General features: G+C 26.6%; 4 protein-coding genes and 1 pseudogene across 5 annotated transcripts in view; 2 read left to right on the top strand and 3 right to left on the bottom strand.

Moving 5' to 3' along the window:
• Positions 1 to 9,424: 9,424 nt before the first annotated feature.
• Positions 9,425 to 60,357, bottom strand: LOC113559322 (voltage-dependent L-type calcium channel subunit beta-1-like). The gene is made up of 9 exons (XM_026965008.1): positions 60,091 to 60,357; positions 28,518 to 28,634; positions 27,781 to 27,900; positions 24,648 to 24,807; positions 18,482 to 18,719; positions 18,175 to 18,349; positions 18,007 to 18,105; positions 16,475 to 16,778; positions 9,425 to 12,432 (listed from the first exon to the last, which is right to left on the bottom strand). Exons 1-9 carry the CDS (start codon positions 60,148 to 60,150, stop codon positions 11,825 to 11,827), a joined length of 1,881 nt encoding a protein of 626 aa, XP_026820809.1. The 5' UTR covers positions 60,151 to 60,357; the 3' UTR covers positions 9,425 to 11,824.
• Positions 60,358 to 78,135: 17,778 nt separating this feature from the next.
• LOC113557877 lies at positions 78,136 to 79,136 on the top strand (annotated as a pseudogene).
• Positions 79,137 to 82,820: 3,684 nt separating this feature from the next.
• On the top strand, positions 82,821 to 93,260 carry LOC113558696. Its single transcript, XM_026964206.1, has 8 exons — positions 82,821 to 82,998; positions 87,150 to 87,363; positions 87,501 to 87,667; positions 91,697 to 91,802; positions 91,924 to 92,165; positions 92,239 to 92,404; positions 92,498 to 92,630; positions 93,163 to 93,260. Coding segments are annotated over exons 1-8 (1,047 nt in total). The 5' UTR covers positions 82,821 to 82,980; the 3' UTR covers positions 93,164 to 93,260.
• Positions 93,261 to 95,283: 2,023 nt separating this feature from the next.
• LOC113558795 lies at positions 95,284 to 96,278 on the bottom strand. Its single transcript, XM_026964344.1, has 2 exons — positions 95,495 to 96,278; positions 95,284 to 95,409 (listed from the first exon to the last, which is right to left on the bottom strand). The coding sequence occupies exons 1-2, from the start codon at positions 96,255 to 96,257 to the stop codon at positions 95,390 to 95,392; spliced, it is 783 nt and encodes a 260-aa protein (XP_026820145.1). The 5' UTR covers positions 96,258 to 96,278; the 3' UTR covers positions 95,284 to 95,389.
• Positions 96,279 to 103,136: 6,858 nt separating this feature from the next.
• Positions 103,137 to 115,746, bottom strand: part of LOC113557025 (protein abrupt-like) — a 23,299-nt gene continuing 10,689 nt past the window's right edge. Inside the window, exons 7-8 of one of the 2 annotated variants that reach the window (XM_026962298.1) lie at positions 107,922 to 108,220; positions 103,137 to 105,139 (exon numbers count right to left, since the gene is read on the bottom strand). In XM_026962298.1, coding sequence (XP_026818099.1) covers positions 104,387 to 105,139; positions 107,922 to 108,220 — 1,052 coding nt within the window. In that variant the 3' untranslated portion in view covers positions 103,137 to 104,386. Of the gene's footprint in view, positions 105,140 to 107,921; positions 108,221 to 112,845; positions 114,722 to 115,746 lie in introns of those variants that run through there. The other variant, XM_026962299.1, reaches the window with a different exon arrangement.

The raw sequence follows: 115,746 nt of genomic DNA, 5'->3' as shown, positions 1-115,746 counted from the left end.
ATATATGAAAAAAAAAACAAAAAAATATACTATTTAATATTTATTACGATAATATTTTCTAGCAAAAATGTAAAAATAAAACAGGTATAAAATAATATAAATTATTCCATCAAGTAAGATTTGATCAAATGTTGTTAAAAACTTAAAATATATAGCTAGGTAATGAAACAAAAAATATATCCAAATTATGAATTAAAGATGATTAAAATACAGTTTGTTAATGTGGTTTTGCCATTTTACATTTATATGACTATATTAAATACAATAAAAATATTTTAAATTCTTCAAACATTAAAAATTTTAATCAAATATTACAATTAGGTATTTTACTACCAGTTTTGAAAATTTCGATAGAAAATCCTTCAACACAATGACAAATTAAGCACCATCTGTTATGGTTCTTAATTAAATGTGTATTTTTGTGTGTATATGTATTTTACAGTATACACGATGAATAGTTAAAAATGGTTCGATTGTTCGATATTCAACTTCGAGGGTGATTTCTGATAGAATTTACTCTTGAACTAAAGAATAAATTTATACTTGATATTTTTAAAAATAAATGGGAAAAACAAAAAAATAGAGAAAAATGGGATTGTTACATATAACCAGTATTTGACAAAATCAATTTTGCATTAGGATTAAATACTTGAAATCTCCACGAAATATCTATGTTAGTATTTTTTTATTACACAAGTATAATTCTAAAAATATTTTAACGTTATTAATAGTAGTTTTTGAAACTCTATTTTTTTTCAAAAGTTTTTTTCTTATAAATACCAATAAAAACTTTTCGGTGGGCAATGTTTAAAAATTTAGCACAAGATTCCTCATAAGTTGTTCCCTTACCAATTAAAAGATATAAAAAATTTAGAGGCTAAAAATATCTTTTTGTTTGCGTTTAAAAATTTAGTTCTACCAAAATTCGTAAGATCTTGAAAATTTTCAAATTAATTTGTAATTAAATATTCTTAAAATTTTTTAATTTTTTATCTAAGATTTAAAAATTTAATAAAAGATTTATCATAAATTCATACATGTTTTTTATTTGGATCACTAAAAAAAATTTACTAGAAAGTCACAGTAATTTTTTATAAATTATAATAAGCTTTATGGATAGTACTATTTTACCTAACCAACCGTGAACTTACCTAATTTTATTTTAATTTTTGGAAAAAAATTTTAATTTATATATACCATATTTATATATATGATTCACGGTTATCTACTTACCTAATTACCTACTACCTACCTAATTTTTTAATTTTATAATTATAATATGCTTTATGCTTTTTCAAAAACAAAATAAAAAGTTAGCTGCATATTTTTAAGCACATTTTGATAATTTTGACTGCATATTTCAATAATTTTAAGTGTGAAAGAACCTTAATTACAACTGATAACTTAATACAATTATTTATATTCACTCGTTAATTCAAATTGAATAAAATATTCAATAACAACAGTCCAATTTTAAAAGAAATAAGTTCTTTGAATTCTATCAGCCATAATTCTTGAATACATAGATAATATACAATATTCTCTTTATTATTGTATCGATTTGATTATTCGTATTATTAAATTCTTACTATATTATTTAGACTTTAAAACACAAAATCGTTCATTTTACATTACATAATATTATGTCTTAAATTAAAAAATGAGAATTGATGTTCATAATTGCTCGGTCAGGAATCATATTTACCATAACATTACATTAATGTACATATATGTTTATTTCAATATTAGAATAATACCTATGCATAATTAATTGTAGTATGTTTTTTTAAATATCTTAAAAATATTAGGTACCTATATAAATATAGAAACAATTGTTGTAATATTTTAAAAATATTAAATTGATTTAAATATAAATATATTATATAGGTGGTAGTAGTGTAGTCCAGTTATTCTTAACAGGATACTGTTGAGGATACATAATTTGTTTATTTCTAAAAATAAGTTTTTAAACATTTAAACTTTGATTTTATATAATATACATTTAGTCTATCTTGTAGCAAAATTTCCCGACTTATTATTATTATTTATTACTATTAAACTATACTACTGTACTTCCTGGTAATATTGCATTAAGCCACGACCGTTTGTTCTGTATTATTTATTCTATTCTACTGTCTTATTTTTATGTAATAACTAATAACTAATGTGTCAGATGATCCTGAGAATGAGAGTGGCAAGATACTGGTGGCCGGTAGCCTGGTGCATAGTGTGATTTTCTTATTTATATTTTGTATTAGTCTGTATTTGGTGAAATTAAATCTGTCAATTTTATTATAATAGCAACGGTTGCCTTTTCTTTAGTATATATTAATAATTAATAATTTGTATAACCTCCATCCTATAATATTTACATTTAAACCTACATAGTTGGATATTAGTATGATGTGTATAATGGATATTATATAAATACAATTGTAGTATAATAGATATCATTTAATAAATATCTTAAAAATATTGTATAGAAACCATTAAAATAGATTATATAAAACTAAGCATACAATTTCAGTTATTATAATATTAATACTAGTTAAAGCATACGCAAAATTATTAATTAAAAAACTAAGAACAGTAAGAGTCAACGATATACTCTGATATTCACCACATTTATCAATATCTTCTATTTACTATTATTAGAACTACATTATTCGAATGTCCTCCGTTAAAAACGCACAACTCAGCGGGACCAAACGATACGTACGTTTATTGAACACGGAAAAAATCGTATTATTGTGTATCGAACGATTTGCAGATTTGAAACAACCGATTATAATTGAATTTATAATTACTACTCCGTTGCCGGTCGGTCGGAAACGGTTATGTAAAAGGGGGTGGAAAAAAATGCACCGAAATTCGGCATAAAAATTTCGAGGCGAGGCCGGGTATGATTGCAATTAGTCGAAGACGTCTAAACTACTCCTGTGTCGGCTCGGGGTGTTAAGCCGAGACGCACAATGGAGCAATGATGGAGAATATAACACATATTGTGAGAAATATAGTAATCTTTTATCAAACAAACAACATGCGCAAATGTACGTTGGTTTTACACTGTAAAGAACAGGTCTGCCGTGCGGCTGAGCTGACATCGACTACTGCGGGCGTCCTCGCATTAATTATTATCAGTTCGGTTGTATATATACATAGCGCATTGGTCTCAGTGATGACGAGGTAGAGCGTAAGTCCTTCTTTTTTAGATCGAACAACTGCGCTCTAGTCGTCACCATAGTCACCAAGGACGGCTAGCGTTCATCCACACTTCGCGTAGAGCGCACTGCCCGTACCGAACGCTCATGATATTATTATGAAAAATAAATTATTATCATATGTGCATTGTATTTGTATACTATCAACGGTTTACGCTAAAACACGAAATTAGTACGAATGTCGAATACTAAATAGGTACTTTACATACCTACAGATAAACAACTCGATCGCCTGATATATATTTTTTTTTTCGTGCAAATGAGCTATAAATTAAATTACTTTTAATGCATATTTGATAATTTTAAAGCGTATACACATCCCGAGCATTTAAATAATTATTAACTATACACACATACACATTCACCACGCAGAATCTTATTATTGCCTTTTGCCTGTACATAACTCCTTACAAACGTCGCGCTTCGAAATCCATTAAATATGAAAATAGAAATATACAATACAGCAGTTATGTATTGTAATTTTGCCTTTTTTTATACATAGTATAAACGTTAATAATAATAGCAATATAATTTTTGTATAAATTGTGTACAATAAAAAAAATACATAACTGGGAAAGTCACTCTGCTGTATGGTAAAAATGTACTTTATCGTTGAGTAAATAGGCCACTGTAATGAATATGTTTTATTATAATTCAATGAGAAATAATTGATAACGAAAAACGATTTTTAGTGGAGATGGTATGTTAGCCCTTTTAATACTTAATAGAATATTCAATAATTGATTTATATTAGCTATTATAATTAATAAGTAAATTATTCTTCAATAAGTTATTGAAACTAATTTTATCCAAAATAACTATGTATTGTATTATAATAAATATAATTAAAATTCCAGTATATAAGAACAACTTATGAGAAATCTTGTAATACATTTTCAAACTTTGGATACCTATTTAAACTAAAAATGTTATGAATTTTTTTGTTACTTGCACAAGTGCTGTTATGAGATACTTTGAACTTTAACCATTTATTTAAAAAGTAATATTTTTATGTATTATCGGTATTTTAAATATTATTGCGGTTAAAACAGCTTGAGTGGAATATTGTATTACTTTAACTTAGAATCAAATGATTAGAAATCTCAATAAATATTAAATAGTTCAAAAGACCAAAATTATTTTGAAATATATATCATGTTTATACAATTTCGATGAAAATTTGAAGTACTGATAATATATGTAGGTACCAGAAACAATCATCAAAGTTGAAGATCGCATTCTTTCTATTCTGAAACATAATGACTGAGCCAAGGAAAAAACACGAAAATCATTGTAAGACCAATACAATCATCGCTCCATTCAGAATCTAAAATTGTATAACTGATAATTTATTGTCCTCGATAAATGTAATTATAAATAATTACATTATAATATTTTAAACTATTTTATATGATTATGAACACATTATAAGTTTAAGGTTTAACATTAATTACACTAAAAAGTTCTCAGTGTACGGGGAAGGATGCAAATCCACCTAATGCCAACTCTAGGTGTGACATTGCATAATACATACTGTAGGTAGGTGTCGGCCCGATAAATAACTATAATAACTAACAAATAAACGTTTTTAGACTATATTTTTATTCACGTATATAGTATAGTATATAGTATCTATTATATTTAGTATATACGAATAGATTTCTTAATATATTTTTTTTTCAATTTAATTTTGCATAACATTAAATATCTATCACAATATTTGAAATATTTCTATAATATATATATATATATACGATTTCGACGCGAAGATACGTATTATTATATAGTTTTGTATATCGTTCGTTAATTTATTATAATGTAATATACGTCAATACATCATACAATTTATTTAATTGTACAATATGTATTTGGATTATTGTTGAAGGATATTATTTTCAGGTTGTAATATAGTTTGGCATACATTTTTATATAAAATATGTTCGTCAATCATCCATAAGCAAAAAGTATAATCTCAAGACAAGTACATAAAAAATGACCGTAAGACATTTGTACAAATTACTTATCTATATATATATATAATGTATATATTTTAACTTTACATGATAAAATCGCGAAAAATAATTACATAGTGTATTTTTACTGGAATAAATAAAATAAAATGACATGATTTCATACATTCGTTTACATCAGTCATTAATATTAATAATAGTAATAATCAAATAATAATAATATATTAAACACCTTTTTATAATTAATATAATATAATATGCAAAAATTATCCTTTAATTGCGTATTTTTTGGAATGTCTTAAGTCAATGTTTTTATTTTTTTTATTAATTATTATTTTTTACTACAGACCACATTTACCCTCGTTTTGAGCATGATCTTGTTTATTAATATATTTAGAGAACACACAAGATACAAATAAAATGTTTTGCTGTAAAACACTTCATTCGTAAACATCATATAAAATATATATAACAAAAAACAAACAGTTGCAAGGCGTATAAATATTGTGGCACGGTAATGAAAAACGATGTTATTATATAAATGAAAAACGAACGCGATCGCAGACCACCTAATACCTATGGATGATCTCCAGCACGTACAATTAAATTCGTTCGGTAAATGATAAGATTAGATAGGTAAGTCCAAAAAAAGAAAGAAAATATATAATATAATATCGAAAATAGATTGATAATAATAATAAAGCTACTACCGTATAAAGATCTCATAAGAATAGTTAACTGTAGAATCTCCACCCAGCAGTAGTAATCCCGATGAGACTGCATAACAGACAATATATTTAAAAATATTAAAAAAAAAGTCCCAAAAATGACGACCCCCGATTGTTACAGTTCACATAGTAGATATGCTACCACCAGAGCTACAGAATTAGCTATACACTGATTTTTCATATTTTCAATCAAGAAGAACAGCCAATCTGTTATCAATGTGATGTACCACTGACGATCAAAATTCTTCATCACACTCCACTGTCCCACATGGTTACGATAAATAACGAGACATCAACGCCACCCAACCAACATGGAGGAAGCGTTCGAGGAAACCAACACAGGTGCTATTTATAATTTTTACAACTCCATTAGACTTATAAACCTATTGTAAATTAATAATTCAAATTTGAATATGTACGTATACCTACTTTTAAAATCTTAAAATCTTATTTATTATATTAGCTATATGAAAAACAATATGCATAACATAAAACCCATGTACAACTTTGTAGGCTACTGACCCTGGAGTTGTTGATGCTTTAAAAAAAAATTAAAAAATAATAATAGAAACGGAAACGTGTAGGTTATATTATAATATATGTATTATTTGTATATATTATTATGTTATAATCAAATATATTATTTATATATACTCAGATTGTCGGCGGCACTCAGAAGCATAGGAAGATCTACATTAGATAATATAGGAATTCGTGTCGTTAAATAAATCTTGTCACCATTTTTTTAGTTGGTAAATCGACACGTATATAATGTAGACAATATATTGTGTATAATAATTAGATATCATTATCTTCCAGGGATTACAGGGACCTAAAAATCCTCGGAAAGTTAGTGACAGAATTTAAATATTTTATATGGAAATTATCGGTAAGTACAACGATTGTTAGTTTTGGTTTTAATTTTGTGATAATTTTTTCGGGTGTAACTTGAAAAGAGTATCTTGAAAAATAATATTGTTATAATTTTTGTCTAGTCGTTTATTCCCAGAGAAATCGTATTTACTTATTTATTTTATTTACGTTTAAATAGATAATTTAAGTTCAACTAAAAAATAAAAAACGGTTTTGGAACCGTTTAATATCGGTTTTAAAGAGAATTTTATTTAACATTAGGTTATATATATTTTTTAATAATCGGAACCTAACTTTTTAATACAGTTTTTGAGTACCAGATGACCAGAGTCTACACAAAAACACAAAAAGTAATAGGTATCTCTGAGTTTATTATTTCAAATTAAAAACATTTTTTCAATCAATATCATGACAAAAGATCTATAACTATTTTGTAGATATTCGTTTTATTCAGAGTTCCTTATCTGTAATTATTAATTAATATATTATGGATTATAAATCTGCAGTAATTAAATTTTTTACTATAATATATAATATAATTATTATCAAAAAAGTAGGTTACCTAGTTTTCGGCACGAGATTCATACAGTGGATAAAAATAATTAAATAAATAAAACAGAAAACGAAGAAGACAAAAGCACAAAAAAAAGGAAATTAATATATATATTTAGTATATATATTTATGTATTCTTCATATTAAATGATACATGAATGTTATGCCAACTATGTCGAACAATTGAAGTTCAATATCCACACACTAAAACACTATCATAATATGTTATACAAGTATAATGACACGACGATGAACATAATATATTATATTATTATGTCAGCCACTACAAAACGTACACATAATAATAATCACGACGATCATATTTTGACACACTCATCAATTGGTACTCGCGATCCATAAAATAACAATAATAATAATAATAATAATAATAATAATAATAAGGAAAAATATCAAACACATAATAACTACATAATAATACAGAAAACGATACATATTTTTTTTAAAAAAAGTCACAATTAAATAAATGAAGGAATCGAGTAAACTTATACACGAGTATATTCCTCGTAATTATTTATTTTTGTTTAACGTATATAATATTATATGATCTTTGATGTTGATCGATAAATAAATTATTTATATAATAATGTAATTATTCGTGTACAAAAGGTGTTTAAAAATTAATAATAATATATTATAAACTCGAAAGGAACTCTCATAGCGTAACAATGTATCAACAAAACCATTATACATAGGCAAGCATGTGTCAATTTAGTCACTACAATAATAATAATAATAATAATAATAGTAATAATAATAATAATATGCAATTATAATAAAACTACAAGTGGTGCAATATATATATATATATATATATATTATATATTCTATATATATATATATATAGTTAATTTCAAACGTATCGGAATTATTCATGAATCGATGCGACTAATATAATAACATTTTTGACGCGTATAGAACGGCCAAATCGGCAATAATATAATAATGTAAAAAACATCCGTTCCACTCAGCACCGGATACGGAGTAGATCGAATGCTTATAATATCGTCGCAATACGATATATAGCTACAAAATGGCCAGGCGTCCCTTCTTTTGATCCCATATTGTAATTTATTAAAATATGAAATCGTCAGTGGGCGTATTAAATCGTTTAAAAGTTATGTGTCGTTACGCATTATATGGTCATCGAATTTTGTATTCATATAGTATAGACATTATTAAAAAGCAAAGCGTTTAGAAAAATTCAAAATAGTAACATTACTATAATGTTTCGTGTAAAAAGTATACAAAAAATTACATTTGTATTATCTGCGTTTTGTCTCGTGTACGCGTCATTATTTGTGGGCATTGAGTAAAATTTATTATTTTTTTTTATTTAAAAATGCAATATTAAATCGAATTATAAAAATGCATACACAGTGGTATAGGCATACGTTGCAGTCAAGTTACTAATCTCAAGATCACGATGTCCTATAATAGGTATTTGAGAAAATGTCTTAAAAAAAAAAAAAATGTTTTTTTTGTTCTTGGAGATACAAAGAATAATATCTTTAAAATTTGTAAGTGTCGGTGGTCGATTGGGTACAACATTCGTAATTATAATGTATGAACGAAACGATGTTATATTGGTATGCGATAGTCGGTAAAATTATTAATTACTAGGTAATAAGTTACAAGTACTTTTGGATATTATGATAATATGTAATAACTAATAAGTAATGATGTTTAGATATTATTATGGATGTCAAACGAAGATGAAAATAATATAACAAACGAAACCATACAAATTACACACAACGACCACGACAATAATATTTTGTATACGGTAAACAAAGTAAATGTATAAAATCGTTAAAAGTAAGTATGATACGTGTGGACCACAAATGAAAGAAAAAAATTGATCTATTTAAAGCGGGAAGTCTTCTCAAGAGTTACAATAACAGTAGATATCTATTATACCTATTTTTTATTATTATAATTAATTTTTGTTTAATTTTATTTTAAAATTGACTTAATAGAAATCATTATTAATTACTTCCAATTGTCCGATTAAAATATTAGAAAAAAAAATTAAAATTTAAATGAATGGTATAAGATAAATTATTATTACAGTACAATAGTTCATAATAACATAAGTAAATAAAATCGGATGATAATATATAATATATATAATATACACAATTAACGTTTAATTTCCATCTCTCTATAGGATATTAAAACGTTGAGAGGAAATCATAGGACCGTTAATTAATTATTATATATTAAAGGAAACAAAAAGCAATCTACTTCAGTAGGTAATTAAATTATATTTATACTTTATACACAGTGATTTCCAAATTTCATGTTACAAAAATTGAGGGGATTGCATAATGCTCTGTTACGTAAGCATTACCCGTTGTTTTTCTATAACGTGAAATTCGGAAAGACCCTGTTTACAGTGTGTGTTATTATAATTTTGGAAACATTTTCGAAAAACAACAGTTTTGAATATAGGCTGAAAACCGTTGTTTTTGAACACTGTGTACGGATTTGAAAAAGAAAACAACAAAAATAAATAAATCTAGTAAAATAACCTTAATAATGATAAAAAAAAAAAAAACAATTAAATTTAGATACTTAATTTAAAAGAAAACTGTATATTAAAAAAAGCAGTATTATAATAAAATAAACACAAATAAAAAGAGAAACACACAAAGGCGATTAGGTTAAATTTCGATAATTTTATCACGTTTAATTGATTAAACGAGGGCAAGCATTATGAAAAACAATTATTATTATTATCCTTAAATATTAGTTATTACCCGTTATGTATATTAGCCGTATACCTAACTATACTAAGAAACCTATACAAACTATTGAAAACATTAAAAATCATGTTTTACAAGAGTATAATAAACGCTACCTTACAATACATTTTGAGAGTTTCATGATGATTAGGGTTTTATTTTTTCTACATTAGTATAGCCCAGTGGCGGGCGTTAATTTATCGGATAAAAAATTGCTTAAATTTAATAATAATAATAATATTTCTATTGATAATTATACGCTACACGTTTAAACTTATTATAACTAGGTATTCAAATTGTTAAACATAACCAGATTTATTCGTCATAAAGTTAATAATATACGAAATACGATTATAAATAATTATAATAAGCACTCAGTATAATGTTGGTCCAATTAAGGCAATTGAAGTTCAATTATGTATATAATATTAATGACGTATTTACTAAATCATAATAATAATATATTTACACATATTATATATCATATTATTATTAACTATATCGTGCAAAGTATACACCTCCACATAGACTTGTACATATTTTTTACATGATTATTTGTCACGAATAAGTCTACGCGTGGGTGTATACCAGTGCAGCGTGTTGTCTCCCGCAGATAATAAAGGAGTGTATAAAGGACATCATCGTAGCTCATCGCCCCCGTATACAGTGGATAATATACAAATACGTTTATTATCCGTGTTTATTACACGACAATTGAATGGTGATGAGCTTTTAGGGTTGTATCCACAAGACAACGATAAATACACGCGAACAGGACATTTCCAGTACAGAGGAGGTCGCTTTTAGTGCAGAATAAACGGAAGGAATCGTCGAAGAATAAACTGCACGTGTAAGGGGCAGGGGGTAAGGTAGATCTCACGAGTGAGTTGAAAAATATTGAACGGTATAGGTAGCTATATGCCTCGGTTTGTCATCGTTTCATGAATTTTGGTCCAGCCCACATGACCGTCTCGTGTTTGTGGTATTATCACGGAATACGGAGCCCGTTGCTTTTAAAGGACTCGTTTCGGATAAAAAAGACAAGAACCGTTCATCTGCTCTGGCACGAAAAAGGCGGCGACCCCGCGGTTTCGCAGGCTTGTCCTATCCACGAACGAATTAACGAATGAGACACGGACCCACCGATTTTTGCAGGTTTCGAACGCCTACGAAGCTATTTTTTCTCCGTTCGAGACACGTCATAATATTATTGCCGGGACATCGCCGCCGTTCTCGCGATTATAGTAACGACCAACGATGATAATATTATATGTGGACACGTCCTATCCAATTATTTACACGTGTCTCGTGGCCCTATATGCGTCCGTTCCTTTATCATCTACGAGACGTGTTGACTAATGCTAAGATAGGTATGTATATTATATAATATCGCAATGATACCCTCCTAACGGGGTGTTTTACATGACATTTGTTTTGTTTACGGCAATATTAATGACAGTCACGCCAACGAGTCTGTGGGTGACGAACAACGATCGCAACGGCAATATAACAATAATTATTAACGCAACAACAACAACACCATCGCCGCCGTGTTCCAACAAGAAACACGACCAACAGAGAGAAAGAGTACCCAGTCGCACCGCCGTCACATATCGTTATTGCACATTATTATCGTTATACGTCTGACGATCGCCGTCGGTCACCTAAAAAAACGTAGTCGAACGCGCTGTCATTAAAATTCCGTCTGTTTGTACTAAATGTTTACGTTGCCGCGCCACGTGGACGACGACGATCTGAGTGTGGGCGACATGTACGACATGAGATGGTCGGACGAGTTCTCCGGCGGGCTGTGCGTCAGCATGTCGGTCTGCGAGCTGAGCTGGTACGACAACTGGTGGTGCACGTTGTGCGAGCTGCTGCCCGGACGCGGCTGTCCGCGTTGCGACTGACCCCGTTCGAACGACACGCTGTGCTGCCGTCGCATGGGCGGTTGCTGCTGTTGCTGTTGATAGTGTTGCGGCGGCTGCTGCTGCTGATGATGCTGATGCTGTTTCTGTTGTTGATAGTGCTGCTGCGAGTGGTGCTGCTGCTGTTGCTGCTGATGATGATGCTGTTGCTGCTGATGGTGATGCTGCTGCTGCTGCTGCTGCTGCTGATGATGATGATGCTGCTGTTGATGCTGCTGCTGTTGCTGCTGCTGGTGGTGCTTGTGATGCTGTTGCTGTTGAGGTTGCTTCGACTGGTACCCGATGGCCGGCGGTACGTACACCATGCTGTCGTGATCGCTGAGCTCGTAGTCGTCGTACTCGGTGGTGCGCATGCGCTCGAGACGCGGTGGAATGCGATCCATCGATTGGTATTCTGCAAACACAATTCCACGGCGAAAACCGTTCGTTAAGAAACGAATATTAAGAGGTACATGTATTATTATTATCATATCATCAAGTCCGGATTTACAAGGACGGGAAGGCTTGGGTGTCGAAAAACATAATATATAATATTAATAAATGTGCAAATAAACATTCACGAGAACCGGTCCTCATACAGTGTCCAATAAAAAAATAAGTTAAAATAGTATAAACATCAAATTAGCGGACCGACTGCGCTGCACATGCTGCGACGATGACAATAATGGAACACACTTTTCCGTCACACTCATCGAATGCTCGTGTGAGCGTATTATGAAAAACACCTACGGTAATGTATTCATAATGATTAAGGGACACATCAACAGTATAGAGATAAAAGCATGCGAAAAAAAACTCTAACCGTACAAGTATTTTGTTTACGATTAAATGATCTCGAATCGCGTTGCGGGCGTATTATTGTTGAAGACGAGTTCGGATTTTTATATTCTTAGTTAGACTCGCTGCGATTGAATGTCGAGAACAAAATATTTGCTTTAGATTTTGGGCTCGGGTACAGTAACTTGAAATGGAAAAGGTAAGTTTTTTTAAAATACCAAATATTAGCGAATGCTATACAACAATAGATGTGTATATAGTACGCGGGATGTTTCGATTGCAATATTATAAACGCTAGTCACAGTTCGGCTATATGAGTTATAAATTTATAATTAACAAGTTGTATCATTGAAGATATAGAATCTAAAATACGATATACAAGTAACTATTTTGAATTTGTATCAAAGAAATTCCACACTATAGTTAGGTGTCTCGATATTTTAGCTATCATTTTTAAATCAATACAAATATATTGAAAGTTTAAGTTAAAGAAAAATAAAATGTTTTACAAAATTATAAAATTTTAAATAACAGTAAGTCTAAGAAAAATATAACGAACATTATAATATATCGTCTGAAGTTAAAGGTATCAAAAACAATTATTTTAAAGTTGTAATGGTTTAAGTATTATAGTATAAGTTTTTTTTTTGTTAAAAAAAAAAAATCAAAAAAAAATCAACATAAAACGATAAAACAGAAAATTGTTAGTAGTATATTATAGAACAAGTGTGGAAAAAAGAGACGTATTATACTCTATACAAGCGACAACGATCTGAATAAAGCGTAAAGGTTTTGGAGAAAAATGCCACTTATTATTTTTAATATTATTATCGTTGTTGACATGATAGTGTATAAATAGTCGGGATTTTGTACGAACGTGTTGCAGCATTCAATATTTGGATTCATTTCAATCGGACACGTACCTGTCGATTACACCCCTTAAGAAATGATTGTATCGCTCATAGCGTAATACCGAATATATTCATAATATAATATAGCATTTTGCTTCTTCACAACACGATGTTTACACGTCCGTATTAATGACAACGTACAATACGATTTCGTAATACATCATACGATCTTCGTTACAGAGTTGTTTGTTTCTTTTTACAATATACTGCAGTTCGCATGATATTGTGCGACGCGCGTTACTCTTGATGGTAATAATTTCATTGTGATATGTAAATACAAAACATGAAAAAGCACGCACAGTTATGCACTTAGATGCTTATGAAGAGATCAGCTGCAGTAGTTGGTTTATTGTGTTAAGAGCAGCGAGTGTTGTGAAAATGACTTTTAAAAAGTACTCGAGTAGATATTATTTGAATATAAATATGATAGAGAGAGTATATTTAAATATTATTTTTTAATCTCTATTCTATATTTTTGTACCTATCAACTCAGTTTCACTAATAATCATACACTTCACAAAATCATAACACTGGTTATTATGAGGGATTGTCTATTGCAATCTAATGAGCAATATAGAAAAATTATACTATACAAAATCGAAATCGTGGCATTATAGAATTTAAATATATATTACCAAATTATAAGAGGAGAATATCTTTGAAATAATTTAATAATTCGAACTTTTTATACATAATATTATACTTAATATAGGTACTTTTAAAGAATATTAGTCACGAATATTTTACGAAATCGATAAACTTGCAGCATGTGGAAAACATTGTCATCTTTAGATTGTGTAAAAGCTTGTTAACTCTAATATTAACCTGGATAATATCTCTTATACGTTATTTTTCCGGAACGATTGTTTGATGGATGGACTTTTTTACAAGATGGAGAAAAGGAGTCAATAATATAAAATATTTTAATATTATTTAAAAGCTGTGACCTTATTCGTTAAGAGCGCTACTCTTGCAATAATATAATATAATAATATAATAATGTTAAGTATATACATATTATGGAAATTACAAATTATATTCAAATATTATAAAATGCATTTTTTTTTTTTAATTCAAGACATTCAATATTACACTTTGGAAAATCGTATGTTAAAATACATTTTTTTATACATCCATAATTTTAATTTTTAAATAGGTATCAACTTATGACTTGTCCTTTAGTAAGTCAACCATATAGTGAGTTTTAGTTTAGTATTTTTTTTTTTTTTTAAAAAGCAACATATTTATGTTAAATGTCTTATTGTTTCTTATATATAAGCAACAGACATGAGATTACGAGAAGAGTAGTGCACTGCACGCATCATCATGTATTTATGCGGTAACTTGAAATATTTTAAACCATATAAAAATATATATATTAACCGAAAATCAAGATAATGAATGTCTCAAGTTAAACCAATTAACCACTACATATCTTATACCGTACGACTGCATTATAAAACGTACGTAAGTACACGCAAACGCGTAATATTACAAGGCTGGACATTAACAAGTCTATAAGTTAAATTTAACGTGATAAATAACAAGTTAATTTTTAATTTAATCGCATTCTAGTCTGATAGACGATAGTTATCATTTCTAAAGCAACTCGGAAGCGATACGAATGTTATCCACTTCCTAATTGTACATTAATTTAATAATTTATTATTTAATTCAGTTTTGTTAAATCGATTGCCTACATATTTTTATTTTTTTACTCAACTAAACAAATTTATTCATTATATTTCCCAAACTTGCGTAATAATACACACGATATTTTTTTTTTTTTATCTACTAGGGGTTAACGACATTGCAGTAGTTGAATATTGTCGTTATTGAACCATATCGGGTGGTATTTTCCCTTTTAAATTAAAATAAAGCCAAACCATACATACAATAATATGATAATATAATTTAACAAAGCGAAATAATATGGGTACATTTTAAACATATGTAGCATTTACAATTTTTTCTAATCGTAACGTACACTGTTCACGTAATAATGTAGTGTTCGAGATGGTCATTACCAGGGTTAAGATTTTATAGCGATTTCGTATATTTCCTTATAAGATGCTTGAAGAATAGCAGAGTAAGCTTTAAATTTGTTTCATGGTGGTGACAAGGTTAGGTTTTAAATCAAAGATAATTACATCTTATGATTTAATAATGTATAATCAACGTGTGTTTAAATAATCATGTAAACAAATCTTATTGTAAACCACAATTTAACTTGTAGATAAAAAATAAAATATGTTTTGTTTTAAAAATTTGCATCAGTGCGTTGTCCTATACACCATAATTTCCGCATACGAACCATATAGCACACTATTTTATTATTTTAATATAATGTTTACTAGTTCGGAATTTGTGTCACTACTTTGTGCTTTTTATAAATAAATATTATGCTTTTTTTATGTAATAAATAACTATTAAGAAGTTATAATATTTAAAACATAAATAATAATATTAGTCACTGTAGTTAATAAATAGTTTCTGCAGGTATTTTTTGTTGCAAATTTATTATTTTTAATGCATATTTATACGATTTAAAGTGCTATAAAATCAACCCCGGTCATTACTTACGTAATATTACCCACGCGCAAATGACAATAATTATTTGACGATATAATTGAACAATGTAATAATAATATATTTATATCGATATAATACGTCATCATTGCAGCCGGATGATGGGACTAGCGAACACGTTGATGCTCGACACCAACGAGTACGACAGTTGCGACTCACCTGACGGCTGGTAGTTGTTCATCATCGACGACATGATGGGCATGTCCATGCTCGGCGAGCTCCTGATCGGTCTGGTCAACAGCTGTTGTTCATTGGGGTCGGGCGTGACGGGCGGGTGGGTCGCGCGCCAATACGCTTCCAAGTATTCGGATATGTGTTCGCACGCTTCATCTAGCTGGTTCTCGTCCAGTATCACGTCGAACATCTCTGGCGGACACTGGGCCAACTTCTCGGACGCAACCATCTGCACGTTCAGGTGTCGGGTTTGAGACTTGCCCCGCGACTTGATCAACCGCTGGAGAACCTGTAGCATGCAGTGTAAACAATGGCAAATGTAAATTCAATTCCGTTTTTAGCCGGAGGACACGCGGGGCCCGAGTCCAGGACCCCGGTCTGACGAGTGCTCTGAATGATATGATTTTTATTTTTATACATTGTAACGTATTTACGCGGCCTATCTCAATTTAATATTTTACTGTCAAATTATTGAATCAAAAATCATTTATTTGATTACTTTTAGCTTTGTATAAACATATTATTGATTTAACATGTGCTTATTATTTTTAAAATTAACTGAAAACAAACTTATTAAGTACAATAAGTTAATTGATCTAATTAAGTTATTATGTTTCATAAGTTCATTAGAGAATAAGCAACTAGTTAATTTTAAAAGCTAGCTTACAAAATTACTTTTAAACGATAGGTAATGCCGACTTAGCGTATAATACACGTTTTTCTATAATTCATCACCGTAGGTATGGATATATATATTACATAAATAATGGCATATAAATAGTACTTTACATTTTATCTAAATACAGTGTATTTGATATATTCGCTCACAAAGCATACTGTGTATTTAGTCCCTGATGCAGCCCAATGACATTTATATGATATTTATGTTATTTTTATGTTACACTATTAATTATAATAATTATAAAGTAGTGTTATCAGACATCAATCTATACTAAAGCTTCAATTTTAACATTAATAATTCATTAAATGTATTAGTTTATGATTCGGCCTGAAATATCCATGTACAGAACGACAATATTATTATTATTTATTTAATTTACAAACCTCAAACGTGGAAATTTTTTGTATTCTTGTATACTAATAGTTGATTTATTTATATACAACTTGGTGAAAATTATCTTATAAATTGTATTTGTAATAGGTTCTTTTGTAAATTAGGGTAAGTATATACACGAAAAGCACTAAGAGTAATACATATTTTATAAGGTATCCCTTTAAAATTTGTTATACAGTTTTTGTCCATGGTTAGACACATATAATGAAATTATGTGAAAATATTGTTTTGATTTAATATAGTCATAGTGTACCTATATTTGTACCCAGTAATCAAAAATAATTATGAATAAAATACGATTGTACAAAATTATGAGAATTATAATATAAGTTCACAATTTATTAAAATCTATGGAGCTATTAAATTAAGACTGTTTTTGTTAACCCATAGTTTGTTAGTCGTTCTATGTGTTTAAGTAGTCAAATAAATTTAAGACACTTACTTTAGGTGACGAGACTTTTAAGTAAACTATGGTTGGCGCCAAAGAAGTTTTTGCTAATTGCGATGGATGATTGATAGTATCACAATCCAAAACGACAAGCTATATAAATTGAATTAGTATTCAAGACATTTATGTAAATATTTGTTATTTTAATAAATACAATTTTACCTGTAATGTTCGTGCGAGTTCGAAAATCCGTTCTATTTCTTGTTGTACGTCAGCCATTATATTCGTTCTTGAGTTTGAACCAGGTTTACTTTCTATGATTGTTCTTTTTGAGGGGTTATTGAGAAGAGATCGTTTAGCTAAAGATATATCGGCCATTACACGTGTAATAATTATTCTGAAAAAAAAATAGCCAACTATGAGATAAACTGATTTTTCCATTTCGTGATACAGGAAAGAGGATCAATAAAACACCGACTTCATTAAATACTTTCCTTTAGCAATATAATAGCAAACCATAACAACGTACCTTCCTTCAAAACGATGTTTTAAAAAGTCGAATAGAGCTTTTTGCATCATGTCGGTCACCTCGTATCCTTTTAGAGATGGCCCGACAAGCACAACTGGTCTCATTGATGGCACGACATCATAAGGTGGTGTGGTCTCCTGTTTTTTAAAGAAAATTTTGCGTTTGTCTTTGGCTGTAGGAGCGGTTAATGTGGTTCTGGCAGATATACGACCACTTCCAATAGGATCATCATCTTCAGCTATTAATTGAAATATTTATATAAACAATGGTTAATTTAAATTGCATTATCTATACTAACTAAATATTATTAGAAATTAAAATAATAATAATTTGAAACATTTAATAGTTTAATTTTTAATAACACTATAGTAAACATAATTTTTAATGAATCTACTCGTGTATCTAAAATATTTATCTGTTTATAAATCATTATATTCCACACACTCTAATATTATATGTTGTTGGTGTTAGATATGAGTGATATGACTATTCAATTATTTTAAGAGGATGTTATAACCACATGTGTGGTTTCCATTTTACAAACTCACAACATAGTAAATATTACGTTCAGAATAATCGATTTAATTCTGTTTTTTTTTTAAATATTAGGGTCAATTGATTTATTATACATTTAACTAGTTAGTATATTACCCGGGGCACCGTGGAGGTTATTCTTGATATTTTAATTTTGAATGAAGTTATGGGTATTTTAAATTTTAAAAATATTTATAATTATAAAATGCTTTTAAGTTGTTTTAAAATAAAAATAAAAAAATAAAATAAAAAAATTACAGAGTAAAATAGAGATTACTTAGAACGTAAAATTTGCTATGTTATGCGTTAGTAAGACGGAGACAACATATCATGCAACTTTAACATCCTCATAATTAATATTCATTATTAATTATTATGTTTTCAAAATTGATAAAAGTTTTTGTAATTATTTTCTTAAATTTTAAGACTGTCTATACAAAATTAGTCCATCAATCAAAAATTTGGCCGCATAAATATAAAAATAATGATATCATACAATAAATAGAAAATATTTTTATTAATTAATAATACTTATATAAATACTATAGTTTTAGTAATTTAGGCTAATTCAGCTAACAGAAAAACAATTAATTGTTGTTTGAAGTTAAAAATGATTTTTTAGTATAATTTCGTATTTTAGATTTTTAGTTAAGTGAATGTATATATTAATGTCATAATGATTTGTGTTTTAAAAATTAAAAAATGTGTGTGGTTGTATGTATTGTTACGCTTTGGACTGAGAATTTTTTTTGAAAATTCTACATTATTGGTAGTGAAAGTTATAGTATAGTATTATACTAATAAACTTGATCTAATTCACTAATTGGTAATTTGTAGTACTACTTCATGGTTCAGTAAAACTAACGAAAATATCTTCAAAAATCATAAATAATAAACGCGTCACCAGCAGTTTTTGAAAAATTAATTTTATTTTATAATTTAAAAACAAATAACTATTAAAATGAAAGAAAATTTCATCAAATATTTTACACATACAATTTCTTGACATGATTAAAAATGTTATCCACTACTTTTTTAGTTACTTTAAATTTATGATGATTAAATATTTGTTTCTGGTTCAAAAATCTTGGTAATATAATGCAAGATTCCTTATTAGTCAATAGTCATTATTATATAAGTTAAAAAATATCAAAAATATATAGTTCATATTTATTTGATTATAATTTTAGAAAAATCATAGAAATATTAAACTACCTATTTATGAGTTAGTTGTATAGTGTATATTTAAATATTATTATTTTATTCACACAGTGCCATTTTAAAAATCTTATTCCACTTATTTTTTATTTAAATTAATTTAAAGTTATTAATTATACGATACACGCTATCCAATATTGTTTTATAAGTATCTACAATGTTTTTGGCAAAAATTAGTGCAATCTATACCAAATTAAGAAAATAATAATGGAAGTATAAGATCCTTGTATTGGGCGATCGACTTTTGTCAGAATCGTTTTTATTCAAACCGCGATTTATCATTGAATTCAAGTTCGATAAATCCACTACAGTTCTCATTTACTCAATTTCCAGTGGCCAGGTACCTCGAAACTCAAAATGTATGCCATACAGCAAGGATACTCAAAGTATACCTAATCATAGATGGTTAATTTTTTGTACAAGAGCACAAAAAAGTGAAAAAATTTTTTATGGATATTTTTAAGTACTATAAAACACGTAAATAATAACACTATGATAGCACAACACGTCGGCATGACGGATACGTTAAAGCTGGTATAGTAAAATAAGTACCTATACCTACCACTTATACACTAAAGGTGATTCATACTCAGATATTTTGTACAGATCATTATCATATAAGAATTAATATGTATATTCTACAAACAACGTAATTTATAAAAAAAATAAATGTTTCTCCAAAATTTTATGAGAACATTTTTATTTTTAAGATTTTGAGTGCCAAAATTGAAAATATTTTATAAAAATTTAAAAAAAATAATTAATGACATTATAACTAATAAAATACGCGTATATTGTGGTAATTATTAATATTCAATTCAATAATATAAAAATTGCATAAAAACTAAAAGTAAAATAATTGAAATACCTGCTATAATATAGAAAGATCAAAAATCAAGTAAGATTTGTAATATAGGCACTAATATTGTGTCAGTATTTCATACAAGTTAAAAAACAATTTAATTTATTAAACACCGGCGTACAAATTATGTGTAATATCTACTGTATGTGCGGATATTTAAGATATTTCTTTAAAAATAGAAGCACGCAGTCTCCTCTCAGAATAATTTTTCATAATATATAAACGATTTATCATTGAACTCAGATCCAACATATCCATCATTAAAGTGACCTATGTAACTCAATGACGAGTTACACTTGAAACACAGCAGAACTATATGTAGGTATGGCAGAAGAGAGTAAGTACTCCGAGTGTGTCTCCTTTAAATTCATTCAACGGAATGTATTATAATGGATACGGTTTAATTACGTTATTAACACGTAGTAGGCACTTCAACTAAACGTTCAACATTCAGATCCGGTGTATAGTAAGACGGGCATCAATTGAACAGTTTGAAGTTTAATATTTTAATTAAACTCTGAGTAAGTAAATAGGAATTTAATTCGACTAATCTGCAACACGAGAATAATTCGCATTTCATTCGCTTATATTTAAGTACCTTCTGATAATTATATATGTGTACGCCGTTTTTCCAGAGAAATTTGCTTTCGGCTATTTTAGGTTTTTGTATCTTAACTCTGAAGTGGGATTATCATTGTAAAACGCGTTTGATATTTATCTTACTTTTGAGTTTTTTCGGTAGATAGTACCTATTTACACTTGTTTATAATTTATAAACGTAATATAAGCTTTATTCTTAAGTCAGTACATTTTATAAAGTAAGTATATTTATTCCAGCGTAGTATTTCAATTTTGTTATAAGCGCTATTGCGCTTAACAAATTATAAATTTATTTTAAAAAAATTGGTCTTATGATGTAATGTCTACTTACAGCATTATAACATAATAAAATAATATCAATGTGATCTTTATCACTAAAATTTATACTTCATTAATATAAGAATATAGAAGAATATTGTGGACTGGTGAGCTTCAAAAAATTATACTATTTTAAAATTACTTACATTTAATAAAAAAAACATCGTAGAAAAGCTCCTCCAAAGGCCAAAATTTATTTAAATTTTTTAACTCATTTAAATAATATGAGAAGTGTTATTCATTTATATATATATATATTGCGTATGTTAAATTAGATACAGAGTTTAGTGAATCTTAATCGTCGTTTAAATATTAAATGTAAACGCTCCTATAAATATGCCATTCAATATTTTTTCTTTCTATGATAAACTGACACAGTTTATTAGTACATTTATTTTTACAACGACAAAGACTGAGGCCGAAAAACATAGAGTAATAGGTTCATTTGATATTTACGATATAATCAAGTAGAATAAATAATAATAACGATTTTAAATGATTTACAACAGATCTTCTTTTAATGTTACTTGATATATTATGATCGCGGTAATCGGGTTTATTGAAATTATTTTTATAATAATTTTTAATTAATACACGAAGTATTAATACGTAAACATAATAGGTATATAACCACATATATTTTATAATTGATTATTTTAAAAATATTTATCAATTATGATTAATAAAAAACAGGAAACTAGTTTTTGCTTTACAGTATTAACAATGAATTTCAAGTGTATAGTAGTCACTGTAGTACTGTAGTAATAGATGGGTCAAATTAAAATTAAATGATAAACTGTTTGAGGTACAAATAAAAAAGATTCTGACTGAAAGAGAAATGTATATATTAGCATCTATTCCTAAGGAGAGTTTATCATATATTATCATTAGAATTTTTTTTAACTCGTTAGGTTGAATCTGTACCGAATTTCAGATTACTTACTTATCGTTTATGTAACATTCTTGCTTTAAAATGATGACTAGACAGCAGTCGTGTATATATTACGTATATAGCCAAAAATCAAGTTTTGAATTGCTAAGTTAAGACTAGCTGCAGTTATCTCTATATTTTCTAACATAATATTTTAATTTATTTTACTATAGGTATAATAATTTACCTTATAGATAAATCATAGTAATTAAAGAACAGGGTCACTTAGGTGATAGAGTACTAGTTAAAATATTATTTCAAATATTGAATACATTTTGATATGTGTTTCCATATCGTTTTCGATTGCGTTAATTTATCATGAAAGCGTGTCATAAGTTTCTAGGACTATATTTAAAGTATAACTTAGAAAACTTTATTTATATCGGTTCAACAATCCGGTTCTCAAGATCGGTTCACGTAGTAGGAATAGCTAACCAATTATTCTTTAACTGGATACGATTAGATATAACAGCCACTTGGTTTAAACGACGAAGGAGGTGTGTGGCAAGCTTACTAAAAACATTTCATATAATTTGTGTCTACGTTCTTGGAATAATATGAACAGTTTCGTAGGATAAAAACTTTAAATATATTTAAATATTTTTTAATTTGTATTTTGTATTGGAAACAATAATACATACACATTATACATATATATAAATATACGTAAATATAGTCGAATGTAACGGTGCAACTTAATGCTTCAAGTTTATACGATTAATATTTTAGAATAATGAACAAAATAACTAAAATCGATTCATGAAATATAGTTATTTTTCGTTTAAATATACATGAAAGGACATAAATTATATATTTTAGATATTTTTATGTTAAGGACAATTTATGAAGAACCTTGCATTACATTTTTTTACTCTAGAGTATTATAATTCAAAATTTTATGAATTTTTTTTAGAAATTGTTCACGGTATTATTGAATTTTAATAAAATTAAAAATTTCTTGTAAAAAATAATTTTGTATTAGTTCAATATTTTATTTTAAACTTATTATTAAGTTTATTATATGGTTGTAAAAACAACTAATATGGGACCTTGTAATCATTAGTCGTGTTTTTTGATTGTAAAACAAAATAGGTAGGTACTTATCAACAAATTTAAAAAAATATAATAATAATATTTTAGTCATTCTCAATTAAAAGAAAATATATTAGGGTTTTTTATTTTTAACTTTCTTAATATTAACTATATTTGTTAGCAGATAGCATCAAAAAAGTTGAAGATTGAAGTTAATGTAAAAAAAAAAAACACAAAACCATAATAAAATCAATATAATTGTTGCTCTGCTCAGAATCTTAAACGAAAATAAATTGACATACATTAAATTATTTTATGTGTCGATATAATTAATCACTTGTTCGCGTGATAATTTGTTTTTCGTACAACTAAAATTATTCTTTCTATATTTTATGTTCAATTTTTTTTTATTTAACTGCACTACAATATTCCTTTCTTATATTTTCGTAGAAATACTTTGAAAAATATAATTGAATAAAATTATGACTGTTTGTGTTACATATAAAACATACGACACAAATGTTAAGAAATTTAATTTAAATCACAAGTATTATGATAATTTGTCATTTTTACAATTTAGGATATCATCATTATATCCTGCAATGAGGACCCCTGTAATCAACCCTATTCTGACCTTCCTAACGGTAAAAATTATATAACTTTTACACCACCTAAGTTTGATGATGACGAGTTTTTGGAAGAATGATTTTTTGAGCTTCGTGATGGGTTCATCTGACGCAGGAGTTCGAGTTTGGCGGGGGATGGTATAAAACCCACATCAGAGCCCTCTTTAACCAGTCGGCCTATCCACCAGTTATTGTCATATTTCTCCTGTAAAGATTAAAAAAAAAACATAATAATAATAATCATAAAACAATAATATATTCGCCAATTTTCCAATTAAAAATTGTAATGTTTTTTACAAATCTGTAAAAAAAAAGAATTGCTGGCTAAAACATCTAGGTTAAAAATGTTATATGTATTTTAAGACGGGGTACACTCTTCCATGACCTATTGTTTGTGACACTATAATATGCAAATTTAAATATATATTTGTATTTTAATAACAACTGTAAACTATTTTTTGTCCTGTATTTATGTCAACCATTTAGTTACAACGATTTCAGAAGTATTAAATATTTCAACACATAGTATAGTAACATAATAACATGTGATTTACTACATTGTGCGCCGATATAAAAACTCATTTTACAACGTTGAGTATATTTTATTGGTTTTAAGTGTACCTATTCTTACTATTAAGAAGAGTATAAAAATTTAATTTAATAAGCCATTACATTTTTAAAGGCTTAACATATAAGAAAAATAAATTATACGTACAATTATAATTATCTACATAATATTTATTTTTTAAATTAATCATGAATTATAGCAAAATTTTAAATTTTACAGTGAGTATAATACAATTAAGTACTTTAACGCATCATTCATTTTTGAAAACATTTTATCATTTATGCACTTTTAATAGAATTTTTTATTTTCTTTTATTAAATGAGAATTTAATAAATTAAAACTTAAAATTACTTTCAAAGTTAACTTAAATTATATCCAGCTAGCGTTAACTATTTTGAAATTCATCAATTCATTTTTTTTCATGTTATAATTTATTAATAAATATAAAGTTCAAAGTTTTTAAATTCAACTATAGTTCAGTCTTTCATAAAATATTATGTAAATAAGCTTAGGTACAAAAAAGAACTTTATTCAGAATAATTTCTTATGAGACATGAATTTTCTAATTCAATAAGAAATTAAATAGTTTTAATTTTTTTTTATAGAATAATATTTCGGTTTTGTTTAATACAAACTGTTTTCAGTACTTTTTACGTTTTTTTTTATTTATTCGATCTATATTTTTATATATAATGTGTCAAATAATATTGGTATAGCGATAATGATACGAATTTATAAAATTATCTGTATGAGAATTATATATATCGTTTATATACGAGAAAAATAAAAAATAAAATAAATAATATTTACATAAGTAACCTGTCAATAAATATGACAGGGACTTATCTGTTTTTATTAATTTGGGGCGTAAGTAGTATATGCATCATGCACCAATATAATATTATATCATTATGTGTTATTTGTATTGTTGTTTAGTCTCTATTCATTCTAAACCTTAACATAGGACCAATAACAAATAAAAAAATATGTGCATGATTATATCATTATGTAGGCTGTTTTAGAATATTTTTGCAAGTGGACATTTTAAGAGTGCTCTAAGGTGAATGTACAAGTAGTGAAAATCATATTGAGAACACTCGAAAACGTCATACAATGTTGTTTACAAGACATAAATATACAGTGTAGACTATATAGTATTATAAAATCACAAAGACAAATTTCGTTTTTTTTGTTTAAGCATGATGGCTAAGAAACCTTTTGTGTAAAAGTAGTTTTACAAGGCTAAGAGTCTACATTCCCTTTTTGGTCGTTTATATACATTTTTCATGTTTATAGTTTTCTGAAAAATAAAACATTTTGCATTATTTTTTAAGACATTTAAGATATAAATTGAGTTTTAAGCGGCTTTAAATTATTGCATCGGATGTTTAGATTAATTTGTTCTTTATTCAAAACTAACTAGTAATTCATTGCACATTTTCAAAAGTCTTCGTATAGTATGATACATTTCGAAACAAAAAATAAAAATTGAATTTTGAACAATTATACCATTAAGTTACATCTAATAAGAAAATACAGATATACATTGATTCAAATTTTAAAAAGATAAATAGCAAAATATGTATCCTTTAATTTTAACATTATGATTGCAATGTATTATCAATGCAAAGAAAATAGATGATTCAATATAAAAAAAAAGAGGTAAGTAATTAGTAATTACTAATATTACAATAACTATACCATGTACACATCAATATTACAATTCTTATTTTTGGTAGATAATTTAAAATTTTTAAATAATTTATTTTAATCTAAAACTAACTTTTTGTAATTAATCTTACAAAATATATTGCCTGTAACTCTACTTAACTTAGGTTTTAATACATACAATTTTTAACTAAATTCAAAATTTTGTATTCGACTCTATATTTACACATAAAAATGTCTAAGATAACATAATAAGAAACTTGGTTAAGGCTATTCTACACTACCATTTTATAAAGCAAAATACAAATCGTGTTTCAACATACAGATTTTAATTTTAATTTAAGAATTAAATATTAGAAATATTTCTCGAAAGATTAAAAATTGATTCAACAAAAAAACAATCTATTTTTATTATTATTATTGAATTAAAATTCAAGTCAGTATGTTGAAACACGAGTAGGTCTATTTATCTCCAAAATTGGCAACGATGGTATTATGGGATCTCCTTAAAAAACTATAACTACAACACGCATTATAACAAGTATTAAAAATAAAAGATTATTGTACTTTGAAAACTAATGTCTACTTATTTAATATGACGTTACATAAAAAAAAATCTATAAATCGTGCCAAGTAATGTATGGACTAAGCTAAATAAAAAAACAAAACAGACAACTTAAAACACGCTGACTAGCCGGTCCATCAGACTTTCTTCAAATTCCTGCCAGTCTAACATGTTGTAATTATAAAAATGCATTACGAATTATCATCTTGTAAAATGTTTTTACAGTGAACTACTACATGTATTGCGAACAATTTAATTATACGTATATCTAGAAAAATAATAATTACAAAACAAAAAATAAAAATAAAAACTAATAGAACCAAAATACTATTACGATATTTATTTTATTAGAATCACTAAACACTACACTATTGTACCTTGATATGCAAAAAATCTTTAATATCAAATGTGATCGCACAGCCTTGTATTGGTGAGTCATCGTCTTTTTTACCGTCAAATGCGACATTTGTGCGAACAGCAAACGCCACCGGTTTTGTCTGAAAATTACAAATGTATATTTAATTAAAAGAATTATATCCGTATTTCATGCACTACCGTTTCAATACTGTAAACATAAAATTGTGATAAAATATTTGTACATAACTCTATTAATAAAAAAAATGTTTGCATATTATTATAAACAATTTTTAATTATCGAATGATAAAAATAAGTTGTGTGTATTGTGAATAATCACGTAACATACGATATATTACTAATCAGGGATGTGGTTAGGCTATGTGTACAGTATAGGATCCAGAAACCCTAAATAATCATTTTGCGTGACTCTTAATTACAATGCACATATCAAAATATTTCTACTGGTCACAATTTATAAAAAAAATATAGTCTAAATGCATTTTAGAGCATTAGAATATTCGTATAAGAGTTAATAATTAAAATATGACTTATTATTTTTAATAGTTTTAGGTAGTAATATTTTAAAACTAAATCAACGTAAACGACATTTTTAAAGAAATTTATTTCAGATTTGTAGACAGTTTAAAAATATTATTTCACCGTATCAATGAATATCAGTATTACTATTTCTAAAAATGAATTAATTAACGTTTTTAAAATAAAAAAAAATACTTAATTTGTTTTACTTTTACTTACACGACTGTTAAGTAGTTGTGAACGAGCTCTGTGCTCATTTTCGCGCCGCAGCGCTTCTTTTTCAATGCCCAGAGACAGGTCCGCTGTATTTGTTATAACGTCTGAATCTTCAGATCCCTATAATCACATAAGACAAGATCGTTAGTTAACTAATAATAATTTATTGAAAATATTATATAAAATTTGAATGCATATAATTAGAGTAATTTTTATAATAATATATTATGTGGGTGTCCTAAAATTATGAGAAACCTAGTATTATTTTTCTATATTTCAATCACAGTAACATTAAATACATATTATTTTGCAAATACGTTTAATTTTTAAATGTCAGTTGTTTTGGTTTTATTATGTAAATGAGTAATAGTCTATATAAAGTCTATAACTGTATGTGATATGTTAAATTATATCATAAACAACTAACGGTATACACACTTATACTAATTATTTGATGTAACATTATATTTTTAATAAATTCTACTCAAAATATAAGTATTTTCTGTAATTTTAATTACATATTAAAAAAATAATTACAAACGCATTTAAATTTTGAGATTTTGATTTCATAATTATTAAATTGAATTGAAATTTCATTTTTTCCTTGTGTCATGGTAACTGCACTAGGTACAATTATAAAAAAAAATAATCATTATGAATTATAAGACATATCAATATATTATATAAGTATAAAACATTTAATTAGATAATGATATTTTGTTAACAATAGAGTTTCTATGAATTTACTTTATTGGATATAGACATATAGTTAGTTATATGTCATATAAATTCAATACATTATTGATCATATGCTAAATATTTAAGGCATATACATGTAGGTATTCAAATACATATTTAAAACCATTTTGCCTATCCTAAACTAAGTGCTAAACTTGGAAAAGGTCAAATATCTTATTCAAAGTTTTTTTGAGTGAAAAAAATAAATAGAACACTTCATAAGTTATGTCATCGAAAAAAAAAATACTAAAAAGTAAAGATATTTGTACGGCTTATACAAAAATCATAATCACCGAAACGAGCAACAAAACTATCGTATTAGTGTATTACCCATATAGATATTGTAAGTTAACAAACTTTGTTATAAAATATATGCCAAACGTTTAAACATATTCAAAATGTTTTGAATACGTTTTATTTATATTACTATTGTTAGGTAACCTTACAATTAAAATATAATTATTTATAAATCCATTTGTAATTTGTAATTTTACTAGACACTGCGTGAGTACTCCGCAGATACTTGAAATGCGTCATACCTTGCAGTAAATGTATGATAAATAAAAGTTTCTTTTTAACATTTGAATTGATTTAAATCCTTACTATTGAAATTTAGAGACATGGTGCCCGAGTATTTAAAAAATACTATGATATAGTATGGGAGCCCCAGAATCCAGGTTAACTGCAGCAATGGTTTTCCTATTCGTTAAAATAATGAAAACTACAATTTATCGTTTAAACATACTAATGGTTTTCATTATACACGTTAACAGCGAATGCATTCTATGTAAAAAGTTGTAACAATATCTATCAATTTAATTTTCTCCTATTTGAACTAAATAAACCATTACAATATGCATTACATAATAATATAATGGTTATTTCAAGTTCAAATCAAAATCTACGTATTTTTGTTTGGCAAATAAAATACAGGTATACAACACGGAATTTCATTTGATTTTCAATTTAACGTGGTAATTACAATTACTCTTGGATTGAACGATGAATGAAGACCTTGAGTGCCGAACATTGATAATAATATGCATTCATATGCCAATATTAATTATGTATCGAATGCGCACCGTCAAACCACAAATTGGTCTTGCCGTAAGCGCGCTATATATGATCGGCGATCACAAGAACCGTGGTCGACCTTCTATAATATAATATAGGTACTCACCAGCTCTAAACGGACCGTTTTGCATATTACACAAAGCCGTTTCACGCACTACGTCGCATATACGTTTGATCCGATAATCTGTACACCGTGCATTATAAAATAACAATAATATAACAGTGTGTTTCGCTGTGTCTAGAAAGTTCAGAAATCCTAAATACCTACGTAATAAGGATCAAATCGAACAATAAACTATATGAGTACCCCCACGTGGCACGGATATAACGACTCCTAAATAACGTACTATATACATATATCAAAATTAAACATTAAAGTCGTTAAACTTATATCCACATACTTTATTTATATATATATTTAGTGCGGTACATCCATATTATATACGACTTGAGATTTACAAACTTTCGAGATACGCGCTACTTATACGTTTACGCATTAAATATGAGTAAATGTATTTTTAAACGAAAAATTCACTTAGAACATTTTTTAACAGCCGAACCGAGCAAAATGAGTATTTACACTAATTGAGAAAAAAAAGAAAAACCATTAAATAATATTATATAATCGTTTATCCTACATGTTGGCGTGAGGGTGAGACATAACATAAAATATTAACCACACATTGAATGTCGTATACGTAGTGTTATACAAAGATGATTTAACAATTATATAGACAAAATAACAAATAATTTACCAGAATTTTATTTGGACTATAATAAATAACCTTATTTATCTATTATAATAAAACAGATTATTTTTTACATAGATACCTAGTAATTTAAAATTTACTGTTGAATAAATGCCATATCTAAATATTAATAATAATATATATATATATATTAGTTTTACACTCGTATAAATATATGCGTTAATTCAATATGTATACGACACCTGTCAGAGTTTACAGAGAATGAACAATATATTAAAAAATAACTATAGTAAAATACACGTAATAAAATATGTACATAAAAGATAGAAATTGAAAATAAAATCGAATAAATAGACAATAGCTTGGAAAAATTAACACCTCTCTCCCTACAAAAAAAAATATTTATATGATAATAAAATTGACTGAAAATCTTATCACAAAATATTCATCTCCGACAAAAATTGTAGTTAGGTAGATATATATGAAGATATTTTAAATTATTTATACATAAAAACAATGATGTAAATTCAAAATAATGTACAACATTGCGTATAATATTATATACTTATATTGGACAACCGATCAACATTGTATTTAAATTTTTTAAATCGCACATTCCTAGGTTTATATAGTATAGTATATAATATAGTATTATTTATGCAGTGTTTGTGTGTGTGAACTGGAAAGTAATGAATTTAAAATCGTATGCGTGCGATATTCGCTATGCTAACGACAGACAAATTATTCATTTTTTTTTTAGATCATACGCTATATGTTTTAATGGTCATAAAAATATAAAACATGTAATTGTTAATAAAAGTCATGGAATAAAATTTGAACATTTATTTTCTTATAGTAATAATTATTTAAATTATTGATGTCTTTCTTTCTGCAGTTCAAATAACATTTTGAGAAATCGTGCCCGGGTTCTGTCTCATATAGTGTAATTGAGTTCTACAATAATAGCTATCTAATATTTATGTAATGTTTAATAAAACAAAGCTCTAAAGAAAAATCATTTTACAAATTGAAACTAAAAAGGTAGGTAAGTAGGTATCACTCTCTGTTTTCAATAGGTGTCGAGTGGGTCATTATTAAATTTGAATTCAACAATATTATATATACAGTGATGACTGATGATATATAACATCACTGTATATATAAAAAAAAAATATTCTGAGCGGAAACGGTCTATCAGCCTAAATATCACTGTTAGTATAATTATTAATTTGTGATATATTTTATTTGGATGTAACTAATAAAACAATTTATTTCACTTTTAGAATTACGGTAGGTTGATATAACTTTTTTCTTGGATAATATTATTATTTAACTATTATAATAATATATAATTGTATACTATATTGTAAAACTTTTTATAATTCGAAATTTAATTTTATCTTTCTGTAAATACCATATAACAGCAAAAAAAAAATTCATATTACTCGTATAAATAGATAACATTTTAAAATAAATTAAAAATGTAATCGCATAGGTATAATACAATTCATAGTAATATAATATACATAAGCATTATAAGTTCCCATGAATAATGTTTTTAAATTATAACAAAGTAATTAACATTATTATTTATTTTTTAATAAGTAATTTCGTCCAAATATAAAATATCTATAAAAAATAATTGCCTGTATATTTATTAGATTTTATGGTTTCAGTATGAAATACTTATAAGGAATCTTCTATTCAATTTTCAAAATGGATACATAAAAACAAAAGCTTTTGCAAATTTCTAACTACAAAGTATATTAGTTATTTTTGCTTTTTTGACGAATTCGTAAAAATTCTAACTTCTAAATTCGAATGCACATAAAAAAAATATAAGTTCCTACTTATTTTTAATATTTTTATATTTTTATACAGATAGGAGGATAACTTAGATTACATTTTTAAAAATCTTAATCCAGCAAGTACATTTTATTGACATTTATAAAAATAAAAATGACATGCTTATAAATAGCTCAAAAGTTAAATAATTTTGAAAATTTTAACATATAATGAAAAATATAAATATTTTGAAAAAAAATTCAAGTATCTTGTGCAAATGTTAAATTGGATGGTTACAGTGGTACAACTATAGCGGAAAAGTTAGAGATATGAATCTTTTGGGCACACAATATTTGAATTAAATAATAGTATAATAATAGTATTATATTGATTATTCAAATTAATATTTTATCCATTTAAAATAAATAAATATGTAATATTCCCGGATGTACATAAATTACATTGTTAAAATTAGTTATAATTAATAATTATAAAATAAAAATATAATTTAACACAAAATTCAGTTTTATAATTTTGTAATATATAATTGGAAACCTAGTTAGTTTTATAATATAATTTCCAAAACTTTAAATACTTATAAAATATTCGTTCGAATTTCAATTATCATGTATACCTAATCCGAAAAACATTCTACTTCAGAATATTAAATTAAAAATTGTATGCTATTTTTTCAAAAACGTTAGTGTATTTTAAAATAATGAGTGTTGTTCGATAAATGAATCACTCAGTATACATACAAAGGAAACATTGTTTTTATATGACTTTTAAATACCTACAAACTATTTGATTAAAATTTGATATGTGTATTAGGTACCATAATTTAAATTATTATTGCAGTACTATTATAATATATACGTGAGTGGGGTTTAAATAAAGAAATATTTTTAACTGTAGTTCCACGTGGAAGTATAATAATATTTATTAATCAGAGGTCTACAAATTCGTAATTTTTCCTTTTGTTATCGGAAAATAATATAAAACGAACTGAAATTACAAGAAATGTTGAAAAATGCAAAATAAAAATTAATTATTTAGCTTGATTTATTATTGAAATATATTTTTAGTCAGAAAGGGCTGTTTATACATTCTAAAAAAAAAAAATGATGAACTTCCCAGCCTTAATTATCAGTGTTTGTTATTCAATATAAAAAAAATAAATCGAATCCTTTGTATTTCCTAAGATATTGATTGCGTATTTATAATAAAATAATCACTCTGTACATTTGTTGTGTGTATGTGTGTGTTTGCCAATAATGTCATCGAGCGACATAATACAATTATTAAGAGTGGCGGAAGCCACGCGCCGCAGCAGGCCTTTTGTCGGGAAACGTTGGAAACAATATTATAAAATAATAAATAATAACATTATAATAACGACAACGCGGCTATAATACGCTGCCGAATTGGTTTTTATAATTGCAGGCGCCACGCCCGCCACGATTTACTTTGTGATATTATATATTATACAAACGAAGACTATACAGTTGATTTATCCGACCCGAAATACGATCCGAACACGCTCTCGGTGTCCCCTCTCTCTCGCAATAATAATAATATATTGTTAGTGGCCGAGAAACCAATTGAAAATGTTTCGCATGTGTATTCAGTCGTATTAGATTTCGTATATTGTGTGCTTTTGACGGCGCCGTCGTGTCGAACAAAAAACCTATATACGGATGATGTATTTTAGATTCTGAACGAAGCGATGAATGTATTGATTTTAGAATTTGTATTATTTTTTTTTATTTTTTTTTACTTTTTAGAGTCTGTACTACACGATAAGTAGTTAAAAAATGCTTTGATCTTCAACTTTGAGGGCAATTTCTGAATTGAGGGTGATCTTAAATTAGATCTAGTTTATACTTTTCAGAGGTCAACATCTCCTGAGTTTTCCACAAAAATTTGGAAAAACAAAAAAAAATCAAGGGAAACGGGATATTTTAAGCAAGATTAGTTTTTGATAAAATCGATTTAGTGTGACTCAAAAACGAATAACTGCAGTAGATGTTCGAAATGTTCACTAAATATTTTATACATACGTATAATGTAATATTCAATTTTTCTTTAGGTTTTATTTTTATAAATGTCCATGAAAAAAACTTCGCGCTGGATCAAAATACATGATAATAAAATATAAGGTAGCGCATAAATTGTTAATTTATCAATTAAAAAGTACCGAAAATACATAGTCACAATATTATTTTATGAACATTTAAAATTTCGAATTTCGGTGAAATTCATATTTTTTTTTTTATATCTGAGATTTATAAATTAAATACTGGACATTTTTTTTATTTTTACTATTATAACGTTATAATTGAAATATTTGTAACGATCCAAGGCCCAGTGCTGGTCGAAGCCGTACGGCGTGTCAAATCTATGACCGGAAAACGTATTTATAGTGGCACACATCCTCCTCGAGTTTATTAATTGTTATTATATTATATGTTGTATTAAATATATACACATAGTACAAGGTGATCGGTGATTCTTTTAAAGGTATAATCATGGATTTTCTCAAAAAGTATTAGCTTTTTAAAAATATTTATTTTTACATAAACTTAAGTCATTACAAAGTAATATTTTTGAAGAGTTTTTTGTCATCATAATTTTTAAAGTTTTGAACTTTTTTGGATGACAGTAAGGTTGACAGTTTTTATATCAGATTCCGAAGCAGAATATTTAATAGATAAAAATCTAAGTTCAAACGAGTAGTTAATTATATCTAACTTATAAATAAATAACTTATAAGTATTAACTGCTCCTTTAAAGTTTAAAACTATATTTTTATACATTGATATTCTCGGAAAAATATTCTTTAAAATATAAAATGTATACTGTCATTATAAAAGTAGAAAAAACTTTACCAAAGTAACGATAAAAAATATTTCCAAAAATGTTAATAATACTTTCGAGAAAATTAGTGTTTATATTTAAAAATTTAAAAGGACCGACTTGAATATACTATGTATATTTTATAGATGTTTAAATTGCCAATACAATAGAATCAAAAACGATTATCAATAAATAACATAATCGTTCCCGAAAAGATAATAAAATTACAATAAAAAAAATAAGCAAATAAGAATCCTCTGCTATACAGCATGACGTGTCCAATATGAAATATGAATTCATAATAATTATTGTAGACTACTGTAATGGATGTATCAAATTTGAATTCAGTGATAGATACAAATTAATATTTAATCGTAATAAACTAAAACCGATTCTTTAAGCAGAGACCGTCTGACTTAGGCCATATTATACTAAGTACACTATTTTATTAAATTTAAATATTTCTATTACTATTAAAGTAACATATTTTATTATTATTATTAAGTGATACGGCATGTTAAATTAATTATTATTTATTACTTTATCAATTTATTATTAAGTATTTATATCTCATATAAAATATTATTAAGTAACTGAATTTATCGTAGAACAAGTATTATGCAATGGTTTATAATTGGTATACATTTATTGAAAATATCACTGAGTGTATGTATAAAGAACAAAATATTTAATTAACGGTAGAGATTTTCAAGTTTTATACGATTTATACTTTTTGAATTACAACAAAAAACTAAAATTCTTTGTGGTATAATTGTCAAGTCTTAAATTATTGCATACTAGAATGTATACTACTGATATTTTTTTTAAATTTAACACATTACTTTGTCCTTATACCTTTTTGCAAAAATAGTCAAAGTTAAAAAATAAAATAATGTTTGTAGATGGATGTGGGCTAGATTTTCTCAAAAACCACAAAGAAATGTTAAAAATGAGCTATCATTCCAACGTGAACAATTCGTGTTAAATTTACAATCTATAATAATATATACGCAATACGCCTGTAATGGCGTTGTATTATTCTTTTTCGAGTATTGATCCGAAAGAAAAAAAAAATATCAATAAAAGGACACATCCTAAAATATCGTGGCCCGTAGATGGTGCGCAGTGTAAACAGAGTGATACTTTTATATCGGCAACCAGCAGACAAATACTTCGAGAAATACACGAAAATAACATTTGAGAATGCATTATTTTATAGATTTTTCCATAGTTTTAAAATTTAAAAAAAATATAAACTATTCTTGGTGTTATGTATAATAGATACCACATGTTTTACAATAAAATATTCACCCTGTGGGTCACGAATCACGATACAGTGTGCCTATACTATTATTAAATAATATTATATATATAATATACGATTCTTGATATCATTTGTTAGCAAACGCTTATAATTTATAATATTATCTATGCCAGCCATTTATTATTTGACCCGCACTCTACGCACTTTTCGGTAGAAAAAATGAAAATGGGTGACATTCTATACATAATATTATATAATAGGCATATACTATTATGTGCAGAGAAAAACATCACGAAAAATGATAATAATATACTGAAACCGTATTTGTTATTATTTACTTTGCAAGACACTTAGTTTGACGTATAACAATTTATATATGAAACGTATTTTCTCGTTAAAGTGGCTTATTATTTTCTACGACTGAAAACGTAGTGCCCGCCCATAGGTACGAATAACATTTTAAGCGGCATCTATTTATTTTCGGTTATATGATATTATTTTTATGTACATGAAAAATTGTATTAAAATAGCCGTGGTTTACTGTTATTCATATATGTATTAAAAGCACTCTTTGTTTGAAAATTTGAAATATGTGTTCTACGTAAAGTTACTTTTTTTAAACTATGCCAACGGCACGTAGTGTTCCCAAGCGGTCACCCATTTAAGTATATTAGCTACGCCCGACGGCCAACATTACTAACTTCAGTAGTTTAGTGATCAAGCGAGGACTAGTGTATTCATCATGACCATATATACTGTCATTGACATAAACTTATTTGAAATATAACAACAGAATTAGCACATACTTATTATTACCGTAATATCGTATCGATTATACTACATATTTTAACTTTATCGTATTATTCACATTACCATCGTCGATAACAATAATTTAAACTGATTTTCTTAATATAATAATTACTCTATTACTAGTAATTTATAAATTATTTATTTTTTAGTCTTATATTTGTACACCCAGTAACCTGCCGTGTATAACAATATAAGCCATTTCAGCCAACCGTAAATATAGTTTCGTGATCCGCGTTAAAAATGTCTAAATGTCGTAGCAATGGTTCTAATTTATTAAGACATGTAATATAAAACAGACTACACCATTTTTTTTTTATAATTATTATTATTATTAAGTTTTTTTGGTTTTTATAGATGAAATTACCGAAAATAATTTGTACATGAATGGCTAATGCATTCATTTTAAATAAGAGCATATTGATATATATTTTTAAGTTTTTAATACATAAATGCATGTAATTTTATGTTTTTTTAGTGCATATAAAATCTGGATTTTACTCATATAACACAGCCGTCAAAAAAAAAAAATTATCAATTTATTATTATTCTTTTTATAATGCAATTTATTGAAGCTGAGAGTACATTTATCACCATTGTGAAATATTCGTATATGGACGTATTAACGTATTTCATATGAATATTATCATAATAATACAACGCATAGTCTGTATACAGAACAGCTACAGACTGCAGTTGTCATATGTAGTATGACGACCATTGATTTGCTACTATATGAGATAAATGTGACAAGATGTGAATCACTACAACTAAACTTTGTTGTTTTTACATTGAGTTTCGGTCTATTTGGGTCAAGCGGGCTTCAATGATTCATATGAAATATAAAATAGAACGGGCACATATTATAATAAATAGTCCAACTACAATAACTTTAAACCACTGATAATTTCATAGAGCGTTTTTATTTGTTATGTATCAAATAAAGTGTACAATACATCTATGCCTCTTAAGAATTAAAAAATAAAGAATAAATAAATTCGTATATTACATCCGGACGAGATTAATTACTCGATTTGTGTTAAAAATAAAAAATACCCTTTATATGTTTATATTTTGTACCAATGTTTCTATAGTTTAATCTTGTCACAATACATCTAATAATCCAATTAACACCGTTTATCCTCGTACGCTCGAATGCGGTTGAACTACTCGTATTTATGGAACCGATCGATGACCAAAATAACTATGACACATTAATTCGATTTAGTCTTTAATATAGTTTTTTTAGTTTACAGCAATATAATGCCATCAATTCACATTAGTTAAATATTAATGCTCAGTACATAAGTACTACCATATATTTATATATATATAGTTGCAATTTTCATTGTTCGGCAGAGGCAATCTTGAACAGCTCATAAACAGCCATACTAATATAAATATCTCAATATTTTGTTTAACTAATAATAATCACTTGTTATATAGCTTGACGTATGTGAAAATATTGTATGTTGACCTATATCATTTTATTTGACGCGAGTCCAATTTAACAGAAATTGAAAAAATATTTCGTTATGGTGTAATGCATGTGCGCCTACCAGCGAGTAGCCGATCGTTCGACTATGCACAAAAAAAAAAACTAGAAAAGTCGATCTGTATAGTACCAATAGATAAGTTGATAAGTAGGTAGAATGGATAGTAGGTCCATTGCATACGAATAAATGTCCAGTATCTAATAAAGCAAATCATAAATACTCAACATTTAACTTTGTTTAGTTACTTAATTTTTTTGACAAATAAAATAGTAACCTACAAATTTTATTTTATATATTAAAATAATACACTTTGTGAATAATGTATCGGTGTACGTATTAAAGTTTAAAAATTAGAATTGAATGCACAAATATTCTAAACAAAGGAGTATGCAACTTTATTTCGCGTCACCCCTGATACCAGTTTAGGAATCGCTGTTTATTATACTTGACAAATTTTGCTATTATACAACACAAATTATATAATATAACGTTTTGTGACATGTGTGCGGATTTATTGTTGTCGGTGTATTTTTATTAAACGGAAAATGAAAACTACACGTGTATTATATGCTTTACCTCCAATAACACTACTGCACTACAGATGACTATATGTCATAAATAAATAAAAATTAAGAACTACTGACACCAAAATATCATTAAAGGTACCTCATCATCGCCTTGCCAACACTCCATAAATAAGGCAAAATGTAAACTTTTACACGAATAACCTTTTTACCTGAAAATAAAAGATAGTGTAATCTCGCACACAGACCTTTTAACTTGATCAAAAAATAATGGTTTAATCTTCTACACAGACCTTTTTACTTGACTTTCACAAGTTTGGAATGGCTCAAAATTTTCCGCCTTTGATGGATAAAAATATAACTCTTATTAAATAATATTCACTTTTGAAGAGATTTTAAAAACATTAAAAATTTGATAAATTTTAAATAATATAATATAATAGTAGGTAAACATAATTATTTATTTGAGTCGTTGATTTTATAAATAATTTAAAAACGAATAACCACAATGACTTGCAATTTTCACCAAGTATAAATATTAGTATATAAATGAGCGATAAATGTATTGATTTAACAATGATATACTTTTTTACGTATATTATCACCTTTTGAGTAGTAAAAATGCTTTATTCTTCAACAAATAAGTAGGAAAAACTGGATTTTTTTTTACCTTTAATCTAATACTAGCCCATTTATTTAGTTTTAATTTATTTATAAATAACTAAATTGATTTTTAAATAATTTGTAATAATATGTTTCATAATTGTTATAACAGATATTAAAAAAATAATAATAATGATATGTTTGTCTTTAAAAATTGTATTGTTTTTTAAACTTTCTTTCATTTAATACAGGTTTGAATACGTAGGAACTAACAATATATCGTGTAAGAGTTAACAGTATGTCAATGTTGAAGATTATCCTACTTACGTAGGAGTTTACCATTCTCCACAAAATATAAAGCCCTCCGGGGCCGATAAAAACAATATTATTACGCATAATATAAGGTCACGAGGCACCGACAGATTATATAAAATAATGCGGCGTTGATTCAAATCACGTGTTTGGGCACATTTCGCTTTGTTCGTAAAGCTTCTATATAATAATATCATGTGTATAGTATATATGTTCGTACATATATAGGTATAGGGCACAAGTAGGTAGGCAAAAATCAATTTTCGCATCATAAAAACGTTGTATAATATTATTATTATATATGAAACCTATAATTTTATAGTGTTCCGTCATATTTATTATTTTATTGATGGATGATAATCTGTATACAATTTTAATGATATTATGATATATGAAAATGATGTTGATTAATAATATTTGCAGTCGAAAAACTTTCGACATACCAACATGCCGACAATGCAGATAAACGCGTTGGTCATTACACTATAAAAATAGAATATGAAGTCACGTACTTATAAAATGTAAACACGGTGGCGGAATATGGACAAATTTTGTTACTTATGATCGGGAGAAGGTGGGGGTGGTCAAGATTAAAAAATGTAGCTAATAGTACTTCATATAGTATTAAGTCTACAATTTTTAATTATAGTTTATGCTTTTCAGATAGTAAATATTTTAATGAATTTAAAAAAAAATGGGTTGGTATATAATTTTATATACATTTTAGTAAACTACAACGCTAATTAAATTAAATTATAATGTTAAAACAATTAGTTAAGATTTTATGCTTTTTAAATTCATAGTATTTTATCTCCTCCACAGTGTAGACCATACTAAAAATTTTCAAATATAATCTCCACACAGCGTTGTGAGAAAAAAATAAAATAAATTTAATATAAACGTTTGAGAAGCGGGCGATCCAAGTGGCTTAAAGTTAGAACACAACACTTGGGTCACCGCGCCGGCGGGCTTGTGGCAGTCAACTCGTGTAATATTTTGTTCGAAATTCATCCTATATACTATTTTATACTATTCCTTTATATTACAAACTATCTGTAGTAGTTTAGCAAATATAATTAATTACACGTTAGTGTTATTTAAGTTATTAAATTAATGTATGGTATTTATTTGTATAGTTAAAACCAATTATACAGCATTCAACATAGTAAAATAATTAATTAGTCTTAACTACGGTTATAGATTTCTGCATATATACATGATTTTAAGTTTATATTATATCTGTCGGTAGTGAAGTTAAAATGTAAGAAAATAATAAACTTTTTAATATTCACGTCTGCACACACGGTACACAACGTAGGTATGTATGGTATGCGAGATGAGCATTACTATAATATCTATATGTATACTAATAAAAGTTAATGTTTGTTTATATTATGTATGATCCACAACCAAGACTTTCGCACTTATGGTTCTAAAATTCTGAAATTTAGTACATATAATGGTAATCCTGTGTTTGAAGAAGTGCACATCAAAACAAAATTTTTAAATTTTGCATTTTAAAGAGAAACTAACAAAAAACGAATATTTATTTGTTTGTATAGGATTGCCATTGGTTCCAGAAAATAAAATAGTTTTTATAATTAGATATAATTTTAAACTTATATTTTATACTTGGTCAAAACTCCCAAACGACTATGTTTTAAATGTATAGCTTAAATTTAACGGAGTTTAAAATATAGTAGGTAAGTTATCCACTAGTATTATTTAATTTGTCACGGGCAACGCCATGCGAGATCAGCTAGTATATTATTATATATTCTAAATACCACAGTAGACGCGCGTATATGATATTATATACGAAATAAGCAGATAATAATATATATGAATATATGATAATCAAATAATATACATTTTATTTGTATGTACATAGCTATTATACTTATATATATATATATATTATTTGTATGTGTATGTGTGTGTGTGTGTGTGTGTGTGTGTTGTGTAATATTATATGTCTGTATAGAAATTAATGTACCAATCGGCTTTTTATGATACGTTAGCCATTGCAAGAAATATACAAGTAATAATTCTCGAATAATTGTTTTTTAACTCCCTGAACGTCACTTTCGGTTGTATATTTACAAATATTGTAAGAAAACGTATAAATAAAATAATAAAAAAAAAAATCAAAATAGTTTAGCACAACTGAGTGCTAAAGAAATTTTAAACCATCTTATTGCTTTGTAAAAATAAAAATAAAACGCGTATTTTTACATTTATTTTTTTAAATTCTATTATTTATCAAACTGTATAAATAAACAAGGGAAAAATGGTTTCATTAACAAATCATTCGTATAAGAACAACACAATATTATTTATGAATAAATATAGTATTTACGTTTTCTTAAGTAAAGAAAAATAAATGGAACAAAATAATAGTTGGAAAATCGTCGTATACACGGCGATCTAAAAATATGAGTGTAACAGCAATACCTCGCTCATCTATAATATAATATGATATGATACCAATGACACCATGTTACCATATCATCATCATTGCACACACGTATTACGCCTATAATATAATACACATACGACACATACAATGGCGTGCTTACCGGACATTACCTATACACGATGTTTTATTATTTTTATATTAAATTCTAAAACATTGCTAACTACCTATTTTCATATGGGCTTAATAAATTAAAAATACATACGAAAACGGGTAGAAATGCGCAAGAGCAACACAGCGAACTTAAGATTATAGTACTCAGAGGCGTAGCCAGGATTTTTTGTGGTGGGAGGGAGGGCTAAATACTTTTAACCTGAGTTATTGAAAATCAAAAACAACAACAAAACAAAAATATTGATAACATATTAACGTTGATTTGGCGTTAACGTATTTACTATTTTAAATAACCTAAATTTGTAAGACAATTTCCATATTCAAATATAAATATTTCAAAACAATATAAAATATTATGGTGTAAAAAGTTAAAAATAAAGCTAACTTAACCTATACCTATATTGTGACGAAAAGCGTTGTAAGAAAAAATCTGACATAGGAAATCAGGATGAGGGTTGAAACGGAAGTAATGTCGGATGCGAGTGTGGGGCAATATTGTGGGTGGCTGCTGGGAGGTCGTCACCTCGGTCGCGTGTTCATAATAACCGAATAGTTTTTACGAAATGATAATAATAATTAGAAAAGCTCTCAAGTTCGACGGGAAAGGTTGCGAATAAATCCCCACACAATGTCGGGCAGTGTAGCATAATAAAATCAGAGCGTGTAGTGGAAAAACGATCGCGACCGCTGACCGCCGCGGTAGGTAATTAATATGCAGGATGTATCACACAGTACTATCTGACACAAGTCCGAATGTAAATTGTAATGCGTCTTTTTGGTGGGTAGGTATTTTAATACCATTGTTGTAGCGGCAGGGTGTGCCACGCCGAGTTATAATACATTTTTCACGATACAAAGTAAAGGGGGAGGGGGTTCTCAATCGCCGTGTGGAACGATACTCCCTAGATGGTCAATTCGTGTTATCGACCAACCGATACCACTGCAGGTTACCACCGTGAAGTCGAAATATTCCAACTCGATTGACGTGCGGTAAAAACCGTTTACTAATACAATATAGTTCTTCGCGTATAAAACAATAACCGTGACATAATGCAGGCAAGCCCACTAAAAACGTACAACGCCTTAAAAATATATCGGACAACTATATCCGTGCCTACACTACTTATAGGCGTGACAAAACTGTTGACCAAAAAGTGTACCTACCTACCTATATAGTTAGTGTACCTGAGTACTTCTATACGAGTTTAACTCTCTACTGCTATACGCGGGGCACTTACCTCGCTGCGGCGATCGGGAACTTTCCTTGACGTACCCGTTTCTATATCGAGAGCATACGCCAACGCGGCCGAGCGTCTTTTAGCGGTCGGTCGGCAATGAGCTTCTTCGAAGCCGGAAACGGACGCGGACGGGGCGGTGGCGGTGGCGTCGACGACAGATTGGCGCGAACGTAGAACTCTCGTATACTTTGTACAGTAGCTCGACGGTTTGTTTTTTTGTTAGTACGAGACAACAATAATAACAATAACAATAATAACGATAATATCACAGGCTTTGATTGGCCGGATGGATTGACTTCGTGTGCACTGCAGTTCTGACTCGTTGCCGTGCAGTTTTGATAGTCTCGACGATGATAACTATACCAACACCGTGATAATGTATACCCGGAAATCCGTGTCTGTGTGTGAGTGTGTATGTGTGTGTGTGTGTGTAGGTCGTAATTGCAGACGCGTCGCGATGTTATAATAATAATAATATTATTATTATTATTATAATTATAATACGATTGCGATTCGATAATAATATAAATGAATATAATATTGTTATATCATTTAAAATCGACGACGATAACGTGCGCGCGATGCCGTACTACCTACGCGATGCCGGTGGTCGCAATAACAATAATAATACATCCAGCGGCGATATTCTGGTGAGCGCCTCGTATGTATAGCATATATACATACACTCGAACATGTACACGCGTATATTATGTATTCGCTGTATTAACGGACGAATAATAATAATAATCTATATACAATAATAATATTATAAGAACAACAATAATAATGTATACGCGCGCATATATATATATATATATTATAAATAAATATATACAAAACACACACACACACACCTATGTATACGTAAATACGATACGACGGTGTATAATACTATTATCGTATATACGGTATCACGTCGGCAGTCATATGCGCGAATATAGTATTGCGCGCGGCGGCGGCGGCGGCGGCGTCGTCGTCGGGCGACGGTGGCGTCAGTGGTGGCGGCGGCGGATGGCGGACGGCCCGGCGCGAGCGTGACGGGTCCGCGGGGTGCCGAAAATGCGTGTGGAAACGGCGAACGTAAACGACCGGTGCGACGAGAGTGTGCGCGCGAGGGGGCCCGTTGAAAAATATATTAATGAAACCCTATTAAATCAATAAAACAGAAATAGCCGGGCGCGGTGCGCGCGTCTTCGTCACCGTCGTCGTCGTCGCCGCCGTTGGGGCAGAGCGCCTGTCGCCGTCCCGCCCGTCGAGCGGGACCGGTGCGACGCCATCTGCCGGGCAAAGCTCTCGTCGGCGTCGTCGGCTGCCGCCACCGCGAGCTTTTCGTGTTCGGTCGTCGTCGTCGTCGTCGCTGCGAGCGGACCCGACGCCGGCGCGAGACCGCCGTAAGTTCGCTAGTCTAACCCCCCTCCTCCCGCCGGCGTCCTCGTCCGCCTGTCGGCGTAAAACGTTTTCCCGTCCGCCTTTTCCGCTTATTAGTCGTCGTCGCCGCCGCCGCCGCGCTGTACGCGCGTACATTATCATGCACCAGTCGTTTCTTCCGCCGACGACGTGTTTTATTATTATTATTATTATTATGTGTACAAACATCGCGTGTACCTAACATTATTATTATTATTATACAATCAAAAACGCGGTCGAACGTTTACCCTCCCCATATAGTGTATTATGTAATATACCTATATGCGTATATAAATATAATATAATGTATATAACAACCAACGTTCGGGCGAATACTTGTAGGGGGGGGGGTGGAATTAAACGGTAGGCAAAACAAGCGAACGCCTATATTATACAACAATCAGAAGAAATTCAGACCTAGCCAAAAAAAAAATCAAATGTAGGATGGACTATAAAATAAATAAAACGAACTGCAAAACTACAAGATTGTTATTACATTGCAAATATTCAAATTTAATTTGATTTGCTTAACTATATTATTTGTGTTAGACAAATATAAATAATATATATTGGGTATATTTTTAAGAGGGACCAATGAATCCATAGCAATAATCTGGGAGAGCGAGGAAAAGGGACAGTAGCCTGAGTGAAAAGCTTTTTAATAAAGTTTCTAATTCATTGAATAAACAAGGATTTTTTTTTGATTTTTTAAATCATTATTCTTAAGTTTAAATATTATTTTGCTGTGTGGGTTTTACTATTTTGTCGTTAAAATATTTATATATTTATGGTTATACTTAAACTTTTGCTTATTCGATCTGGATTGTACTAACTTTATACATGAATATTTGTCTATATGTGAGTTAATATCCAAAAAACTGTCCATGAATCTCACATCGCACAGCCATAATATCTGTACCTTCGCTTTTCTGCATCTGAACGCTGCTTTAGAATAAAATTCCGCGAGCCCATTTAAATATAAATAACGCTATGCGGCCTTCTCCGCGATGCCACGCTAGACCGTTTCAGACGTAACGTACAATAGACGAGTGTCGCGTGTAGGTATTTCTATTTTCTATTCGATTTATATTTATCACGCGCTGCAGTACAATTTATTATAACATTATTATGTAATTGTGCAACTGTTTTACCACTAGCTATAATAGATAAGGATTAAGAATTTGAATCGGACCATTTTTCATGTTAAAAAATACCAATTTTTCTTCTAATAAGCTGATGAATCAAATTAAGCGATAATATGGATTTTAAAAAAAAATGCTTGGATTATTGTTTTGTCTTCCTTAGATAGATATTAGATACTACTAATGATTTTTAAACAAACTGGGACATTAATAAATCAAAATTTAACTTGTAAAATTATAAAAATTATATCATCGGATAAATTGGTACAATGAAATGAAAATAAATCAATTTAGCAAAGAAATACATATGTAACATATTATCAAATTGTTGACGCATGCGTGCAGGTGGGATACTGTGTCCCTTCTATAGCTACATTACTGCGCGTAAGAAATCTTTTTATTGCCTATACAATACGCCCTATAATCGTATCTTGTATCTACTGTATTCAGAGGTAAACATGAATGTGTCTAGTATAATACCTATAATATCTTATAAATAGTTTGTAATATAAATTATTAAATGTTTTGTTTAATCATTTAATACAAAAAAAAAATTTTAATTTTGTATTTGGCAATTATACATGGTAGGTTAAATATTTTATAATATTGAATATAATATTATATTAAGGATATTAGTTATTCGGAAAAATGTACCTATAGGTACAAGATATAAGATTAATTTTATAAAATAACAATTGTACTATAATTAGAAATATAATTGTTTAAAAATTTAAATTATATTATAAAAATTATAGTATGATCTGCTATTATGCCTGGTGTTAACTGTTAGCTTTATTTTAAATTATATTAAGCTTAAAAAAGTAAACATAATATCTAATACATATTTGTGAATAAAATATATTACTATTATTACAGTAATTTACAAAAGATCAAAAATTGTATAATATTTGTATTGTTATTAAAATGATTTATTTAAGTAATAATATGAAAGTTTGAATTAATTTTTGTTGAAAACATTGCATTTGAAAATGTCATTGTGTGAATAAACAATAATAATGTACAATGTTACAAGTATTCTACACGAATAATATTTTCAAATTACAATATAATAACTAAAATCATTATTCATCATTTAAATATATAATTTCGTTGAAATTTGAACTTAAAATATCATTAAGAAAAACTGTGTTTATACATTTTTTTCAGATTTTTTTTCCATAATCATAAATAATCCATATAGTAACAGAAAAATTTCATTTATAATCGGGATGGTATGGTTGTAAAAATAGCTCATAGGGTAAATAGCTAAAATATGAAGTCGGAGATATCATAGTATAATAATTTACCGATGTCTATTAAGTGTGTAATTTATTATTAATTAATTAAATCGTGTCAAACTGTCGAAGAACGAATCATGATACTATGGTAGAAACAATAATATTATAGAGCTATATAGGTCTCATATAAATATGACGATACTCGAACAACATACGCATAGTATATATAGTACGTATATTTAATGTATAGTATTATATAGTATGATGGGTAATGATCCGTCGGTGTTAAAGTACATTATGTATTCTATGTGTTTATAAAGTTTAGAAGCCCCTCCGTATAATAAGATTAGGTATTAATATATATTAATGTATATATATATTTGTGTATATATATTATGGCCAGGTATGTGCTTAATAAAGTGTTCATTCGAGAAGCCTGCAGCTGCAGTGTATAAGATAATACATTCTCGAATTCTTCATCGATTATGTAGAGTTTAAATGTGGCTGTGATGTCACATATTATATACATTTATACCATTGTGTTTTATAGCTTGGGTATTATAAGTATTGTAGCTGACTGCTGCAGTGTTCTTACCGTAGGGCTCAGTAACGTACGTTTCTCCATCCCCCCCATACATTTTTTTTCATAATATTTAGTATGGAATTTTTATAAATTTGTACGATGAAAATCAGAATTTGTATGGATTTATTTTCAAAGGAATAACTATGATAGTGTGGGGGCTGTAGAGACGCTTCTACAGTCCTCCCATAAAAACCTAATTTTTTTCAACAATGTTTTGCGCGAATATTTAGAATGGAATTTGTACGCATTTGTACGACCACTTACGAAATTCTTGGAAAATCCTTTCCCATCGAAAAACGTATTTTCAAAACTCGGCATTTCTTCAGCCCTCCCAAAAACTGAAAATCATTTCTTTCCAAAATAACTATTTATTATAAAAAATTTGATTTTAAGGTGAGTTATGTAATAATTTTATTTAATATTCTAATGTAGGTGCATTATAATTTATTATTAAAATATATCTACGAAAATATAATAAAATATATACCTATATTTACTTTTTTTAATAATAATCTATTTGTTGAAAATATTTTTATGAAACACCGATTAGTATAAGATAGATACAAGCCAATATAATATGAGTTTTAATAAACTTATGTTTTTCATTAATATCTTGTAATTTTTTTATTGTGAGGGTGTCAGATTAGATTTAATTATGCCTATTTAAGACAAAGTGGCCTATTTTCTTCATTGCACACCCCATACAAAATTCTTGTGCACGTCAATATTATATCTATCATATTTTTGTATATAGGTAGTTCATCTCTTAGCTCTTTATTTTTTAATTAAATCTTCTATAATTTTTATAGTTTTATACGTAGTATCTAATTTAAGCTGACAGACCGTCATTGCTCAAAGTTTGAATTCAGATTTCACATAATATATACAAAGGCTCACATAATAATATCACGAGGAAAACTTGAGTATTTGACACATTATACAACTGTATAGCAGTGAACCTAATAGGTAATACCTATATGTCCTATACTACCTTTCATTTTTCTTAAAAGATGTTTTTGCCCCCCTTCCACTCATCTTGTAACATTTTGTGAGCGCTTATTTCTTTGTTAATATACTATATTTTCAAGTTTAGTTATAATAGTCTTAAAATATAACATAGGTACCTAGCCTCTTATATTAATATAATACATTTTAGTAAATAAAGTGTATTAATGAATTGAAAAAGCTAGACTTAAAAGAATACATTTTACTTCTGACAAGGTAAAATCAATACAAAATAAAATACTATATTTACATAGTTCTTACTTCAACAACTCAAACGTCAAAAATAAAAAAATAAAATATGTGATAAACAGGATTTTTTACTACTAACTTACTTTTTATTCTTGTCTTTATCATACCTAATCGAATTTTTACTTCGTATAATACCTAAATCAAAATCAAAAACCCGTAAATACTTTAAATTCTCACCAAAATATCTTTGAATTACAAACACTTATTTTGTATTTCCATCATACAAGGTATAATTTTCAAAATATATTTTCGAGCTATTTATATAGACATTTGACATTATTGATTTTTCTATAAATGTTAGTAAAAAAATGAATGCACAGTAAAAAAGCTTGAAAATTTAATTCAAGATTCCTCGTAGGTTGTTAATACTGGAATAATAAAAAAAAAATAAGAGCGTAATTCCACAAATATTTTTATGAATGTCTGAGGTTTAAATTTTGACGAAATTGGATGTTGACGCGCAAAATAACGGTCTTAATTTTGTTGTTTTATTATTAAGTATTATTCGTAGAAAATTGAAACGTTTCACTATTACATAAATTATCATTTTATATGTTCAATTAAATTTAATGGAATCTTGTATTAAATTTATTTCGACTAAATTTTAAGTATTTATGCTTATTTTAAATACTCGAATATATTATTAAAATATGTATTATTATAATAACTTCGATGATTACAGCAAAAATTAATTCAAGTTATTGCTTAATCATTTATAGTAAAATAAATTGATATGGTAGAAATATGAAAAAGTTAATTTATTAATATAAATTACTATAGTTTAATTACAGCATTTGAGTAGGCACTCAATATTTTCGAATATCATAATAATATTATACATATGGTATGAACTGGTCACAGATAAACGATAGTTCATCATTTCAATAAAATAATTTGATTTACAATTTTGAATAATATATAATAAGTATATTTAAGATTTCCTACAAGGCTACAGATTTCTTCTGTAAATGCTACTTTTATGAATGGTCTATCATAAACGTCATTGTTGTTGTCGGGTAAACGGTTTTTTTTATGAATAAACCGATAAATGTAATTAAATTAATTATTAATCATATTTGATGCACTTATATTATTGAAATGTTTACCTAGCTTATACCTAATTTATCATTGACAAATAGTTGTTTTTAAATCTATTAAAAGGAAATTTTGAAAAATAAACTTAAATATTATGGAAAATTACACCAATTGTGTTTATGCAATACAACTACTAATTTCAATATATATATATGTTTGTACGTCCTGAATCGATTTACATAATATATAATAAATTATTTATAAACACAAATGCACAACAATCGCTGCAGTGGCGAAAATGAACAATTATTCGCTAGGTTCTGATAAATATTTGTCGCATGTTTAATTATTAAATTATTAAATTATACTACGTAGGGGTGAGAAGTGCAATGCATAATTACAATCATCGTTTTAATTATTTCACACGTGTCAAAATACTATTAAATGCAATAATTATAACAATAACATTGTACAGTTATTGGAACTAAAGGTTTTCAAATATGTATAACATTATTACATTATATTATTACCATATATGTCCTATTAGAAACGTAATTTTGTTCAACTAAAAACACAGTGCACGGGTGCAATACCAACTATATTGTATAGGTTCAATAACCATTGTAAGAGTACTTAGAATCAGAATATTCGTAAGACGTAATGAAATAACTTAAATTCGCCTAACTTAGTCAAAATAGACAATAAGTGGGAATTTAATAAAGTTCGCTTACGTAAGCAAACAAACAAGTAATGCTGTGGCATAAACTTATTAAATAGAATAATACTATACTTATTACATTATAATACATGAATGTTGATGTATCAGATGAATAGAATATTTAATAGTTTAAATAAGGCAATTATTACCCTTTAATTCGTTAACAATCTTTGTTTTGTAAACTGTTAATTAAGCAATACATAAAAGCTTATATTATCTATCATATTCATATAATATTACCACCATTTATCAAGAATTCAATGATATATCGCATGTAAATGACTAATGAGTATAACATTATGATATATATATTTAAGTATTCAATAAACATATATAAGAATTATAATTAGTATAATAAACAAAATGAATTACTGTTTATTTTTTAACAAAATTATTGCTCTGCATGTGAGTCGCTTACCTACACATTATATTTTAATGCATTATATTATTATTATTGACTGCTATCAGCCTATCACTTACAAGATATTTATTCATATATACTATTATTGTTATTCTTAACGATAATGTAAAAAAATAACATAACATTTGTGGAAAGGGGGATGGTTATATAATACCTGTTATTATTGCAAAAAAAAATATCAATATTAAAAAAAATTGAATTATTATCACGTTCGGTGTAAATGATTTATATTTGAATCATGATGTCTTTTGTGTAACTTGTTTGTCATTGAATGATCACAGAAAATATGATACTAATATAATGATATAAAATTGTCACGTTTTTAGAAGAAAGAAAATAATAAGTATTCTTTATCTATCTAACAGATGTTAGTTTTCGCCAATAGATTTTATTTTTATTTTTTTAATTGTATTAAAAAAATAATAACGGCTTTTTTAAAAATATTTTCTAACCAAAATAATTTCATCTATAGAGATAAGTTACTCGAGTGAACCAGTTTTAGATGCCACAACAATTCAAATATTGGTTTTTAAGAAGTAATTTCATTGGTAAAATACTAGAAGACAACACTAAATTTAGACTGTTAGAAAATTTATTTATATAAATATGGATCTTTTTAAAGTAGGGACATTTTATACGATTTTTATTTTTTACCTGTCAACACTGTATAGTTCTATAATTTGAGCTTATACTAGCAGGTGTATATATAAGTTAAGAATTTCAGTAAGGATCTCGTCGTCTCCCTTTTTAAAGATGGGTTAAGTTCGTCCCTGTCTATAGGTTTTGACATGTGACGGTGACACTTACCATTATAAAAATTAAAAAGTAAAAACGGCTAATAATAAAAAAGTTAATGGAACAAGAGGATGAAGTATCAAGTTACGCATGATGACTATTATATATAGCTTGAAGTTCCAATTTGTTAATATTGTAATTAATTATTAGGTAGTAATAAATATGTAATGGATATATCGATGACAACAAATCGAAACATATATGCTTCACAATGATTTATTTTTTGTTCATATATTTACGATAGATATATAATAACGTACTACATGGGCGCGGTGTTCGATTAATCTACGCCCAGATTCTAGTATGTTTATGATAAATGTAAAATGTTATATAGTATTAATATTATGTCATGAACAAATTTAACAAATATATTCGAAACATTTTTCACTTTTTCAGTTAATTAATAATTATTTTAATTATTAATGATTCGTTAATACCAAAAACATATGGGATTTTTGAAAGTATAGCTAATTAGGTAATAATAATACAAAACGTATAAAAAAAATATATTTCAATGTTCATACACTCTCAGTATTTATATATTGTATTTTACACACAAGTGAATCATGTTTATATAAACTTCTGTGTAAATTTTAACCAAAAACTTTTTAGGGTGCGCCCTTTGTTATAGTATTAGTCTATTATTTTTTATCTTTAATGATTCACGACGAGTGATTAACTCGTAAGTTATGAGTATATAACTATTTAAAATTTTACTATTTATACCTACCATGAACACATCAAAGTGTAAGAACTAAGAATTAAACATTTATACGCGTAGGAACCTATAGATACGTCATACGTAACATAATATTTTAATATATTTTATATTATACTACATACCAGTTTTTAATTTATTGATTTTATAACTTCCTCTATATAATTTTGATGATTTGGTTAAAATTCACACATTTTTTTCCTTAGTGTCTTAATACATTATCGAGTTTGACTTACAAATGGAAAGTTATATTTTTATTTATTTTGAATTACTCTGTGTGTACAATATTATAAAGTTTAATCACCTACTATATATTGTGTCAAACAAGTTATCAAATCAATCATTGTCTCTATCAGAAACGTCACAAAAATTATGTCTTCATAAAATGATATGTGTGGTAAAAATAAAAACTTTCTAAAAAAAAATCAAATATTTTCTTCAGATATACCAAACTTCTTATTGGTTATATTTTTCCATAGAATAAACTACTCAGTGAATAGATATAATATTTTGGTAAGTAAAAAAAAACTATGTTACGTAAAATATTATAAACTATCTATTCTTGATAATATGCAATGTGTTGCTATCTAATTGGGAATTAGAAAATAAAATAATTTTATATTTAAGTTATGTTTTTTTAGACAATTCATCAAAAAAAAATATTATCATTATTGAATAATATGCATGTATTAAATATTAATGTATTATATAGTATTTGTCTTCTATCATTCAAAGATCAAAAGAATAAATTTAAAAAATTTGAAACTAATTTTTTCATTAAAACATGATATTCTCGATTATATGTAAGAGAGTTAATTAATTCAAATTTGAACAAACAAAAATACTAAAAATAGTCTTTTATATATTATGTATTTACTATTAAATACAACTGAAGACCTTTGAAAAGTTAAATATAAAGATAGTTAAAATAATGAAAATTAAAAATGACTGAGAAAGGAAATTCTTACAACACAGACAGACTTTGATTTCGAAATATGCAGAGAATTCACGAAGAATTGCGAACGAAATATCTCATATTATTATAATAATATAATATTATACTGTTATTAGTTACGTTTAAAGTCTTAACATTACTAACAAGTCGCTGACAACTTGTTGTACCTATTAAAAATAAACTAAGAAAGAACGTGAGATTTAAGCTTTATACAGTTAATTTAATGAACATTATTTAGCGTGAAAATAAATTAAATATTATACAATGTGCATTGTCTGTGTACTCAACATATAAAGCGTATATCGATTATGTAGATACCTGTTGTCAGTAATAAATTGAAAATATAATACTTACACATCACTACAATTATTATATTTTATACTTACATAGGTGCATATAATATATTTATATTTTATATTATGTAATACCTACTGTTAGTATGTTATTATTTAATATTCAGGAAATTGTACTTGCATGTGTTGTTATTAATGTTGCATTTACATTTTAACAAATTTTAATTCGTAAAGTGATGTAATATAAAACACGGAACAAAGCATAATGTTTATTAAAAATAAATCACTCAAAAAATTAGGTTTGAGTAATTGCGAGTACAGTAGACAAGTATGTAAACTATATAAAGTAATATTAACGTATTTACTACCTACAGAACTAAATAGTAAATATATGTTATATTTAATACATTTAATACATCCGTTTGTTAGAATAGTAATATAACTCTCGATATTACAAAATATTATACGTCACATACTATGTAAACATCATCCTATGATGCACGTATAACAGTAATAATACACTATACCATGATTAAACTGGATGTAATAATGTTGCTACTATTGGAAATGGAAAAAAAATAACGTTAAAGCACAATAAAATATTTGAAGTAGACTAGAACAACAAATTTAAGAAAAATAATGTAGAACATTTTATATGGTTCAAAAGGGAAATAAATAAGCTGGATCACAATTACGGAATACATATATTTAAAATAAAAATAAGTAAGTAGTATTATAGTTGACGAATGAAATTAATACAGTTTATGATTGAAAATTATAAAATGTAACATAGCAGTAATTGTATGGACGATCGAGAAAAAAATATATTTAACAGACATTTTTGGAGTAAATCACGCTACACAATTAAAAATATAATGTACGAATACGAGCTAATGAAATGAATATTATATAGTACATACTAATATATTATTTAGTAATTAGTATTAATATAAATATAATTTATAAGACAGAAATTTGTATACAATTATATTTAAATTTTATGTGTATTTTGATTAAACAATGAATGTATTAATTTTACAATTTATATTTTATTTTATTTTTTGTTGATCATTAAATACATTGACATCTAGGCCATTAGTACAAGTATAAAAAGATTTTGTATTAGGCTAGGTTTTATTTATATATTTTTTTTAAATTAAATTATACAGTTCTGTTTTTTTTTTTTTTTGAGAATAAAATTAAGTTGTGTATATCCTGTGGGTTTAGTCCAAGTGCTTTACAGATTTGTTCGAATAAGTGGAATTGATTGCAATACTGGTTGTATTTGTGACATTTTTATTTTTTATTTTTGTGGTAAAGTACTTAAAAAAAAAATTCTCTGATCATTATTAACTTCAATAAAGGTTTTCTTTTATAAAAAATTGAATTTAGTTTGTATTTTTAGGAGGTGAAAATTTAAAAGTCTTAGCTTTTTTTATTTTAATTTAAAAAAATATATAAACATCAGTTAAAATTGTAAGACTAATTTGTTAGTATAATTTAATACTAACAATAGATTAATAGTTGATAATTTGTTTAAATGTACTTATGTGGTATTAAAATAATATATTTCGTTATTTTGGACATGAAACCTATTCTTAAATGATTATATTGAACTACATCCGCATGATTGATTACTTTTTTATTTATAGATCTACGTAATACAGTTTCTAAAATTTTAATTTTGATCATAATTTAATATCAGATATTCTATTAGATAACACATAAAGTTAGAGTTTAATTTTGAACTCTGTATCTTTAATAGACTATAATTTTTTTATTGGAATTTATTTAGGATATTTTTTTATTGCTTTTTACTTTTTAGTGCATCGAAAACCCAGCATTTTAAGTATATTATAATATACATTATTATAGGCAATATAATAAACGTTTTATAAGCAACCCAAAGAAAAACATATTCCAAAGAATGTTCCAGAAATGTAATAGTATTCGATAAAAAGAAAAATTTTTTATAAAAAAAAGTCATCGCCCACGTACCTATTATGTTTCCATGTGCACAATCTACATATTGGAAAATATTATATTTAATGCTTTTATAATGCAAGTATAACAATGTCATTATATTATTAACAAATGCAATTTTTACTTACTTTTCAATGTCCTAAAGGATAATTAATTCAAACGGATAACATAAAATATATATTATTACAATTAGGTACCAATAATCAAAAAATTGATTTTTTTTTTTTAATTTATAATTTATTAAAATTTACAATATATATATATTACTAAATGTTAACATGAACTTAAAGATATTGAATTAAGAAAATGTATTGAGATTTTTAAATTTACTATCTGTTTAAAAATGATTTGTGACTAAATTTGTTTTAAATAATTATGTTCTTTTTATTGGTATTTTATTATTTTATTATTTTACGCATTTATCAAGGATAAAATGATAAAAGTTATTAAAGCCTAAAGGTAAATAACATTTTGTAAAAATTGGTTTTTTTTTTTGTTATGTATACCAATTTGCCAGTGGCGCTGAAGTCGTTTTTAAATTATATTAAAGAATAAACGTTCATTCTTTTTAGAAATATTTTCCGTTAAATTCACACAAAAATATTCTTGATAATAATAAATTCTTATTTTTGAACTCAAATAGTCAAATAAATAGTTCGACTTTACTATTATTTGTTGTAAAAATGTTAAAAATGTATTTTTTCATGTTATAAACTTTGTAGTTTATCTAAAGGTAAATGTATACAAGCATCAACAATCACAGTCTACAATATAATATAATTAGGTATCATGTAATTACAAGGCACAGAATACTGCCAAAATACGTGCACAATTCTTTAGCGTTTATTAAATTTTGTTGGAAAATATTTTATAGAATTAAAATTTCTTACGCTAAAAAATCTATTGGAAATTATATGTATATAATATATATTCAATATAAATAATATCATCGATCTAGATTTTATATGATTGTTCATTATTACTTATAATAATTTATGGCCGAAGTTTTCAAAATATTAAATTTTAAAATACTTCAAGGAGAGTATACATAAAATTAGGTATGTCTTTTCGATTGACAGGTAATCATAATTACTTTAATATTTGAATGGCTTTTGATATAATAATGTATTAAGATAGATTATGAAATATAGTATTTAAGTTTATTGATGGGAATACACTTTTCTGTTAGTTTTTTTCATACTTTCAAACATGTTTTATATTTATATATTACTATTAACCTAAGTGTACCATTAAATTTTATCGAAAACTACGAAACATAGGACGAAAAAATACAATAACGAAAACATTCAATTATAGAGGTTGCAAAGGGTCTTAACATTTATTATAAAATTGGCTTTAACCATCCGTTGTTGGGAAGTAAAATAATAAAGTACCTAAGACATATAATCATTTAGATTCATGAAAGTCATCTAGAAGTCATTTTTTTGTGATATAAGTGTGTATATATATCGTACTATTCGTACTTGTATACAATGTAACATAATTTAAATGCATTTCATGGTTGTGCAGAATAGATTTTGTATTGATGTGAAAGGACTGAGAAGACTACCTACGGTGGTATTTTTGTTAAAAAATATATAATATATAATGTATTAAATATATAATTTTTTTCCTATTGATCTTAAATACATCAGCGGCTAGGCCATTATTGTATATAGTACATTTATAAATATTTCATTAAATTTGTATCAAATTATAAAGTTCAGATTTTTTAAGAAATATAAATAAGTTCATTATATTTTGAAGGTTGAGTCCTAGGATTGATTGCGTCAAAATTCGAATTTTTAACATTCTGTGAAAATATGGATAATTTGTCAAGAAGACGCCACATTTATTACTAATCTACATAAAACAGTACCAATTTACGTTATAAAACGCTAGATACAAAAAATATAAATTTATAAAATATAATTTAAAATAACCATTTTCCCTTGGTTTTAGAAAAAGTTACTTATTTTATATTTCCATATAAAGATACAAAAACATAGTTGTTTTTAAACATATTTTTTACGTTAAATTTTCTGTATGTATTAAATATATATTATGTATTGTCAAAACATATAACCAATAACAGCTATAAGGAACGTCAAAAAAATAAAAATCCAGATTATATAACTCTAAATATTATACACATAACCTAAATACCCAATCATAATAATGTATACGTTTATAACCTAAATGACAATTGATAATAAAATGATTAATAATTAATAATGAAAAAAATATGTTAACATTTACCTATTTTAATAAAAGTGATTTAAAATTAAATATTAGTGTAGTAAATTTTAATTTATTTTGTAGAATAAAATTACTAGAGGCATTTTATTTTTATTTTTTTTTATTAATTTTCTATTATTTTTCATTAATAATTATTAATTTATTATACCTACCAAATAATATTTATACAAATACATATAGTATACTAGACATTCATAATTTTTTACTTTAAATCTTAGTGAATTGTATTATATTAAAAATTATAATAAATTGATTGTAATCTAGGTATATTTTATATTGAACAGAAATTTAAGTTGATACATCGTTACATTAAATTATTATCAAAATAATACATAATATTGTCAATATACATATTTTTTTAGATTATTCTATATTAATTTATATTATAGGTACTATAATATTATATAATATTGTTTGTCTGTTAAAAAAAAAGTGAAAACAATTTATTGGATACTTGTATGTTTACATATGAAAAAATGCATACAACTTGTATAAACTTGGTATTCTTCGCACAGCTTGGTTAATAATAGTTTAAAAGCCATTACTAGCGGAAATAAAGACTATGATTTTATTATCCGACGATAGAAGAAATTACAATTTATAAACGATACGGACTATAATGCACGTTAATTAATAATAATACGCTTAGACTCTATGAGTTATATAAAAAATACTGCGGTAGGTATACCTAGCCAGTACCAAGAGTAGTTTAATCGAAATGGGAAAAAATAATTGCACAAAAATCATATCAAACACAAGTTAATTAAAACGCACTTACCTTTCTGAGAATGATGAACGCCTTGTTGTGATCTTTTTTGGTTTTTCTGAAATGAGCCATCTCTTGTTAGAAATGGATTATTTATTATTCGATGGAAAAAAAATCCAAAAAACGGGATTTTCGTCTCGGCGTTAATGAAAAAATATTATTAAATATTTGGTGAAAAAAAAAATAACAACAATAACCAACTATGACCGCCGTACCTACTTCACTGTGTGGCCGGTACGGTACAGTTGTAACAGTCGAAGAAAAGCGAATGCGCGAGACTGAGCGGACACGGACGACTCGTCGTCAGCAGGGACGGACGGAGTTTAGGCGAGTGTAAAAATAGATCATCGCATCCGCGATAACGCCGTGCTTATTAGTGAGTGGGGGTGGTGGCGGTAGTGGGGGATAGGGTAGGCGAACACTGTGTACATACAGACAAACGTTGTAGTGTTGTGATATTTTTTTTCTCCTCTTTCAAACTAACCTGTCGTATGCGCGGTTCATACAAAATTATTTGAAAATAATATAGGTAATACACGCGTATCCATAATCATACATAATAATAATAATATAGATCAGTGGCCGTCAAATGAATTTGTCATTGGCCATTGGGAGGAATTACGCTAATTTTTTAACATACACTATAATCATTAAAAACATAATTATTTAAGGATTATAGATCAACTAATACAATTATTAATAACATAAAATTAAAATGATTTAATTTACGCAACATTTGTATTTAGTGACTATCTACCGAAATTAATAATGATGAATTAAAGCCATTGAGTCATTGAGATAACTCTTGAATATCTATTAATAAAGACATAAATTAACATTCTAATTTCTAAGTACATTTTTAATTTAGCTGTAAAAGAAAGAAAAAAACCTAAAAGTTATATTGTGTACTTTATGATACAAATATTTTATGTTTGAAATACTTATATGATATTTACTTTATTTAAGCAAATATTTTTCTTAGCCCAAAGCACATTTAATAAGCTCAGTATTTATCTATATGACTCTACCACAGTCAGTAAATATTAATAATTTATCAGATTATAAAAAAACATATTATTATTCACATTATTTTCTTTACAAAAATATCAATAAGATACAATCATTTTATAAACTGTACAATAAAGTTTATTGAAAAAAAATCCACGCGAGATATCCATCCATCTCACTATACCGTTTTATCGCCCCTGATATACTTAGCAATATATTTATTACTTACACATGATATTATTATGTGGTATATACCAGATATCAATATATCTATATTATCTGGTACCTATCTATTTTTTTCACCACTTACCATGATATAGATAATATTTTAATAGTAATAATATGTGCGTGTTATATTGATACCTAGAATACATATTGAGATATATTCTTATTATTATTATTTACTGAATAAACTATAAATTATATAAATTTTTAAATTGTAATCTAAAACACAAAATGTTATAATTTATAATAATATATATTTAATATTTAATATTTTTCCCAAGAAAATTATTAATGCGTGATGAATAATAATAATAGTAAATTGGTTTGTTTATTATCACCAATATAAATCAGTGAAAAACTACCTACAACTTACAAATCTACATATAAAATTTTCTGCATTTAGAACAATAAATAGCCACTGTTATTTTAACTGACATTTCAAGTTGGTTTATTATTATTATAATATTTATAGTATAATAGTATAAAATTGCTTAATGTGAATACAGAGAATTCACATCATATTTTAAAAAAATATTCGGAGCTGAATTGTAAATTCATATTTTTTGTTACAAAAAATGTAATCTATTTTTCTAAAAATTCATTATGCAACAAATTCAAATAAAATTAATTTTTATAATTCTAACTTTTATCTTTTAAAATTAATATAATTTATTATACAAATAATAAATTTTTATTGGTTAGTGAGTTTTTTATCTTAAATTGTGTCTGTATTTTTTGATTATTAATAATAATAAACATATTGATACGTTTGTATCTCGTATATATTATGTACATAGATAAGGGTATATAAAATATCATAGTTTATTTTTAAAACATATAATTTATATTAATACCTACTTAACATAGTTTCATAATTATATTATATTTACTATATTTGTTTATCATAAGATTGTATTTGTATCAACATAAAAAATATATAGTATGTTGGTTTAAATCAGTAGATTTAAGATATGTTGATAAATATATGAAATTTGAATTTACTTGTTGAAGTTCAAATTTAAACGTTAATTATTAAAATTTAGATACAAGCTCAATTAAAATTTAAAAATATGAAAGGCAACAATTATTTTTAAACAAATATGATTTACAAATATCTACGTATTGTAAATTTGTAGCGAAACTACAAAATATAGCCTCAACGCCTTAATTATATTTAGATAGTTACACATCTTGTCTATATGCGGATTCTTATTTAAAATATTTTTTACAATATATATTTTTAATTTTGGTACCTATTCATTAATAGTTTAAAATAATTATATTTAATGAAACTCAATTCACGAATAATACTACCCAATATATATTATAATAGTATTATTATAATAATAAAATAACATTATTAATCTGATTTGCAACAATTCCTATAACGTAGCAAAACTTTCTAGGCAAGAAAATAGTTGTAACTAAAAAAATAATTATTATTTTTAATTATAATCATTAAAAGAAAAAAAAATATATATTTTTATATAATATTATTATGAGGTTTTTTTTTTACCTTATTTTATATTATAGTTCTATACTTCTATTTGACTTCATATATAATAATATATAGTCTGGATAATAGACGAAATCGTCAACTTATTTTGTTATGAACGCTATTAAATAAATCGTTTAAAGTCAATTTCTATTCAATTAAAACTTTTATCTAAGAAAAAAATACATAAATATTTTCTCTTTAAAATTAAATCTTCATAATATTGTTTGTTTAAAAGAAGGGCTTATTTAATTGAAAATAAAATAGCAAATTCGTACAGATTAATAATGCAATGTTTGACGACCTTATAGTGATAAAATTATGTTTGTTTTCAGAATATTATGTGATGATTATTTTCAGACAAATCGAATAACAATTTATTGCGTCGACTGTCAATGTGGTGAATTTATCTCTCTACGAAGATTCAAAGAATTTTGTTTACCGTCGAATGAAAGCGTGTACAGTGGGGTTGCAGAACTATAAAGAAAAACGAACAATGTTTACAATCTGCTTAAAAACGGTAAATAATTGTTATGAAGCATTTTTCTGGGAAATTCTTTTCGTTTATTTTTAACTTTTATAAGATCTCCCGTGCCTTTTGTTACTGCATCAGTCGAACGTATAATAATAATACATAGCGTCGCCTGGAAATGTGTATATTTGATCGCGCAAACAAACAAAAAGTATTATTTGTATGTATATAATATATATCTACCAATCACTATACACACAATCAAATCGATCAACGTGTATTATAATTTAAAGGTACCGGTATTTCCAACCTAAGGAATCGAACACAATTGAATGTGTTACAGCAGGGTGCAAAATATATTCTCGTCCGGACAGTTTAAGGTCGCCGGTGGCTGGAAAACTTTATCCCGTTGTCTCTATTGTAACTTTGCAAGTCAAATTAACCCTCTCTCCCTCCACCACCACAAGCCGTCGGCTATAAGATGCTGAACACAGAGAATCGAGAATTTCGAGTCTTGTACACACACTCACTATATAATATAAAACATAATAACTAAGCATGCTTATTGCCCATTTGCCCATTTAATAATAAATGTAATAAAATATTCTGATTTTTGGAATTTTTAAGTATGCCCACGGACCATATTTTAATATATTTAGATTTTTTTATGCAATTTAAGGAGCATTCTAATACAAAGTTATTTTTTTAAATGAGATCCGCCCTTTATTATTGAAAATTATTAAGGATATGATGCCTTCTGAAAATATTTATGTATTTGTAATCGAAATTTAAACGAGTATTTTCTAAGTAATTGAACTGAATAATATCTACTAAGGATACTGTAGTCCATGATAATTAATAGACTTAAAATATATTAGAAATCACCCCCCCCACATCCCACAAAATTTTGTTGATTATTTGAAAATTAATAATAATTATATTATTATACCTATTCACATTTTATAATTTAATAAAATTGTTTAAATAAAATAAACAGTAGTCTAAATATTATATATATTTAAAATCATTAAACCTATTTTTAACCATTCCATATGTGTTATAAAATCTGGTAGGGAACTACAATTTGATTTAATATAAATTTAATTTAATTTCCGAACCAACTTCTTCTATCATTGTCGAGTCATTAGTAGAAACACTTTATTAATAACAAATTATTTTTATTAATAAAGCGTTATCCTTACCTGTTGCATATATTACATTGTAGTCAGTAGATTGGTGGGAATTCATACTTTGTTTTCGATGGAAAACAACATTGTTGGAGCTTAGAAATACGTACAAATCGTACAATCATACATATTATTAAATAAATGGCAAATGGCAATACATATCTTTTAGGTAGTCCGTCCTTCTTATATCGCAGACTTTATAAATGTACAATGTAAATTTTGTTTACGTGTCATATATATCGCAACTTGCAAAGATAATGGTATTTATTTTCCTGTTTGTACTGCGATTATTGTGCTAATAATAATATATGCATCAATGCATCTACCTACTCAATAGTGTAGACACTGTTGAATAGTATTATATACTTTTGTTATTTATTGATACGTATTTGTCTAATCTAATACAAAGATTATATTATTATTATTATGCAAATATTTGAAAGAAAAGAAAAAAATAACAATTTTGAAAATGACTGCCATTGTGGCCATAGTATTAAATCGTTATTATGAATCATTGTAATCGGAACTCAGTTTATCACCGCACTGTCACAACCATTCTGACAAGTTTACTGCCATGAATTGAGCATCACAGCCCACGGGGTGTGCTCACCGATGATAATACCTATTTACATTTTACAGAACAAATTTGTAATTAAACCGTTTGATATTACGATGTGATGGAAACATTAATAACAAACATAAAACAACTTTTATATTTTCATGAGGTGTTATAAAAGTTTATATTCACGTCAAATACATGTTATAATTAATTGGTAATTCGATTCATGTTTATTTTACAAATACAAACACTGAAGTTAAAAGTTTCAGTAAAGTAGGTTAATATTCAGTTGTTTATCCTTTATACGCATTAACGCATTATTGGTACATCAATAAAAGTGAAAAACAATAGAAATGCTCAATTATTAGAAATGTGATGAGCATTATTATTATACACCTACTACGAGTATTGTTGCCAGTTTTGGTAAATAATGCGAATTATATCGTATTCGTGTATAGTGTACAGCCAGTGGTGTGGCAATTCACTTTACGACAATGAGCTAATAATGCTACACATTTATTTTAGTTTCCAAACCACAAAAAAAGTGTATAGTTATTTCCTAATACAATTTTTGGAAAAATTATTATTCAATTAAAAAGCTTAATTATTTAATTATTTAATACAAAGTTTCTCAATTTCTCATACTTTTTTATAATTAGAATAAATTGAACAAAACAATTTAGTGTAAAATAACAATGGAATTTTATTGGCGTTTGGAGTTAGAATTTTGACAAACTATTAGTTTTTACACGTAAGATAATATAACCTTCTTTTTATGTAATTAAAAAAGTATGAATTGTAAAAAAACTTAAAATACTTTAATGTTATTTAAATTGTCATTTTTTTAAACTCAATAAAATTTTCCTACTACAGTATAAAATTTATACTAATTTTAGGTTATTTATAGGCATTTTAAATTTTAGATGATTTTTTTTTATTGTTCATAAAAAAATATTAAGTCTGGTTAAAAACTTAATAATTTCACACAAGATCTAGAAAATCCTACATAAACTGTTTTTATAGAAAAGTATGAATATTTAAAATACATAATATGCATTTTTTTTATAAATGTTTAAAGTTTAAATTTTGATAAAATTCGTTTATGTTGCAAAAATTTGTAATTTGATGTGGGTAGTTAAAAATTTAAATAATTGGCTTGAAAATTTAATATAAGGTTTTTAATAAGTAGTTCTTACTAAATCCTAAACATTTAAAAACATACCTAATCTAACAATTACATTTTATAGACATTTGAATTCAAATTTTGACAAAATTGGATATTAAAAATGTTAAACATATAGAACAACGACTTTAGTTATTTTGTTGTTATTCAAAAATATTCGTAAGACTTGTAATTTTTACATACAAATATTATTAAATTTTACTATATGCTATTAAATTGTCAATAAATTGTTAGATTATTTTCAAGCTATTGCTTACATCATTTATATGCCAATATTATTTACATCTGTTGCATTACTAATATCAAGATAATTGTTTATAATAGCAACATAAATATACAGTATATCACAGAAGACCTGTATTACCCTAAGTATCTTCATGAAAAATATATTTATTTAAAAACTTGAATAATAATAATAATAATTTTCAACATTATTATAAAAAAAAAATTGTTGATGTTTCACATCTGCCAGGCAATTTCAATCAAATAGCTAAGTTTTAACAATTTTAAATTTAAAAAAAAAATTAACTCATTAATTTTATCATCTAATTAAAAATTTTAAATTATTATTCAAAATTAGAAATTAGAAATATAGATCTTACGTAATTTAGTCGATTTTCGTTTAATTTTAATATTTCTATTTTAAAATAGTTTAAAATCAAACTATTGCATTAAATATGTGAATTTTTGAAGAAAAAAAAATTAAAACTTATGCCACTCAATTGAAATTTTCTTACAAATTGATGTGAATAAAACGACATTTAAATTGTTAGATATACAGAGATACTAAGAAAAATACACGACTTAAGCAGAGAAACACTGTATGTAGGTTATGGCCACTATAAGAATCATTTTTCGTATTCGCCCAATGACTTTTCATTAAGTTCAGATGTAACTTTTCCAATACAGTGATCAATTCAATGATAAGGTAAACACGACACCTATAATTGTAGTACAATAGAGCAGGTTATATTATATATAATATATTGAAATTTTATTTCAATGAATTTAATCGCACTTTAATCATTTTTCTAATATATAAATATTAATATTTGATAATACAATGCGTATTATAAAAGTCTATGAATATAAATAATAATCACGGTTAATTATACATATATAGGTACCTAAATACCATTATATTCCTTTAGTTAAGCATATATAAGGAACTTTTGTTGTGCTTTATAAATCAAAGACTAGTGGTGGTATAGACATTAGTCATTTTATCCTCCTGCAGTTTCCATCGTTTATTTCAAATAATAACAATAATACGTACAAATGCAAAGACCTCTAATCAGTCTAATCGTCCTGTAGGCCCAAAACTAATAAATGCAACTTATGGAGGTTAGCAAGAAAGTATATCTATGCTCAGTAAGTTCTGAGTGAATTGAAAATTAGTTTGACCGTGTTTTCTCATCACCCAGAATTTATGGATGTCCTTATAACCAACTAGAATGACTTGTTTATATATAGGTATTTAGATACCTTTATGGCATTATATTCTTTTACTATGACTACCATTGCTGGTTACTACCATCACCACCCACAATATTTTAATTTGAACTATAACTAAAAAATTATCAGTTATCTATATTATAATACTTAAGAGTTAAGTTTTTTATATAAAATTACTTTTTTTCTGGCGTCTTAGGACGCTTTTCCTTGTATGAAAAATTACGTCTTTTGAGTGATATCTACAGGACTACACCGACTACGGATTATTTTAATTTTATTTTGAAAAATTTAACATTTTATTTTTTAAGACATATTTATATTTTAGCATATTTTACACAGATTTTAATTGTTTTTCTTTAAATATAAATAACTAATAAAACAATATTGTTTTTTTAAGGATGTATTAAAAATGTATATCGTAATAACGATTGTAGCGAATGTAAATTATTATTGTATAAAAGGTTGTAATGTAACGAAATATATCACCAACTATTAAATAATTCCATATATATATATTAACAATGTAAAATGTAGAAATATAATATAATATAATAATATACCAAAAGACGGCAATAGCCAACTTTTACAATAGCCGTTGGTTTTTATTTTATTTGCTACATGCAAAAAAAGATTTTTTAAATTTAATTGTATGCCCAACTTTCATCATGAGGGAGTAGTACTATAAATCCCTGCTAGCAACCCACGGTCACCAAGCAAAATTAAATATGATAAAAAGAATACCTAAATATTAAAACCTTTTTAATATGATATATATAGTGTTTTGGCTGTTACTTTTTTTGTTTAATAAATTATCCTTATTATTATTATAACTATTCTTAGGTATAGATACCATACATTATTATTTTATTCGTCTAATTATTTAGATTCTGATCTGATATTATTATTATTACGATATTGGAGTCCTGAGTTTTTAAAAAAAAATTAAAATTTTGTAAAGTTAAAGGTTATTTAAACATTTCGAAATTTTCGCCAATTCTAAACGATTATAATGAACGTTATATTGGGAATAATGGAAAAACTCTGTATCTTTCCCTCCAAAATATTGTTATCTTTTAATTTCATAATAGGTATATTTACTCTAGACCAAAATTGAGCGAGTTCTACTCAGACTTTGTAACGCGTTTTGTCTATGTTGTACGTGTGTAAGACGGAGATAACACATGCAGGTGCGACGTCCTCTTAACGCTCGCATGAACTTTTCTATCTCGCGTAAATAAAAAATAAATTACCTAAACATTACTATTTACCCAAAATGTAAATGTAAATTAATTTTTTTATTATTCCCAATTATTCTTCTAACGATAATGGATGTGTTTACTGTTTACGTGTTGATATTTTTAATATAAGACATTCATTATTTCAGAAAACACAAACGTTTTTGAAAATATTTCTTTTACATAATTTTAAGTCATTAGAAAGTAATTAATTTTTTTAAATTTATCTTTCAATATTTTTATTGTTATAATTTCTAAGCTTTTTACTCTTTTGAATGAAAACAAAATAACATTTCATAATCATTTGCATTATATTATGCCATTTTGTCTTTGTATTTCAACAAATCAAATTTATATAACTATGGATTATTAATTGTAGTGTGTAATATAATTTATGAGGACGCCATACCCGCATGTGTAATCTCTGTCTTACTAACGTACATCATAACAAATTTTCGTTCAGCAGAATACATTTTATGATGTTAGCTTTAATATTAGAGTAAATTTACCTATTATAAAATTATAGATTATTATAGATTTAATAATTAAATCTAACCAGGTAAATTCACTCTAATATTAAAGCTAACATCACAAAATGTATTCTGTTGAACGAAAATTTGTCATGATTAACGTTAGTAACACATGCGGGTATCTTAATATATTAATATTATATTATCTTAATATATGGCCATATAGATACGTACGTCGTACACTAAAAATAAGATTGTCACAGCAGAAATCATTGATATGATATTATGAAGGATCAAATGTTGTCAATGTTGATAGTGTATTTCAACTTAACCTAATTTAATGAAATAAAAGAAAAGAATAAAATATTGGTAAGAAACAAATTCCTTTAACATAGAAATACTTATTAACGAGTCTATTTGTAGAATAAACATTTTCAAGACTAATATTTGCGTATACCGTGTACATCGATATAATACGAGCATGTGTAACGTGTATATTCGATAATATCAGGCTATAGACACTATCTGATATTGGCCAAATCGGGTGTCTCTGGCCTTGAACACGGTCTCCAGTAGGCGTAACATACATTATCACTTCATAAATAATATCAATATTATCACAGAAAAATATATTTTGTTATAATATTTTATTTATTTATTTAACAATAAACCAGTATCAAATAATAATATTACAGTATCACTTATTCATTTTACTAAGATTTATTAAAATACATAATAAATAATAGTATAATAACAATAAACATAATAAATAATTTGTTTCCGTTTTTATAATATCGTAACAAATAGGGATATACATTACCAACTTCTAATCAGATTACGGATACGGTTTTAACTTTTTGAGTCCAATACTTCATACCGTAGGGATACAGTAAACCGATCAGCTGGTTGAGTGTCGCTTCTATATTGTTATGTGATTATATTATATTATACCCATTTAATATAATATGCTACCATGCGTGCATACTACTTTATGTACATATACCTAACAATATTCGAGTAGAAATTCCGGATGGGTGACCACCTTGAACATTTAATGATGTGTGCCCATACGTGACACTGCGAACTTACACTTATATAGATTAATATTTATGTGAGTCTTGTGTGTATATACTTTAATTATTATAATTATTTAATTTACAAATAATAAATGTCAATCTGTTTTTTCATGTATAACTTTGCAATAAACAATGTATATAATATATATTATACCTTATATTCTATAACGGTTCTGTTTTTTTCTCTATAATATGTAAAAAGAGATAATTTTATATTTCATACCAACTTCCTACATGTATCTAACTAAGGCAGTAATTGGAAATTAATTTTAGGAGGGGTTTTAAGCTAAATATTGTGTTCTAATTTTATTATATTATATAGCTATATAGGTTATTTTACAACCAAATAATATAACACAAAAAAATTTCGGAGGACCCCCCTAGGTACGTCCTTGTATCCAACAACCATACAGTTTATATAGATACTACTAATTTTTATTTAATATTCGCTGTTACTTGTTTTTCCCAAAACCTCGAGCCATTTTTAATTTTATGAAACTTGTATTTAAATAGTGTTTATGTTGAAATATACAATTAATATTAGTATGCATACATTGTAAGCACACGGGTGCACGAATCAATATATTATGTATCATAGTTTAGTACTTTCTATTGTAATGTGAAACAAAACTTATCAATACCACACATTATGTGACGTCAATGACGTGTATATATGAGCACATTTTAGGTACAAGACTCACTCTCGGGCACGCTACGTTGTACGTCTATATCTAGTTGTATGTTACATTTATATTATACTATTATTATAATCATAAAGTCGTGTTATCATTTGTGTTAAATACCTCAATATCCAAGTTCACTCAGGTTTCAATTTCAACAGTTTAGGTATATAATGAAACTTCCATATAACGAAGTCAAATAAACAACAAAAAAAAATCGTAACATGGAGGAATTCGTTAAATAGAATTACGTATTCATTAACAATGAAGGTCATAGTTCTTAAAAATATTTCGTTAAATAGAAGTTCATTATATGGAAGTTTCACTGTATTATAAAATACTGCAGAATTTCCTTGTTTCTTTGGTGAACGAGCTTTAGGCCTCGGCATGATGCAGGATGGAGTTAACCAGATCCTACAGAATCTGACTTGTCTGGGTCACTCCAAATACTAAAAATTCGTTTACGAAGCCAATTTTCTGAATTTCATCTATAATACATCCTTTGTTGGTACTTAGTAGTTAGTAGACATAAAGTCAATGATCTACTTCAAGTTATTTTGTCAACATTTAAGATTTAAAGATTTATAAAATAAAACTGTGACTATCTATATTTTTATTTTAGTATTGTTATTGTAATACCTAATTAAAATAATATAATTTAATATACATGTCATGAAATCAAATTATTGTAATTAATATCTCCCCCATTAAGCACAATACTTATGTTTGTGATATAAATTATTGGTAGACATTGAATTGAGTCCAGCAATTACTCTTGGGTTATCGGAATTGAGTCTGACCAATATTGCTAGGTGGTTCAAGTTGAGTCCCTTCAGCCTATTATTAATGTATATTGATTGCTTACATTGTTTTTTATAATAATAACTATTATGTGTAATATAATAATGTTATAATTAAATAGTGGCTGGTAGAAATTTAAATGATACAGATTTTAAAATGACAAATCTCCAAATTTGCTTATTTATATATTTGTTTGTCTACTCCTATAAACATTTTTCTTTTTATAATGTTTTTTTACATGGTCTTTTGCTTTGCTTCTTAATTTTATATATATATCAAACTGTATTCCCAGAAGAGTGTCCACAAGAATAAAAATATTTGGATGTCCCAGATCAAAAAAAAAAAAACATTTAATTTTGAGTGAATTTTACTGTGTAGGTAGTTAGTGACATTTTATCTGTACGGATTCATTTCAAACACATAAAAATAGCATGGACACAATTCAATATCACCGAAATTATTAGAGTTACATTTATAATATTAATAAATTATAACCTAAGATACTCTAAGAATGAAACTTACCTATGCAAGTACAATATAATAGAACATAAATTAAATAACAACAAAACAATTATTATGAATAATATTCAATTTATTTATTGTATTGTGTAGATTAACTTTTAATCAAGTAAAGAAGCAAATAACTAGATCAGAATTTTATAAATTGTTAGTCATTTTAAGATTTTTAAACATTTGTCATAGAGAATATGTCTTTTTTTTATATATATTATATATTGGTGATTAATTAAAATGTTCGGGACGAAGATATTGTACGAATTGTTGACCATAAAATGTATTCACAAATTAATATTGTTAATTGTTATATGTACCATAATTTTTTATTAAGTATACTATCCATAATTATAAAAGATTCATAATTTTTTTTATAATAAACAAAATAATTATTTTCTTTTATACCTATACACTATCTCAACGATTAAAACACCTAATAACTTTTATATAAATATAATTATTTTTAGTTGACCCTACTAATCGTTATATTTATATAGACAGATCCTAATAATAAGACATTGTAGTAGGGGTCTTACCTAAAGGTTTTTACCTAAACCATATTCAAATTTATATTGCATGGAATAATGCTAAATAAATTAAGAGTATACGGATAAAAATGATTTTGTAAAAATAAAATTCGTAAAAGTTATAAGTTGATATGCGCACGTGTGTAATAATATTATTATTGACGTCATAACAGATGCCATCTTATGTTTCTGTCAAAATTTAAACCAATAAACAAAGTATATTAGAAAATTATATATATTTTGACTATCGCAACATTACAAAAATCATAATTTTCACGAAGATGAATTTTTAAATGATAAAAATATTGTTCTCATCTTAATTTATTGTGAATTTCATAAAATTTGTTTTTTTTATGAAAATTTTCTTTAATACTAATTTTTAGTTGCTTTTAAACGACCTTTATTCCAAGAAAAAGACCTAGCTAAGAACAGTAGAAACGTATCATTCACATTTGTTCAATTTAATAATATAAAATATTATATACCTAACCTACGGTTTCAGTCGCAATAATTAAATTACTTAAGTAATTTTAATTTATATTTACTTACTTCATTTTGAAGAAATTTTTAAAAAATAATTGTTAAAATGAGTGTGATTTAGTAACTAAAAGTTAACAAAATTACTTTTTTTTTTAACAATTAAATTTCAAAAAAATTTGCTTTTACAGTCAACTTATAACCATTTTAATTTATTTAAATATTCGACTTGAACAATTAAAAAATCATAATCCTGTATATTTCTTTCTTATATATTTTTTCTTTATGGAACAAATTATATTATAGACTCAAATTGTTTTAATTTATTAAATAATACTTAGCTACGTGTTTTATTCCCTATTTAAAATATAGGACGCCAGAAGTTATGAGTGAAGTCAATAAAAGAAGAAAACAAATAGGTACTTTGTATAAAATACTATAAATAAACAAATTTTTATTTTTGATAATAAAAATTTTGATTTGCAATACGTCAGTCATAAATTTCCTTGTCAGATGACAAGGAAATTATTTATTATAATATCTCCAAAATCTGGATAATATTCTCAAATAGTATTAAAAACGCATTCAAATCGACTTGTTCAGAAAAATAATTGAAGCAGTAGACCACAAGTAGACAAGTAGTTATATAGTAGTGTACTATAGCTTCTCCGGGATACAATGAACTTGAGTTTCAGTTAATGCCTACAGTATATTTATTTGAGCCTTCTTTTTTTATTTAGACCGTCTCGTAATAAATTATTATAAATGTTTAGTTATTATTTAATATTTTTATAAATATAAAATATATATAATAATCAAAATAATAACAATACATATTACTTATATCAATAATTATTTAATAAAAAATGTATAATATGAATGACAGACAATAGCTATTTCATAAATTATTATTGCAGAATTTGTTTATTACTAAAAAACTAAATCATCAATTATTGCTTTGTAAATAATATAATTATAATGGTTTCAAAAGGTTTTGAGTTATTTGATTTACTTATTTCACTATATACTATAGTTTTTAGTCTGTACACATTAAGAGTAGGTACATAACACTGGCATTTGTTGTCTCTTTCTTGCAAACATGTAATATGGCAAATGTTCGCTTAGCAGATCACTTGTAGCTTCGTTAGTTCAAAATTTAGAGTAAATCGATCTATTATGAAACTTGATGGTAAGAATATTAGCTGTGTTCGTTTTTAATATACACTATATTATATATTATGATTCATATTTATTAATTTATGAATAACTTGCTAAAAAATTGAACTATTGTAAAAAACCCAATTACAAATACAGATAATATTCTTAACAGTTAACACCAAGTTATGTGCATGTAAGACGGCGACAACAAATACCAATGTTACGTCCTCTTGATGTAAAATTTTGTATGGTAGGTAACTTATAAATTATAAAACAAAACGATTTTATTATTCATTTTTTTTATCACATGTTTTAAAAATAATTAAACTTTATTAAGTATAACAACAGATGAAAACCTGACCACCTACTCATCCAACTACCCTCTCCCTGTAAACTGTAATGTACTCGTATATACATTAGAGAAATTTAAATCATAATTATCTACTATCTATATTATACACATATAATGTATAAACCATACGCATAGTCTACCAGCCAACAATTATATAATATGCATATGATTTTAATAATGTATAGTGTATAGATAATATTATTTGTTTGTATATAATATATATTATAATAAAATACGGTACCTATATTATACTAAGTACCTACCAGTCACGCACGTGGCTCATCGAAATCGAATTAAATATAAACTCGACGGAAGAGTTGATAACGGATATTCCTAAATTGTTCCATCGATGACTTCATTAAACGCAACGGATTTCGGTAAGACTCCATGTTAACGAAAATAATAATTACTTCACTGCTGCCGCCGCGTCACATCGTTGTGTTTATACTTAAATATACTTTATAATGTTTGTATATATAATGACTAAATAACTAAATTAAGTACATATACCTATATTACTTACCCTTTTCTGCCTGATATAAAAGTATATACTCATCTCCCAACCCTTTGAAATTATACAAGTTTTCCTGCAGAATCATATTGGAATATAATGACATAAACTGATAAACAATATTATATATATAAGGGGAAAAGTTAAAATAAACTATATTCAGTATACTATGTGTATGTGCATGTATGTGCCTTTAAGTAATATATTATTGTAAATATTTTATAATTCGACGAAACTTTTCACTTCGAGCATATAGTGATTGTTCGAAATCTGTGAGGTGTTCGAAATATGACGACAATAATATCAGTAAGTTTGTTTTCATGGAAACGAATAATAATTCTCTCCTGTTTGCCGTTTGGTGAGTAATTGGTTACCGCGATACCTGCAGCAGTATATAGAGTGTAAAGGTCGGAAACACGAACTAGTTGAAAAGTTAATTTTTTAAAAAAAATTTTTAACTGAACTATTAACTTTATACTTTTTAATTAACTGAAGCACTTAACTAGTTTAATTGACTGTTGAAATAACTTAGTTCTTTTTCAATTGACTATTTAATAACCCGTCAAAAGTTAAAATTAAAAAGAGAGAAAGTAGGTAACCGCTCTGCTTGTTATTGAGTAAGTCACTCTAATGTGAATATTAAATTTGAATACAATAATACAATCGTCATTGCATACAAAAAACGATTATGAGCGAAGACGGTCTATATATTAATATTACTAAGTATCTACGCGTATATTTTATGATATATTCAAGTTGATGTTAAAGTAATTTATTTTACTATTAATATTACGGTATATTGAATTACTTTTTCCCGAAAACATTAATTTTTCAAAAACGAATTGAAAAACGGGAATTCTTATGTAAAATTAATAGTTGACAAATTCGATTTTGTTTATTTTTTATATATATATAATTCAAAAACGAATAATCGTAGAAACTTTAAATTTCCAATAGCTATTAAATATTTATATTATTATTTCCTACATTTCCTATCCATGATATAATTTTCAAAATTGTTTGTATTGCTTTGAGCCATTTATAGATGTTCTAAATTTTAAAAAAAATTAGGTTTTTTTTCCTATAAATGTCTATATAAGAAAATGATTGCTGGTTAAAAATACTTGAAAATGTAACACAAGGTTCCTTATAAATTTTTCATTTATCATTATATGTTGATAATAAGTTCCACTCAAAGATTAGGTTGATTTGGTTATACAAAATGTAGGTAGACTTATTCGTAAGTACAGATATATAGATATACAGAGTGTCCCGCGAGGATTTACCCATTACAATATCTCCTGAAATAATAGAAATATCATAATTCTGGTTTTTTAATATGATTCACAGGGACAAGAACTACAAATATTTCATGTTTTAATTTATTTTTATGTTTTGGTAAAAAAGTTAAAAAAAATGTATTTTTTATTTAATTATTTAAAAACAAATTGAAGATAGCCATTTTGTAGTTTTTTTTTCTGAAAATATTGACGTTTTAACATTTTAATTTCATCAATTTCCTGATTTTTAATATTTTTTCTAGTTTCGAAAAAACTGTGAATTATTCAATACAATAGTGCCATAGTGGTATCATTGCATCAAACATGTGGCCCGCGTGCTCGTACGGCTGGCGAACGGGTTTCAGTGTGGCTCGCAATAAATGTCATATTTTATTTCTTCAACATTGATAAATTTTTAAATAAAGTTTATAACTATTGTATAAAATATCAATATGTACATTTTTGTTATACCTAGTATTAAATAGTTAGTATTATAATAATTATAATAAATAGATAAAACAAATGTATTTTGTTTACTTTGAATTTAGTAAAAAATGGCGTTTTGTCCGCCAACGTATAAATACGTAATAGTTAATATTTTATGGCTTGTTGGTAATTTGAGTATGACATAGTCCACAATTTAAATACCTAATTTAATGTTTTGATATTATTATCTTGTCCCATTTTTTGGCAAGACATAAACATAATAATAATTTTGCAGTTTTTTCGAAATTAGAAAAAATATTAAAAATCAGGAAATTGATAAAATTAAAATGTTAAAACGTCAATATTTTCAGAAAAATAAACTCTACAATTAATATTATTATACATTAATTTTGATAAAGTATTTATTTAGGTACATACTTATGTTACTTTCCACGGTCTCGTACAGAACAAAAAAAAAATATTTTTTTATAGTAATAGTATAATAAAAAATATATCACTATAATTTTGTTACCCTTGAAGTATAATTACGTCAAAAGCTAAGACCAGGGAATTCAAAGTATTTTTTCTTATTGAGAAAACGGGGGGGGGGCGTTCGCCCCCCTCTGGATCCGCTACTGACAGTATGAGACGGTCGTGGTTGGTCTCTAGTCTCTACTCTCTAACTCTCTAAAATGCTATACCTATATATTACCTATGATAAACTGTACATTTTTGTGATAACAACTTCGACATCGTTTCTGTGCGTGGATACGAAATCATAACTGAAGATCGAACTGATCGCATGATCACTGCTGAAATTCAAATTCTCGACTCAAAATTTATCAACGATCACGATTTTAAAAAGTAAGGTTCCGGGTGTCTCAAAATCCTTTAATTCCGAATATCCGTCGGGTTCGCGCACATGCGACCGTCATAACCGTTAAAAATTTTGCTGAATACATCGAAAATGAGAAAGAAGAACGACTGCGTGGTGGTCTTGGGAGACAAAACCCGAAGCCTAAATATGCACTATGATGCTCAATCTTTGATCCACCTAGGTTTCAATATTAACATCGTTAGATACACTGACAGCCTCTCAATCGACTACCTAAAGGAAAACGCTACGATTATAATGCACCTCTGGTAAACTTTTCTTATTCTATAGACATTTTTTTGGCAGACTAGCTAATTATAATATATGGTGTTAGTGTGTTACCAAAGCAATGAAAAAAGACCTATGTAAAAAATGGATTATTGAGTAAGTTTTTTTTATCAGTTACAGTATTTTTATTTTTAAATTTTTTAACAAATTATTTATATTATGTACCTATTTCAGAGTTACTTTATATGGTTGTCCAGAACTACAGCTTAAAACAATAATATTAACAAAAAAATATTGTATTCTAGAAACAAATTTACTGAGCTATTAAAATCTGAAGAGGTGCAATTAAAATCTGATCGAACTAGTCTTCTTGTGTCCAGTATTAGCTGGAACCCAGATGAAGATTTTTCAATTCTATTGAAAGCTCCTTAAAGTATACACACTATTATCTACATATATCACTGACTTTTTATAATCAATTGAATGTATCACTATGTTTAATACATTGTTTTTCTTAACAATTATAAATTTGTTTACTTTGCTATCTATAATAGTGGTTCTGGATGATTATTGTGGAATATTTTGTTATACGTATATGTTTAAATCATAATATTTAAGCTTAAAAAATAATTAGGTCATCACAATATATTAATGTACATTAAATGTTTTAGAATATGATGAAAAGAATAGTATTTATCCAAAACTCATTTGTTATCACTGGGTGAGATTAGCAAGACCCATTAAAATGTCACTATCACTATATGATTTTAAAATTAAAGTGGGAAAAAACTTCAATTATTACACCTTGGCTTGAGAATAATGGATATCCACTTCTTTTAGATATAGTTGAAGGACTATTACAATAAGATAAATTATTTTTTGTATTGTATAATATATTTTCTGAATAATTTCAGTGTGTTTTTACTTACTCTCTTGAGCAGATTAAGATTGCTCATGCAAGTAGTCAATATGTACTGTACTTATTGGTTTCCCTGTTTATGCATATAACTTTTAATGGTAATAAATATTTCATTGACAGAGAATTTTAGCTTTTCTGCAATAAATTTAACTATATATTTTTAAGATTTTAAGAAATGTTTTTTTTTTGTTTTAGCTAATTGAATTAGTTTAATACTACAAAAATGGTCTTATATTCTCCAATGAAAATCAACTTGCATTGCGCATTATAACATGGTTTAAAAACTTCCCTTTGCATATTTGAAAAACACAAAGTAGATTGATGAGCAATTGATTGACATTCAAACTGGATGAATAACGCATATTCAATTTTTTCTAATGGCTATGAATAACTTCCATTTTTTTTATGGCTGTTTATGTTTAAAATTGTTCATACATTTTTATTGTTTTATATAATGTAATAGTTTATAAATAATTAATTTCAATGATGTATTCATACAATGAATTGATTAAAAAATTAAATCATTTTTTAATAAATTTTATCATTTATAAAATCTATCATGGAATGTAGGTTAAAAAAATAAAAACAAGATTTATTGCCATTGGAGTATATAGGTATCCCAGAAGATTATGAAATGACAAAATATTAATCCAATTAAAATATTGTGGACATGAATAAAGACGAAATCTTTATACATACTGTTATACCTAACGAAGTGTCCGACTGTCGATAGACGTAGACATAGACGCATGTAGGTAACTATCATTGACCATTATTATTAATTTATTATTATAAATTATTAAATAAAATAATCAATTTAATTATCATAATATAATAGTTATTGATAATAAATAAAATAAACAAACTAGCTTGCACGCCGAAGAAATCTCATTTTATCCTAATTTGTAGTAACTAGTAACTACCAATATACAAATATAGTTTCCAATATACTCGTAGATACTGAATACACATTATACAATATAACTGAACATTGAACAATCATATGGGGAAATTATAAAATGTTGAGTTAAATATGTCATATGGTTTATCTTTATCGTTCCATCGAATATCAACCATCATTTTTATTTTGTTAGTGTATTAAATACCTACCTAGACATTTCATAAGTATTAACGAGTAATCAGGCCTGTACTTGTGTACTGGCCCATCGAGCAACCGGCAGATTCATGAATGCATGATGCGCTCCAAGAAAAATACAATGTGTAATGCGCCCCCCCCCATGAAAATTATGTCTACATTAAGAGTTTAATAAGATTTTAAGAGTTTAAAAACTGAATACCTAGTTGAAGTTTAAAGTTTTAAACATAACTACTTCGGTAAGATTCGGAAGCATAATTGATAATAATATGATATTGTATATTGACTTATTGAGTTATAACCTAATATACATTATACAGTACACCGTTCACAGTTATAAATGGGTATCCATTTAATAATTATTATTAAACGATCATAGCATATATATATATATATAATATACATTTAATATTATATGATTCTTTCTGGATATAAATAGCTTTTATTTTTGTTTATCCTTTGCCCAAAATAACTTCGTCGTCGTTCGTCTATAATAATAATATCATATTATAAATTTATAATATAATATGTCATATAATTATAGTTACGTCTTAATCTTTTATTATAAAATATTTTCTGATGTATACAGCGTGTTCTTATAGAGTACGGAGTGATTGGAAAAATATAAAATTATTTATATTAGCTCTTGCATTTATTTTTAATTACCACTTTATTTACAATTATTTATCTTGGCACGGTGAGTGGTGACACACAACTGACACGGATTAGGTGCAGATATTGCTAGCGGAATTTAACGTGTTAATAATTAATGTACAAATACAAATACAAATCACGAGTGTACCTTGTAAGGCCGGGGCACTGCGTATTCCGCCGCGTTTTCCATCGAATTCAAGATTCATAGTCTTATATCGGAGTACCTATACACGGCGGACGTAGTACGCCGCGTTTTCATCCGCAGCGGGAAAACGCAAGCCGACCTACGTTTTCCGCTGCAGACGACGTGTTGACATCCTTGAAACATCGAATATTATAAATTGTTATTTTGTCAATTTTTCAGTAGATGAACGTTATTTCTAGTAATTTAACATTCACTTTTGTTGATATTAATAATTATACGGGAAAATTCTGTTTTCAAAAGACTGTCCTGTTATCCCGACGAATATTTTCTGATCGCTTAAATGCCCCATATTTAAATAATACATCCCATACATATTTATAGTCTTATTAGCAAAATTCAATTGATCGTTATTTTAGTAATTGAAAAATTAAAAACAAACGTTACATCTTTATTTATAAAGAATGATTTATAGTTACCTACTACAAATTATTTGTTTAATTTTGCTTATTCTGTAACATAATTGTTTTAAGTAAAACTATTAATAGATGGTTCATACATTGTTATTTATTATAAAAAAACATCCTTCCTAATGTTTTGTTTTGTTCCGTATTCCTAAATTTTTTATCTAGCTACCTAAAATAAGATATTAATTTTTGTTTTTGCTGCCTTCTTAGTTTTTAAAAGGGCGTCACACCCGCATAATATGTTGTCTCCCTCATACAAGTACGTAGCATGGCAAATTTACAATCAGCAGATCACGTTTAGCTCTGTCAGTTTAAAAATTAGACTGAATATCGACCAATTATGAAACTTGATGGTAAGAACATTTACTGTGTTTGTATGTTGGTTTTTCACGATAATTCTATTTTTTAGCAAGTTATGCGTATATAACATAGCGTAAATTAAAAATGCTCATAACTCGCTTAAAAACTTAATAATCTTAAAAAACCAGTGTACAGCATACATATGTTACAATTCATAAATTCAATGCATTTTGAGATGTTATAATTATAACAGTAATTAATAAGTATTAACTACATAATATTATAATATGTTTTATTGTATAAAAGCGTATGTTCATCTCAGTTAAAATAAAAGTTTATAATATCAATAAGTTGGAGTTAATTTATTAATTTTTTTTTTTTTAATACAGCGAAGCTAATAAAATTAAGATTTTTTAACCTGTAATCTAATGAAGGTCCTTCAACTATACTCTATAGCTTATATATAAAATTAAATAATAAAAGATTAAGGCGCCCTTAAATATTTTTGCAATCCGTCCCCCATAAGAGCTGTCAGTCGTACTAACCTGCGAGTACCTAAAACATCGCAAAAATGTTCAAACGTTTGTACATAGTACATTGTTTTATTCTGTGATTGTACATCATTGAATAAATTAGTGTTGAAAGACAAGAGACCCATATCATATTATTTTCTCATAACGTATTTTATACAATAATATGGTTTCAACATTTTGTGCTTCAATAAATATCAAAAATAGAATTGTTTCGATGAAAATAATATCGATAATAATAATAATTATAGTCGCGGAATTGGTTTATACAGTTATAGTATCGGTCGACAATGTCTATAAATAATTATTGTTATTTGTTTGGAATAACAAGTAAAATTTCCGTCGCACTGTGGTTGTGCGGTATACAATACTGCCGCCCGGACCGGAAAAACCATTGGACGCACGACGACTCACGAGTTTGTATTGTTTGGTACGTTTTAACGTGCGAGTGTTCGACGTTCACGCATTCGCTCTTCGCGTTCGTGGTATGCTGGTGTGTTCAACTGTTGCAAAGCCGTTGATGAAACGATTGAGACAGTTTTTCGAGTCCAGATTTCTGTAATTAATTTCAATCGGACTACAATAATACGCAAACCATTAAAATGGCTGGTATTCAAAAGGTGAGTAGAGTGTACCATACGATCTACCTACTGTCTACACGCACAAGTTAGGTTAGGTTAGATCAATTCGAATAAATTAGTACCTACCTATCAAAAAAAAATTAAATAAATATATTACTGCCTATGCTAAATACTTGTTTAACACGATACGTAAATGACAAACAAACACAGATTTAAACTCGAAATTTGGACTACAACCCTGTAGTATCTACGTCGGCTTGATAAATAAAATTACTAATTTCGATATTATATTTATTATAATACTTCTGATATTTCGAAAAGATCAAATATTGTTTAGGAAGAAGTAGACATATACTTTACTTATAAATTATAATTGCCTATAAGTAAACAAATTATATGTTTATCAGTCTAAATTATGAAAATTGTGTAAATATAAGAAAAAACATACTTATTGTAGAACTTATAAATTAAGTGGCCATGGATATTCATGACCAATTATAAAGATTTAAATAAAGCTCATTTAATTCATAATCACCTGAAACTAATAAATAATTTCCCTAACTCACCATGAAAATATATTAAATGTAAAAATCTAAGCTTAAGCTATAAGTATTGATATAGTTAACAAACAATTTATATTTATAATTATATTTTGTAAGTTAATTTAGTAAAAATACTTGCATTCTCTACACCAGTGGTTCCCAACCCATTGACTGCGAGCAGCGCGATACTGAGCCGTGAACCATAAAATATTAAATATATAATATATTTAAAATAATAGTATCACATATTTTTATTATATTCCTAATAATATTTCTGGATTTTCAATAACTGCTGTAGATATATATAATATATATGCTTACGTATATAGGTGGACCTCAAAGATTATTTTACAAAATTGGTGGTTCGCATAACTAATAAGGTTGGGAACCACTGCTTTACACTATCGAAAAGAAGTTAATACATTTTTTTTTTTTTAATTACCGCCTGGAAAATAATAATTGTGCAACTATTAACAATTTGAAATAATCACTAAATATTTTATTAAAACACATCATACCATTCTTTTTTATTGTAATTTTATTAACTGTAGTATCTAAGCAGCTAAATAATTCTATCAAATACTCATTTTTAAATCGAGCAATGTTTTTTATTTTTCTGATTTAAATTGACTCCAGTATGATTAGACATAAAAGTAATAAAGAATTCATAGATTATAAAAATGTTTTAATACTATCATATAAAACATATAGAGTACCTATTTAATATGTATAAACATAATTTTATTTTTTAAGTTAGCTGAAAAAAGCTTAGTAATCAAGTTAATAATATAAAATAAACTTTGTAACTAGTTAGTGCTCAATGTTAAGAAGTAATATAAGTTACTATAACAAAATTACTTTTTAAGTGATTACATTTCATTTTAAATAATTTATATGTAATTTAAGTTAGGTGCGAAGTTGGGTACTTTTCTTAAATAAAATTATCAAATTATTTGATCATTTATTATTTTGATATTTTTTGTTTTTTTTTTTTATATGTACATTATGAACCTAGCAAATTGATAATTTTATATTTAAATATATCATGTATCTAAATAATATATTTGTAATAAATATTTGACAAAATAAGTTTTATTTTAATTGGTAGATAGTAATTTTAAACTAGTTAACTTTTAAAATGCATTGCTATTTAAAAATAAAGAATAATGTATTGGACAATTTTTATCTTCTTTGTTTCTTAAATAAATATTTTGTATACTTTTATTGGTTTTCATTAGGTATTTACTAAGGTCTAAGCTATTCTATATTGACATAAAGTTATTAAGTCCCAGTGTTATTTTTGAATAAAATAAATAAAAAGTAACATAAATTGTATTAAAGTTACTTTTCTGAATCAAAAATAATGTAATTTTACGAAATAAAAATAATTTAATAAAAATTTTCAAAGGTAACACATAATATAATTTAATTGCTATTAAAAAAGTAGCTACCTAAACACTATAATGAGCAGTTTTATTTGATTGTAGTACAGTTTTCCCTATCAGTTTTGCCAAAATTTAATATTCCCAATTTAATTTCTCTAATTGAAATATTTACCATTAATAAATTTTTCCAAAATATATTTTATACAAATCTAATATTTTCCAATACAAAAATTTTGGTAATTTTGGCATTTGTGTGTAGTCGTGTTATGTCATTAAGATAATAGTCTAAATCTAGACTAATGGTATGTATGCGTATGTAATCATTTTTATTGCTGGGTTTATCGAATAGCCTTGTTTTTTACCAACCTGGTTTAGTTTCACTTTGAAAATTTTGACAATTGTGGAACCAGTACCATACAGTACTCCAACAAATGATTGTCGAATGACAACATCCTAGTTTATATACATTTTTCACTAAACTTGGAAAAGAACAAAGTTGATGCTAAGGGCATTTTACGACAACTGAATCTGGGAGAAAAAACAAGGAAGGGTCATAATAAATTATTTATTACATATTATTAAATTTGTTAATGACAATAAAATTATTGCACACCTCACCATTGGTCATAATTTAAAATTTTTACACACTTTTTTTTATTATACTTAAATTATTAATAAATCCTTTCTGTTTTGTATTGGGAAATATGATTTTGAAAAAAATAAATAACTTTTGGGAAAAATTATATTGAGAAAAAGAACTTTTTGAAAAACAGATTCTTATCACCCCTACTCTATAATATTTACACATCAGATATCTCCAAAACAAACCATACAACTTTAGCGACATATGTAGACGATACCGCTATACTAGCATCAAATAAAGATCCTAACATTGCCACCTACAATATACAATATCATTTAAATCAAATTTCCAACTGGACTCAAAAATGGAAAATTAAGATAAATGAATCTAAATTGATTCAAATAAATTTTTCTCTTTGTAAAAACGAATGCCCACAACTGTCGCTCAATTATGTACCAATTCCTATCCATAATGCAACTAAATACCTAGGAGTTCATCTAGACAAAAGACTTATTTGAGCCCAACACACTAAACACAAAAGAAAACAATCAAACTCACGGCTACATCTCCTTTGTCCTTTATTGTCTCCTTCAATGAGCTTAAAAAACAAAATATTATTATACAAGACAATTATTATCCTCCTTTAGGTTATATGGCATTCAAATCTAGGGCCAAGCCAAACCATCTAACATAAGACCCATTCAAGCTTTCCAGTCTATATGTCTTAGACAAATAACTGGAGCCCCATGGTATATGACCAACGACGCACTTCACAAGGATCTTTAAATGCCAAAAATAAATGAAATAGCAACTCAAAACTACAAAAAGTTCCATTCCAAATTCTATTCAAACCAAAACCCTCTTATTTCTCGCATGTCCTCTAAAACCATCTCCAGCAACCCTCCAAGGAGATTAAAAAGAAAATGGCCAAGAGACATCCTTACCTAACAAAATTTGTTATTTAAAAAAAAAAAAGGCTCTCCACGAACCCATCAAATTAAATAATAGGAGGTACTGTTGATGGGCGGTTTCCTCCCTCAATTCAAGATATATGTATTACTAATTTTATTATCAAATTTACTTATTGTGCTTTTTTTTGTACAAATTGTAAATATAGCTTTTATAAATAAATAAATAAAAAAAAACAGATTGAGAATAGTGTCTTCCCACCATTTTATCTATATTGTGTAGAATATAGTACTTACATATACTAATATTCTGTTTGTTCTTTGTTGTATGCCCTGCTTTGTTGGTTTTTAGGTACTAGTTAAACAATTGTTAATTACTTCTATCATACACTTTTTCCTAAACTATAGTCTGTTCAGTGAGAGAACGCACTGATTCTGCGCATTCTTCTGCGACACTATGCTACAAAAATGGTTTGCTTATGGCTGGGTATCGTTAAGGAATGTGCAGAAAAACTGATTTTGGTCGGATTGCGGCGCATTCTCTCGCTAGACAGAGTATAGGTAGGCAATTATTTTATTTTTTTATTTTTTACCAAAAAGATAACTATTAAATTGTTGATATTTTGTATAATAAATACTATAGTAAAAATAACAGAGTTAACAGATTAAACTACATACAATTTCCTTGAGTAAACAATATTAATAAATGTTTTATAAACATATAAATTAGTTGGCTTTACTCTATTATTTAAATAATAATTAATTTTTTTAGATTTATTGGGTGGTGGCTTACTTTACAAGATCCCATGAATATGGTGTAATACCTATGAACTGGTTATTAGAAAAAAATAGTATAAATCCAAATGGAACTTATTGTCTATGGCCTCCTAATCCAAACATTACTAGTGAAGATATAATAAGAGCTCACCCTCCAGATCCATCTTGGTTAATCTGTCAAATCAAAATAATTGTCAATAGACCATATGGTAAGTCTTTAAATTAGGTTTAAGCTAATATTATTTGAGTAATACCCGTCCAATAAATATTTGAATCAAATTTATTTTGTAGAATGAATTAGTGTTTAGGATTTACCTAACTAAACAAAACTTTAAATGTTTTAAAGATGATTACGTGAGAGCTTGGCATGAACTATTTGTATTAGTTGAATCTTCTTCAACAAAAACTTCACCAATTATAAGGACAAAAATTGATCATAAAAAGATCCAATTATCAAAACCCATAAATGTTAGTACGTCGAACAATGCATGTTCTTCAAGTCAATCAGTAGAGGTAGGTTATGATAACTTTTTTTATGAATTTTAGTATTGATGTTTTGAAAATGTTGATGGTCATAACTTTTGATTGATTATTTTACTAAATTTGACATACCCTTATAAAGTCATAACTATATTATATTAATTATTAGTTTTAATTGAAATAACTAGATTCAAGCTACATCATGAGAATTAATTTATCCTTTTTTGTTTTAATTGATCATCTAATAATGCAATTTAATATTTTTTTTATTTAAAACAGAAATTGAATAGTTTTTAATAATTATAATTTTAGTTTTATAAATTATATTGATAATATAGTTCTTTTCCAAAATTAAGTATCACCTACCCTCACATTTTAGTTTAATTTGATTAATAATATTTGTTTATTAAAAAATGTTAAGTTTACTTTGTATTTAATAAGTATCAAGAAAATAATTTGTAATTTTCGAGATTTTGATGAATTTTATCTTAGTTCTAACTTTAAATGTTTATAAAAAAAATATGATTATAATAATTACGATATATTTTAATTAGTAAATGAATAGCTTATTAGAAACTTTGCATTACATTTTTAAACATTTTTACCCTGCGAATAATTTTTTATCGACATTTCTAAAAATACAACTAAAAAACGGAAAATTTAAAATGCAATTTTTAATTAAAACAAAATAACAAAACATGTTTGAGGGAAATAGTTACTATATCAGTAAATATGCAATGTCGCTAAAATTTAGCTTCAGACGTTTATAAAAAATTAATTTGACTTTCGGTAAAAAAAATTTGTATAGGTTTCAAAACTTTTAAAGAACCTTATGTACGATTTTTAACTACAAAATAATTTGTAAAATTATCGCGATTTTAACAAAATTCGTTAAAATTCTTATTTCAAACACTTTTTAAATTCTTTTGTAGATTTACTTTTTTTTTTTTTTTTAATTTGTGTTAATGTCAACTTATGAGTAACCTAGTATTAAATTTCCGAGGTTTTTGGTTTGATGACATTTTTTGTATTAACAATTCGAAAATTGTATTTGTCTATAAATAATGTCAATACTAACTGGCAACTACATTCAATTTTCAATCAGAAACAATATTGAAGTTGAAGATTAAATAAAGCCCCTTGACCTCTATATCTCAAGAAATATATTTAGGTTTAATGCTATGCTTATAAATTAATATAGGTAGTTCATAGGAATAGTTCAATAGTTGAACAATGATCATAAAATTTAACATAATCTTAGTTTTATGTTTTGGTTACGTTTAGATTATAGAATAAATAATATAGCCACAAAATGTTATTGTTCTCTGATAAAATCAATGTGGTTTTCAGTTTATTTACCATGATTTTTTAATTTTAAAAATATTAAAGTATTATATTCATTGAATTTCACATCAGTCTCATCATAAAAAAAGTCTTATAAATGTCGACGATTTTAATTAGAATACGTACTGTTATGGTTTATTTTTGTTATACATAATACACCATTACACCAATGTTATTTGACTAATGATTTTTACTAGTTACACTGATTTATTGATTTAAATTAAAATTTTAACTTATTGTAAACTAAAATACTTAACAGATTGTGTATTTCTATGAAAAATAAAAAAAACTTTATCGATAATTAAAAAACTTATTTTATTGAAAAATGTCCTACAATTTGAAGAGAAAAAAAGAGGTAGGCAAGTGGGAAGCGCTTTGTAAATCAGGTGTGAGTATTATGGGTGTTATAAATTTGAATTCAATTATTTACCTACTGTTGTATACGTATAACAATTTTGAGTAAAAACGGTCTGTAACCTATATCACAAATTTAATTTCATGATATTTTTGATACACACAATTATTAAAGTAATTTATTTTACTTTTAATAATACGAAAATGTTTCATTATTATATTATTATTATTATTAGTATTTAATTATTATAATAGTATTTATACCATATTATTAACTTATTGAACACAACATTTAATAGCGTCTTACTGTAAATACCGTAAAACAGTAAAAATAGATTTACCATACTTATAATAAAATTAATAATAATATAATTTATCAATTTAAAAGTTTTAAGTTTCAACGAACTATGTTTTAAACTGTCTATATCAAAATAATTAACATTAATATATTTATTGTTTAAATAAGTCATTTCGACCAAATATTAACTTAAAATGTCTATAAAAAATAATAATGTATTTTTAGATTTTATGGTTCCAATATAAACTACTTATGAGAAATCCTGTATTGAATTTTCTTAAGTGGGATATAGAACGAAAAGATTTTATAAATTTTTAACGTCAAAACAGTTTGCAATTTTTACGGTTTTTACTAATTTCGTCAAAATTCTTACTTTAAATGCATAATATGTAAAATGAATATTTTTATACCAATATCAGAGCAACTTAAGTGTAATTTTATATTCAATTTCAAGAATTTTGACTGCAAATAATTTTTTATCGACATTTATAGAAAAAAAAGCTTGAAAATTTCTCATGCTTATAATTAGATCAAAAATCGTTGAATTGTTTTGAATATTTTATCGTAATTAGAAAATGATTGTATAAAGTAATACATTTTATGTAAATTTCAATTACGAATTATTCGTTATTGAATTATACACACACAAAAAAAAAAATTGATTTTTGTCCAAAATTTGATTTGCATACAAATTTAGGTTTTTTTATAGTTTTGTTTTCCCTAATTATAAAAAAAGTATAAATATAATTTTTAAATTCTGAATGTTTTTAAGTGCCGCAATTAGATCCGATTTACTATTTAAAACCCCCTCGTAGTTTTGCGTACACATAAACAAAAAAATAAATTAAATAAACATTGTAAAATCAATACATCTTTGTTCCGTTCAAAATTTAAAATAAAATCGTACTTTTTCCAGCTGATATAATATTACAATTGTGTAAAATAATATGTGGTTTACCACAGGTACGAATTATAAAACTTAAAAAAATTAATAATTATTAAACTTATTATAATAATTTTTATACCCAATATTATTTTTGTATCTACAATTTATTATTATTTTGGTATTTATAAACTTAGCACTGGTGCGCGGCTGTAATAAATTTGTTTTGACATAATATGTTGCTATTATGGTGCCATTAATGCGCGCAGGGTAGTGGCATGAACAGAATCGAAGACTGTCGTTATTTTTATGGGCGCAGCACAAATTCAAACGTAATTAACTATTTTTTTTTCCGAAAAAGCAAAGTTCATACTTCATGTTATACGAGTAGCCATAATGATCTCATTATTCATTATTTCTCATCTTAATAACAACGATAATATCTGATAACATTTTAAACTCAGATTCATCGTGAAAGCATAGCTCTTTGCTCTTTTAGTCAAGCCTAGTGCCTACATACATATTATATATAAAGTATTGTCTTTAAAAATAATAAGATAAGCTATAATAAAGTTTTATTATAGTCGTCATTGACCATTTCAACTAAATTAACATTACTTTGCTTCAAATAAAATTATAATGCTATTCAGTATTGACAAAATTGTCAAAATTCAATAGTTCGATAGATCATAATATCACTAAATAGTGCATACTGCAAATGCGAGCAAAAATAAAAAATAATAAAAAGCCAATGTGGAGGATCTGACCCTTACGTTCCCCCTTGTATACTCCACTGGCAGTAATATATTAAGAATTCTTAAATATTATTAACTCAAAAGTTTATGATTATATAATAAAATATAAACTATAAATATATATTATTATAATAGTTAAATACTAATAATTAATACATCACATGCTTTGTTATGAATTTCTAATTACAAAATAATTTATGAATTTTCAAGATTTTGTCAAAATTCTAACTTAAAAAGCTTATATATAAACAAAGTAGCAAGATTATAAGTCATAAACATAGAATTGCATGAGTGGCTCTCTAATATTTCATTACACTACCATCACCATACATACTAAACACCCAATTACCTGACATGCACACATTGAATTAGAGAATCACCTTGGAAAAATTTAATTTACATTATTTTTGTATTATTGTTAATTATAGAGTATTAATATGTCCAATGATGGGATTGCAACTAGCCAAAGGTCGATAATGATAAATACTCCAAACTCGGCTGACATTCAGACTGATAATTATATTGTTCTTACTGGTAAATATAGTTTTTTTCTCCCTAAAGATCTTAATCTGTTTTAATTAATGTTTTAATAAATACATTTTAATATATGAAGTATAAGTAACATTATGTTTGAAAATTTTTCTTTTATGATTAGATTTGGATATAAAAAATATGTTAAATGCAATTTATAATAATGGAATAAATATAAAATTGATGTTAAATGATGTATTGTCAAAACTGGAAGATTTGAAAAAAGTTTTTACTAAAACGAAACTATTACAAATCAAAAATGTAGATGTACAGTTCTTAGAAAAGTTTCCAATAAATAGTCCAGATGAATTAAAATTCATAGAAGAATGTATATTTTTGAACAAATTTAACTTTGGACCTAAATTAGTTGAGTATTTTAATAATGACATGAAGTATATTAATTTAGAATTTTCTATTTTATTTTTTTTATTATTGATAGGAAATTTATATTAAAACAATTGGTGGTCATTCTTTTAAAAATCATGTAATACGAGCGTTGTCAAGATTTATTACTGATGAATATGCAATTAAATGTACATGGACTGGCAGAGGAAAAGGAAAATTGTCTAAAATTAGTGATAAATGTTTGATTATGATACTAAAAAGTAAAGCAGATTTTTTGATTTTTACATATTTGAAAATATTTAAATATTTTCAAATAATGAATATTTTATTTAAATTATTTGTATGTGTTATAGGAGTTGTCCAAGAATGTTATGCTCCACAAATAAACACAGATTTAGAGTTTGAAAAAATTGTAGTTGGGTGGCTCAAGTCTGTTGTTACAAGATACAATAAATCAAAAGCTAAGACTTCAAACCCAATCCCATGGTAAAATGAATAACATTACTTAATTGATATTAATATTATTTTATTAAGTTATAACTTAATATTTCTTTATAGAAATTATTGATATTCATTATTATATTTATAAAATATACCTAATTGTTTAATATTTATTTATTAATACTTAATAATTATCATAGCAATTTGTTATTTTAAGTCTTCCATTATGAAATTATAGTAAAATAAAAATAAAATATTCTACCAAAAGTATCCATTAGGATTACAAGAAGTTATAAATTAGAGTAAGTTATTCTAGCAACGAGTAGATCCTTATATTGAAAAAATATTGCTTTCAACTAGGTATTCATTAACTATTCAAATTGTAAAAGAAAATAACAAATATTTAATAGGTTTTCACTGAAAGATCATCTAATTTTTAATGATCAAATTATAAAAAAAAAAAAAATTATTATTTAATTGTTGAAGTAAAAATGTTTTTAATGCTTAGTGTAAATCTATTTTTTCATGATTGTCGTTTTTAGAGTATCTAATTGTTATAATTTAATTACAATTTCAGATATCAAATTCAAGACTTTTTTATACTCAAAATATTTGTTATTATACAATACAGTTGTTAATTATTTAATGTTATAAACGTTTATCAATACATTTTATTATTAATATGTACCTTTAGTATTGTTTTATATATTATAAAAGTATTTAAAAATTTTTTTTTTTGAATCAAGTATTACAATTTTATTTCATTAACTTTTTATTTTTATTATATCAGTTTCTATCCAAAAAAGAACTTATATATTGTGATTAATTTAATTATTATTTTATAACCTAATAATTATAAGTATTGTTATGGAAGTATCTACTTTTTGATGATTATGCTTTAGTCTAAACATAGATATTAAGTTTGTTATTTTGTTTAAGAGTTGAATTGTAACAAAATTATTTCTAATTTAAATGTTCCTTAAATTATATCTTGAATCTAGTTATTTTATATTTTTTATATTTATGAATTATAATTAATTATGTTTTAAAACTAACAAAAGTAATGTTGATATTATTATAATAAATAATAAAATTCTCCATAAACAATTTTCTTTTAATTTAAAATTTGATTAAAAATTAAAACTATATTTTAATAACAATCACTGATAATTATTTTAACTCTTAAAATGAGTTTAAGTCAAAATAGTTCCTATAACAGGTACTATACTTGGATTCACCTAGTTTATGGGTCACCAAATAGTGTCCCATGGACGAACTTTTTATCATGTATATAAAATAATCATATTAACATTTGGTCAACATTTTAAGTATCCAGGGTTATTTGTTTTTTTAAATTCTTACGATATCAGAAACCACCTTCATAGTTGAAGATCAGTGCATTATTTATCCCGTCGCTAAAAATCTAAAATACAATTTAATTTACATGTTATTTTTTATACAATTTTTATATATTTATATTTATTTTTTAATTTATTGATAATATTTTCGAAAAGGTAAGTAAATAGACTAGTTCGTAACGGTTGAATAACTCAATAACTTATGAAAAAAAAGTTCGAGACAAGACATAGGTATGGTAAGTATTAGTGGATTTCGAAGAAGCCCAAAATAGCATCCAATGCGATACTCTATGAGTTTGGCTTCTCTAGAGTGCTGAAATAACCAGTCGCTTGTACAGAGCTGTTCTTTTACATCTACAATTACACCATCATTCGAGTACTCTAACCAAACTGATATTGAATGGGCGATAAAATCACGCTCTTTAATTAAGTTTTGTGATTTGAAATTTCAAACTCATGTTCTACAAATTATTAGTACCTAACATTTGTTGGCTAAAAATATCTACTGGTCTTAAGTGTCTTATTTATTTTTGTTATGTATATTATATATTATTATTATTATTATAGATGTACGAGTATAATAAATAACACTGATTGGCTGTAATCTTAAACTATTTCACAACTGTCGAATAGACTTTATATTTAAAAGTCTTATTTCTTCTAAATTGAGTAGATTTATCTAATAGCATTGTATATTTAGCTAAATAGCAATTTTTCAGTTCATTAACAAAAAATCTATTAATAATATAAAAAAACCTATTAGGTAACCAGGTAGGTACCTATTAACAGTTTCAATATCAATATTCTCTTTACTGCCTATTTACTCATATTTCAAATTAATTATATTTCTACTTTTAGTATGCAAAGCCAAATCCGATAGTGGTGAAACCAAAAAATATGTAATTCTATAATGCATATATATTACGAAAAGCTAAGAAGAATATTATTATAATATTAGGCTTCTTTTTTAGGTTCTGAGTGCAGAGCCAGAATGTATTGATTTTTAAAATTAAGATTTTTTTCTGTCTGTCATTACCTTTTGGGGCCGTAATAATGATTTAATTTTAAACTTTAGGGGTGATTTTTAGTAAAAAATTATAGATAGTTGGAACTTTCAGTGGTTTAAAAATTCTCAATACTTTTCAAAATAACCCGGAAAAATTCAAAAGTTCATAAAAAAGGGACAATTTTACACAAAACTAGTACTTGACAAAATAGATTTTGTTTTTTTGTTGAAATTCAAAAATTAATAACCAGGGCTCATAACTTATAGCTCTAAAAAAGGTTATTATAAGCGCAATAATATGCTCTTAAAAATATTCATATAAGCGCTTAAATATGCACTAAAAATACTAAAATATGCGAAAAAAAAAATTATTATTATTATTAAAAAAAAAAATTGAATAATATAACATCGGAATTATTGTGGTAAACGACTTGTGGTACTCATTTATTCTGCGATTGTTCTGTTATAAAAAAAAAATTATAAATTATAATTAATAATGAATAATGATACCTATATATTTTAAATATTTTTAAACATATATTTACCTTGAAAGTTACATTGAATAATTAGATGTTTGTACAAGTTTTCAAAGTGAAATGATCTTCGATTGTTACTTAGTAGAGTCTTGTACATTGAAAACGACCGCTCAATGTCCACTGACGTAATTGGTGCAAACTTAAAGTACACGAGATCATCTGTTGAAAAGTCTTCAGGAAGTCCAGGTTCAAGTTCTGTGTTCATAGTTACACCAGATAATATATTTGAAATATTTTTTAAAATTTTAAGACCGACATTTTTGTGGGTGACGTTATTGAGTTTATTAAAAACAGCTTTTCCAATTGGTCCTTGAAGGGTTTCAAAAACTTTTTCAACATTTTCAAATACATTTATAGCTTCAGCTAATGGTAGCCCTTGTTTTTGCAACTTGGTAATGGAAACTGTTAAAATTGTAAAATTGGACTTTATGTAGGCCAAATCTCTTTCAATACCAGCTTTGGAAATATATTTTTTGGCCTCTTTGATGCTAACAGCATCATCGGCGTCTAGTTTTTCGAGAATTTTACGTATGATTTCAATGTTTTCACAATAGTAATTCGAGGCGATGATCCACGTACTCCAACGTGTTATAATAGGCTCCGGTGGCAAATTTAAATGAGGAGCTTCATCTTTGAACAGTTGAACACGGTTTGGTGCTTTTCGGAATATTTTCTTAACACTAGAAATAAGTTTGTCGACATTACTAAATTTGCCCCTTACTTCCTCTGCTACTCGGTGGAGTCCATGAGCTGTACACGTAATATGAATCATTTTGGAATAAAATGCTTTCAATGTATTACCAGCTTTTATCATATAGGGAGCGGCGTCGGATGTAAACAATAAAACATCCTCGTGTTGAATACCAATGATTCCGATAGATTTGTCGAATACTCTGCAAATAGTCGAATAATTTGTTTTTTCTAATTGTTCTGAATGAACTAAATATTGTTTACCCGGGTAATCTGCTTCAAGTATACCAACAATTACATTAGCAACAAACCTACCTTCAACATCGGTAGTTTCGTCAATGCTGACCCAAACTTTTTTACCAGACAGTTCAAGTTTAATTTTACTCATTGTTTCGTCAAAAATGTCATCTATGTATCCAAGTCTCAAGTTTGTTTCTGTAGGAACATTATTTCCGGTTAAAGTTTCCAAAAATGTACGAAAGCTTTGATTTGAAACTTTATTCAGTGGTATATTTGCTGATAACAACGCAAAACACAAATCTTTACTGAATGAGGACTTTTTGGTAGAGTTGGTAACCAATTGTTGTTTTTTTTTTCACTTTAATTTTCTGCACGTTTAACGACCTTCATATGTTTTTCGGTTTTTAAATGTTGTGTGATATTAAATTTTTTTTCGTGGTTAATTTTAATACTACAAAACTTACATAATAATACACTAGCGTCGGTTGCAAATGTATTTTCACCAAATTCGCGAACAATATTTTTAAGACGACTAGAAACAGATTGTTTTTCTTTAGGCATTGTAAAATAAATTCTGTATGAACAAAACTATAGAATTTAGATTGCGAATTCACGAAATGAACTAGCATGCATACAATACGAACAATCGGAAACGACTGAGTAATAATCTGTAAATAATCTGAAAATAATGATATCGGAATATCTAGATAATGGTTTCGGAATACCTAGAAACTAAAAATAAAATACTAGTGCATATGCTACAATTTCTTTAACGATGGGATTACCAAGTATCAAGCATACACTCTCGCTAGGTCGCACGTCATCTAAACTCGTATAGTTATATATAGTTTTTTCTTATAATATTATAAGAACAATTAATTGACACGAATTAATTACTAATATAAATAATTAATACGACTATAATTACTTTTTATTATTAAGAAAAATTTTTTTAAAAGCTACGGAACTGAAAACAAAAAAAAATAAATAAATATTATGGAAAAATAATATTGGAAAATAGAAAAAAAGCAAAATAGCACTTATACTTCGAAATATGCAAAAATATGCAATATAAAATTTCGAATTTAGCTTCTTGGGTATCTGAAACAAATTTATAGCTCACAGAGGTATCTCTAGGACCTCTCAAAAAAAATATGCAAATGCTAGAAGTTATGAGCCCTGTTAATAACCATAAAAGTAGAGATACTTGGAATTTTCACAATGTTTATATCCGAATTTAGAATTTCCAACATATAGTATATTTTTCTAAACATTTTGACTTCTTTTTAACTACCGACTTAAAAAGATTTGAAATTTGTATTTTTTTTTTTATAAATGTCAATTAACAATATATTATTTGCCGTATTATTCTAAAAAATGTAATGCAAGATCCCACATAAATTGTTAATATCTGTATAAAAATACTAAAGAGATCTGCATTATTTTCTTATGTGCATTTGAATAACAATTATAGTTTTAATTTTGACACAATTATGAAAACTTATATTAAATATTCTTAACATTTGTCATTTAAGGCTTACTTAATATATACGAATATATTAGAAGTAAATAGAATTTAAAAAAAAAACGTCGTCATACAATATAGGTAATTGTGTAAATCGGTGCTTTTGTATATTAAAATACTCAATTAAAACACAGACGTTCGAATATTATCAAATAGTACTGATAGTCTCCTTTTAATCAATATTATTTTTAAAAATGTATAATAATACAAAAAAAAACATTCCTCAAAAATCAAAAAAGACAAAAAAAATTAAATATGCAACATAAAACTATAAATATGACTATCTTTAAACGAAATAAATTTGTTTTTAGGTGGCCTTATTTTTACGGTTGTTTAAAATAAATATGCAAATACTAAAAGTTTCTCCACACTGGATTAATGACAAACATACACGAAAAATTAAAATCATTTGAAAATCAATATATTGGTTTCGTTCTGCAAAATGTATAACAATCGAGCCGCGATCTTAAACAAGTATTTTTTTTCACTCAAAATATTGAGATATTCAATGTAATTTTTTTTTTGCGTGTATTCTCAGCCACACTTAATAAGTAAATGGGTATAGTTGTGCCTAAATGAAAAACAACAAATAAACAAAAGTCTGTTTAAATTTAAATTATATTTGTTTTATTATTATTAACTGCTGAAATCAATTGCACATTACTATATTTTTTTAAAACTATCTACATGTTTTACACAAAGTACACACATTTTCTTTGAATTAAAATTTTTTTACTGTTATTTGTAACAGAACAATGTTACTTTAAATATAACGCTCTCTAGGACAATAATATTTAAATAGTTATTACATCATAATATTATAGCGTATGACGATACTTATTTCATTCTCGAAACAATATTTATAAATTCGATTTTCACTAACATCTATTGTATATTTAATAATTGTTATTTTCTGAACAAAGGCGAATAATATTGTGCATAATATATCAGTATGATCTGAACTAAAACATAAATAATAATAATAATAATAATAATAATAATAATAATGATAATAATAAAATATAAAAATAAGAAAAAAAAAACAGTTTAAAGGGTGCGTATGACTACCTGCACTGATTTTTTTTTAATGTATATAAGTAGTACTTAGTGTACACACACACGCACACACACACAGGTACATTAGTACATTTAAAGGCACTTAGAAAAACAATTTTTTTTTTGTCTTTTTTTCACGACATAATAAAACAATATAATAATCAATTTTAACTTAAAAAAAAACAAACTGCTGCTCGACAAAATGGCGCTGACCGGTAAGTTTATTGTTAAACAATAATAATAATAATAATAATAATTATAATAAAAAAATTTAGTCAAGGTACACTAAAAACTTCAATGAAATTTAAACATTCAACTCTGTGGGATGAATGGGTGATGAGGCTAATAGATAACCAACAATGAGAGGGGAGAAGACCCAGGGCGCGTATGAGACGAATATCCAACAGGTACACTACGAAAATAAATATAAAACAAAACTACAACACGCATAATATATTATGTAATATACTACAATAACGTGTGTGCATAATCTTAAAGAGTTACTTAATAATAATAATTAAAATAATAAGCAAGTAAATATTAACCAAAATAATTTTTTTTTATTGGTTTTTCAAACTCTATACAACACGTGACTCGCTATAATATATTATTTTTTTTTGATTGTTTTTTGTTTTATTTTTAATTTTTTTTTTTTCGTAAGAAGTGTTATTAAAAACAATAATTTAGACAACTAGTTACACACTCACGCACACACATATAACGAAACGATTATTCAAATACTATTATGGGAGGAGGGTGAGACGCGATGATAGTGGTTACTTTTATAATATTATATGTTATATTATAGTGGTAACACACGTCGGGATCGAGTAACCGATATACGGCGGTAACAACCACCTGTGGTATTATAAGCTGATGGTAAAACGATTTAAATGATAATCACAGAGAGATGATACTCAACAAAAAGGTCGACGAATGGCCCACCACCGCGCGAGCATACACGTGTGTACAAGACAATCAAATGTGTCAATAAGAAAAAAAACCCTGAACGTTTCTTGCGGTGTAAGACAACTCATTATTTTTAACTAAAATACAATAGGCATCAATGCTATTACACTAACAATCGATGATTATTCAATTTGATGGAATTCAAACAAAGAGAATATAATAAACAGCGGCCAGCGAGCTTTTTAGAAGACAACAAGAATTCAGCGGGCATCGTATTGTACGTTCAAAAAAACCAAATAATAAAATACATAAAAATAATTAGGAACATTGACTGGTAGCGATATTGATAAGTAAAACAATTTTAACGTTGCAATTTACAAAATCAATAAAACATAACATTGTCAATTTCATTATGATTATCATTTTAAAACTACTGGTCTCCGCTTATCATTTGAAATTACTAAAAATGTTTGTACATTGTTTTTCTTAATCGTATTGTTTTTGTTTTTAAGTACAAGGCCTTTAAAAATTAATAATTATAATTATAATAATAATAATAATAGTAATAATAGTAAATATAATATTAATTATAAGAAACCATATACAATTAAAATTAAAACTGTAATTATTAAAAAAAAAAAAAAAAAAAAAAAACCAAACATTATAAATAAAAAATATGAACAAATTGAGCAGAGCAGATCTGTTTTTAAAAAATGAAAAATGATGTTGGAACAAAAAACAAAATATTTGATACAGCGAGTATTTTTAAAAGATTAATAGTAGCATGTAAAAAAAAAACAAAAAATAAAGAAAATTATTTTTAAAAGAGCGCTTTATACATTGTGTGATTTTAAATGTTTTGATGTTTCACAATAATTGGTATCTTTTTAATACCAATATTATACACGAAGTATGAACCAACAAGCCTTATTTAACAGAGTATGGTCTGGAATGAGAATTGTACTAACAAAATCTTCACGGCCCGACTAAATTTCTGTTGAAGTAATCTTTTACTTCTCGTAACATGATAATTGACAATTTTTTCGATAAAAATAAAACATTTAGTGTGATATTATATCTCGTGATTGCTTATTCTAACAAAAAGAGTTTTTTTTTTTTGTAAATCATGAAGTTCGATTGATTAACGATTTAGATCATAAGCTGTTGGTTCATACTCTATTACAGTTATATTAACAGCAGTTAAAATTTAAAGACACATTGATTACAGGTACAAGTGTTCCATTTGATTTTATCTTTAATTTTCAAAAAATTATATGATTATAATATTTTAAAATATATTATGGCACTTGATCAACATACAAAGAATTACTTATTCAGGTTTACAAAAGAAAAAAAATCATTGACATTATTATTTTATGCATAACAAATCTTAGCAACTAAAATTAAACATGATACTATCTAACTTAAATGTTAAAATGTTTGTACTATAATAATTACCTGTTCTAAACTTTCATTAACAAAAAAAAAAAATAAACATTGTATATACATTATACATATGACAAAATAAAATACTCAATTCACTGAGTCTCAAAACAAAAAAAAATCTTGGTTTAATTTTACATTGTGAGCTGAGTATAATATTAATAATAATAATTATACATTGCAATTCATTGTTAAAGCACCAGTCTACGTTACACAATAACATCATAATCGGTATGCATAAATATTTTCCTACATTTTAATAAAATCTTGAAGGCTTATATAAATTTGTACAAAAACGTGTTATATATATAAAAAAAAAAAGATTTAAAAAAAATTAAATAACTCAAATATTAATCAATCATTGTTCTACTTCTTGGTTTAATAATGTGTTTAATAGAGATACAACTTATCGATTTTAAGTTTAAAAATATATTATTAAATTGTTTATCTACTCAGTTTAAATGATTTATACATTATTTTATTTTAATATATAATAAGTCTTATTTGACATATTGTTTTTAAAATATATTATATATGCTTCAATTTATGGTAGTCTTTTATATTTTATAATTAGTATATTGTTGAGGTAAATTAAAATGAAAAAAAAATATAATAATGAGAAACTGTTATGTATACATGGAAAAATTTGTTCAGTTTGTGCCCAACCACCTATCTACTAACATAATTAATAATGCGAGGCACTTCAGATTTTTCAATGTAAAACATAAAAATAAAAATACATAAAGTGTCATCAGTCTTTCCTTTCATCAGTCTAATTAGGAAAAATGACCACGACCTTAATAAAAAAAAAAAAAAAGAATAAAATATTAATAACTTAAGTTTGTAAGTAAATATTTCGTAATATTATTTCATTGGTCAACAAGCTGTTTTATTATTTTGTTCGATGAGTGGCATGAAAGAAATCAATGACTAGTGTCAATTAATAATAATAAAAAAAAAATAATAATAATAAAAATAATTAATAAAAATGAATGAATTATCAACAGAAATACACATAACATTTGTACAACCAAGATGCTGAACTTTTAAATTGTTTTTTTTTTTTTTTTTTGTTAACGGTTTTATTTAAATTAATATAAATAAATAATAAAGATATTATTATGTTAAATAATTATTGCACTTGGGTTCGATTGAGAGAGATAAAGAAAGAATAAAATAATACAATATCTTTGTTCAGAGTTTTGATAGGTACATTATTTTAAAAACTATGTATACAGTAATAACACGCATTAAAATAATTTTAATAGTAAAAATAACATTTATGTTTGTACTTTAAGTTGTATTGACTATATTTGATAAGATTATATATTATTATTTAAATTGTACTTATAAAGTTATAACGTAGTAAAAAGAAACCCAATTAGTTTAGATTTGTAATTTAATTTCAAATCGGCTATCGTTTGTTAACCACTTGAAAAAAACTAATGCTAATTTTGCACTTTGATTTGTACTCTATTTTTAAAAAAACGTGTAAAATATAATTAAAAATAATAATTCAATAAAACACGATATTATATACATTGAGCCTTATAAATTGTTTGTATATATATTATAAATTAATATATACATATATAATATCAATACCATTAAAGTAGTATTATTTTAGTCGTATATATAAAACATAATATTTTAAGTTCTATAGAACTATATTATAAAATTATACGTTTTTTTTATTATTTGATTTAAGATAATGCATTTGCATATAATATTTCTAGTTCAAAATGAAATCATTTATCTTATATTGTATTGTATATATTATATTGTTGTTGAACACATGCAATGAGGAAGTCTTCAGACTATACTATTAGCAATTTTATCATTGAAATACATTTTTAAAACAAACGGGTCAACATACAGCAATAATGTGTTTAATTAGATAAAAAATAAATAAATATGTAAATAAATAAATAAAAAAATGAAAATCATAGGGGATGTTTTTTTTTTTTAATAATGGTACTACGAGTTTTCAAAAAAATATAATAATATAACTTTGCTGTATCACTAAAGTTGTTTTTATTAATACTGGTTTATAGTTAGGAAGTGTACCTACTTTTAACTAACAAGTGTATATGGCATGTTTTAAAAGACGAAAAAATATATTATACATGTAACAATGTAATTCAAGTCTTGTGTTAAGAGGTTGTGATCGATTTATTATTTGGCGTAAGCAAAAAACACATTTTAACATCTACGATTGAGGTAGTTGAAGAGGAATGGTATGGTATCTATATAATATTAGAGAGAGTCTAACCCGTAAAAGGTTTCGTAAATATCATATTATTATTTAGGTGTATATTATATACTATGGCACGAACGAAAAGAAAAAAATCTGATAAAAACATTTAGGAACAAACATGTTTGAACTGCTATGTTAGACTGTTAAACAATTTAATGACTAGTCGTAAATAAATAAAAACGTAAAAAAAATTGATTAATAATAATAATAATAATAATAATAAAAAAAAAAAAACACCTGATCAGAAAATAGATCTACGTTGTCTTCTGTGGGATTAAATCATCAAAAATTTTTGTACTGTGTTTAATGATAAAATTTGCTTAGTAAGTATAATATTAGAAATTATTGTCCTCCGAGAATTTCCGTTGACGTATACATTCATGAAGTCTTTAAAAAAATAAATTTTAGATCTTACAATACAGGTAGTTCTGTCCGTGAATACATCAAACACACGACCTAACTGACCGCTACACTTTATAGCTATTATATAATAATAATAATAATAATAATAATAATGATAATAATATTACAATAATATTTTATATACGTACTCTCTTCTCTCTTTCGCCCTGCAGACGAAGAATCACGGATTTATTCAATATACACTCAAAACTAAAAGGCCTAAGTTCTAAATTTTTTTTGATTTTTTTAAATTTTTTACACTTTGTTTCGGCGCTCTCGCACCGATGAACGGCAGCGGTGTAGATGGTAGTGCGGAGTTGATAGTGAGATTGGGTGGGCCTGCTGGGAGGGGGGAGAGATTGGGGGCGGATTTGCCCGATCAGTTCTTGCCGGCTTGCAGCGGCAGTGGCGTGTCGTTGACGCTACCGGCTCCGCCACCGTTGCTGTGCCCACGCCGACGACGGCGGTCGTCGTCTTCGTCGTCGACGTCTTCATCGACGTCCTCATCGACGTCATCCTCATCGATATCGTCCTCGTCGGACGCTGACGAGTAATCCGCGTCATCGGGCGCGATCTCGTGTTTGATCATGTCTCCGGCAATCTTGGATGCGTAGAACAGCGGTGGGTTGGTCTCCACCAGTGCCTTGAGGTACGAGTCCAGGAACGCTTTGTTGTTGTACGGTGAGATCTTGCTGTCACCCGGCTGCAAGTCTTTGCCACAAGCCGCAAAAGCCGGCAGGAACGGTGACAGAGCACCTCCGCCGCTGCCTCCCCCGCCACCGCCTGCCCGCGCGTAATTGTCGATCAAGTCCATGGCCGTGGGAAACTTGCCACCACCGCTGTTGTGGAGATGGTGCTGCTGCTGCTGCAACAGTTGCTGTTGTTGTGATTCGCTGTACCGCTGTTGGTTGTTGTTGTTGTTTCCGTATTGCTGGTGGTGATGGTTGTTATTGTTGTTGTTGTGGTGATTGTGGTGGTGACCGGACGAGTTCACGGTTAAGTCCTCGGGGTCGTCACCGCCGCACACGCTACTGTTAGCCGACTGCAAGTCCAGTTTGCCGTCGCTGCGCCGGTGACTGGTAGTGACCGCGTCTGTTGGCGAAGCTCTTGCCCGTAATTCAGCCGGCGATACCTGAAATCATCGGATGTGCATTAGGGGGATACTATCTCGTTTGTGTTTTCTACCAAAATAGACTTGGTTTATAGTAATTGTACTAACTATTCTTGTAATCACAAATAAACTTTAAAAATATTTTTCATGAGAAATAGGGGTTTACTTCACACTATAGTACTATAATAGTACTATACCATAAGCTGACCACTTTGTCCAAATGATACTGGGCAGCCAACTTACAATTTGTCCAGTATCATTTGAACAGTCATCGGATGACCATTAAGTGAAAAGTCTTTAGCACGTTTATTTTGGTCATATATGATGCATGTTATTTCCGAGGAACTTACAATTTTCCGGGTTAGTTTATTTAGTACTAAAGTTGGGTAGCTGTATGGGACTTATTACACGTGTGTGTTCATACACTTCCGTGTTTCCCAATGAGAACATCGTTAATTTCACCACCTACCTTATGTCACACATAAAAGCAGCTTATATTTAAATATATTATACTGTTTCAAAAAGAAATCTTTTTCATATTCTCCGTTAATCACCTGTAGTGGTTTTTCACAACTACATAAATTAGTGCCAATTTGCACTGTTCAACTCGTAGTATTCCGGGTCTAAGCATGGATAACACGTTTAATACCACTCTTGAATCCAAAAACCACATACTTATATTTATATAAAATACAAGACAACACTGCTCGCTTTTAATAAATTAAATCCGCACCCAATTAACCCACTACTCATATTATAATGAATTTATAATTACCTACTAAAAGTGTGAACTGTTTAATTTATTATTTATATGTATTTAAATAAAAAAATATATTTTTAATAACTGTCAGATAATTACTTATCACAATAATTCTATGAGAATTCGATATTTTTTACTTGTCAAAATAAGTTTTCCATTTTTATGGTAAACATAAATAATTTTCATTTTGGGCATGATTTAAAAAAAAATAATAGTGCTTTCCAACTTATTTTTGTATGCCTGGGTTTAAGTTTTTAATGGTTAAATAAATAGTTAAAATAGTTTGTGGTATTTCTTTGTAAAATAAAACTAAAAAGTATGTGATTTTCGATTGCTATCGATAACATTAATAATAGGACGTAATCAAGAACAACCATTGTAATAAAAAACGATTTGAAAATAATGACGCACCGTACGTGAAACGAGTAAATGGCCCGCGGTAGAGTTTAGTGATCGCTCGCATTTCTGTTCTTTGGAATTATATACGGTTTAAAACGGGACGAGTCCCGTCCTTAATTTTTCGGAAACACTGAGAATCAAAAACGGTAGCAAAGGGGGCCTCTGTACTGAACAGTGAACAATAAATAATAATAAAATAATAATTATTACTGTCCCTGACGCGCTTGCAACATAAAACAGATAAAATACAGAGACATGAAAACTTTTGTGCGTAGTAGGTACTATACCTATATCCAGATAAAAAATTCGTAACAACAATATTATAAAAATGTTGGGACTCAATAAAATCGTGAATATTATAGTTGTAATTGAGTATTTAATAATTTTTTAAAATATTCAAATTAAAATTACACAAGAATAGTTGTTATAAAATGTTGCTATTAATTTTTTGCAGGTTTAAAATAAGATAAATTTGTATTACTTTAGTTATAATTCTTAGCAAAAAAAGTCTAAGAACAATTAATTGAAAATAATATTTAATACCTACTGAATGTTCTATCCATATTTTTTATTTATTATATTTATAATATTTTAAATTTTGCTTTTATTAAAAAAAAAAAAAAAAATCGAATATTGAAATAATTAAAATTCATAAAGATAATATATTTTTATCTGTAATCTATATTTAAATTATTAATACATTTATGTACAATTACATAATATAGTTAATTTCAGTGAGGTACTTAATATTAATCAATATGATTCTAAAATAAATATAATAATAAAAAATTATTAGTTGTCCTATGTTAATAAATAAAATATACTGTAAAAAATATTGGTGAATTTAAAATAGAAATACTGCATAGGTATACTTGCATTGGATACGAATGTGAATTTTAAATATTTTGCACGATTTGTTTTATAAATTAGTACATTCTCTGATTTTCATAATACATGGAAATACTTAGATTTACAAATAGCATAAACAGATTGATAATAATTTAAACGTTCTAAAGTCTGAAGATGGTAAATTTACAAATAATAGTTTATTATGGTTTTGTAAATGTTCAAGACAATATAGTATTATATGTACTATTTTACATTGCGCATATAATATTATAGTTGATTATCTGATACCACACACATTATTTATGTAAATATCAAACTAACCAAATATTTTCACAGTGTATAAATGTTTGTTTAAGCCATTTTTTCTTTATTTATATTATTGTTATAGACATTTCTACCAAACGCCATACATAACGCATAAATTCGATCTAGAGGTCATCTATAGGGCAATGGTTTTTTATTAAATAACCAACATATATATATATATAATTCGCACAACATTTATTTTTATCCCTACTTTTTTAATTTTAGTAATTTTTAGAGCATATTTATATTTTTTTCGAGTATTCATTTTGTAAAATAAAGTAATTCAAAATATTGTCTCAAAACAGTTATAAACTTTAATGTAATGCTTATGATTTATAAAATAGTTTAACGTATAATTTAACATAATTAAAAATTAATGAATTTTTAAATTGTTGTATGTTATATCCAGCTCTAAGATGACAATTTTCGAGTCGCACTTGAAAAACAACAATAGAAATTACATATTTTATTATTTATAAATTGTAATACCTTGACTCCAGCTTTTAGCAGCAGATTTGACGCCAATTCTGGATCGAAATTGGACGGCATTGGTTGCACGGGTAGATCCTTGGTACTTATACCACGGTGTTGACGGGACATGTGCGAGTGCAACGAATTCCTCGATTTGGCCACCGTGCCGCACAGTACACATCTATATCCAGAACACACGGTATGTTTGTCCTCCAGATGTGTGCGGAGCGTGTGTGCCGAACGGTAGATCTTGCCGCACTTGGGACACGGTCTCGGGTCGGTTGCTCTTACTCTGGTCATCTCGATCGATCTCCTGGCTGAAAGATTTACACGATTATAAAGACGGGCCAATGAACAAACAAATAAATAAATACATTTAATATGCCTAATAATTATTATATCATTACAGTTTATACGATGTACATAATACAGTATACACAATTATTATTGAGGACGTCAGCGGATAAATAATTTTTAAATATTCATACAGATAAACCAATAAAAAAACCCTGCAATAATTTTAAATTCATTTGGTTCGGTTATTATACTTACCTAACCATTTACCTACCAACGTCAATATAGATTTAATAATTGCATAACACATAATATCATGCCATATAAATCTTAATCCTTATATGTATATAAAAGAAGAACGGGCGTTTTTTTTATGTTCCAATTTTGTGACGACATTATTTAACTTTTTTCCAATTTTTTCACAGAGATGTTGTTCCAAATACTCTTCTAAGTGTCACCACATCACCTGATTTTTCATTTTTTTTTGTCTGAGGAGAGGAAGAGGGGCATTTGTATTAAAAGGTTACGGGTTTTTAACGTGTCATTTAAATAATTTAACAATTTTTTTTTCATAACGTTGTACCCAATGAGCCTACGAGTAAATCACTCTTATTTTTTCCAATTTCATTTTATTTGTCATTCCAGCTATAAATATCATAAATTAAGTTAAATTATAATAAAAAAACAATTTATATACGAATCGATTATTTAACACACGAGCGAAGCCGGGTTGAATAGATAGCGCCATATGAATCGTAATATATTATACTATATTACAATAGATTGACCTGAAACTCTAAGCAGTGAAAGTACTGATTCTATAATTATTGTCTCCTCTTACATATGTTTTATTCTTTATTTTGAATAACGTTTATATTTTACGTTATTTTGTTATTTTATACGCAAAATGCATACACATAGACAAATAAATACGCATTCTTTTTAGTAAAAAAACCTTTTTTTTTTAATTTTTGCCTTTATTTATATATCTATATTTTTATTATATAAAATAGAAAAGAAACCGTTAGGGATTCTTTATAATACCATATTTCAACAAACAACCGATAATAAACCGTATAGATTACAGAGTATTTCGCCATAAATGTATGTATATTAATATACATTATACTTAATACATGTAATAATATATTACCATATAATACATGACGTACACAGTTATCGAAGAAAAATAAAATATATTAATATGATATACATCATCGTCAAATAATCGCATATAAATAGTTAAATATTACCTATTTATTAAGACGTAATAGGTATATCTTATTTATATATATATATAAATAATTATTATTATAGATAGATGCCTGCTAAAATATCTACGATTAACACTTAAAAATTAGAATAGGTTATGTACAATAAAACCACAAAATAAATGTGTATAATTATGTAAGTATTAAGTACTATAATATTATAATATTATTTTGAGTTTTGACTGTTTAGAATGTAATAAAATATATAATACTATATAAAATTTCTATTTATTTTATAAAATACGCTTAAGAAATAGATTTATTGGTATTTAACAGTTTACAATGGTTTTCATATTTTATTAAAGTGGTCGAATACCTATATATTGAACATTTTTATTATAGATTTAGATCAAATAATTGGAATTAAAATAAAAATCATTACCCCAGTGGTCCGATTAAAAATCTTAAAAATTTATAAGTTTAATTTCTATTATTTTTGTAGGAAATTAATTTTTAATTTTTACAATTCTTACAAGAGTCTAAAATAATAATGAAGATTTTAAATGTGATTTTGTAATTATAAATTAGACTGTCGTAGTTGTAGGGAGAAAAATATAATATGTGTATAGACATTTTCACTTAAAAAATATAAGGTCAACCACCTTACACATTTAATCAAAGATAAATTAAACACATTGTCTCATACAAAATATACAATAAACAAAAACCCTGATAGATACGCAATGAAAATATTGAATTATGTAACTCGAACAGTATTTTATATTTATGTGGAAAATTATTAGTTAGCGATTATCACATGAAAACAGTTTACACCGTTTTCATCGTTTTATTTTTTTGATGACACGTAACATTAAACGGTTTGCCGTTAACTGATAAATGTATACAAACAACAGTGTTAGTATCGATCAGTCTTCTATTGAAAAAAGAAATAAAAACAAAACTAAATAAAAAACAGACACAAATCTGAAATTCGATGTAAGCATAATATTATGGTAATATTGTTATAGGTACAACTTATAAATGTATTATTTGGTTTATTTATTTATTTTATACTACTTTATTATTTCTTTTAATCAATTTCAGGAAGTTAAGAATTAATGATAAAATATCATGTTCAAATATAAAAAAAAAACTACCTATAGTCAAATTTAAAAGAGGTGTATAAGGAAGATTGTATACTACATATATTATCTATTGGACAAGAACGGAGTACATACTACACAACAGATACATAAAAACCAAAATAAAAAGAAGATCTAAATGATTGTCAACAACATGTTTTAAATTATTATTTCAAAGATATATTAAATTGAGAGACTTCACTATTCAAGTTTAATAATGTAAACAAAAAAATAAAGAAAACCATAGCAAAAAGTGAAACCTTAATAGTAAAGTTTTAAATGATTTTACTGCAAACACTTTTTGATGCTGATTAAAGTCCATAATATATAAAAAGTGTCAAATTGAAAATTGGAATATAGTGATTTATATAGTTTAATATTGGTACATTAGTAAATTAAAACAATTTTGACAACCACAAATTAATAAATAAATTGCGATTGATTATTTTAAAACTAGGAATAAGACATATTTCCAGAAAAATCATTTATTTACAATGAGAATATTACTTAATAAAAATAATATATTTAATAACCCAAATAATTTTTCAGTTGGTCGAAAGGAACAATACCAGCATTTTTTGTTTGATAGTGTTTAGTAACAGACATGTAGTAGGTATCACATAATTGAGATCGATCACTAAGTTTAATTTCAAGAAACAAACCATTTCACATACATTAAAAAACAACTTGTATTGCTTCGATAAAAAAAAAAAAAAATAATATTAAATGTTATATAAACATAGCACCCGAAAATGACCAACATACATAAAATCTGACCTTAACCAGTTAATAGTTATGTATTACTATATCAAATAAGTTTATCATAAAAATAAAACCAAATAAAATATTAGGCAATGAAAACATTTCAATGGATAAATAAAATATTCCATGTAATATAATAGCATATATTCATATAAAATTGAAATTTTTTCTGATTGAAACACTTTTATTTTTAACGGCCAGAATATGCAGAGTGCTAACCAAGTTAATAAACAATAAATTAAAATAAGTTCGAATATAGCTTGTTCTTGATATCAAATAAATACAACAGTTTTTTGACATTTTGATTTTATAAGTTTTGATTACATTTTAGTTTTGAAATGCCCGAATAATATAAGATGAAAATAATATTATAATTGGCATCTTATTGACCAAATAATGCACTTAACTTATTATTATTACACGATTAATATACTTTATATTATATGAATGGTACACTTATTATTAATATTACTCTTTAAAAAAAAAAATAATAATAATAAAATGACCAATAAATTATAAAAAAAAATCTAAATTAAACATTTCAAAAATTATAAATAAAACGTAACAAAAATCAAAATAATTGATAAATACAGTTGACAGTATAAAGTAATTGGTTATGTAGTTATTGTAATCCATGAAAATTAATTTTTATAATTAAATAATATAAATTTAAAATACTATTATCAATATTTTAAAATAATTTCTATAGGCAATTAATATTATGTATTTAATTAAATATGAAAATGGTATTTTGATTAGAAAATTAAAATAACAGACACAACTATGAACTTAACGAAATTTAACTTTTATTGAAAAAGGTATTTATCAATTGAACATTAAATTAATTTATGAAACAAAAATCGCACTACCAACCAAAATACTTTACGTCAAGTAACAAAAACATAAGTAACTTTTTTATAAACTAAAAATAAAATAACCAATAAAATGTAATTAAAACATAAAAGTTTTCAAACATTTTTAAACGTAAATAAATGTAAGATATGTAATATAACATGATAATGCATTATATAGCTACAATTCATTGTCTGAAGACAGTTTTGAATAATATAATCAATTAAAATATTTAGATGACTAATATCTAATAATTATTTCCACAGTACTAAAGACTAGAATCAGAGGACCAAATTAAGGATAAATGACGGTATAATATAAAATATACAATATTTACGCAGTCATATTTACATAGTAATAAAATAAATACAAATAATCCTCACTATATATTATATATGAATTGTAAAAATATATGTTTTCATTTAAAATTTAACAAAAATCATTATTATTTTTATCTGTCAGTAGAAACGTCTACTGTTTCACTGAGAAATAGTAAATGTCAACAAAATATTTACATCATTTTTAAATGTAGGACTCATTTAAATATTTTAATAAATATCTATATCACTCACCCACTTATCGCATCATATTTAATGTATTTTTATCTAATATTTCTAATTTTTAGTATTATTTTCAAAAGTAATTTAATTATTTAAAGGATTTATTGATGATTAATCTGAATGAAAAAGAAGTAGTCTGAGTTAAATAACTGTTTAATTAACTATACACTAAAATTGAATTGATACATAAAAATATATATTGGATATTATTATTTTTTTCTGACTGTAAGGATAAATTAAAAGAATTCAGTTATGATTTTTATTTTAAAATTATGTGTAATAAGCACATTTTTATACACGACAAAGTAATGCCTAATGACGAACACGGCGTATCGTGAAGAATATCAACCACATTTTCTTTTGTAAAATATGCTTAATGTTTAAATTTATAATTTATTGATATTATAGTATTATTGATCAAGCTTTACCGTGAATACCAATCATTATTAGAATCGGTGAGATGCACATTTTTTGATTTCATAATTTTAAGCGAACATGTCCAAAAATAAGATGAGCAAAGTATGATGGTATATGCAGCTTAATAAAATATGCTACAATTGACTTTCATATGATATTACCAGACATCAGCACAATTAATAACAAATTATATACATTTATAAAATCGTCGAAATTGGCACATATTTAGTCGTTTACGGAGTATAAAAAAAAAGTTTATATATATATAATATTTATTACTAAAATTGGACGAGTTGACGTCATGACACCGTTACCCACCTCCCACGTTTTTGAGTTTCGCTCGCAAATACAATAGAAGAAAAACAATGTCAAATATTATGATATAATATATTACGTTGGAACCTATTTTTCGGTACGAACCACAGTTTATTGAACGTCAAACCTGAATGTGAACTGGATAAAGGATGCGGTATAGTATATATCTAACCTAGTACGAAAGACGGGTTGGAAAAAAAATCAGTATAATGATATTATAAAAGTATACTTCGAGTAAAAAAAGAAAAAAAGTCATAAACAATGACCTCGTCGTCCGACATAATACGCACAGTATAAGTGCTGCGTAGACATGTAATAATAGCCAATATAGGCATTAATACATTACATGCAATATATACAAGTATATATAGGTAATATGAGAAACCGTGGTTTTTGAATGATAAATATTAAAATATATCCATCGAAATCCCGTCGTCGAGGTACACGACTATAAACGCCTATAACTAAACTAGTATTATTAATAATATTTTAACAGAATTAGTATGATATGAAACGGGGAAATATACAATAATAACAATAAATAATAATATAATTATTATCATATTATCTGGTAACGGCCGATTTGGACAACATGTAGAATTGGGAAGATAGGTCGGGGTTACTGAGTCGATTTAACACAGATGCGGACGAAGAAGACGGTAGGGGAGGTACGAAATTGTTAGGGGGGTGCTGCTGTTGCTGCTGCTGCCGCTGTTCGTTATGATCGGCGGCTGCGGCGGCGGCAGCGGCTGCCGCTGCTGCTGCTGCGGTGGCCGCAGCAACGGACGCGTGCGACAGAGGCTTGATGTCGGCGTGATGCGACATGAGTGGTTTGACCACAGAGGCATTGGAAAAACACGAGGAAATGGTGGCTGAGGGGCTGTGGGCCTGTAGCGGCGACGACGACGACGCGACCGCCGATGGGTGCGGTGGATGGTGATGGTGGTGATGGTGATGGTGACCGCCTCCACCCCCAACGCCACCGCCCCCGACACTACCACCTCCCGCCGGTAAGTGCATGTGCATCCTGCTGCCCCGTTGCCGGATGCCGTGGGTTTGCAACAGGTGATTGAACAGATACTGTCTGGTCTTAAAGTGTTTACCGCACACCGGGCAGGGTTCCCAGTGCGGAGTGGCTGAGTGGACGTTGGCTATGTGCTGCTTCAAGTTGCTCACGCTGCTATACACCCGGCCGCATTCTGTGCATACTGGCTTCGGTTCGGTGGCGTTCAAGTAACATCCCATCGTAGGTCCACCGCCATCCCCTGGAACCCCACCAGTCTAGTGTCATATATACGTGTCATACAGCATTTTTTTTTTTTTAAATAACATTATTTTTTTGGTTTTTTTTTCGATTTTCTCTTCACGGCTAATATATCTCACTCACATACACGCATACACACGTGATATATACCATTTTTGTCACTATGTCAATAATACGAGTATTGCCTTTTTTTTATATACAGTATTTTTCAAACATGATTTTAGCCAAATATATTACTTATATATTTTATACACATATTATAATTTATAGTATTTTTATGGTTTACGAGAAATAAGTTTTTATCCGTATAGACAACCGATTTATATAAATTTATGTTAATATTTCCAAGTTGAATAACTGTAGGATTCAAATAATTCAAATAGTTATGTGGTATGTACGTTTAAAGTTTAGGCAAAGTGTGGAAAAGGAGTTTACCAAGTGGTTAGTATAGGTGGGCACCCGTACGTAAAGGTGAGAAACACTGTATCTGCATAAAAGTACTTTTTTCATGTACATTGTTAGACCATGACTTATTTGAAATATTTATTTTGTTTTTTATATACAAATCGGCATGATTACATTTATTTTATCACCAGAACGAAGAGCAGATGAACCCACAGAACTCCAAGTAGAAATATTATTGTCCTAAAAAATAATTTTCAATACAGTTACGCCAATGTATTTTCCATTATAAGTTCTAAACAATACAATGGGGAAACTGGAGGTAAATATGTCGTATAATAAAAGAAAAAGTTTTATACATCCAACCTTAGTTTTTATTTCTGGGATACCTAATATTTTATTTTCAGCTTATTATTATTGATTATACTTAATAAAATCAAATAATGACTATAAAATTATTCATAACCCTCGTTAAAAATAGTGTTCTCTGATAATTAAATTATGCGGTAATGAATAATTTATTTTAAAGTAAAACAATATCATAATCAAAAGTTATATTGGAGAATTAAAAGTAAACATAAATATTAAAATATATGTTAAATAACTATTAAAAAACTATTTACT

Source organism: Rhopalosiphum maidis, chromosome 3 (genome assembly GCF_003676215.2).
Source record: "Rhopalosiphum maidis isolate BTI-1 chromosome 3, ASM367621v3, whole genome shotgun sequence".
NCBI classification, from domain to species: domain Eukaryota; kingdom Metazoa; phylum Arthropoda; class Insecta; order Hemiptera; family Aphididae; genus Rhopalosiphum; species Rhopalosiphum maidis.
This window is presented reverse-complemented; position numbering and strand designations above follow the sequence as displayed.

Excerpts from the sequence above, each read along its gene's own strand:
- LOC113559322 (XM_026965008.1), bottom strand. The coding sequence starts at position 60,150 with ATGGCTCATTTCAGAAAAACCAAAAAAGATCACAACAAGGCGTTCATC. Across the intron at positions 18,350-18,481 it reads AAACATCGTTTTGAAGGAAG|AATAATTATTACACGTGTAA; the intron begins GTACGTTGTTAT and ends TTTTTTTTTCAG. Across the intron at positions 18,106-18,174 it reads AACTCGCACGAACATTACAG|CTTGTCGTTTTGGATTGTGA; the intron begins GTAAAATTGTAT and ends CAATTTATATAG.
- LOC113558795 (XM_026964344.1), bottom strand. The coding sequence starts at position 96,257 with ATGATTCATATTACGTGTACAGCTCATGGACTCCACCGAGTAGCAGAG. Across the intron at positions 95,410-95,494 it reads TATTCAATGTAACTTTCAAG|AACAATCGCAGAATAAATGA; the intron begins GTAAATATATGT and ends TTTTTATAACAG.
- LOC113558696 (XM_026964206.1), top strand. Across the intron at positions 87,668-91,696 it reads CTTCAAGTCAATCAGTAGAG|AGTATTAATATGTCCAATGA; the intron begins GTAGGTTATGAT and ends TGTTAATTATAG. Across the intron at positions 92,405-92,497 it reads TTTGATTATGATACTAAAAA|GAGTTGTCCAAGAATGTTAT; the intron begins GTAAAGCAGATT and ends TATGTGTTATAG.